This window comes from Podarcis raffonei, chromosome 9, assembly GCF_027172205.1.
Source record: "Podarcis raffonei isolate rPodRaf1 chromosome 9, rPodRaf1.pri, whole genome shotgun sequence".
Classification (NCBI taxonomy): domain Eukaryota; kingdom Metazoa; phylum Chordata; class Lepidosauria; order Squamata; family Lacertidae; genus Podarcis; species Podarcis raffonei.
Window position 1 is genome coordinate 35161254 of NC_070610.1, and position 144179 is coordinate 35305432.

A 144179-nucleotide genomic window follows, 5' to 3' on the forward strand; every position below is an offset into this window, starting at 1 on the left:
CATTTTCAAAGACCCCTTGAGATTGAAGATTTTCGTGTGCAGATTTTTAAAGACATTCCTAAATATATCCTGGAAGTGAGGACCTACTACAAAGATTTGGTCACCCTATTAAGAAAGAACAACATACCATTCAGATGGGAGTTCCCACAAGGCCTGTCTTTCAACTATAAGGGAAAGAAAATCAAGATATAAACAGTGCAAGATAAAGAACAATTTTTGGCAAGGAACGAGGAGGACCTTTTGAAGGAAACGGTGGAACCTACGGATCTAGCAGAAGTACCAGACATTTCAAACTTATCCTTCGGGATCAAAACACCAACAGAAGAAGACTTGCTGGGAGCAGCTGGAGGAATAACTAAATAAACAACAAGATGTCTCTGCAAATTCTAAGCTGGAATTGTAATGGACTGAATCTCCCTAGAAAAAGACGTGAGGTTTTTCATATCTTGAAAAAAGAACAATTGGACTTGATTTGTTTACAAGAAACCCACGTGACCAGAGTTCACCGAAAATTACTTATTAACAAAAGATTAGGACAAGAATTTGTTTCATCGGACAAAGTGAGGAAAAGTGGAGTGGTGATTTATGCAAAGGAAAAGTTGGTCCCTAAATTTGTATTTAAAGATGAACAAGGAAGATATTTGGCAATTGAAATTCAAGTCCAAGGAGAAAAATTATTGATTATAGGAGTTTATGCACCGAATGAAGGGAAGTCAGAATTTTTTAAGAAATTGCATGAGACATTAATGGACTATTTGGATTATAATGTAGTTTTAATGGGAGATATGAATGGAGTGGTCTCTACAAATATGGACAAAGCACAAAGACAGGTGGTCTCCAAAGATGGGAGACTACCTAAGACCTTTTTCGAAATGACTGACAACATGAACCTGATTGACATTTGGAGAACAAGGAACCCTCTTGAGAGAGAGGGAACTTTCTTTTCTGAGGCAAAAATGACCTGGACCCGAATTGACCAAATTTGGGTAACTAGTGGAATGGCATCTAAGATAAAGAAAGTGGAAATCTGCCCAAAGACTTGCTCCGACCATAACGCCGTAAAGATGGAAATGAACATAACAACAGCTGGATCCTTTAGATGGAGGATGAATGACTCCCTGTTTAGAGATGCAGAGGTGTATAAAAAGGCCCAGAAGGTATTGAAGGATTACTTTGAGATAAATCTGAGAACACAAGTGGAAAAAAGAGTAATTTGGGACGCAAGTAAAGCCGTCATGCGAGGATTTTTAATACAACAGAATTCAATAAAAAAGAAGAGATATAATGAGAAGAAGGATAAGATCTTGGAAAAGATAAAAGAAGGGGGGAAAAAATTGAGATCCAAACCAAAGTCACATGAAATTTTGAGAGAAATTAAGTTTTATCAGAGACAATATATGGATTTGATGAACCAAGAGATAGAATGGAAAATAAAACAAATGAGACAAAGGACATTTGAATCGGCTGATAAATGCGGGAAACTTCTGGCATGGCAATTGAAGAAGAGACAAAAACAGAATACGGTTACAAATCTAGAAGTGGAAGGAAAGAACATTTATAAACCAAATGAGATTAGAAACTGTTTTCAGAGTTATTTCAGGAGACTTTATGCACAAGGGCCGGTGAATGAAAAAGAAATAGAAGAATTTCTTAAAAAATACGGATTACAAAAAATTTCTGAACAAAGTAAAGTGATTTTAAACCAGAAGATCACTGATCAAGAAATTGAGGGAGCCATTCAAAGTATGCAATTGGGAAAATCTCCAGGACCTGATGGACTAACCTCCAGATATTACAAAGCTTTGAAAGAATGGCTTATACAGCCGTTGAAGGAGGTTTGTAATGAAATTTTAGAGGGGAAAAAGGCACCTGAATCGTGGAAAGAGGCTTATATCACACTTATACCAAAGTCAGAGACTGAGAAGAACCAGGTTAAGAACTACCGCCCTATATCATTACTCAATGTGGATTACAAAATCTTTGCAGACATTTTAGCAAAAAGATTGAAAAGAGTTTTGGTGGGGGAGATTCATAAAGATCAAGCGGGCTTTCTTCCAGGAAGACACTTGTCAGACAATGTGAGAAACATAATAGACATTATGGAGTTACTGGAAGTTAATATTAACACCAAGGCAGTATTAATATTTGTAGATGCGGAGAAAGCCTTTGACAATATTTCTTGGAGCTTTATGAAAAAGAATCTCCAAGGGATGGGGGTAGGCCAAGGTTTTGAGAATGGTATAAGTGCGATTTACTCTGAACAAAAAGCAAAACTGATTGTAAATAATGTGGTTACAGAAGAATTTGCTATTGAAAAAGGGACACGACAGGGATGCCCAATATCCCCACTGCTTTTTATATCTGTCCTGGAGGTTTTATTAAACATGATTAGAGGGGACCAGCTGGTTAAAGGGATTCAGGTCGGAGCCAAACAGTACAAACTGAGAGCATTTGCAGATGACCTAGTTTTAACTTTACAAGAGCCAGACACTAGTACGAGAAGAGTTTTAGAGTTAATACAAGGATTTGGTCAAGTAGCAGGTTTTAAGCTGAACAAACAGAAAACGAAAGTACTGGATAAAAATTTAACAGTTGCAGAAAGAGAGAAATTCCAGAGAGATACTGGTTTATCGGTAGCAAAGAAGGTGAAATACCTGGGGATAAATTTGACATCCAAGAATGTGAATCTATTTAAAGATAACTATGAGAAATGCTGGGCAGAAGTGAAAAAAGACTTAGAAATATGGTCAAGTTTGAGACTTTCCTTGTTAGGCCGAATTGCTGTTATCAAGATGAATGTTTTGCCGAGAATGTTATTTTTGTTTCAAACATTGCAGATTGTGGACAAAATGGATTGTTTCAAGAGGTGGCAAAAAGATATATCTAGATTTGTCTGGCAGGGCAAAAAGCCCAGAATAAAATTTAAGATACTAACTGACGCAAAAGAAAGAGGGGGGTTTGCCCTGCTGGACTTAAAATTGTACTATGAATCAGCGGCTTTTTGCTGGCTGAAAAACTGGCTGCTTCTTGAAAATACAGATATTTTGGATTTGGAAGGGTTCAATAATAGATTTGGCTGGCATGCATATATGTGGTATGACAAGGTTAAAATCCACCAAGGTTTCAAAAATCATATTGTTAGAAAAGCCCTATACAATGTATGGACTAGGTATAAAGATTTGTTGGAAAACAAAACCCCCAGGTGGTTGTCACCGATGGAAGCTAAGGAAGTGAAAAAATTAAATATGGAATCCAAATGGCCGAAATATTGGGAAATTATAGAGTATGAGGAGGGAAAAGTTAAATTGCAGAGTTATGAGAAATTGAAGTCTAAAGTAAGAGACTGGCTTCATTATTACCAGATAAATGAAGTTTTTAAACAGGACAGGAAAATTGGCTTTCAGGTGGAGAGGTCGAAATTAGAAACAGAGCTTTTGGAACCCAGTACTAAGAATTTGTCAAGAATGTATAACTTGCTGTTGAAATGGAACACACAGGACGAGATGGTTAAATCAGCTATGATTAAATGGGCACAAGACATTGGACATGACATTATGTTTGCTGACTGGGAACAGTTATGGACCACCAGTATAAAGTTCACGGCATGTAATGCCTTAAGAGAGAATATTATGAAAATGATTTATAGGTGGTACATGACCCCAGTCAAGCTTGCAAAAATTTATCATTTGCCCAATAACAAATGCTGGAAATGTAATGAAACTGAAGGTACTTTCTATCACCTTTGGTGGACGTGCCCAAGGATCAAGGTCTTCTGGGAAATGATTTATAATGAAATGAAAAAGGTGCTTAAATGCACTTTTGTGAAGAAACCAGAAGCCTTCCTCCTGGGCATGGTGGGCCAATTGGTGTCAAAGAAAGATAGGACGTTCTTTATGTATGCGACAACAGCAGCAAGAGTACTTTTAGCAAAGTATTGGAAGATACAAGAACTACCCACACTGGAAGAATGGCAGACGAAGGTGATTGACTACATGGGACTGGCTGAGATGACCGGCAGAATCCGCGACCAAGGGAAAGAGACGGTGGAAGAAGATTGGAAGAAATTTAAAGTTTATCTTAAGAACTGTTGTAAAATTATTGAGTGCTAAAATGTTTTGAGTAATGCGAAATAGAATTGCAGCGACAAACAATTGGACATGAGAAATAGGATTTAAAGGAAGCGTTATAAGTAATTAAAATTAGGGGTTGCTGGAAAGATTTAAAACAGGGATGCAGAAAAAGGAGGTATGGGGAAGTCGCTGAAAGAAGGCTTAAGGAAAAGAAGGTTAAGAAATTATACGTGTTTATATGTTTGTTTGTTTATGTATTGTTTTGTATTGTCTTTTAATATGTGTTGGAAAATTAATAAAAAATTTATTAAAAAAAAAAGTCTAAGATGTATTAAACAGCAGGCAAATTATTCAAAAGACTAACGGCATACCCAGCAAGCAAATGAGAACACCTCCGTTCAGCTGCTGGGAGCTTCAGAGATACAGCAGTGGAGTTGAGGCTCCTACCTGTCCGAAAGGTTACGCAACACCTATGCCAGCCTTCAGGTCTGTGTCAAAGCTCCCCCTTTAGGTCAAATTTTAAGGTTTATATCCTTAGTCTGTCCCAAGTCATGCAGTATGAGGTGTGATTGCTAAATTATTCACACCTGGCACCAGGGGTCTCGTGGTCTGGGCTATGTGCCAATGGATAAGCCGGCAGCTAAACAGTGTAATTAACGCTGGGATCCTTTGGATGTGCCACAGCTATAATATCTCTAAGCAAGGTTCTGCAATAATATTACCCACTGCCAGCCTAGAAGCTTAGGGAAGCTGGAAAGGCCTGCTTCTCTGACAGCCCCCATATAATGGTGACATGAAGAACCAATTGTGCCAGGCTAACAATGCCTGCTCAAAATGCAATGGATCTTCTGATGTGTTTCTACTACACCCGTTTGCTGCAGTGTTAGGTAGGTATGGCGCCAGTGAATTTATGCAAAACACACATAACTCTACACATTTTTTAAAAAAATAGCCAAGCACCTTGCTGTGACTATGGTAGAACACATTCCTGGCCAGAGGCTGGTTGGCAAGAAAGTGAAGGGAGTTTGCTTTGTTTACTCATACAAATGGTTTTCAGAGAGGAGATAGTTATTTAATTCAGCACCCACCCAGCTCCACACCCTAGGAATTTAGATTGCTAGAAAAGAAGCAGTCTTGCTTTTCAAACCAAAGTTAATTGCTGGTGACATCCAGATTTCATAAACAGATCGATAACAATCCTTTTCTATCATCTTGCAAGGAGTGGAATCAAGTTTGAAAATAAATAATCCCTAAACCCACAGCTGAAACCAAGGCAGCACCCAGTTTATTTAAGATATTTGTATAGAACAAAACTGGGGCCATGTTATTAAACTACAACATTAAGACCTTGGGCCTGCCCACTTAAAATGGGACAGTTGGTGGGTATGTAATCTCATACTGCATACTGAGAGAGAGAGCTGGGTACCATATTATTATTACTATAGTTACTCTCCTGTCTAGTGATTTTTCTAACCTTAAATGTAATGAAAATGATAAGAAGAAAATCCATGGCATATTTCAGAAGGCTGAAGCTATCACAACAAGGGCCCATTTTGACTTAGAATTAAATGATCACAACCAATCCTGACAGGCAATAAAAGGGTGACATTTCCTTTCTCTTTCTTCCTGACCCCTTAGCAGATAGCAGCACACAGCACACTTGGACAACTGATGAGGTCTGTGAGATACTGTGAAACGTTGCACAGCCTTCATGATATCACAGTGAATATATTGGTCTGCAACAGGACAGTTAGGAAACTGGCTCAAAAAGAAAAAAACATTAAATATAACTGCAGGCACGAAAATATAAAAGCTTTAAAAGATAAAATCAGTGCTAACTTATTTGAACTATGTACATATTTTCACCCAATCATTTCATTTCTTCCCCCCTTTAAAAAAATGAAATCACAAATCTAAAAAGCAATCAAGAATTTACTTCTCCCCCCCCCATGAGTTTTCTTTCAGAAAAAAAAATCAACATCTTTAGTAGACCATTTGTATCAGTTTGCTGAGGGAAGGTTACCTGTCCAATGCAATAAGAACTCCTTCACCACAAGTGTATCATTCTGAATGCTAGCACATCACAGGAATATCTGTCATCATTATACAACATGGGCAGGATGTGTTCCTCTCTCCAAGGCAACTTATTGAACCCCATGAATTTGAATTAGAATCCTGACCATTTTAGTTGTCAGGGGGCTTTTGGGGGGAATTTGTAAGTTTTAAAGCTTCTAACTCTCATAACTCTAATATTTTTTGAAGGAGCTGGAAATAATATTACTATATTCATATTAGTATAATATTATGCTTGGAAGTTTGAGCAACGGACATCCAAACAAAACGAGAACATTGATTTTACCCTTTACCACACGGTGCATGTGATATATACATACATTGCACTGGGTTTGGTTATCCCAGAAACAAATTGTATTAGATATTTTATAGTAAAGCGTGAGTGGGAGGAGATAAGGTGTTAGAAGGGGGGAAATTAGCTTACTAGGTGGAAAACATAGATGGAATAGATTGATCCCAGAACTTTAGTAGTGGGGCACTTTATCTTCATACAGTATGACCAAGTTTCCTGGACACCTCATGCCATACTTGAGTAGTTGGATTATCATGCTATAACAAGAATAGGGATCCATTTCCAGCCCAAGGCACACATGGGTGGAGAAATGAAGATAAATTATATATTTGTACAGTAGACTGATTTAAACACACACACACACAAACACTACAACCCTTTCTATCCCCCATTCAGCCAGACAAGAAGCATGATAAGAGTTCAAGGACACTAGAGTCCCCAGGATTCTCTGGGGGAAGCCATGGCTGTTATGGAGGTCCTCCTATATAACCATAAAGGCCTGGACACTTCTTGCCCATCCATGTTGGCAGGTGGAGCCTACCTAAAGGGCCTGTGCTGGAGTGGGCTCTTGATGCCTGTTAACTCCCTAATGGTTTTCCCATCTGGCAAGTTACCAGTAATAGCTAGCAGACAAACTACTTGATCATGTGATCCATGCCCTATACCCAGAGGCATACCAAGGGTCCATTGCACCATTGGCAAGGAGCTTTATTGGCACCCCTCAACCCCCTCCCCAAAAAATCACTTTGCTACACACCTTTGTGCCTTGGTGTAAGGATGGGAAGTTTCTCTTGTGCTTGATCTCACCACAATAGTGGAGACACGTCACCATACACATACAAACCATACACTCCATGGTCTGATAGGTGATATTAGCGTCCCACCCTGGGCATGGGCCCCTGATGGGGCCAGTTTTGCCAACCCCTACATATGTCTCTGCCCATATCCTGCCAACATTGATTATAACCGTTACCAAGGGATAAACAAAAGTTGTGGTCTCACTTCTCCCAGTCCATGCCTCTGTCTATTATTTGCTCTGTCTATTATGAAATGCAATACCAGTGCTCCTTTTTGTAATACCAATATGCGCTGCATAAATTGTTGCTCTTGGTTTAAATCAGGGGTGGGAAGCCTGGGTCTCTACAGATATGGTTAGACTACAGCTCCCATCATCCTTGCCCCCATCATTGGCCATGCTGGCTAGGGCTAGGGGCAGTTGGAGTCCATCTGGAAGGCCACAGGTTCATTTTCCTTGGTTTAAATAGTGTTTTCTACTTTTTACCCTTTAATTCCACAGCGCTACAGTGGTTTTCCCCCCAGCTGTACATTGTCTCATAATAAAAAGAAGAAAATGCAAAATTAAAATAAAGAAACCCGGGCTACTTAAATTGTGCAAATTATATTTTGTTAATGCAGTTAAGTTTGTTAGTCCTTTGCCTTTAACAAGAAGAACTGATTTGGTGAAGAGAAAGTCTCATATCTATTATTCCTGCTAATGAAGTAACACCTAAATCAGCATTAAGTGAGAGAAAGTGGATTTCACAGGAGCTTTTCCAAGTCATCTCATATATTACAAAACCAGCAGAGTTTCTTTCCTTTTCTAAGAGCTGCTTTTAAACACAGTTGCAGACAGTCAATCACATATATTTTATGGTCATGCAGCAAAAGTGGAGCTGCCACTAACACCAACATCCCTTTTCTCCTTTCTCTCCTGGTAAGAAAAAACACCTCCAACTCAGGGCTCTCATGTCAACAGAAATGGATGAAAAAGGCACCTACTGAGACACAAGAGTGAGGTATCAGCATGCTCAAGGGAAGCCCAAAATGTGAAGAAATGCGATTAAAAAACCAACACAAAACATACCACCCCCACCCCCACAAAAAAGCCAATGTGGGACTAAACTTGATCACTGGACACTAGGAGCCTAGAAATGTTAGGTATCAGTCAGGAAAGAAAAACTGAAAAATGAGTGGTGGAGAGATTGAATTGGCTTGCTTGAGTCCCAAGGAGTTTATTTTATCTTGGACAAAGGCAGGCAATGGGGACATTTCTGTTATGAAGTGAGCATACAGTGCCACATTATTTTTGTTGTTAATTCCACTGATATTTAGTAATATATAACATTTGAACTGTATGCACATCCTCTTCCTCCACAAGTTAGTAGAGTGATACATGGTTAGAAAATAGAAGTACTGAGTTGGATTCCTGTGAGTGGAATTCCACTTGTGGGATTTTCACTGGAGAAAGTGGGGAAGACCATCTTTGCTGATTCCTCAGTAGGGATGGACAAATAGGTCCACGTCAAATTCATACATGCCCAGTAGTCTCATTGATCTGTTTTTTTTATCTATTAAATATGTATTTTATCTCAAGATACCCATTTCTAAACACATTTAATTCTAAAATACATGTTTTAAATGCATTTTGGAATGTGCTTTTGAACTGTATCACAAAAGTCATAGAAGTTCAAAATCCAAACAATAATTATATCCCTGTCGCAGGAGGTGTGAATTGGGTTAATTTGCTTGCAAACAGGGACCAAGCAACATTCTTCTCTGTCCCTGGATTTCAGTCCTTTTCTTGAACAAAAGGAGCCTTTCCATTCATAGAATGTACACTATGGATCAAGTCCACGGTTTCCTTTTTAAAAAGACCTTTCTTTCCCTTTTGCGCTGTTCTTAAATTAGGACTTCCTTTCTCCACTGCAAAGTTGAACTACTGCGGTTTAATTTTTATGGTGGCTGTTCCGTTTTCAGTTAAATAGGCACCGCGTTTTGCAAGTACTGTATAGTCAAGTTCCATTTATCACTCTGAGTGGTGTACAAGGAAGTGCTAATTGGGAAGAAGTAAAATTGACTAAATCTATTCACTGTCGTAGTGGTGGGAGCATTTTGCTGCCAAATGCAAACAAACAAAAAAGTTTTTGTACTGCTTAATTAAGCACAACTGTGACTCAGGTCAAGTGTTAAAAGGCCAGAGTGGCTTTAAAAGACATATATTGGGACCTTCATATTTTCTTTCTTTTTTCTATACTATTACTGTTTTATTTACCTTAGGCATTTTTATTAGTGGAGGATGTTTTCAAATCAATGTTTATGCATCTCCCCAAACCACCCACCTAGCAACGTCTTCTTGTCTCATCATGATTAAGCACACCCACATGGCATCACTTTGCTATGTGTATTATTATTATTGCTAATTTCAAATAATAGAATCATAGAATCATAGAGTTGGAAGAGACCACAAGGGCCATCGAGTCCAACCCCCTGCCAAGCAGGAAACGCCATCAGAGCACTCCTGACATATGGTTGTCAAGCCTCTGCTTAAAGACCTCCAAAGAAGGAGACTCCACCACACTCCTTGGCAGCAAATTCCACTGTCGAACAGCTCTTACTGTCAGGAAGTTCTTCCTAATGTTTAGGTGGAATCTTCTTTCTTGTAGTTTGGAATCATTGCTGGTGGAATGTCACCATGCACTAAAAAGTAACTGATGCTATAAGGAATGGCAGTGGTAATTTAAGAAAAGTGCAAAAGTTCATTAAGGAAATATTGAGTAGTTAATTCCAGGTATGTGTATAGCATTCCCCTTCCAACAGTACAATATTATATACATACACTGAAAAGTAAGTGCCACTATATTTAACTCTAGTGAAAGGGTGGCTAACCTTTTTTGGCCTGAAAGCCACATTCACCCTTGGTCAGTTTTCTGGATACTGATGGATATGGTAAAAAAGATAAAGGACTTCTGAATGGTTAAGTCCAGTAAAAGGCAACTATGGGATTGCGAGGCTCATCTCACTTTCAGGCTGAGGGAGTCGGTGTTTGTCCACAGACCACTTTCCAGGTCATGTGGCCAGCATGACTAAACCGCTTCTGGCACAACGGGACACCGTGATGAAATGCCGTTTACCTTCCCGCCGCAGCGGTACCTATTTATATACTTGCACTGGCATGCTTTCGAACTGCTAGGTTGGCAAGAACTGGGACAGAGCAACAGGAGCTCACCCCGTCACGAGGATTCGAACCACTGACCTTCTGACTGGCAAGCCCAGGAGGCTCAGTGGCTTAGACCACAGTGCCACCCGCGTCCCTATGATATGGATATGACCAAAAGCAGATGTGACCATCTCACACTGTGGCACATGTGCATGTACACACACACACACACACACACACGAGGCACACATAGAGGTACGCAGTTGCCTCCTCAGATGATCTACATAGATCAGTGGAGCAGAGATGTGGATCACCCCATGCCCACTAATCTGATTACTGGGGAGGAGTCAATTTGCATCACCATCATGTTGATGGCTGGGCATATCAGTTTAAACCCCAGTGTTGTGCCTTTTCTTTTACTTGTTGCTGTCATTGCCAAAACAGTAGGCTCTTTAGGGGTGTCTCATACATCTGGGACAGGCGTTAGCTATCCACACCCTATTAAGTGTGCTCAGAATTGTAGCCCCTAGCCATTTAATGGAGTTTGCTCCCAAGTAAATTTGTATAGAATTCCACCTAAATGCAATAACTGCAACGTTGCAGTTTATTTGTGAAGATTTTTTTTCTTTTTTAGCTCAGGGGTTCTACATTTTTGTCATTTTGGATGCTGTATTTCATCTTGTTTTCATCAATTTCATTTTAGGAGCTACTTGGCATTAAATGGCATTTCAAATATATAAAGAAAACACACACACAGCATCCCCCCTCCCCCGCTCTGAAAGTTAAAAACCATGTTAAAGACAAATGACCACAGACATGATCCGGGCAACACTGATGCTGACCAACGACGATCACCATGCTTACTTATTCTTCAGATCGAAAACAATAAATATAATTTACGAAGCATAAACTGCAGTGCAATAAAATATTAATGTTCAGTGTTTGGGTTACCCAAGCTTTACAGAAGGGCATTATATGGCTGGTGTAATGGTTGAAATAACCTTTAGTTTTTCCATCCATAAAAGCTCACTCTGTCCCCACATATAAAAATTATACAAATTTATTGTGAATCCATGGGACAACAATCTTTTCAGGTCACTCCACTCATAATTACAACTAATTAAAATGTGCCAAAGAAAGGATAGAAATTTATCTCTGCTCATTAAACCTGTAAAGACTGTGTTAATTAGATGTCAGACTCAGTAACTCACATAAATGTTGGCTGCCAGTCTAAATTTAGTAAAAAAAAGGGGGGGTGCATTCAGAGATCTTTCTCCTAGAAAACAGATTGATTTGCCTGGCTTAAGTAACAGGGTTAAGTCTGAAGCTATTCTAAGAATTCCTGTGTGAACCTTCCATTACTTTTTAAACTAATTTTTAAATTCCTCATTTCTACCATATGTTAAATATAATGAATAGTCTTGTCTAGACTGAGTAGGACTGAGCAGGAAGCCATTTTTATCAGGACTGTGACATGGGAAGAAAGCGTTAAATCCCTTCCCCCATATGACATGATCTTGATCCCGATATTCACTCCATCCTGCATTTGCTTAAAAAAGCCTGCTATGTGAAATAAATTCATTCACCTGAACCATAAGAAGGCCCTGGAGGTAACTACCAGGAAGGCTGCTTTTTGGTCAGTAGCATCCCAGTTACAGAAGAGGTTTCCCAATGAGTCTCACCTGGAACCATCCTTGTAATCTTTTCTAAACCAGGTGAAGACTGTTTTGTTCATGCAGGCCTTTTAAATAACTGTGCAGTCTTTTGATTCTTAAATATCTGTTGAGTTTTGGAGGTGTTGGTTGGTTTTTAATGGATCTGTGTTTTATTTTATATCAAAATTGCTTTGCAAGCCACAAAGATAACTTTATGTTATGGGTGGCATACAAGTGCCATAAATAAATAAGTCTAATTGGCCCTGAGATGCTTAAAAAAAAATTCCATTCACCGTATGTAATGTCTCCCTAATACTATGACATTTTATGAACATACACATTTGTATTACTAATAAAGAATGGGTGGCACACAGCTTTCTGTACAAAGTTCAAAAACAAAGAAACAGAAATAGGAGAATCCCTAACGCGCTGGTTCCATGTTGGAAACAAGGCTTGGGTATTTCAGAACTTCAAATGTTGTGTGGACATTGGATGAGCAGAACTTCTGGAGTCTGTGTTAATTAATTCTTGGAATGCATTTTGCAAAGAAACTCCCATTACATCAATTTCCAGAATGGAAGCCATGTTAGTCAGCTGCAGCAAAAAATAACAGACTCCCATGGCTTCTGAAATGCTAACCATTTTTTTATGAGGTAATGTTTTGTGGATCATATTTTACTTTGTCAGATGCATGACATCTAATCCTAAATTGGTACTGGTGGATGTATATACCTTAAGTGTACATATGCCTGCCAATTTAGGATTACACTTCATGCATCACAGACATTTATGGTAAATAAGTTTGCAAATCTTTAAGGGGCCACACGACTCTTAGCTATTTGTCAGTTTCAATGGCATTTTTTTGTAATTTTATAGTTGAAAACACAAAAAATATATATACTCATAAATGCTGCTCCTAACATCTGGCTTCAAACATGTTCCACCCAGTGTGCTGAGAGCACTGTCTGCAATAATAACTGTAGCAGCATAAACTGACCCCGAGGGCTGATTAACGCCGCTATTGATGCATTCCCATCATTTTTGTGCAGGCTTTTATTGCCCAGTGAAGAGGTTTCTTCACCTGCTCCCTAAGTTCCAATCTCTCAGTGCATGTTGAAATTTGACTGTATGGCATCTGGCTGACTATCAAAAGACTCTATAGTATCAAAGTAAAAGGCTGAGATATATTGAGAAATTCAAACTTACAATATTTGCATGCATGCAAGTTTTCAAAACCTGAAGTTAAAACATGATCAAAAAGAGGCAGAAGGAGTTATACAAGAGTATATGAAGAGCCCCAGTCTATCAGGCCAAAGTTCCCTCTAGTCCAGTATTCTGTTTCCAACAGCCATATACTTTTAGGAAACCCACAACTTAGGTAGGAAGGCAAGAGTCCACACCCATCGTTCATACTTCAACAACTGGGTATTATTTATCTAATCATGTCTTCACTTTGTGTGCTTTTTAAAATTTCTAATCCCCAAATGCCAATGTAGTGTCATCTAGATATTGGATAGAAATACCTGTGACCCTGACTGGGACTGATGGGAGTTGTAGTCCAACACCACACTCATTGCCATTCGTTACTAGGTTAAGTTCAAGGCTTTACTATTTAGACACAAATAGTAAAACCTTGAACTCAACCCAGAAACAAAGTCCTTAGCAGATTGGGACCCGTTTCCTTGAGGTATCCCACTTGACTTTCAATTGTGCCATGAAATATTCATTCCACACTTGTAAAAATCCATCTTTTAGCATAGCAGCACCCACACTTCAAAACTCCTTGCATGCTGACATCAAGCAGGCACATTTGCTGAACAATTTTTGGTGCCTGCTTAAAACATTTTTGTTTAGGCACGCCTATCTCAAAATGTAGGAGGTCACATGTGTTTTAATCTGTCTTCATGTTAACAGTTAATTTCAATTATATTTTGATTTTGAAAGAAAGGAAGGAAGGAAGGAAGAAAAGAGGCATCTATGTTTATTAACAATTTTAATGCTTTTTAAATAAACATCTTAGAGGTTCTATTTTCAATTGAGCAATATATAGAGAACTTTGGTTCTCATTTTTCAGCTCTACAATAACCTTTCCCACATGGGGCAACCAGAACTTTCTTGCCAGTGTGGTAGGGAGGAATGGCCTTCCTGGCACAGGTGTTTCTGCAGTTTACCTGGACAGTTCTGGGGTGGAGCAGAGGTTGGGATCATGTGGCTACACCAGGTGAGCCAATCTGATTTTCCTTCTGGTCTGCCCACATAGCACCAACTTCTCTGCCACCCTGCCTCACCCCAACACTTTCTAGGTATGGTGCAGTTCAACCCGTGTCAGGTGGGTAGCTGGGCAGACCACCCAACTGGCTGCTACTGAACCCAGCATTCCAAATGTGGCAACACTATAAGAGTGTTAAAATACTATGCAAAACCCTTTTCTTAATCAGCCCTTGAATAGAATTCACCATTGTCTTTGCTACCGCACAATGTATCTCAGCAGTATCACAAAGAAAAGTTATCAGCACTTCAGGTGGTGGTACGTTTTAGGATAAATCTATAGGTGCACATGCAGCCTTCCCATGTATGAAGAATTGTAACTAACTTGTTGCCTGCTTTGAAATGTCAGAACAAAGCTATTCTGCTCTTGAATGAGTGTGTAACATTGTAAAGGACCCCATTTATTTAAGGCTCTTTCCTTATCACTGTCTTTTCTCCTTTCACTGTTTTCAACAAGGTTATGGCCCTGTGGCACAGCTGCAAAGTGATAGTGACTGATGTACTCTGGAACTGATTGTAGTCAATTGCTTCTGTGAGATACAGCAGTGAGCCATACCCATATGGCACTTGCCTTCTATCATCCCTTACTGAGGCCATCAAATGAATCTGCCATGTACAGTGAAGATGTAGCTGAACAGGAACTTGGTAATGAGCTGGGAAGGTGAATGTACAAAATTCTGTACTGGAAGGAGCCATTCCATTCAACATTATGCCACCTCTGAAAAGGCAAAGATTCCCAGCGCATTAAAAAGACTAAAGTGAGACACACAGATTTTTATAAACAGATTTGCATGTGCACAAGTGGAAAACACTGAGAAGCTGTAGCAGATGGGCCTCATGTATTCAAGTATCTTTGCAAGCACATAGACATAATGTACGTATTATCTGTATGTCACTGCTCCATAGCTTAGTTTCCCCAGAATATTCAAATGAGTAAGGAAGCCATGCCTCTCCATGTCCCTTTGAAAAGACTGTATCTGGCCCCCTCTTTTTTGGGTGCGGTAGGGTGGGGAGATCTATTTAAACAAGCAGGAAGCCAAGCACAAACCTGTATAGCTAATGACCAAACCCACACACCTTGCACATCCCAACAGCCTACTCGGTAACTTTAAAAAAACACAGAAACTTAAAAAAGACAAAAACAGCTTGTTGGGTCACCTGATATCACCTGTCCCAGCACTACTATTGGCTTATCATGTTCCTATGACATTCTTTCAAACACTGAAATCAAATTCGTTCAAATGCTGCTCTTTTTGTGCTGACTTGTATCATGCTTGTTAAAGTGTTGGAATTTCCCAATGACAATGGCCTGGAGATGATCTTGCCCTAACCTTGTTATTATGATAGCTTTCATGATAGCTTTGAAAGCTACCAGAGTACGGAAGATGACATTCACTGTGCTTTCTCTTAAATGACTAATGGGTCTTGCTTCAAACTAGGCTGTAACAATATTTTGATAAGATGACTCAATCCATTCTGTAGAGCATGTCTAACACATTATTAAGCTAACAGGATTTCACATATACCTGTGCTCCAACAGCTCTCAGTAGGTGCACTTATTTATCTGTTTATATCTGAAATTCCCATGGACCATGAACAAGCCCATGCCCTGTACATAGCAACAGTCCTCAACCCCAAAGGTGAAATCAATGCTGACTGTATTCATGATCTCCAGCTTATTCTTAGTGGCTATCAGTTTCCTAAATGAGGTACCATTTTGTTATGACTGACCAAGTTCATCAACATTATTTTCGTTGATGTATGACACAATCTTTTTACTGTTTCCACTCCTAATCAAACATCCAAATGTGCTCTTGTGAATCAGAAGAAGGGCTTTAAACTCCTATATTCTACACAAGAAGACATATTCTTACAATCAGACCCATTAGCTGTTTTGATAGACTGGGCTCCTCAGTAATCACTTGGTAGTGGTGATGGCCAGGTGAAATCATGTGTACTAGACACAGCAGGTTTAGAACCAAAGGAAATACAGACTAGAGAAAATTGGGAATTTCATTCATCTACTCACAACTCTGTTAAAATCGGCATTGCACATCCTGATCCAGCAAAAGTGATTGGTGCAGATATACAAATTTCAAAAATATATTGGATGTGCATAGGAATGCATGTTAGAAAGTACATTTCAATGCAGTATGGTGCCTTTTTGCTCTCCATTGCTTTCAGAGGCAGACACAATCTGATATGCATTTATTTGTACATTTCAGACATGTTTTTCATGTCCACTAGAGCTGGATTAGGGACAAAAGTATACAGTTAACCCCTTGTAATTAAGAAGGTGGTGGTCAGTTAGCATCCTGCCCCCCAATTCCATACTAATAGAATATTGTTCCTTATGGAGACCTGCTGGGATGTTAATAATCAGGTTGGCAGGCACACCAATCTGAATATACTTGTCAGTTTATCTTGCAGCCACATGTACTGTTTGGGAAGGCATAACAGTACATAATTGGAAGAATATGTGCTTTCCCCCCCCTTCATGAACCACTGACACACCAGCTTCTAACTGGTAAATGGATTCAGGTTTTTAAAGCTTTCAATGAATTCCACAATCTCATGGGATTTATTTGTTTCTACCCTGACTAGATGATTGAAAGTTTTTAAATAAGACTCATGAATGATAAATTGTAAACAATGAATAATGCACGGTCGGTACAAATTTCACAGATATTTTTTAGGGCAGTTGGCAGTCATGTTAAAAACAGAAACAACCCATCAGTAAACAGCTCATTCCTATAAATAATGGTGGGGGATATTAAGTGTATCTTTTTATTATATCTTAAATAGACTCCTCCTCAACTGTTTTGTGAGTTGCCAGTTAGAATTAATTTTGTAATGAGATTAAAAGGGTGACTGCTATGGTGAATATATGCAGGTTTGGGGCCAGTTTGCAAAGGATGAGATGGCTTGCCCGAGGCAAAATCGTAGAATTGTAGAGTTGGAAAGGACCATGCAATGCAGGAATCATTTTGCCCAATGTGGGTCTCGAACCCACAACCCTGCGACTAAGAGTCTCATACTCTACTGACTGAGCTTCCTGTCCTCTAGGCCTGTGAGTGGTGATGACTCAGAAGTTAGCCAAACTGAGTTCCAGTGGACTTACTCCCAGGTAAGCAATGATAGGATTAAAGGATGGCTGAATCTGTCCATTTTAGTTTCTCATACCCCCCCCCCAGTTTTCAGTCCAGTTTGCCACATTTCCACATCGATGTATGTACATAAGCAACATTTCCTGAAGCCTTTGACCACAAGGAGTAGTGAATGGCATAAGAATACTGGTGTTGGGACTAGCAGCAATGTTTTAAAGATGTTTTTGTCCCTCTGGGAGGAAGGTCATACTATAAATACCCACCCCACCCCTTCAATTTTCAACTGATTTCATATGTAGAGGATGAAGAGATATGAAAGCTATTTGCATCAGCAGCAATTAAGTTCATCCTTATGTATTTGTTGTTCTGTCATCATTTTGAAACTTTAAAAGTAAATATTTAAAAAGTTTAACCTTATGTAAATAAGTTTGTTTGTTTGTTTGCTCAGAAATCGACTCTGTTGACTCACCTGTTTGGAAGGTAGTAGAACGCCATTATACAGAGAAGAGAGCTTTGTAATGAAATTGCAGCCTCAGTGCTCCCTAATAGGTGCATACACTTTCAACCCAGGTGGGAAGGCAATCCTGCACAAATCTAATTTGTGCTTTCACTAAGAAAATTGAAAATCCTCATTACTTCCAGCGCTATTCCAAGGATGCAAGCCTCATCATGTGAAAGTGATGACGCAGCAGCCCTCATTTATCTTAATTGAAGTTCATCTTAATCAAGATCCTGCCTGCCAGATATAATATTGCTTAAAACTAAGGTTCTTAGCACAGTAACATGGGTCGCAAGGGGGAACATTAAACAAGAATGGGTATAAGCTACAGGACTCCATTCTAATTTTTTTTAAGCAAGAATTTTTGTCTTTATTTTCCTCTGACTGATTTTCTATGAAATCCTATGCACTATGTAAGCTCCAATGAGTTCAGTATGATTTTCTCCTTGTTAAGTGTGTATAGGATTGTAGCCATAGCTTCCTGAGGAATTGTCACACATTTAACCATAGTTTTCCAGTATGACTACAGTTCTGCGTTTCAAATTTGGATATAGGAAAGGTGATTCAAATCCCTACACTATCATGGAGGAAGTCTCTTACTGAAATGAACTTCTGTTGCCTTATGAGGAAATTAGGGATAGATGAATTACCCTATTTCTGGTCTGGGTCATTTTTGCATGTGCTCACTCATAATCTCATGAGTCAAATATATCAAAGAGTTTGAAGTTTGCACAGATTGGGGAAAAGTCAATTGTATGCAAAAGGAACTTTTCATCAAACTTTATATGCGATGGTCATACACACCAAGTTTTTAAAAGCAGAATCATAATTCCCATTAATCAATAAACTCATCAAATTTCTTAAGGAAAGTTGGAACTGAGTCAAGTTTTATTATATCCATTTATGAGCTAAATGTTAAGCTCTGTGGCTTGCAACATAAGGATCGTGTGAGGGGAAAAAATGATTATACCAGGTCAAAGGCTCAGATTTCTGCTTTAAATAGGCCAAGAATATAACTACCAGGCATTTTCCCCTGCCCTTCATTATTAATTTAAACAAATAGCAGCTTGCTGCTGACTTAATCAATTCATGTGGTACAGGACCTTGTTCAGGTTCTTTTGTGTGAATTTTCAAAGGTTATTTTGTCAAATCAAAGCCTCATTCAGAATATAACAAAAATGTAGTGGAGTAAATTTAACTAGCCATTCTTACCTTTGGACAGGGAGAATAATTCACTTAGGCAGCATTCACACAACAGTTTATTCCCTTTCCCCAACATTTCCCTAACTGTTTATTTCTGGCTTAACGTGACATAAAAGCCAGTTCCTTGTTTAGCACTCACTTCCATGTAATTTGCAAATAATTTTTTCCCCTAGCAGGCCGAAAGAAGAAGAAGAGGAGTTTGGATTTGATATCCCACTTTATCACTACCCGAAGGAGTCTCAAAGCGGCTAACAATCTCCTTTCCCTTCCTCCCCCACAACAAACACTCTGTGAGGTGAGTGGGGCTGAGAGACTTCAGAGAAGTGTGACTAGCCCAAGGTCACCCAGCAGCTGCATGTGGACGAGCGGGGACGCAAACCCGGTTCACCAGATTACAAGTCCACCGCTCTTAACCACTACACCACTCTGGCTCCAATATTAATCAGATATTTTCCAAAACCCACTCACCCACCTGGACCAAATGTCAGTTAGCCAAATTCACCACTCCAGTCATGCAGGCAGCACCCAACAGGCTTGAAGTAAGCAAAATGAAGAAGAAGATATGACGGGCCAATTAGTGTCACTCCCCCAAATACTTACTCAGTCCCCTCAATGAAGGCATTTAGCAAAAGCCAAACTGGAAAAGGACTGGGATGGTGGGTGTCTCAATAAGAAAAGGGAAGAGGAGAGATAGAAGTTGGAGTGGACTTAAATAGCCTGATCTTGACTTCTCACCTATAGGGCAAATAGCCTCCTTGTTACCCCTGCGGGTGAGTCAATCTTTCCTCTTATTGTATTGGAGGAGGGTATGACAAATGGGGAAGGAATTGAAAGGTACACTTGACAGAAACTGTTCACTGTTGCAAGTTGAGTAAAAAAAAAAGTCAGAGGAGGATCAGCAGGGAGACTCAGATTTTGTACAGTAAGGGTATTTTTCTGTTCTACCATACTTTTACAATATGAGGGTTTTTTTCAAAATTATGAAAAAAGAATATGTGTCTGTGTATTTGTGTGTGTGTGTGTGTGTGTGTGTGTGTGTGTGTGTGGAAGCAGTGTTGGTTGGATATCATCAAGGAAACGTCACAATATCAGTTAGCATCTGGTTTGATACTTACTGTGTTTGGCAAACTTTAAAGAGAAGCATTGAGGAGAGCAGAGAAATGATTGTGCCTTTACATACAGCAGCTAGGATTGCAATCAGCCATAAGTGGAAACAACAGGAACCTCCGTTAATAAGGGATTGATTGAATTGGATATGGGATTTAGTTTACATGTTGAAACTGATAGGCATTATAGAGAATGTACCGGAACAATAAGGTACAAGATCATGAGCAGTTCATTACTTTTTTTTACTTAAGTGGAGCAAATAGTTGCTGTAGGGTGGGGCAGTGCAGCCAACTGGCCCACCCTGTCCATGGTTCTGGTGCAGGGCTGAATCAGTTTCAGAACAATTGGTACAGCCTAGAAGCCCTTATACTCTTGCGCTGTAAGAGCATGGGCAATTCTGTCCTTCTGCTCACCATGTGAGCATCTTTGTGTCTGTGTGGGGGAGGTTCGACAGGTCTTTAGGAAAGAAGTGAGCACTGTCAGCAAGGGAGGGTATGGAATTTCTATGTTCCATACCTTAAGCTGGCATTGCACAGGCTATAGCATCATCAGCATGAATGTTGCAGTGACAGACCCATAGGTGTGAAATCAGGAGCACTTCGTAAGCCCCTTTCAAGCGTTACAAAAGAGAAATAAAGCCTTTAGAAAAGATGACAGGGAACTGTTTAATCCAAGCACTCAGGGGAACAAGTTATTAGGGCAGGTCTTACAACTTTTAGATTTTTTTATTTTTTTAAAGATGCATTGTAGATGGTAGAACTGAAGTAGAAAAGAGATTAAAAATGTGCCTAAGTTCAATTTGTGTTAGCTATTCAGCTTAACAGATAGTAAAAAGAGACAAGAGGCTACTGGGGAATTGGATCCGTCTTCATTTCATAATGTAACTGATGCAAGTGGGCTTTTAAGTGATGCTACTTTAGAGTATATGGATGTGAAGTTATTTTGTTCCAGTAGGAAATGTGGGAAGAAAATCCATTGTTTTTAGTCTCTTGTTTATCATTCCTATGAAATTGATGGCTGCTGGTGATCATCCCACTGCATAACGGTTGCAATATTGTATACAAAAAAGAAAAAAGAAAAGGTATGGCACATTGTATGCACATGTAAGAAAAGAAATCCATAAGCACAGCAAAACTTCAGTAAATATATCCCCCAACCGCCCCTCCCCAAGATTAATGCAAATATTTAAAACTTTCAAATGACACAAACAACACTTGGAATACCAATCTTAAAATCAAGTACTGCAAGGGCATGTAAGATAAGGTTACCAGATTGTTTCCAATGAATCTGGGGACACTTTTGAACTTCAATCGGAATGGGTGGATTTTGTCAAGGGACTAATTTGTAAATCTGGAGACTGTCCCTAGGAAATGGGAATGTCTGGTAACCTTAATGTAAGAGACAAGCAGCTCTTTGGCAGACCACTGTTGATCTCTATAGAAAGGGGAATCACTTCCTCACATTACCATCTTCCATGGATTATTAATACAACCAAGCAAGCAAGGCTGGATCTACACTGACCTTTATTAGAACAATATTAGATATATCGTTACAGGGCATACTGGTATGGTATATTAAAAACGTTCCTTCCTCTGTAAAAATGCTGTTTCCCTGCTGCCGGTTCCTGGTCGCTCTGCATCGCATTTTAATAACACATTATGAACATTAAAAGTAGGACACAATGTGTCCATGAAGGTTATGAGCACCATCCCTTAACTCTTCCTTAATGTTATAATCCATGAGTGTAGATCCGCCGCAAGTGGTACATGTGGGGGAAGCTTTATCTTTTGAGACTCTCAGTTTTTCCTATGCATTAGAATGCAATTGTGGGACTCTCAGCAGACCCCTCCTATGGACCACTGGGTGCTTTGCCTTGGTGCACTAGGCAGCACTGATGCAGGATGCCAAGGGCGGGAAAGAAGGGTCAGACCTGTCTCCTCCTCTCTCCCTGCACACTCCCACTTCTGCCCCAGTCACAATCCATTCAGAGAAGTCTTCAAGAGGCTGGAGGGTATTGGGAAGAGATGAGCTTTCAAGGGAATGTTTGGAGATTCAGATGGTTATCAGGGTGGATTTCCCTCCTAAGCCCTGCTGACTTGGGAAAGGAATTGGGGTATTCTGGTTTTGGTGTGTATGTTTAAAAAAATGGTTCATCTCTAACTCAGTCTGTGGTGAACAGGGTTAAACTTTCCCATCTCTAAGCCTGTGGTTGCTGTCACTGCTTTCATAGCCATAGAGGGCAAGGTCTTTCAGGTATGTTAAGTTTGAGACAGAGAACATTATTGTAGCACCCAGTTCACACAAGCTGACTTAAATAATGTTCTCCTTTAAGAGAATTCAGGGTGCAATCTATAAATACTTAAACTGCCTCTCATTGAATTAAGTGGAATTGACTGATATTCATAGAACTGAACTGTTAAGTTTTGATTAGACCCAGTGCTTTTTTTCTGGGGGTACGCAGCTCTCTAAACATTTTGTGAATCTTTGTACTTTTGTCCATTTACTATATTTATTTTCCCTGATTTGAACTATAAAATGGTGATTTTCCTGAGTTAAAATGAGAGTACCCCTAAACATTTTTCAAAAGAAAAAAAAACAATGTGCAGTTATGCATTTGGAGGCAAACTGCATAGAAATCTATGTTTAAGAGTTTGAGGAGGTTTGGAAACTTCTGATAAGCTCTTAGGCATGTCTCCCTGAGCACCAGCTTCACTGCATCATTCAGATTTATTCCAAAATACTGTTATAAAGATCAGGGTGAAAAACTTCAAATACAAAGTAAAAAGGGATCGTATTTTATTTCACAACTTCTGGATTGACATTACAAACAAGAAAAATATACTTAATATAGCTTGATTATTGTCTATTAACTATTCATAATGTTTGTCTTAGTAGTGTGTCTACTGAGTTGGATGCACAGACCTATCAGAAGATTATGGTGTTTCCTTTTGATATAATTCATATAAAATAGAAGCAGTTCTTCATTGACTTGAAATGAGTAGCTTGATGTGTACTTCAAGGCACTAAACAATACACTCACTGCTTTCAAAAATAAAGCAGATGCTAAATTATACATACAATGGAAATGATTATTTATTAAAACTAGATTCCAGTCTGCGGTTTTTGTAAACACTTAAAAGTCAACAAGGAGCACAGGAAATGCAATTTCTATGCTTGATATTGAACCAGAGTCTCATATTTTTGCTGCTTCCTTTAGATCTCTACAGGTTACACAAAGTGTTTGGAAACATCCCATAGCCCTGTCTAAGGATTATGTGTGTAATCTCCCCCAGGGTCATGTTTGCGAAAACAACTACTCTGCAATCTGGAAGCCTAAATGTGTTTATGTCTTCTCTCATTCATATACTATGCAGATGTCCTTAATCACTGGAAAATGTTGTGTGACTGTAACCTATATACAGACTCTCTTTCTCTTCATGCTGCTAAATGTGAGAATGGATTCAGGCACTTTAGATTATGAGACTGCAAATTTAGGAATATGTTTGTCCAAGAGCTTTCCACGCTCCCATTTCAATACTTCAGCAGTGAACTGGAAGTATCGGAAGTGTTTCTATAAAAAGCAGGTACAAGACGGCATGGTCAAATCCCATGTTGACATATGTACTATATGGTGTCTACAGTTTACTGCAAAGCCCATGCTGGGTACAGCATGTGAATGGTCCCTGCTGCCTAGCTCAGGAAATGTTGAAAAGATCTGCACAACAAGCACTCCCAAATGCAGAGATAGGGATGGAAGTAATTGGGCAGTTTAATGCATGCACACAAATCTTAGGTCAGGGACTCAACTGCCTTTTGGTTACTTCAGTTCAAATAAATAGAAAGGTTGGTACCAAATGACTGGCCAATGCTGTTAGCAATCTACGCTGAAAAACCCATTAGTTTCATGCGGATGTTTTCCTTATGTATCTTCTTGAATGGTGCCATCAATCAAAGTTACATAGTGAGTTTTATCAGTCACATCCAGAGGCTCCCACAAAATGAGCAACAGTAACATTGATGAGGTGAGAACTTTGCCCTGAACACCTATGAAACAACAGCGCTTGCCTCCTAATTGGAACACATAATAAGAGCAATTAGAAGAAGCCTTTCCTTCTTATTCCATCCGTGATGGGCTTTAAAGTTTCATTATTTCAAGTATGTGAATTCAACTGCCTCTTTCAATAAAATCACTCCATCGTGGCCAATTTACCACACAAAGATATTCCACTTTTAATTAGATTTCTAGCATGGCAAAGTAGGACAAACATATTTGTCCATGCTATAGAGATGTTTCTAAACTCATTCTTGTTTTCTCCACATCATTCTTACAAAGAAAAATGTATTCTGGTAAACCCAGCAGCTCAATTATCTGTAGTGGGCAAGATAGAGCAGTTCAAGAAGCTGTATAATACCTCCAGGACCTATCTTTCTAATATATATTTTTGTTCAAGAAATGCAGTTGTGTCTTCTGCTTATGCAAACCAGCATGAGACAATGTGAAAGAAAAGACACCATAGCTCTGTGGCAGCATTTATAAGGGTTTGTCTGTGTTACTGAGGAAACTACTTGTTCTGCATTACATGCTAAAACGGTATTATTATTATAGGTCGTGCGGGGGCTAAATGCCTGGGTTTACTACATGTTAAATTTTAATTAGACTGGTATGCTAAAACAGAATGTCCGACCCTTCTGTCTTAGGACAGATCCATATGTGTGTTAGGTTGTGTTTGAGACTACTTCAAAGCCCTTGGAATTAGCACATGTGAAGAATTAATTAACCTAGGCAAACTTCCTAAGTTGTGTATCAGCGGCATCCTTTAATCCTAGGCAATCAACACGTGTAAAAGCTAATTTCCTTGAGGTGATAGCCTGGGAGTAATGATCCATTAGCACAACAAAGCATCGAAGAATTAGGTGTGAGAATGCAGATGAATGGGACTTCTCTCTGTGTTATGAAAAGTTAGCAAGGCTAGAACAGGTGGGAGAGCAAGTTCCCAGGGCAAGGGTGCTGCCATGCCTTTGAGAGGGACAGAACATCTTGGACTAGCAATGCCCTCCGTTGTGGCTTCAGGTTGTATATATGTGTAAATAAACCATATGTCATCAGAATGCATAAATAAATCCCATCAGGAGAAAGCCAGAGTAAAATGTTTTCGGTCTTTCTGGAAGGGAGAAAATGGCAGCACACATCTACATACTGGATAGACATGCCATATTAATGGAAAAATAAATAATGATAACTTAGTAAGAAACAGTAGAATTGGGTGTCAGGAATGTCTTTACAGAACACTGTAGAACAGGGGTGCCCAAACTTTTTTCATAGAGGGCCAGATTTGATTAAGTGAACATGCATGAGGGATTTTACCCCAGGACATATACTGCCACGGGGGCTGGATTATATCGACCGGTGGGCCAAATTAGGCCCCCGGAATGGATTTTGGACATGCCTGCTGTACAATGTAAATATTTATACACTGTAAACAACTAAAAGCTTTGGCAGGATTTGAGTAACGCTTGTAATGTTCTAAAAAATTATGGTAAAAAATTATCATTTAAGAAAAATAAAGAAAACAAGAGAGGCAGTGGGGTTGGGGTTGATATTGGTAACCATGGAAGGGCGGAGGGGAGTCAAAATATTCAGGGAATCCTAAATGATGATGTTGATGTTTAATGTTTGAATGTAAATTGGCAATATAAAACTTAATAAAAAAGATTTGACAAAAAAACTTGGTACAAAAATGTAAATATTTACACTTGATAAAACTATATCTATCTATCTATCTATCTATCTATCTATCTATCTATCTATCTATCTATCATCATCTATCTATCTACACACACACACACACGCGCGCGCGCACACACACACACACTACTTAGAATGGAATAAAGTTTATAGAAGGAACATTTCCTTTCCTGTCCCTGCCCCCTCCTGCAGCCTAGGAGAAGCATCTCCAGAAGGTGGCTTACTACAGCTCCCATCATTCCTGACCATTTGTTGTTCTGACAGGAACTGATGGGAGTTCAGAACAGCTTGAGGGCCACATGCTTCATATCCCCCAGAGAGAATATGAAAGACTGTTGTGAGAAAGGAGAAATGCCTTAAATGCCCCAATCACCCTACTTTTCACTTGCAGTTTAACATAGTCCTGTTGGATAGTTGTCTATGTTTTGGAAGCATATGCATCACCAACTCCTGTAAAACTAGCATCTTCTTACATGGTTACTTGTTCTTTTACATGATAACATTTCACTGCAGGAGCTTCTGTCTGTGGCTCCCTTAACTGCTGGAATGGCATCCTGAAAAGTTTAATATTTTGAGCCAAAGACTGTTATAACAATGTTGTCTATGTTACCATGTCTGTAATCAACATTGCTAGCTAATGTCAATCAGCCTTTTTATATTTGGACTATTTGCATTTAAGCTATGGCCTGCATAGCTTATCTTGCTTTAGTCAAGCATATCTTGCTTTAGTAAAGAATATATTTTAGGCTTTTTATTTCTGAATTGCCTCATGGTATTTTTAACTGATATATTTTCTATGTGTTTTATTTTTGGTAGTTTATTCTTGTTGCAAGTGGAAACTAATTTGTTTGACGGAGGCAAAACATGAATCAGATTGTTGCTACTAGTGCTGATAATGATTAATAAACAACAAGAAATAGAACTTTAGTGTGAAGTAATGAACCCTCTTCCCCAATAGAGTATTGAGGGAAATAACCCCAAAATTCCAACTCAGAACAAATGGTGATTGGCTAATCCCATACTGCAAGTTCAAGAAAACAGGGTGGCTGTCTGATTTACCTCATACTTTGAGGACTGACAATACTCCCCCATTCTGCTCTAGGAAGGCATCATCCAAGTCTTCAGTCTGGCTTGGAGGTCTATAGCAGAAACCCACAATAAGGTCACTGTTGTTTCCCTCTCTTCCATTTCTATAGTCTCCATCTGACTTCCATGCTCCAGGTCATGGATTATTCACAAGTGTACACATCCTTTGCATATAATGCTATTCCTTTTGTATTTCTATTTGGTCTGTTGCTTTTGTATAGGTTATACCCCTCAATTTCTACATTCCAGTCATGAGCCTCAACCCATCAGGTTTCACTAATGCCTACTAGGTCATGTTTGCTATCTTGTATTAAGAGCACCAATTCATCTTGCTTGCTTCCCATACTCTGAGGATTAGTATAGAGACAACTGAAACCATGAGTCATTCCTTCCAGCTGCTTCCTTTTTGTAGTTTCCTGCCCTCTGGCAGGTTTCTGTAGCTTCAGTTTTCTGTGCATCAGTGAAGCTATTATCCCCAGTACCAGGTGTTCCCCTGTCATCTGTAATATTGTCTTCTTGCCCCCTCAGGATTTAGTTTCACATCTCAATAGGTGAGGCAACCCCCCCCCCTGCAAACTGCAGCTCCAGAGCTACCATCTCAGAAGTTTATAAATCCATCAGATACTTTGTTTTAGTGCCATTACATGAGCAGAACAGATCCATCAGGAACTTTGTATCCATCAGGCAGACTAAGATGAAGAGGAACTGTGCAACGACATTAGGGCAGGAGAATGCTCAGTGGCCCTTACTTGCCACTGGAAACAGAGGCAAATCTGAGTGTGAGGCTACTCTGAAAAGATTGATGCATGTTCTGCAATATTTCGGACTCACTAAACATTTTAACAACCCTTAAGGATCCCACTTCAGATGCTAGAAAAACAACTTTAATTGCTGTTAGATTTGAATATATTTCAAGTCATGTTTAAATGCTGCTGGAGCATAATCAAAATGCCTCCAGAAATGTGTAATCATTTCATATTGACTCCTCCAGACCCGATATATTTTCTGCAAAATAAAATGATTGAGATGCATGCTATGTTCCTTGCATCATAGCTGGTATTTTTACAGCACTAATGTATCACCTTACCTGTAATTAGGACACTGCTTAACAATCACAGCTTGTAATTCAGTGTGGCATCAGCTTGACGGGAAGTTGACAATTTGCTTTTCCCTGGACAAAGGCAAAATGCAGCTGCTTTTTAAGAAGCCAGTGAGTCCAACTTAATGCCAAGCACTTAGCAATGAAAAGCTGTCAGAAGAACATGCTGCAATTATAATAAGTACTGAGACTGTGTCACAAATGGAAGAGAAACAGGAAATTAGGGAGCACAAGACTGAATATGGACACAAGAAATATTTCAGGAAAATGCTTTATATGTGTACAGATATATATATTTAAAACAGATCGCTAACTTCCTTCAGGACTGCAATGAAGTGAGCACTTTTACACGCATGCCTCATTATTTATTTAACACTCTTCCTGTTACCATCATGCATTGCATCTGCAACTCCTCTGTATGGTTATACAAAGATTTGCACTACCGTGTCTTGTACTCCAATGTTCAGAGATGTTTTGTTGTATAAAAAAAGACACACCGCAGTAATCATGTGTGTTTAAATAACAATCCACCATAGCAAAGGCCTAACCTACCACTTTCAAGCTATCATTCCTAGATATTGCCTTCACTTATGTTATTTTACAATGCCCATAGTTAGAAGATGACCATGCTTATCCCCTCTGAGGTTTTGTGCATCTTTTTGTACTTTTAGTCTAAACCAAAAGTTGAGGGTGACATAAGTCATGTAGTGTTTAGTGATGAGATACAAGCATGAAGGGCAAAACTTCATCAAGAAATGTCACTAGTCATATTGAAGCTGTGTAGGCATTCCTCGAAACTTTTCAGTCGTTGCACCTAAGGAGAGATCCCACCATTTTCTTATAATTTCTTTTTAGTCAAAACTTGAGTGGCAACTCTAGTTTTTACTTAGAAGAAACCAGATAAACAAACACACACACCAAATACTTTCAAGAGTGGCATGAGGTATGTGGATGATCCAGAAGAGTTTTTGCAATCACATTGTCCTCAACCTTTCCAATGTTACTATTTAGCACTTCTGGGCACTGTTACTGAAAGCTGATCCTTAAATTGTTCACTCACAGATCTAATTCTTCCAGATTAGACTCATAATGTAAGAAAGATCTGAGATAATTATAATATAAATAACAACTACCCTTCAACTAGTTACAAAAGCCAACCATTTGGAAGTTCTCCCTATCTTAATTTGAGCTTCATTAACCACCTAGTTTGCTTTGATTTTATTTATTCATTTAATTTTATTTATTATTTGCTCAGCACCTGTATGATTAGACATCTAACTGCTACCAGTCCTCCTGGGGAAATCTCAGCTCCAAGAGCAAATGTTTATTTTGTATTACTTGAGCTTTGCTTTCTTCTCATGACAAATTCTTAGAGCGATATGCATTGGCACTGTTCTAGCAGTAATCTCTCTTGTTCTGTGTTAGGCACATATTTCTGGCAGGAACCAAAATATGCTTTTCTGGAGCCTTGGTGCATAACTTGTTTGGCATTTGTGTTTTAATTGTAGTGTATCAGCCCTGTGAGATTCCTGAGCTTTACATATTGCATCTCAAACCCAAGCATGACAGTACAGATTGTTATCCGGCTGCTTTCTTCCATCCCGCATGGGCTAATGTTAAAAGTCTTTTCTGCCAGTGTAGAGCAAACACATAGCAGTATAATGCATATGAATAAATTATACCAAGTGATATATTTTTCATACCATTGAGAAGAAATATAATTTCAGAATCCACTTTAACAAGTACAATTTATCTCCACATGCTTGCAGTGCTCTCACAGCAAGTAAGAGAGAAACAATCTCAATCGATGATAATCCCTGCATTTCCTCTGTGATGAATCAATAAAATAAACAGATAAAAATGAATAGAGCTGGCAAGATTTATTTGCAGCTAGTTTGGTGCATGGCAAACCGAAGTTCTGTATATCATGACCCTGTCTCTTTTCTATCTTATTCCAAGAGTAAATTCAGCAGACCTTCCATTATCTGAACTTTTATATTCCACATGTCTTCTTATACTTACTCTTAGAGACTGTTCAAAGATCTTTAGATATTTTATCCCAAGAACTCTTAAAATAACCTTATGAAGCAGAAGCAGTCAACACGGTGACCTCCAGACATGGTAGACTCTAGCTCCAATCTTCCCTGATTATTGGCCATGTCGGCTGGGCCTGATGGGAGTTGAAGTCCTACATGTTGGCTAGCTCTTCTATAAAGTCAGTATCATTAGTCCCATGTTGCTGATGAGAGAGCTGAGGCTGCAAGAATTACTGAAATGTGTAACCTGATCAAGTTGGACAACAGACATCTTGATTTACAGATCACATACCGAACCAGTTCATTTTTTCCAGCTCTACAACTCATGTTTGCATTTCTCTTTGTATATTATATTGCTGTAAAACTATTCAAAGATGCATTTTGGTCATTTAAAGTAAAAGCAGGCAAATACTAGGTCTATCTGAAAAGACTCTATCAGAGTCCAAAGTTGTTTGGCAATATCCAACATCACATGAGCAGATGCAATGGAACGTCTCCTTCTCTCCTCCTCGTTCTGCAGTCCCTCATACCCCCATAAATTGGCTCTGGAGAGTCCTCAAATGCACATAAGAGTAAAGAGAATGGAGAGCACCTGAAGCTTGATATAATACATGGGACATCGTGGTTTTCCATGACATCTCAACTGGGCTTGCCCAAGAGAGCTTTATGGCTAAGCAAAGATGTGAGCAAAGGTTTACTTGGGCCAAGTGCAATTCTGCGTCCTTCTCACAATGCACTAATTCATATTTAGAGAAGAACATAATGTAGACAATTTGCCAGCTGCTATGAATTCTGGAAGGAGTTCAGAATAATGGCATGGGAACTTATTTTTTGTCTGAACACTATTTCCTCTTACTTTCACTGGATTGGATCTTGCAAGCATACCTACAAAAGATGGCACTTGCAAGAATAAAAGCTAGTTCACGTCTGTAAGAACTTGCAACATAAATTCCCATATGCTTGCTTTTTAGGGATATGGGTGGTTGGGGTTTTTTTTAAAAGTAAAATGAAAAGGCAGCTTTCTTGTCAATATTTCCAAAAATCCATATTTTTCCATTTTAGCTGTTCTTCCTTTGAACTGAGTAGCTGCTGGAGTTGAAAGCTTAGGAATCTTTAAAAGTAGTTAGAGAAATATTTCTCTATCTCTGTCTGTCTCTTTCTTTCTCTGTGTGTAGTGGTGAGAAGAGAGACATAAAGGGTGGTTGGGAGAAAAGTGCTGCTCTAAACTCTTTTCTGTAGACAGAACATTTAATAATGACTGACAAATTGAAGAGTTTGCTATCTTTCTTACCATGGCTGGGGCCCCTCCATTGATTGTGCTTTATCCCACCTTTATTGATGCATCCATAACAGAAGCGTGCACACTTTCAATATACACCCAAATTCACATGAGGACCTTGGATTGATGTCTAAGATGTTTTTTGTCTTCCTGATGCTTGTGCTTTTTGTGATTCTTTAGGGAGCCTCAATGGAGAGACAGACAGGTTTTAAGACAGCATTTTGTACATGTCCAGGGTACAAAAACATGGCCACAACATGGATGCATTGGATCTACTTGGGAGATATATCACTGTAAATTGGAATATGACTATTTTTCATCTTGAAATAATATCCAGTTCTGCTTCTCTTTCTTTGAGGTATAAACTTGGGGTGGTAAAATAATGAAAAAGCAAAACACATCACTATGTGAACTTTTATTATTTTTAATTACTTTGTTATAGCTCTGTGGGGTAACCAATCATCTGGCTGGATTGAGGCCAGCTAAATACGCCAACGATTCATTTAAGTAAAAGCCTCTCCTTCTTTAATTGATATCTTTTATTTCCATGTCAAATTAAAAGATTGGTTTTGGTAATGTCTGTTTTCAGTTAGTAATAATTTCTTTTCAGTGTGTTATAACTGACTCACCTGATCAGTGATTCAAGAATGCATCATGTGTGGTATCCAATGCTGCTATTGCATAAGTAGGACTTCTCCTTTCACTTCTCCCTCTTGCAGCCCCCTCTGCACTCTCAAAATCTGCTGTAGTGGGTTGGAGGACCTGTCTTTGTGGAGACTAGTGAATGCTAGTATGGCTTCAGAGACGGCTCAAGACATTTTGCTGCCTGAGGTGTATGGGAGATTTTGCAGTCAAACTTAACAATGCATATCTATGCTAGTCAGTATGTGAAGGGGTTAATGACCACAGAGTTCTAAGCTTGTAGAGTAGACTCTGTGATGTCATATCCCCTCTTCTGCAAGGAGGGAGGGAGTAGGGGTTGTTTCCTCGCCCAGACTCTATGCTTGAAGATACTTTTCCATTTTGTACTGAAGAAGCTTTTGCCTATGTTGTTTCTGCTCGATGATGCATGAGTGAGCATGCATTTAAAGTTGCCAAAGCTTTTGGTCTATTCACTCTGAGAGGGGGAGAACTGTGAATGCTTAATGCTGGGAAATCTAAATATCTAAAAACCTATAATTCCTGCAGTTTGCAAACACTGCATAGATCTGTATTTAAACTCTTCTGGGAGCTGTTTTGGCTAAAGAGTGAGTCAAGTTCCATGTGCTTTTTTTTTTTTTTTTTTTGCAGTTCCCACTACAAGTGGGACTTTAGGATTAACTGGTGTTTCTCCGTTATTTCCCAACAAGGTGAAGGACAAAATGGAACCCTCCCCTCCAAGGCACATACAGAATCTTACCCCAATACTGGTGAAAGGAAATTATCTTCCGCCTAACTTGAGGATAGCAGACTAGCACAGGATAGTGAGGCTGCATGGCCCTCACAGCTCTGTCCACTGCCTGCCCCTCAGCATCAGCTGCGTGAGGCAGCTGCTTCACTCTGCCCCATCACAGGGCCAGTCCTTTGTGGCTGCCTGCAAAGTATCCATGGAATGCACACGCCTTCTTTTAAGGAAGCCTGGAAACTGTGGTTTACCCCTCTCAGAGCTACAGTTTCCAGCACTGTCAGTTTCCAGGATTATTTTGGGGATGTTTAAAATTTATGATGTGTACACAGTCTGATTGCCTCCTTTACCTTCTACCTCAGCCTCTGTTTTGTAATTATACACGTACACAGAAGCAGAAAAACCCTAGCTTTTCTTGAACCTGACACCCACAGCAGACTACCTTTTGTTGCTTCGGAGGAGGGCAGCCCTGGTTGAGAAACCCAAACAATTACATTAGTTTTGGCAGCTGGGGCAGGTATGCAGTGTTGGACTTACAGCACAAATGTCTCCTCCCTAGCAATAAAGGTAAAGGACCATTAGGTCCAGTCATGGCCGACTCTGGGGTTGTGGTGCTCATCTCGCTTTATTGGCCGAGGGAGCCGGCGTACAGCTTCCAGGTCATGTGGCCAGCATGACTAAGCCGCTTCTGGCGAACCAGAGCAGCACACGGAAACACCATTTACCTTCCCACTGGAGTGGTACCTCTTTATCTCCTTGCACTTAGATGTGCTTTCGAACTGCTAGGTTGGCAGGAGCTGGGACCGAGCAACGGGAGCTCACCCCATCGTGGGGATTCGAACCGCCGACTTTTTGATCGGCAAGTCCTAGGCTCTGTGGTTTAACCCACAGTGCCACCCGCGTCCCCCTCCCTAGCAATACTGTGCTATAAAAGGGTTGAGAGCTCACATGGCAGATTGGCCTCCCCAGATACGAAAATTCAGTATAATGCATACTACATCCTTCAACTAATTTACAAGAAAACAGTCCTCCATCACTAGCAGCCCATAATTTTGTGAAAGGTTTTGAGGCCTTAGATTGCCTTTGCCTAACCCAAATCTCCCATTACTCTTATTAGTTCAGCGGATTGATCTGAAATAGGAATTGGCTTTAAACTGTGATTCTCTTTATTCCTGCCTTCATTCTCCTAATAACCTAGATAATTTGCAGACCTTCATCTCCATGATTATCCCTCAGCTGTTTATCAATATGACAAATATCATAACTTTTAGAAACTCTCAGACAAGCATTTGGACGGGATAAGAAGTTTCCATTAAAGTGTTTCAGCCTTCAGAGAATTGTATATTAAATGGTCTGCCTGAGGAAAAAATAAAAAGCCTTGTATATCTGCTTGCAATATTACCCCCTCAAGACCCTGAAAGTCCCCACAGTGCTCCAAACAGAAAAGAACTCTGCATTTCCAGTTCACTAAATCTTATGATCCTTCCAGATCCCCAGGGAGCATTAGTCACAGATTTTAGGCTATTTATCTGAAAATAAACTTGCGTGCTGCTTTCTTCCTTATCATCTGTGGGTTTCCACCCCCCTCTTCTCCAAGTCAATCATTCCTAAAGTATTTATTTCTCTTGACAGTGCATTGGGAAAGGCATTCAACATCAATGTGCATCTGAAATTCTCTAGGCAAAATCTAATATAATGAGGAAAATACACAAAGTAAGGGAAGGAAGAATGCACGGCTGTTATAGCTGGAAAGCAGAGCTCATCCGTGCAATGAAAGAAGCGCCACCTCATTCACATGCAAATAAAATGAAAACGAACGTTTTCTATCAATAGGGTGTTTTCAGTAGCTGGGCCCAGACTTTGGAACTCTATAGCAAGGGAAGATCATGAATGCTTTAGCTGTGATTCCTGCATTGCAAGAGGTTAGACTAGATGACCCTCGAGGTACCTTCCAACTCTGATTCTATGCTCATTTGGCTCATTGGTGATGGACTTCTGAGGACAAGGAAACCTCTTTTTGTAGGAGATGTTTGGCCTATGCAGCTAATTTGTTGCTTCTCTGGCTTTTAATTCGTATTGTTTTAAAACTGAGTTACGTTTTTAACCAGTTGCCTTTCTTTAATATTTGGTCTGCTCTCATCTGATTTTTATTGTTATTGTGGGTTTTATTGTGGATAACTGCTATGGAAGTTTCTAATAGCATAGTGTAACAAATAAGCAATAAGGGTGATGTTCAACGAAGTCATCCCATGAGTTGGCGAGGCTGATTTATCACCAACCAAGCCTTCAGTATTATCAACCCATCTCGTGGAATAATTTTCCAACAGAGCAGATGCTTCCTGTTTCAACTTCTAAAGGCCTGCTGAAGACTATATATTTCCATAAAAGCTAGGCGATCACTGCTTTTCCTCCCCTTTAAAGGTGGTTTTATGTATAACTGTAGTAAACTGCTCTGATTTTTCTTCTTCATATTAGCAGTAGAGCCACTGAAACCAACAGAGCTAAGGTACGAAAGTCCATTAATAGCAACACATCTATTCCAAGTATGACTAAATTGCATATCATTCAATATAAAAAGGAGAAGGGGACACATTGGGGCTGGTAGGGCAAAGGACAGTTGGTGAAATAGGTGGGTGCAGGGCCTAAGTCAGGCAGACTCAACTAATTCTAGTTTTACCATCACCCTCCTCCCTGCTGAGGTCTACAAGGGCAAAGCTGAGACTGAGAAAGCAAACAGTCAGTTCTACCCCCTGGTCTGATTGTAAGTAAGCAGGTAGGTGGGGGCTGCCTGAGAGCAAAATGAGGGGGGTTGCGGCAGTGCCCCATTCATCCTGATGCACCAGCCTCCACTATATTTCACCATGGCAGCTCCCATGCATTTCAATGGAACTTGCATGGAAACACGCCCCAAACGCTTCTCCTATACAACTTCTTTTTTCCCATTTTCACTGAATACTAAGCAAGCTACACACTGGGTAGAATTCAGCGTAGCTCTAAGAAGATCATTCCACCAGTCAAGCATTTCTGGTCACCCAGCATGTGCTGTTCTGGCAGAAATGAGAGTCAGGGAAGTCCCATTGTGCTAGCAGGACTCATTGAGTACAAGAACTTAATTGAATCTGGCCAAAAAATTTTTTGGATTAATTATGAATTCCTCACCAAAGGCTTTGGAAGTTTCTGTTTATTTTAGCTGGGGGTGGGGATATGTCCAGCTTCAATTTAGGAAAGCACTTTTGGGTGTTTTGTTTGTTTGTTTGTTCATTCATTCATACATACATACCCTGCCCATTTGGCTAGGTTTGCCCAGCCACTCAGGGTGGCTTCCAGCAGAATATTAAAATACATTGATTCATCCAGTATTAAAAGCTTCCCTAAACAGGGCTGCCTTCAGATGTCTTCTAAAAGTCTGATAGTTGTTTATTTCTTTGACATCTGATGGGAGGGCATTCCATAGGGTGGACACCACTACTGAGAAAGCCCTCTGCTTGGTTCCCTGTAACTTCACTTCGTGCAGTGAGGGAACCACCAGAAGGCCCTCGGCACTGGACCTCAGTGTTGGAGGGTATGTTATGTTAACATATTTTAAAGTGATAGCTGTACAACTCTTAAGAAATATTTGATTATAATTGGAAATCACACAAGATTTTTGTTTAACGAGCTCCAGCATAAATGAGCTTACATATTCTTAAGAATCACACTGATATAGGCAAGGCAGATGCTAGATATGATATACTTTTGTTTTGTACAATTGATTTTGACTTGCATGAAATCATTGCAATGTACTGCCCTGCCCAGTTACATCCTGTAAATGTAGAAATCAGTAACCTTTAATCAATGCCTCAATTCCTCAGCCTAATCTTTGAATACATAGCCCCTTCAAAGTTAAGCTGCCACACCTACATAGAAATAAGAACACAAGAAGCTGTTTTATGCCAGGACAGGCTTATCAGTCCACCTAGCTCAGTGTTTATTCTGACTGACAGCAGCTTTCCAGAGTCTAAGATACAGCTCTTTCACATCACCTTTTACCAGATCCTTCTACATACAAAGCAAATGCTCTACTACTTACCCCCCCTCCCATGAGATTAAGGATAGTGATGATGGTGCCCTATAAACATTATCACGCTTCAACTCCCATCAGCTCCAGCCAGAATAGCAAATGGTCAGAGATAAGGGACAACATATGGAGGGCATTGTGTTGGCTACACCTGAACTATACACATGTGCAATGGATGGAAAGCCCGTTCTCACCCGCCATCATAGGAAGGCATAAGAATAAAGTTCCGTTTCTAAGAGTGTCTGGGTGGAAGAGTGCCTGGGTAAGCTGCTAAACTTCTTGGAGGAGACATTTCATATCTACTGGGAATATGCATATACTGGCAAATTCAAACTGTCCTGGTACAGGTCTTTTGCAGTTGTATCCTGTCATTGCTCAAGGACTTATGAAAGTTGGTGCTTTACCAAGGTTATCTAAATGAGGTTCATGAATCAGTGGAAGTTTGAAACCAGTTTTCTCCACTGCTAGTCCCACTGGATCAGGGGTAGTTAATCTTTGGTTCTCCATTGAGAGCCAGTGTGGTGTAGTGGTTAAGAGCGGTAGTCTCGTAATCTGGGGAACTGGGTTCGCATCTCCGCTCCTCCACATGCAGCTGCTGGGTGACCTTGGGCTAGTCACACTTCTTTGAAGTCTCTCAGCCCCACTCACCTCACAGAGTGTTTGTTGTGGGGGAGGAAGGGAAAGGAGAATGTTAGCCGCTTTGAGACTCCTTAAAGGGAGTGAAAGGTGGGATATCAAATCCAAACTCTTCTTCTTCTTCAGTTGTTGCTGAACTACAACTCTTATCACCCCAAACTACAGACTATCACTGGCTGGGACTGAGAGGTTTTTTAGTCCAAGCAAACGGTGCTTACTAATGAAAGTTTTTCATTTTTTATTCTTCTATTGAGAGCCAATGCAGTGTAGTGGTTACAATATCAGACTAGGACCTAGAAGTTTGAATCTCCAGTCTGCCGTGACCTCACAGGTTGTTGTTGGGATTAAATGAGGAGGGGGAAGACCATGGCAGCCAGATGGAGCTCCATGGAGAAAAAGGTGGGATATGTGCAATAAACAATAAATAAACATTGAAAACAAGTACAATATTACTCTTTCAAGAACTTCAGTCAAAGATGACATAAACTTTATTATCAAGATTCTTATAAACATAAGCCATATTCAGTCATACCATGAAAATGTTTTGCCATACATAAATTCAAGACATTTTAAAAATGAAAATCAAAAATTAAAGATGTTATAGACTGCATCAATCTTTAGAAATGTTCAGCAGCAGACATATCTACTCATAGACATAAGTATATATTTGTAAGCATAAAATCTTTAAAGTCTCATTTCTACATTGAACAGGAGCTGATTTGATTTCTCACTTCCATCTTTAAAAGCCATACACAATATTTGATTTGATTTTTTTTATCTAACAAATGACAGCCGTGTTTCTTGACTAGGTCCAATGGCAAATCATAAGATACTTGGCTTCTCAACTTTAATGGTATGAGAAATATGCCTTTACATCTGGCCTCAGTGGTGGACCTTAGTGTGTCAAATTTCAGTGGCACCCTCTGCAATGCCAAAATTCTGTGGCTCCCCCCCCATCTTATGCTCCATTTTAAATAATAGTTGTTGTGTCCACTGGGGTGCCCCTGAGGCTCCATGCCCAGTGTGACCGAATCAGTCGCACTCCCCCAAATCCACCTCTGTCTGGCCTGGACTATCTCCTTTTATCTGCTTGGAAGCTAGATTTGAGCCATTTAAAGAATGGAGGTAGATCTTTTTTTATTGCACTGTATGCCTAATCTATTCAATCTGTCCCCTGGAGGTAGTAAGGAATAGATGACTCTTTAAACTGTTCTGAGGAAACATTCCACTTGGCTACAGCGCACTCCTTGGTTCTTTATGGCCAAATGTCTGCCAGATTGTACTTTTAGGATTTCCTTTTTACTCCAGAGCTTGAATTTTCATTCCCTTAATTGATGTGTCTTTTAGTGTAGAGCATAATATGCTTGCATTCTAGGAATTGCAAATTAGTCACTGCAAGTAAAGTCAGATGGAGGGTTCTCCTAATTGGTAGATCATTGAAATGCCTTCACGATGCTGAGCAGTCTCAGAAGAGGCAAAAAGCAGTTCTCTAGTGAGAAGAGCTGCCTGTTTCTCCCTGAAACCAACTCTCTCTTTGTGTCTCTTTCTTTGATTATATCCCAACTTTTCCTCCTCCTTAATATCATCATCATCACAATCCTAGCCTTTAAAGCAGAAATACATCAGGTGTACACCACAGTTTTCAAAATAATAAATATATACACACAAAACAATGTAAGCAAATAAAAATAATTGATTAAACAACTGAAACATTGGGAAATTATAATCAATCAAAGGCCAACTGAAATAAAAAAGACCTTCAAGAGAGAATGAATAAATCATCAAGATGAAAGCAAGATGGATCTCCAAGAACATGGCATTCCACTGCCTGAGTGCAGCAATGCAGAATGGGCCTTCATATATGTGTTCATATTAACCACACCTGCAAAAGTAAACCAGTTATGTATCCTTTTGCAAAATTAGGGTGAGGCAATCTGAAATGAACCCATGGGGGAGTTTGTAAATGAGATCATAAATATTGTCCAGTGGCAATCGCTATAAGATTGGGATCGTAGATGATGCTTTGAGGCTGGGCCTAAGTCAGTTTTGAAACTATAAAGGCAGACGTCTGAAGGTCAGGAAGGTATCGTCTTTCCAGAACTCCAATGAAAGTTCCCAACTCTAGAGGTGTCAAGTGCCTTTCCTTACTCTATTCTGCTTTAAGCTTATGTCTAAGCTCTAGCTGTGTGGAAAGGGTGTGAGAAGGTGTTTGTCATTTTCCTTGCTAATTAAGAAATTGCCTTAATCAACATTACCTATCTCTGGGTTGAGTATTATGGTCCAGTCGATGTGTCTGCTGTGAACCTCCCACCTACATATTTGGGGAGTTCCTGGTTGTTCATGAGCTTGGCAATGGGCCAAGTGGAAAGACGTGGTCTTTTAAGAACCCTAGACATAAGCTGTATAAAGCTTCAAAGATCATATACTTTAAATTGAGCCTGGAAGTGGACTGCAAACCAATGAAACTGGTATAAAAGAGGAGTTGTATGCTTCAAAGAACTGATTGACTTGTTTACCTGGCTTCAGTCAAAACTACAAACACTGCATACTGTGCCTGTCTTACTATTTTCCTGTCCAAAAGAGAGACATTGATTATATTCTCACCCAAGCTGGCCAGCATAGGTCAGGTGGCCACAACCTGGTCAGTGAAGCACATGGGAACTGTCAGGGCCAAGGGCATGCATTGTTTGTGAACACTTAATTTGCCCACATTCTTAGGTGGAATCAACTGGAACTCATCTAAGCCACTGGAACTGACCAAAGCCATAAACACCTCCTGCATTAGAACAGCATTCAGTGTGGCATGCAAGTTAGTGCAGATGTTGGTGATGTTATCTGAAAAGTGCCTACAAATATTCAATTTCATTTGCTGCTTATATATTGATTTACTTCCTTTCAGAAGTCCAAAGAACAGAAAACAACTCAATTAACACAAAATTTCAGAATCAAAGTGAATATAACACAATATACCTTAGGTATGTGAAAATTCAAAACAAGCCATATCTAAATTCATGTCAAAGCAGTCTTCAATAGTCTATTAAATCCAAGAATTAATTCAACAAAGGTCTTCCTTCTGACCTTAATTCTACCACCCCGTGCCTTTTATCCTTAAAACTCTGTTGTTTTCCTCAATTCAAGCAACTACTGTGCTAAAAAAGTAAGAAAGAAAAAACTTCTGCAGATATAGATGTTTTCTCATTTGAATAGCAATCTGCTATGATTAGCACGTTTGCTGCAGCAGAATCGTTAGAGACTGCCAGGTTCCTATTATTTTGTCATAGAAAAATTATACTTTTCAGCATGCATTGTTCAGCTTGTGAAATTCAAGATTTCCTTTCAACTTAAGTGTTTTCCAGAAGGAAGCACCAGACATTTCTTACTTGTTTCAAATAATAGTTTCAATGAGGAAAAAACCGGCTTAAGGATTATTTTTAACATTTACAGTGGTTTTCTTCTTTATATATTTCAATTAATGATGAGCAATAAGCTCTGTTTCAAAAAGAAGTTTAATCTTCAGTACTAACCACTTCACCGCACTGGCTGGTGATGAAGATAGAAACGATAAAGATATGGAGCAAGCAGAGACATTGATAGGATCATGGGTTTCCCCCCTCAGTTTTATATTTGCTCTGTTCCAACTAGATCAGCCATTCATTCATTTGAAAGGAGGGTGGCATCCTATGGCTCTGTGAAATGAGCCATAGATTATAACGAGATTGTAAATGGGACTTGGGGGGGGGGGAGCTTCTCTATGGTATACAAATATATTGGTATATCATCACCACTGTTTTAAATGGTCCTCTATGGTTAGGCAATATGCTCAGTTATTTAAGGAATATTTTTAACTCTGTAACATGATAATGGGTATAATGTCGACAGTCGCTTTAAAACAATCAGAGCACTTAACAACCTATAATCTTGTTTGAACTTCTGTGGCTTTAACTATGAAATTCTGTTTCCTCCCGCCTCCCACTTTTTAGTGAATAAATGACATCCTATGAGTTCCATAGCATTGTGTAACAGAACTCTTCTGCTTTTCAAATGTGTGTCATGTTGGCAGAGAGTCAGTCTTCCCATCTTTGATTTAAATCGAGTCCATCATGTATATAAATGGCAGATGATAGGAGGATGAGGTCTGTTAGTTTTCAAAGCTCCTTTATTTTAAAAGTACTTTAAATGAAGGGAAATATTCCTGAATTAATATTGCATTTGATGTTTGTGAGTGATGCCAATAAAGGTTTGATGATGATGATGATGAATATTGCATTTATTGAAATGCCTTTTGAGATATATTTGCCAGTTTGTTGGTTGATTATTTATTATTTAGTTATTTTGAAAAAATAAGAAAAAGCAAACATTTAGCCACTTCATAGTTAAGGTAAGGCAAACATTTTTGAAATCCATCCTTCTAAAAACTATTGTATACATCTTCTTCCCTCAGTTTTGCAAGAAGATATAGTCCAGCTTGAGTTAAAATGTCATCAGCATTTAATTAATTGACAGATCTAACAAAATATCATACATGTTTCTGAGTTTTGGGAATCACTTATTAATCCACATCCTGTCTTATAGAGAATAGATACCTGAGACCTCAGGATGAGATATCAGTCTTAATAAACAAATAACCCAAAGCTAAAATAAAAAATAAAAAATGTACTCTATTGTCATAAGCAGAAGGAGAAAACAGTTTTTCTCCTTCAGCGTGGCTGGTTTCCTGCTAGTACAACAGGTCTTGCAGAGACTTAAAGTTTCTGCAGACAATTTTTAAAAGTCTGCCTTTGGTCTTGTTGCTATTTATTGTTTCACAGTATCGTAGAAATAAATGCCTGCACTATCTGACCATTTTCAATTTCACCTCATTCCCCTTGTATTGTTGCCCTTTCCCCTTTCCTTTCCTATCCCTCATCAGCTTCTTTCCATCTTGTTCTGACCTTGATAGAATTGCTAGATGCCGGATTTTGACCCTGACTGTTCAGACCATCTATGATTGGCCCTTAAATCTATGGAGTGATGTCAAAAACATGCTCTAAGGACAATGGGCCAGTGCATTCACAATACCAACCTCTTTTTTCTTTCTCATATCCTTTTGTCACTTTGTGGGCTACATCAAGTAGCGGTAAACTGCATCTCCTTGTTCCTAAAAACATTTCCACACAGACTTCTTCAAGTGAAATGTGGAATAGTCCTTCTTGGATGCATGGAAGCAGTCTTCCTGCTGTCTAAATATTGATAGCCGTGTCTGATTGGGTGGAGCAATCTTTAGCTAGGCAGCTGTCAGTACATTTCTGACTTTTTCCTTATACTGTGGGTCACATGTATAGAAACAGACTTGTTAAAGTGCAAAGAGAGTTGACAGCTGCCAACCTTGCTAAGCAGAGATTTCATTTTCATTACCAGAAAGTGAACTGTTCCATGGGTCTGTTATTAAGGTCAGTCTGCTTCAATAATTTGCAACCCCCTTGAAGACAGGGAAGCATCTCTATTACTTCTGCCTGTTAACTGGATAAATACTTAAAAACAAACAAAAACAACCCTAAAGTGGGGTGGAATTGAATCCATAGTTGTTACAAACATGGGGAAAGCTAATGGATTGCATAAGTGCAATGCTATTAGATTTTTGCTATTAACCTAGACATATACATTGTTCTTTCATACAGTATATATATTTAAAAAATACATGTGGGCATTTTATTTAAACCAGGGATGAGGAATTTGTGGCCCTCTCAGCATTGTTGGGAATTCAACTATTATCAGTGTGGCTAACGTTCATAGATTATGAGAGCTGTAGGCTGCATTGAGACAGTGCTTTAATCTGTTCCCCTGACATTTCCTTACATGATAATTTCTGTGTTTTGTGTGATCTTTCACACAGTGTAAAAGCTGCTTTTGGAAATCTAGCAACACCAAGAAGAGGTTTAGCACTCAATTCTGTGTTAATTGCTCCCAGAAAAAGTATATTCGCAACCCCTTTAACCCATAAAATTTGAGTTTTGTGGTGTAATTTTCCTGCCATTTACATGGATCATGCCATGTGATAAAACTCAGGGTAGTATTCCAGTTCTTTCCTGGTGTCATCGTGAGTTAATCACAGGTGAACAGAAGCACACATGTGCATGAAGGGTTGTAATATCTCCAATGAGATCTAGTGTTGTGTCACATCATGCCCACTGTTGTGCATGTAATTGAGTGCAACACAGTGGTAGATTTATCAAAAGCCGAAGTTCCAACAGGCGATGCAGTGTAAAAGGAACACTAGAAACCAGGGCAGATGTGTTAGCATTATAACCAGGAAAAGTAATGCAATAGTTCCCACATCTAAATGCACTGGTAGTACAACATCTGGAGGACCCACAGTTCCCCACCACTAAGTTAAATGTATGTGGAATGTCAAGAAATGGCATTCCTTGTTAAGAGTGAAGAGACCCATCCCTGAGAGCCACAAAGAAAGTCATTCACCAGAAGCATGGGGGCATATTTCAGAAGGATACCCTAATAAAGCTCCATGCAGCTGTGTTGGGATCAACCACCACAATGTTATTCTCCTGTGACTCAGGTTTAGCTAGGAGCATTTATTTATGGATTTTATTTAATACATTTCTATACTGCAAATTGCTACCTATTTGTCCACTGTTGTCTGCTCTGACTGACAGCTTTTCTCAGAGGGACTGTCCCCCCTCCTCCACCAGCAGCTACCTGATCGTCTCAGTGCATACAAGGTACAGTATGTGCTCTACCACTCCGCTCTCGTCCCTCTCCAAGGGCTCTGGCTCATTAAAAGGAGCAGCAGCAATGGAAAGCAGGAACTGTTGCAGGGTCAGCAGTCTTCCCTGACACACAGTGTGCCGGGACCTGTTCTCTAAGTATATAAAGAACATTGGATACCAGTACGAGTCCAGAACAGCAGTTTTGATGGACAGAAGAAGCACTGGAAGTCCTGTGATGCATCTGCTCCCTGAAGCACAGGGAGAAAAAGCAGAGATCTCTCAGTGCAGCCTTTTCAGAACAGCTTGGTCTTCTCTGTGGGTTTTCCCAATGGGCTCCCTCCCAATATGGCCTGCTGGCAGTATCACCAACCAAATTCCTTACTCTGCACTCATGAAGTAACTGAAGTGATGGTGCAGGAAAGTTAAGTTAGCCCGGCTGTCTTCCTGTCCTACTGATGTGGGCCCAGTGAAAAAGTTGGTGTGCCCTGAAGGATTCTTAGGGTCCTGGCATGTATGTGCTGATATGGGACCTTGTTGAGCTGTAGGTTCCAGCCCTCCAGGAGGTACTAAATAACCAGATTATATGTGCATCTTCTGGGCACCTTTCCCCCCTGTACTGAAGAATTTCAGTTTTGCCATTCGCCAGTCCTAAAAAAAGAACAGGAAAAGTGTTTGGATGTGGTAGCTTTGTTATTTATGGCATTAGCTCATTGTAAGAAATAAATCATTACTTATCTCCTCTTCTTCTTTTGTTCCTTAGCTGCTTTAGCAACATTTACCAAAGTGGTAAATTAGCACAGAGTCTGTCAGCATATTTATGACGTCAACTCTTTCTCCATGACAACCAGATAGCAACTGCTAGGTTTCTTTCACAGACAGTTCCTTGGACTGCTGCTACTACTAGATGCTAACATCCTTCTTATCCTAATTAAGACTTTCCTATAATCTGAAATTAAGATGGCGAAGCATTTCTTGTTCCTTGGTGGTGAAATTCTTCATGACATACTGGTTTGGGAAAGAGAAAGTTGTTAAAAAGTAGGAGGGAAAATGGAGGGCCAGGGCACTCTACAGAAAACCCTGAGCCTACAGAGCTGCTCTGACTAGCATTTAATGCTGCTTTGCTGAAGGTGGATGCTTAGAGTGGCTCTGAAAGGAGAAAGAAGTGGGAGAAAGAGACCACAAAGAAGGCAGTTTAACTCTCAAATCTCTGTTATGCCCTCCTCAGTGGGTGTATTATCACCATCACCATCACTATTGATCTATTAATTGCCTTCTAAACCACTAAACCAAACACAAAAATTAAAACAATTGTAAACACAACAACAGCACCAACAAATATATTTAAAACAAGGCTAAGACTCTAACAAGTGAACACTTGTGGTAAAGACTTATTTATCCAGCTGGGAAAGCCTACTGGAACAAAAATGTTTTCAAATGTTTCCTGAAAGTGCAGATAATGGACGCCTGCTGTATCTCAAGACAGATCCTGTTTCACAGAACAGGGGCAGCTGCTCCTTTCGCTGAGTTACTGCAGAGAAGGCGTCTGAGAACTTTAGAGCTTTCAGGAGCAACTCTCTTGCAGACAGCAGTGATCTACTGGGCGCATAAAGGATGAAGCAGTCTTTCAAGTAACCTGGGGCTCAGCTACATTCAGGCAATTACCATATTTTTTGCTCTATAAGACTCACTTTTTCCCTCCTAAAAAGTAAGGGGAAATGTGTGTGCGTCTTATGGAGCGAATGCAGGCTGCGCAGCTATCCCAGAAGCCAGAACAGTGAGAGGGATCGCTGCTTTCGCTGCACAGTGATCCCTCTTGCTGTTCTGGCTTCTGGGATTCAGAATATTTTTTTCTTGTTTTCTTCCTCCAAAAATAGGTGTGTCTGATGGTCTGGTGCGTCTTACAGCAGGACTGTCTTAACACATTTTGAAGTAAATGAAGTCTTACACATTGACAACTAAAGAGTGGTGGCGTTCCTAAAATCAAGGCTCCAGATTCTAAAATTACTTAACTACACCATTGAAAGTGGTGCATAGTCCTGTTTCTGCCCATGGCTGATTTCGAGCACTATATAGCAGCACATCTAAGCTTCTTCTTTCCTTGGTTAGGAATATGAAGAAGCCTCCTAAAGTGAAAAATAGGTAAGAATTGGAGGGTGGGGGATGAAAACATGAAACTTTGCTGTCAGTCTAACATCCTGACAATGTGGAACTCCTAGATCACCACAGCACCGTCAGGAAAGCTTCATGAAGACTGCATATCCCCAAAGCAGCACATGAAAGCATCCCTATTGAGACCAAATCAGTTTTGTACTGGGAGTAAGCATTTCTTCTCTTCTGTCAAAATACAAGCAACCAAGGCCGCTCTCTCTCAAGAAGCACATGCCTCATTCTGTTCATTTCAGTAGGAATATCAACAGCACAGCAAAGTGTTTGTGTTTGTGTGTGTGTGTGTGTGCATGTACTCATACACAAACAGCTTTTTAACAGGGACTAATTAGCTGCAGCTAGTAGGGACCAATTAAATTCACATTAACCACCAACCCACACACATTTCACTTAACATGACACTGTAGGCTGAGCCTGGTAGTAAATTAGGTGTTTTGTTGAAATGATTTCCTCATTAACCTTTGGGAGGTGGGGACTCAGATTTGGAGTTCCTTGTTTGTCAGGGCCTTGCAGTTTTGTTGGTGTCTATGTGACAGATTAATCTGAGGGGGTTTCTGGGAAGTGACTGGCTTTTGCCTGGCATTCCAAGTTTTTAGCAAGCTTGGAAGAGAACCTTGTTTGGTATTTAACAGGCAATCTGAGACAGCTGTCTTGGATGTCTCGACAAAACCCTTTGGCTGAGGACAGTTTTAATCAAAGAGAGATCTGGTGGTCCGGTGGTCTAAGACGACTTCACAGGTTTCTCCGGTACTCTTGATGTGAGAATGGATGTGGCCGTGCGGGCCAGAAAATGGTAAAGGTAATGATAAAGGGACCCCTGACCCTTAGGTCTAGTTGTGGCCGACTCTGGGGTTGTGGCGCTCATATTGCTTTATTGGCTGAGGGAGCTGGCGTACAGCTTCCGGGTCATGTGGCCAGCATGACTAAGCCGCTTCTGGCGAACCAGAGCAGCACACGGAAACGCCGCTGGAGCGGTACTATTTATCTACTTGAACTTTGACATGCTTTCGAACGGCAAGGTTGGCAGGAGCAGGAACCAAGCAATGGGAGCTCACCCCATCTCGGGCATTCGAACCGTCGACCTTCTGATCGGCAAGTTTTGCCCAAAATTCAATGTGGGGGGTAGCATTGCCTCGCCTTTATGATTTATGAGGATTAATGACAGCTGGCCTCCACTATATGTTAGCATGTTCATGTAGCTATGGTTAAGTTTAAATCCCTTCCTTTTACAGATTCCTAGTGTTGTTGAAATGGGTACAAAGGGCAATTACACTTCATGTTCAAGCTGGATTCATCACTATACAACTAAGTCACTGTGAACATCCGGTACAATGATTTGCACAAATGGCTCCTTTTTTAAAGTCAATTAATGCTTGAATTATCTATTAAAAACAACTGGGGAAATGTATTTTAAGACTCAGCCTTAGCTTACTTCTGCTTTCTTTTTCTTGCTATTTCAATACATGAAGTAACTCATTAGCAAACATCTGTCTGCTGCTGCTGTTTTGTGGTCTTGCTGTTCAAACAGTCTGTTCGTGACACTACTGTGTGTCTCTTCATACAGAATTGACTGTAGTGTAACAAGTGCAGTACAAGGGAAAAGTGGGGGCTGGAATATTAAAAGCGGGGAAATAATAATCTGGAATGAAGTCAATTATAATGGGAAGCACACAAATATCTTAATCCAAGTATATCAAGAATCTGACCAGCCCATGAGAACACAAAATGCGTTCGTGCTTTAAATGTGATAAATCTAAAGTTTGTCCTGCTGTGAAAGTCCCTTATTCCCTCTTTATATTAACTGCTGAGTGGGTCTGGAAAAAACAACAACTTGTAACTTTGGAGCAGTTACTGAAGATAGCAAATCCATCATGATTTTCAAGGCTTGCTATTGTTCTTAAACAACATTCCAGCAACCCCCTCCTGGTTTTACTGACTATCAGGTTTACATAATTTTTCTAATTGGACACATGAAGGTAGAGATGTCAAATTGCTCGTCTCTTGAGTTGCATTATCGGATCACATTTCCAGTTAATTGCCAGGATTCTGACAAGAGGAATGAACCATAAATAATTAAGTGATGTATTAACAGTTTTGATAGCATGCACTTAAAAAGTGTTGGGCTTGCTTTAGGGAAGGATAGCAGGAAGGGAGGGGAACAACCCACCAATACTGGTTAAGGAGGATCTATGACTTGAGTTGATTATTTTATTCAGGTTATTTAGCAACTGTAGCTTTTCCACTATATTTTACTTCATACCTAAAACCAATAGTTTTCCTTTGGTTTGGGAATTAGAGGCAGGGAAATAATGGTGGTGGTTTAAATGCATTGAGCCAGGTAACTGTTAAAGTATTCCCATGAGCCCAAGAAAGCTCTACACTGTGTCTTGAACAGTGGCCCCACATTCTATGCCCACCTGTGGGCCCAGCACCAGCAACCAGTATCCTCTGAAATCTAGCGGGTATAGTGTATCTGATGCCTTCTCTAGGCTTGGGCCCATCTGCCCACCTGTTCCTCTGGTCTGGGCTTGTCACCCACCATTTTGAATTTCCCACAGTGTCCTAGAGCAATATTATTTGGAGAAATTCAAAATAGGGGACCACTTATAACTGCCTGCTACAGATCAAATAGCTGCCGTCCCCTGTGGAAGCCCCACCAATGTCATAGGGGCACAACTAATGCTAGAAGGAGCCCACAGGAGTTCCCCTCAAACTTGGAACCAGGCATGCCCAACTGCTTTTGAAATTCCCAGTTTCAAAAGCAGTTGGCAGCATGACATGGAGGTTAACTGTAGAGAAATGAAAGTGGGCTCAATTATTCCACAGTGCTAGTCAAGGCCTTTACACAAGTAACTCAAATATATCAGTTGACCCTTTTCATTCAGCTGTCAGAAGTGCTTGATATTTTATTTGATTAGCCATCCATCAGCAACATATTTCAAGGTGGTTAAAACAACATTCCAGTTTAAAATGCCAATTTGGGCAGGCTCACATGAAAGAAGACAGCCCTTTAAAAAACAATAATAATTTAAGAACGCAACTAATTTGTGGGGGATTCATGAACCTCAAATGCTAGGAATCATGTGAGGGAAGCACTGCTGCGCTCAGGTCCTGCTTGTGTGCTTCCCCTGGACCTCTGGTTGGCCACTCTAAGAGTGTTGGACGAGATGAGTCTTTGGCCTGATCCAGTAGGGTTCTTCTCATGTCATTCTCCTTCTCCTTCTCCTTCTCCTTCTCCTTCTTCTTCTTCTTCTTCTCCTTCTTTGGCAATCACTCGTACCTGAGTAAGGTTGTCTTCCAAAACACGGTTTTAGCAGTGAGTCCTTAAGTGACTGTGGAGGCCAATCCACACTTCCTTCAACAGTGGGACATAGGTTTCCAGGCGGGAGTCGATCATGGTGAGGGTTTGCCAAGTGCACCTTCCTTTTAGCACGTTTCACCCTTTTGTCCTGAGACTGAGCATCTTCAAAGCCCATGATATCTTTGGTAAAGGCTGTTCTCCAATTGGAGAGCTTGTAGGCCACTGTTTCCCAGTTGTCGGTGTTTATACTACATTTTAAAGATTTGCCTTGGGAGAGTCTTTAAACCTCTTTTGTTGACCACCAACATTATGCTTTCCATTTTTTAGTTCTGAATAGAGTAGTTGCTTTTGAAGACGATAATCAGGCATCCACACAACATGACCAGTCCACGAGGCACATGAGAATCCTGGCAACATATTATCAAGTTTCGCCTCCTGACTCCTTCTGATCAAATCTTGGCCCCCTACAGCCTTCTAAAATCAATAGCTAAGGTGATAACAACAAAAATGTAAGGGAGATATGCCCTTTTAAATGTGACTGAGTGGGACTCAGAAATCCTACAGACTAATTATTCTTATAAATAATTGACCAACAATTTAAGCAATGTTGTGTCAATGTCTTCAGCCTGATGCATGAACATGCTATTTATCTCCCATGGGAATCTGCATTTCAGGATATTTCCAGATGCAGTTGACAAATAGTTTTATTATTATTTCAAACAACCAATAAAAAAACCTAAGAGTTTTCAAAGCTCTCTTCAACTTCAAAACATTATTTGAAATAAAATCTATCATAGAAAGATTACAATAACATCCTGAGTATCAAAATTCGTCTGATTACAAGGATTTTTGCTTCAAATAAATCATTTATTTATATATAGTATTGACTTAAATGGACAGCCAGTAGAGAAACATATATTTCTTCCACATATTACACTAACACCTGAGTCAAAGATCAACAAGGTGTAAATCCCTTTTGGGATTTAGTGAGAGCAAGAGCTGCTTCCTGATAGAGTGAAAGCTTTGTAGAAAATCCAGATATGGATTTATGCTGATATTTTGAATGGCTGTCATATCCTACTAAAGATAAAACTTCCTTTTTGACCTCTGCACTATAGAGAATCTACTATCAGGGATTAAACTACACCCGGAGTCTTATGAACCAGACTGATTTCTTTTGCGATGTGCTGAATGGCAATGGAGTTTTGTTGTTGTGAGAAACCGAGGAAGTAAACACTGGTTTATTTTTTTATGAAAAAAAATCTTATGCAGAAGAAAATGAAACATAATGTGTTTTTGTTTAAAGTTCACACATTTTGTGTATAAGAAAATGAATCAGAGAGGTGTCATTTACAAGAATAATAGAAGTACACATTATAACTCAGATTTGGCTTAAAATATATTTCCAGAATTCATAGCTGTTGCCACATTTCTGGAACTGCAAGAGAAACCTGTGTGTTTTGTTTGAGGTTTGGGACAGATGTGAGTTATCAGCCCAGCTTTAATTTCCAGGAATGGGGAGCAGCCATTTAGTCTGGATGGGTAACCCAATATCTGTAGCAACTGGAAGGAACTTATTCAGCCTGCAGTCACAACAATCTTTGCCCCTGACTTCAGTGTCTTTCTGCTGTGTAATGTCTTGCCTGCTGAAGAATTCTGCAGAAATCAAAACCTTGACATGCTTTTGTGACATTCTGCTTGGTCCCAATAATGGTACTGCCCACCTGTGAGGCCCCTCCCTCCCCAGCTCTGTGCCTTATCTTTTGGCATCAATCAGTTCTCGTTCAGCCTGAGAAGATGATGTTCATTCCGATGTTCATTTTGATGAAATTCTCTAAATAGCTTCTGGTGCAATGGGACCCCATGGTGAGTGCAAGAGCACATGGAAATGCTGTTTACTTTCTCACTGCAGCTGTACCTATTTATCTACTTACATTGGCATGTTTTTGAACTGCTTGGTTAGCAGGGGCTGGGACAGAGGAACAGGAGCTCACCCCATTGCATGGATTTGACCTTCTGATTGGCAAGCCCAAAAGGCTCAGTGGTTTAGACTACAGTACCACTCTGCAAACCAGCAGGACAAGTAATCGGAGAACACCTGTCATCTCAGTTTAGCCCAATAATGAATGCTTTCTCAGTGAATATTGAGAGGAAAAACTCATCTCTTTCCCAACAGTTCTTTTCCAGGATGCAGTTTGCATTTGCATGGTGGTGACTCTGTATGCATACACGTATTGCATCACCCCTTGGGAATTACAGTTACCAGAACCAATTATGATGGAAAGCTATTTGGAAATGTCACCATTCTCACCATGCCCAGGCTAAAAGAACCAAGAGATGGTTTAGGTCTAGATGGGAGCAAACTGACACCCAACAGCTTGCAAGGGACACTCAAACTATTAACCCAAGGGAAGAACACACTTGTCACACAAAGGGGTACTCAGCTGTGTTGCTTGGTTAGTAAAGGTAAAGGAACCCCTGACTGTTAGGTCCAGTCGTGGACGACTCTGGGGTTGTGGCACTCATCTTGCTTTACTGGCCAAGGTAGCTGGTGTACATGTGGCCAGCATGTCTAAGCCGCTTCTGGTGAACCAGAGCAGCGCATGGAAACACCGTTTACCTTCCCGGCGGAGTGGTATCTATTTATCTACTTGTACTTTGATGTGCTTTCAAACTGCTAGGTTGGCAGGAGCTGGGACTAAGCAACAGGAGCTCACCCCATCGCGGGGATTCGAACCGCTGACCTTTTGATCGGCAAGCCCTAGGCTCTGTTGTTTAACCCACAGCGCCACCCGTGTTAGTAGTTCATAGCAATTAATGAGAGTTTCAGCAGTAGCTCCAGGCAGCTGACTTTGGATACATGGTTTGCTGGAAGCTCAAGCTCAGAATCTCATTTTATGTCTTGAGCTGGAAAAGAGTGTTTTGGGGAAATGGTATTAAGTTCAGAGCAAATCCAAATGTTTACAAATTCATGTTCTGAATAAAGGAATAACAAACTCTAGCAATATTACTAGCAGGAGCTAAGCAATGCCTCTGGACTTTGGAAGGTAGAAGTACTGAAATTGTACTTTCAATTGCTACAGTAAGCACTAGCTCATGTCCTCCAACATTTCTCCAATGAAAATAGGGATGTCCCATTCCATAATGATAATTTTACCATTTATATCCCACACATCTTACTGGGTTGCTCCAGCCACTCTGGGCAGCTTCCAACATATATAAAAATATAATCAAACATTAAATATTAAAAAAACTTCCCTATACAGAATTGCCTTCAGACTGCTCGGGGGTCAGATAACTCCATACCCTCCAATATTTCCCCAGTGAAAATAGAGACATCCTAAGGAAAAGTGGAAGATTCTGAGATCAAATCAGAAACTGGGATAGCTTCTCTAAATCAGGAACATCCTTGGAAAATAGGGACACTTGGAGGGTCTGCTAGCTTAAGTATACAGTTCACAAACTATCCAGGAACAATTCTGCAATGAGTAGTGCTAACAAAGTAATTAAGACATGATTCTGTTTAAGAAGTTGGACCAAGGGATCATAATGTGGATCATATTTTGCCCCAGAGAAGACAATGTTGGAAGCTACATTTTAAACAAAGGTGCTGAGGGGCCCATTTTATCTGGCTTCAGAAAAGATCAGTCACACACAACTTAATTGTGCACTTTTTCATGAACATTGTAGACATAATTTTTTGTACTCTTTATTAATATTTATTAATATTATTAATTTTTTATGCCGCCCTTCATCCTAAGATCACAGGGTGGCTTACAGCATAAAAGTACAAAAAGAAAACGCAAAACACATATCACACCACCATATTGTATCTGATTGGCTATGTTGATCCATTTTGTTTGACATACTGAACCACAGGGATTTCACTGCGCAGCATCAGTTAGTTGCTTTGTCACCTCGCTTTGGATATAGCTGTGCAATCTTCTTTATTAATTCATCGCCAAACATAAAAGAGAGAAGCAGTGACAGCCTTGGGGGCTTCAGCTCAGCCCTTGTGTGTGGGGCACCTTAAAATACCCATCATTCTCAGATAACATTCTCATGGGCAAGAGTACAAGTATGACCAGTACAGAAAGAACACTAGAACTGCATTGAAGAAATAGGGTCCCAACATTTTAGAAACAAACACTAGGAACCAGGGCTTTTTTTTCCAGTGGGAAATCATTGAAACTCAGTTCTGGCACCTCTCAGGTGGGAACTATTGACATTACAAGAAAACAAGGGCGGTGTTCATGGTGAGTTCTGGTACCTCTTTTTCCAGAAAAATAGCACTGCTAGGAACATAAACACAAGATGAGTAACAAATCTGCCTGTTCAAAGAAAAATACTATCACAATATTTTGGAGCAGTTCTAATTTACTTTCTTTGATTGGTTTATTTGCATGGAGTTTTTAATTGTACAGAGCTAAGTAACTGGAATGGATAACATTGTCAATTGCATGTTTAGGGTATTCCTCCCCACCCGCCAGGAATGACTCTTGAGCATTCGTCTTTCAAGCTCTTTCCCACATCCAACTCAGCAGATGTCATGTGCTTTCCTTTTCTGAATTCTCAACACTTTCTTCCCTCTTCTCATCAGCATTAAAATCTCTGATCAGCTTTCTCAGCCATTCCCTTTTATCTCTGAGTAATAAAGTACATTCTGTTTCTTGACAGTGTCTTTAAATGTACACTTCCCCAAAAAGCAGTTTTTATATAAAGAGTCAAGCAAAAAGAGTACTGAGGAATGTTCAAAGGATGAAAGGAATCCTTTTGAGGGGTCCCTGGGCAAGCTGCCTCCCAACACCACTCTGGTGCTCTCTCAGAAATTAAGATAGTGGCGGTGGCGGTGGCTGCCATTTCACATATTTCTTGGTGTGTGCTAAACTGAACACCATCACCTGTCTCCACTGCCCCCACCTGCAGCTTGACCTCTCCATAAACCTACCAGGGAAGTAGAAGGGATGGGCAGTATTCATCAGATGAATACCAGGCAAGGCAGTTGCAGCACTCAGAAACACAATGTCTCTGGACCCACCTAATGTTGAGGCCCAGAGGCATTCTGGGAAAATAAAGATGGTGCTCAGAGTTTTCCTACTGAGAACTGTCTCAAAAAAAAAAGTTTCATTTTTTTTTAAAAAAAGAAGAAGGGTGATAATGTCATCAGCCTTTACCTTTTTTACCTTTATTTACCCCCACCATGGCATTGGGCCTGGATTGATATTCACAATACTTTCTTCTAAAAAAAATGTTTAGGGGTGCTCTCATTTTCCTACTAATATTGAAATAGTACCCCTCAATGAGGCCAAACTTAGATTCACAAAATATTTAGGGGTATGCATACCCCTGCGTCCCTCCAGAAAAAAAGCACTGGATATTCAGGAAGGAGTGGAGACATCCACAACTGTTCTGAGTATCACTGAATAATTCTTGGAGTCGTTCTGAGTATGGCATACATTTTGTCTCTGCTTCTTTTAAAGCTTTTGGTTTTATCTTGCAAGTATCTCATGAGGTGCTCAGCAGCTCCATGCCACACAGATAAACTTATTTGGTGCAAGAAGAGTGCTTAGATATATTAGATGCAGAAGCAGCACAAGTGAACTAGACATCTGTGAAATTTTCATTACAAAGTCTCAAGCTATATACAACCTGAGCAGTTTCAAGCTCAGAAAAAGAAAAATGAAATCAACTGAGTAACATCCAAAAGTTTTAAAGGTCCACATAAAAAATGCCAAAACAGGCAGTGAAGCTTGTGCTCTTTTTCAATAAGCAATACTTTTTAGAAAATGAGTTTTTCAGATTGTTTTGTTTTCAGTGGAAAATTTAATGCTGAAGTTGTGAGGCACAAGTCAGAGTTGTTATGGATTTCAGAGCAGCTACGTTTACTGTGTTCGTTGTCTTTGGTACACTATATCCTATGCTGCCTAATTCTATAAGGAAAAAATGCAACATTTACCTTTGCATCAATTCTTCAAAGATGCGCTATGGAAATAACTTCTCCCTTCTGTGAGGAGACTCAAGACTGGTGTAACAGTAGAATTGGAACCAACAGCCTGGCTTTATGTGCATGAGGTGGTTGAAAAGGAAACTGGTTCTTAAACAGGTGGACGGTCAGTGGGACAGAGCAGGGGTGGGCAGCAGTGCACACCAAGCTTCCCAATGTGGTCAATGCCAGTAACTGAGAGTAGCTGGGGCAAGGCGGTGGGTATGTCGGTGTAGTATGGGTGAAGCAGCAGAGCCAATCCACTTTTCCATGAATGCATCTGCACCATCCTCCCCACCAATTTGTCCCTCTTCTTCTTGGTAATTGGCAGGGATCTCTGCATTGAGAAGATACAACACCACTCTGTCCTGCTCCACTCCTCCAACTGCTGCTGGCTGCAGTCCAGTAAAGAATGAACTACTGTACATTAATGATTCTGCAAAAAAAGAAGGAACTATGCTGTAAATAACCTTAAAAGTCTTCACAAGCATTTTCCCTAATGATCTTCACACATATAAATTGAGCTGGATCTGAGTTGAAAGTGGGTTCCATTGAAATCAATGGGGCAAGTTAGTTATGACTTAAGTCCTACTGAAATCAATGGGAAACAAGTGCAATTAAGTCCATTTCCAACCCATTAACTATCAGTGTTTTGCAAGATGCATATGCACAAGCTAGGTTGCCTGGAAGAAAGCTGTCCAATACAAAAATCCAAGAAAGGGCTTTCACAGTGTTATTAGTATCACGAAACAGATCCATATTCTAACTTGAATCTTCCTGTTCTCGAGGGGGGTGTCTTTTCTTTAGTTTCAGACTGAAACCTGAGATTGAACATGGAAGGCACTCCAAGTCCCCCACCCTGCTAGAAAACTAACAAGGAAAACAAAGCTGGTGTGTCAGTGATGGAGAAGCCTTTAGCATTTTTAGACCTGCCAAGTCACATAGCTAACCAAGATGTGATTTCTATTTAACCTGACAGAACTCTACATCTGCCACAAGTCTTCTACAGCAAGGTTATGTGAACAGAACTCTGCCAGGCTCTAGTTTCACACATTGCACCCATTTTGCCTCAAGCAGTGGAACATAAAAGTTGTGTGCCTGGAATAACAAAAGTGTGCTCAACTTTCTCTCATGCAGTGCTTCAGTCAAGAGCTGCCATTCTCAATCAGACGAATGACATGTCTCACCATGTATTTTATTTCCGACATGCTGCAGGGAAAGTAAACCAATAGTCAACACGATAATTTTCTTTGGTCGGCTAATCGGGCACCAGACGTTTGGGACAGCTTAAATATTACATTGCACCTGCTCATCAGGAAGAAAGCCTGTTTCAGAGAGCTAAAGAACAGGTTATTAGTTCATATTGGGGGCGGGGAGAGGATGGACTCAATTCAAATAATGTTAGTCACACCTCAGTCTCATTTAAATGAATGAGGTGAATTATCAGTGACTAGCTTAAGCCCTAGTTATTGAAATAAGTTGGATCGAGGCCATTGTGAAAATAGATAACTCACCAATGATTTGTAAATTTTAGACTTTCAAAGCAGGCAAAAATTATATTAGTCTTTTCACCATTTCCCCCTCTTTGTATATATGTTATATTAACAGCAAATCGAAATATACTTCATAAATATTACAAAACAGAATCTTTAGTATACATAGTATACTATACATAGCACAAGTATGAACAGCAGTCCATCCCAATGAGTTCAGTGGAGCTTACACACAGGCATATAATTGCAGTAGTCTTCAACATAAACACTTAACCAATATGCAGAGTTATAGTACTTTGTCTTTTTTAAAAAAAATTATTAATTTTTCAAATTTATAACAAACATAAACAACAGAAAAGAAAAAACATTACAATATAAAAAATAGGCAAACAAACAAACATACAAACATTTATCCTAGCTGTTATAATCATACTTTTATAACCATTATTAGATGACTTCCTCAAATCCCTCAAGCTGTGTTTCCATGTAGCTTATTGTACCAGTTTTTCAATACTAATTTCCAATAAAATTAACTTAATCAATTAACATCTTTCTTTCTTATCCTATTTCACTTATATCCATAATATTATAAAATTTAAAACATTTAATTCCTAAGCCAATTTGGTACTCACAAAAGTTATAGTACTTTGTCAATAACTAATAAAGTGCTTAAATCTAGTTTCCATATCTTACGGAACATATATAAACTTACATCAAAATTCAGTTACCTTTACCAAAACCTAGTTTTAGATTTTGTTAATCTTATCATATTGGTACTACCTTCCCTCAAGTCTTTATCAGTTCAATGTATTCTATATACTTTCCATCCTTGTATCTCATAACATAAGTTGTCTTTAAATACTTCAACAATGCCTAACATGTAATTCCCCACTGTAAGACTGAACAGATGTCTATTTGCTTCCATTTGTTTTGAGCAATAGCTGTTTAACAGGTATTAGAAAAGAGAAGGCTATTTGAGCCTGATGTTTTGACCCCAACACTTCCAAATATTGCCTCAACTAAATCTAGGGATATCTTTCAATATCAGGACCTTTAATGGAGAGGATTTATGATGGTGATAATGATTAGTCCAGTTCCCTGCCATCTTGGGGTTGGAGAGGTTGGGACAATGTTGTGCCAAAGCTGGGGCAATAAACAAAAGTTGATATTTTATAGTATAATAGCTTCAAATACTCTAATCATTTCACAAATGATTAGCTCACCAAATGGTTGACCGAGTCTTTCAATATTTTTATTTCTAAATATTTCATGTTTGCATTCAGGTTTATAGTTTCCACCTGCTTAAGTTTTTCTCTCCCATATCTCTTTGTCAAAATGTTGAAGATGTGGGCACAGGATGAGAATTCACAGAATCCAAGACTGGAATGTCAATTATTGTAATAGAAAGCACTTGATATTCTAATATTCTAAATGTATTAATTTGTAGGTGAAGTCTATTTTCCAAGTCAGAGAGCTTGTTGCAACCGCCTCAATTCATTATTCAATTGCAATGTTTTTGTATTAGGTTTTGCCAGAAATAGTTTTCAATCTTATTCAGAAAAATTGGCTACCTGAGTTTCGAAACTATTATCTTCTCAAATTGTACATATTATACATTTGCCATAGCAACCAGGAAAGAATGTGGACTATTTTATTTGCCATTTCCTTAATCGTACAGTTGTAATAGGCACTGTGCAAATTGCTTTATCTCCCTAAATGAGATGGAAATCTCTGTTATCATTAATGCATACAGCATTGAAATGGTAAAACTTTTATCATTTGCTGGACTTTATCTTTCCTAACTTGGCAGAATGTCTTTAGATAGCAATATTTTAAAAACTTCATTAACCTTAAGGCATTTTGCATACTTGTCAGTTTGGGATAAAGTATCCACAAAGAAAGGCTCAGGTTTACTTTAAAATAAAATGTTACCAAGCCTGTATAGCAACATTTTGACTGTACCTTTCAAGGGCTGTTTGCAGAGTTTCTAGAAAACGACTTCCAGACAACTTCAAGCAACAATTCTAAGTATGACTATTCAGGTGTTGAGCCTGATCATGGGAGTACTAATTATGAGCAGGGGCCAAGACACAGGCATTTGGGCCAGCTCTGCCTTGCCATGTCCCTCTTCCCCTCAGCTCTGCATGCTAAGCATGGAAGTCTCAAAACAGTTCTGATCATGTTCATCTGTTCAGAAGCAGGTAGAAGTCCTGTTCAGATGTTTAACTCTCAGTGCATGCAGGTCTGAAATAAGCCAACATGCAAAGTGGCAATGGCAGTTGGACTTGCAAGGATTTTAACCCATACATGTACAGTCAGTGGTACCTCGGTTTTTGAATGTAATCCATTCCGGAAGACTGTTCTGCTTCTGACACATTCAAAAACCGAGGCGCAAAGGGCCAGCTGCAATTTCCCTTGGGGGGGGGGGGGCTCAGCAGAAGCTGTTTGACTTCAAAGGTGCGTTCAAAAATGGAAAAAATAACTTCCGGGTTTTCAGAAATCGAAATGTTCAGCTTCGAAGACACTTGAAACTCAGAAGTATCACTGTGTAGGGAAATACCTGAAGGGGGTGGTTTGTTTGTTTGTTTGTTTGTTTGTTTGTTTGTTTGAAAGAACAAATAAACTGAAAATTTATTTATTTTTAAAGCCAAAAATTAACAATGTAACACAAGACATTTCATAATAGTCAAAATTCTTTTTTTCTTTTTTTAAAAAGAAACATGAATTTGGAGCATAATCTCCACATGTGACCTTACAGGTTGTGACCTTAAAAATATTTAATCAGGGATAGAAGAGAACACACAATTATACATGTTATACCTGAAGAGGGTGGTTATTATCTAGAAAAAAACAATTGCCAAAGAAGGCAAATGATAAAATATAATTTAGATTTGTTGTCATTCCCAACTCTAGGGTTCGGTTGCTATTAATCTGCACAAAATGATTTGATCAATTATTATTATGTATTACTATTATTCATTTCATTTCTATACCACTTTATATTTTTAAGGGGGAAAACCCTCAAAGCAGTGTACAACACATTAAAACTTCAGGTAAAACAATCCAGAATAAAACATTACTGAAAAAAGTCAAATATAAAGCATACCTACAAAGCAGCATAATTAACAGGAAACTCAAACATCATCCTGAGGATTTCAAAACAAAACATTGCTTAGAAGGTCAACTACAGGGTGCACATTTAACACAGAAAAGTTAACCACCACCACAACAAATTATCTTTATGATTTCAAAAGAAAACATTACTAAAGGAAGTCAAATATAAAATGCACATTTAGTACAGCATAAAAAATAAAAATAGAACCTGGGTCTGCACTGAGAGACAGTAAAGACAAGCACATGAAATGGGCAGTTACCTGAGGAGGCGATGGAGGCAGCAATATTGGTCTTCGTTGCAACCTTCATCACCACGAGAGATTTTTGTCTTTCTGCACACCTATCCAACCCAAGTCCCACAGATTAAATAGGTGCACTAAGGTGAAATGGTCCTCCAGGTAGACCAAGTGTGCAGATTCTTAAAGAGCATCTTGGCACCTGCTAAAACCCTTTCATTTGTTTGTTTGTTTGCTTGCTTGCTTGCTTGCTTGCTTCAGCAAGCCTACCTGGACATGCAGTATTTAATACATACTAGTATAATCACGTACTAGTGACTGGGAGCAGCAGCTGAGACCACATAACACTGGTCTTGAAAGATCTACATTGGCTCCCGCTACGTTTCGAGGCACAATTCAAATGGCCTCAGTCCTGTATACCTGAAGGAGCGTCTCAACCCTCACCGTTCACTGGACACTGAGGTCCAGCGCCGAGGGCCTTCTGGTAGTTCCCTCACTGCGAGAAGCAAAGTTACAGGGAAGCAGGCAGAGGGCCTTCTCGGTAGTGGTGCCCGCCCTGTGGAATGCCCTCCCATCAGATGTCAAAGAAATAAACAACTATATGACATTTAGAAGACATTTGAAGGCATCCCTGTTTAGGGAAGTTTTAAATGACTGGTGTTTTAATGTATTTTTAACCTTTTGTTGGAGACCACCCAGAGTGGCTGGGGAGGCCCTGCCAGATGGGCGGGGTAGAAATAATAAATTGTTGTTGTTGTTGTTTTGGAATTACTAGTTTTACATTGTATTTAATGGGTAAAGGACCCCTGACAGTTAAGTCCAGTTGCGAACAACTCTGGGGTTGTGGCGCTCATCTCGCTTTACTGGCCGAGGGAGCCAGCGTTTGTCCACAGTTTTTTCCGGCTCATGTGGCCATCATGACTAAGCCGCTTCTGGTGAAACTAGAGCAGCTGCACGGAAACACTGTTTACCTTCCCGCCGGAGCAGCACCTATTTATCTACTTGCATTTTTGGGGTGTTTTCGAACTGCTAGGTTGGCAGGAGCGGGACCGAACAATGGGAACTCACCCCATCATGGGGATTTGAACTGCTGACCTTCCGATCGGCAATCCCAAGGCTCAGTGGTTTAAACCACAGCACCACCTGTGTCCTAATGGGTTACTGGCCTGCACAATTCCTGTGTTTGATTGGGATTTCATGAACAGGGAGGCTGCAGTGGCCACAACAGAAAGTGAAGTCAGCACAATCTTTTTGGTCTACACCACATCTGCCATTGCTAGTGGGCTCCCAAAGCACCATGGATACAAGAGTCATCCAGGCCACAACTTTATGAAATGTGACATATTGAATGTGAACCAACACTGTGATGCAGCGGCACAGAGGCTGTAAAGTGATGCATCATATTGAACACATCAGATTGAATACATTGAAAGAGACCAGCACGTATGAAAGCAGACATTGTTTGCTTCTCCCTGGGAAACCAGACATGAAACTTTCTACATGCATTAGAGAAAGGTAGCCGGTGGGAGGGAATTCTAATATTAGAAAACCAATAAAGAACACTTTAGCTATAAAATTTCAACACATGGTGAAACTATGGAACTCAATCCTACAGAAGGCAGTGATGGCCACCAACCTTTAAAAGAGGATGAGAAAAAATTATGTAGAATAGGGCTATTCATACCTACTCATCATATGCTGGACTTGCAGTTGCTGGAAACCACAGGAGGGGAGGTTTGTGCTTGAGTCCTCCTTGTGGGTTTTCCACAGGTGCCTGTTTGGCCACTGCGAGAAAGATATTGGACTTGAAGGGCCATCGTTGGTCTGATACAGCAGATTCTTATGTTCTTATGTCCAGGTGCATCCAATGTATCCAAAATCTTTGTCAATAGCAAGATGGTTTCCAGCTTTGCTTTTTTACCATGAGACAGTTGGCTATGTATACACCGCACATTTAAAGTGCATTACTTCCCTCAAGAGTCCTGGGAACTGTAATTTACCCCCTCACAGAGCTACAGTTCCCAGCACCCTTTGCAAAGTACATTTCTCGGGATTCTCTGCAGAAAGTAGTGTGCTTTGAATGTATGCAGCCAGTGTGTATGCAGCCAGTTTACTCCTCCCCACCTCTCTCCCCACTCTCATATTGCTATTTTGTTCGAAACGGCTAACCTTATTCCCACTTCTAATCCCTTTCTTTCCCTTATACATTGTGTAATTTGTTACTGAGATTTTTTTTCCCCGGATCTAAAGTGCCACCTATGTTAGTAGTTGAAAATAATTAAAATGTCAACAACTGGAGGAAGATGTTGCATTTAATTTAAAACAGAGAGCCAATGCTTAGTGTAAGAGCAGCAATAGTGAAAAAAGTGAAGGAACAGCAACATGATTAGACACAAAAATTCTACAGCTTCAGAGCTGTAGAATTTGGCTGTGTGGAATCTCCACCCTTAGCCTCTATTTGCCGAGTCTCAACAAGTTCTTATCCATCAGAAGCGCTGCCTTTCTCTCCTATCCATTTACAGAGCCTGTGGATGCTCTGTGAAAGCCACATAAATCACAATCTAATGACATTTTATTAGTAGTTCCTGTTCTAACAGTAATGCCCCCATTCTTCTGAGTCAACGGAGAAAAAATGCTAAGCCTAGCACCAGCAGATATAACACTGCTGGTGATACAGGGCATAAGCTGGGCAAGCCACAAACAGAGTCCACTGATCTATTGCTTTATTACAGAATTAGTCTGTATATTACAAAATTGACAAAGGAAGATGAGGATTGCTGGAGTGAAATGCCCACTTCCACCAAATGAGCATTACAATAGCGCTTGTAAGGATGGCGGTGAACTTCAACATTACTGGGGCTGTTTGGAGAATTTGAACAGTGTGAATCCCAGGGCAAACTGGCCTGATTCAAAGCACCTAGACCAGGTGTGGGCAATATTTGGCCCTCCAGCTGTTGCTGAACTACAACCCTCCATCATGCCTGATCATTGGCCATGCTTGCTTGGGCTGATGGGAGTTGTAGTTCAGCAACAGCAGGGTCGCTATAGGTTCCTTGCTCCAAACCTAAATTAATCAGTGGATTTCTCTGAATTTTGTGATATAGTTATTGGTTCGAAAAACCTACCAGAATGTAAATTTAGAAATGTGTACATTGAAATAAAATATAATTTAAATATAAAATTTTGTTTTAAAGTACTTAATAAGATATGTATTTAAACATGTACATAAATATTATTTTAGCCTTTTAGAAAATCACATTAATATAAAATATCAGCTTTTAAAATTGTGTTTCCTTACCTTTCTCATATTTTCCTCTTCCCTTTCCTTCTCAACTTATTATTAGAGAGTTCCTCTGTGCTCTCTTTTTGCCTACAGATAATAGAAGATGGTTTACAAAAATAATGATAAAACTAATAAAAAACGCAAAACTTCTCCCTGAGGGCTTCTGTAAAATCCTCGGACCCTGTTTACATAAAAAGGTTTATATTAGAAAGTTATTCTAACAACTAAAACCAACTAGGGTGCATTGATACTGCATAGCAAATACTATTGCACACAGTGATTTAATTAACAGCAAGTAAAATCATTCTGGAAGGCAAATCCTTTGAGCCACTACAACAGCATAAAGCACCTGCTATTGTCTAATGGTATTAATGTGTTTGTTATTGGAAACTATGGACTAGGCTGTCTTCATCAGCATCCCACACCAAGCTGCACACAAAGAAGGCAAAATAAGGGCTGGATTTATAAATAGAGATAATGATAATTGCAGCAACACAACTGTAATTTTGATCCTTCTTCCTTTTAATTATTGGGTTTGAAGTGAAAATATTAGGGCAAGAGGTCAAGGAAGGTTTTTAGAAGCTGCGCTATATCTCCATATAAATAAGACACTCCCCCATTTGGAAATAATAGGCTGGCAAGCCTAACAACCTGTGTAAATGTGTTAATGATGCACTCTTCCCAGATATCTGCACTGCACCATTTAACAGAAAATGTCTTGAATAAGCATTAAGAAGTTGCAGTATGTCAGGTGATTTTGGAATCAATAATATAATAGTGATTGGTAAGGGCTGAACCTGCAGGCATTTCCAGGCATCTGATTTCCAGTTTTCTCTAGGCACAGATCAAACTTTTTCAGATCAGTAAGAGGAGGAATCCTTGACTTAACATAAGTCAAGTTGCATGGCCAAGACAACCAGGGTACTGTATTTTTTTCTTCCCTCCATCAAAGAACAAAGATGAATCATTAGTCACCAGATAAACAAATCTCAAGGAGCTATATAGAACCACCCTGCCTCTGTTTAGCAGCCTGCTTCACCCTGGTGCAATGTGCTAAATGAACATTAGCTTGTTCTAGAGTCAATACATTAAAAACAGTAATACAAATGGAAACCCATGACATTTTTTGATGATTGAAGTATATTCTCTCAAAGCAAGGAGCTTATGCATCTGGAGAGAATAAATTGCACCTTAAAAATATAGAAAGAGGTTTTCATATCAATAGCCCTGACTAGGTGATAGAAATTCAGCGGCAAGCACCCATATACACATTTAAGTGAATATGCTAAGATGTAAATTCTTTTTCAGCACTGTTTATCTTTGGGGGCATGAGAAGACTGAACTAAGCACACTCTCTTTGCAAATTTTACTGTGAACTAAAGTGACCTGAACATTCTGAACTAATGTGCAGATGGGGAAGCAGTTATCCTTTAGATTTCACACTACTTGAGATTTTGCAATGCAGTTCTCAGATGTACAGACATATGGGGAAAAGGTAAAGGGTAAATGACCCCTGGATGGTTAAGTCCAGTCAAAGGTGACTATGAGGTGCGGCGCTCATCTCGCTTCAGGCCAAGGGAACAGGCGTTTGGCCACAGACAGCTTTCCGAGTCATGTGGCCAGCATGCTTAAACCGCTTCTGGTGGACAGTTCACCGTGACGAGTGCCAGAGCACAGGGAAACACTCTTTACCTTCCCTCCACAGCAGTACCTATTTATCTACTCACACTGGTATGCTTTTGAACTGCTAGGTTGGCAGGAACTGGGCTTGCGAATCGGCAAGCCCAAGATGCTCAGTGGTTTAGACCACAGCGCCACCCGCTCCCATGCATACATATATACTAAAATATGTAAAAAGAGACAGAGAATATTTTAGAATGAAATGAATTCAAAAACATGTTCTTTGAGAGCAAATATGTTCAGAAATGTGGATTTTGTGATAAAATATTTGGTAGAAAAGTTTGATAGAAAGGTCCTGTGTGAAGCTTCTCCCCAGGGTTTTTGTTTAACTAACATACAAAAAAGAAAAGGGAAAGGGGGGGGGGAAGGAAGAGGCAAAAGGGGGGCAAAAGGGGGCAAAAGGGGGGGAAAGGAAGAGCAGAGGGGGAAAGGTATCTGTCAAATGTTTGATTCCCCCCCCTTCAAGTCCTCCCCCCCCCCCCCGCACAACTTCTGGTGAATTTCATCCTGGAAAATGAATTCAATCTGAAAAATAAATTCCTCCATGAATTTGGGGAGCAACTGTTGCATTCAGTTTTATTATTTTAAAATATTGTAATATCATAGAAAGACGCAATGGACTTGGTCCCTACTCCTTTTAAGCCTCCTCTCTTAGGCCATCGCTTCTCTAGAATTTCATTCAATATTAAGCAAACCAAACATGTCTGAGAGAAAAAAACTGTTGGAGAATTTCAGCCCATCAACAATTTGAGGGATATCTACCCTTCCAGCTCAATTTCACCACCAACAAATAGCATGGAACATTTGGAAAAAAACATTTTCAACCAGCCCTAAAAGCAAGCAAGCAAACAAACAAACAAACCACTGCCGTTTTTATTGGAAGGGGAGATTTTCCAGCGTTCATCCTACTGAACTATAATTATTAAAAGGGAAGTAATGTTAGATGTTCACCAGAACAACCCTGTTTTGTTAGTTCCTATGATCTGTGTAATTATACAAGAACTCTGTTTCAACAGCTTTGCAAGATTACTGTAAAATACACAGCCATTTCGGAAGTTTTAAAATTGCACTCTAACATCATGTTTGACAATCTCAAAATGATGTTCAGTTACCTGGGGCTGCCTTCCCAGACCTGGTGCCTTCCAGAGGTTTTGGACTACAAATCCCATCACACCATTGGCCCAGTTGACAGGTGCTGATGAGAGCTGGAGTCCATAACATTAGAGGACACCAGGTTGAGATAGGCTAACCTAGGGGACGGATCACTCACATCACTACATTTCTATCAATTTCATGTGTGAAGTAGGTGCAACATATGCTAATGGAAATCCTCACTGAAAAGATTTAGAGAGTGATTTAATCTATGCAGAAGCTTCAGCTGAGTGGAGAGAATGAATGTTCAAGTACAATTGTGGTTCGTCAGGAGGCCTTAGCCCTGAGAAGGGACATTCCCTTGTCTTCCTAATTAGCTCCTTCTTGAAAGCGGTAGGTACAGATAACATTATTCAATAGGCCCAGTGTTCCAAGACATGATTAAAGCTGCAATTATGCTCGGCAACAAAAGAAATTCATGAAATACCACCAGTTGAATTTTATCGATAATGAGGCCTCCACCACCTTCATTAAGCTCTTAATGCTATCGCAAACACAGGTGTATATGGGACCCTCGTATCCCACTTCTCAATAACAATATTACATTTCTCATTATCTGAGGCAGCAAGGGAAAGAAGCAAATCAGTCACCATCTTTTCATCCAATTAAAATGATGAGTAAGGACACTCCATTTATCTTAATTAATGTTCATCTCGATGAAGATACTGGATTTTGAAATGAACACCAAGGTCTTCTAACACCCTGCTAGGAAAAAAATCCCCTTTTCACCTAATAACTATAGATACTATAGAAATAATGCTGGGTCCCCAGTTAGATGTATTTGCTCCCTTGAAAGTAGAGGTTATTTTCTATATAAGAAGGGGCTGCTTTGCTTCATGCTGCTAGTCAGCATAGCTAAAGATGAGGCAGATGGACCAATGGTCTGACTCTGTTCCAGTGTGTTCACAGAAGAACTCCCTTGCTTCCCATCTGGGATTTACCAGGCCTCAACTGAAGGACATTAGAGGGTTTACATCATGTATCCACATCTGGATCCACCGTGCTGCTTCTACTGTGAGAGAGAAAGTACCAAGTGCCTTTAAGACAGTCTTGGTGTACAAGGAAGAACACTCATAAGGAGCTCCTTGTGACTCTCCTTTTTCAGACTTCTTGCTTTGCTTTATCACCCAGCACCTGATTATGGTTCCCTAATGGACTCCCAGGGTGATCACATCCCCCAGCTCATTATTGCCCAATCAGCAGCCGGAGACAGAAGTACTACACCAGCTAGTTCTGTCCCATCAATAATGACTCCTGGTCACAGTCAGCCCTTGCCAGTCATCATTCTCCTTCCTCTCTGCTGATGAAGTGAATATCCAACAGGGGAAGTTCCACACTGTTTACTGCCTGGTGTGCCATCTTCAGATTATGTGGTTTGCACAAGAAACATATAACATTTCCCTTGGCAGATTTTTTGTAGTTTGGCACTACACATGCACCAAATGTGTAGCTTGCATGCATCTGGTTGGCCATTGTGAGAAAAGGATGTTTTTAACATGTCAGCTTTCTATCTTACATTGAAATGTATCTTTGCCATTTTGGTGCCCTCTGTGAGTGAATGAGACTGCATGTTCGCTAGTTAATGAGGACAAAGCATCTTTGTATCAAATTTTCTTGTTTTATTTATATTTAAATATTTGTAAGCTCTGTACATTTTGTGCATCTCTATGACACTCTGGATGAATGAAATTAATAGCAATAATAACACAGGTGATATAAAAAGAGAACAGCAGCGGAATGCTTTAAAAATGTACTTCAAGGAAGAATAAAGCAAAAGTCTTGTTAAAGTCAGTGGATATTTTGCATTACTTTCCCTGTGAGATTCTACTTTTTTTAGTCCAGCAGCACAAAATGGAAAGCAGCATCAACAGCAAATAACAGAAATAACCCACTGCAAGAATGCTGATGAATCCAGGAGGGAAGAAGGCATCTATGCTTCCACCAAATGATTCTTGACAGAAAGGACAAAGGAAGTCAGGAATTGCAGCTCCAAGACATGTAAACCTTTCACAAGGAGGAGTTTGATGTTTTCCATTAAGAACTTCTTTCACGGATACTGTAAATGAGAGTGCTTAACATTCAAAGCAGTTCAGACTGTACTCCTACCAATGTACTTGTCAGTTGTATTTCCTGGCTATGTAATTTACTTGACAAGCACAGTTTAAATGTTGTTGAAATAAACCCTGGCACTCAGAACAGATGCAGCCTAATGCAACTTTGGAGTTTTTTTAGCTTTGAAATGCAATCCGTTTGTAAGGGCGAAATATTTAGATGTGTCCCCTAAAAAGAAAAAGTTTTTGTGAAGAGTAATCTTTGCAAAGAGTTTATCTCTTTCATTAAACTACAGTCACTCCATTATTCATATGCAAACAATCTTTCACATGTTCTAGCACTGCAGTTAAGGTATACATATTTACTATTTTTGACAGAATTCTACAACTGAAGAAAGGGTCTCAGAAATATCATTGTATGATATTTTAATGATGGGGGGAGACCCCAGGCCTTTTCATGTAGACTTGTTTTACATATTAGTTCTTGCTATCTCATGGCAATTTCCACATTGTAATATATGGGTGGGTAGGCTTGAGACATCCTGGATCTACTTTGCTTTTTCAGTAAAACCCCCAAACTCCGCCAAAATCCTATTCAGAGCCAATTACTCAAGACATATAATCCATATTAAACAGCAGGGTGCATCTTAGCACCTTATGAGCCTACGAAATCGTTTTCAGTACTAGAACTGAATTTAGCTCACAGTCGTTTTGCAGAAATACGGTTGACATTGTTGTTGTTGTTTAGTCGTTTAGTCGTGTCCGACTCTTCGTGACCCCATGGAGCAGAGCACGCCAGGCACTCCTGTCTTCCACTGCCTCCCACAGTTTGGTCAAACTCATGCTGGTAGCTTCGACAACACTATCCAACCATCTCATCCTCTGTTGTCCCCTTCTCCTTGTGCCCTCAATTTTTCCCAACATCAGGGTCTCTTCCAGGGAGTCTTCTCTTCTCATGAGGTGGACAAAGTATTGGAGCCTCAGCTTCAGGATCTGTCCTTCCAGTGAGCACTCAGGGCTGATTTCCTTAAGAATGGATAGGTTTGATCTTCTTGCAGTCCATGGGACTCTCAAGAGTCTCCTCCAGCACCAGAATTCAAAAGCATCAATTCTTTGGCGATCAGCCTTCTTTATGGTCCAGCTTTCACTTCCATACATCACTACTGGGAAAACCATAGCTTTTACTATACGGACCTTTGTTGGCAAGGTGATGTCTCTACTTTTTAAGATGCTGTCTAGGTTTGTCATTGCTTTTCTCCCAAGAAGCAGGCGTCTTTTAATTTCGTGGCTGCTGTCACCATCTGCAGTGATCATGGAGCCCAAGAAAGTAAAATCTCTCACTGCCTCCATTTCTTCCCCTTCTGTTTGCCAGGAGGTGATGGGACCAGTGTTGATATTAATATTGGGTAATAATAACTGTTAACTAATAATAATTAACAGTTATTAATAATAACTGTTAATAACAGTTATCAACTGTTAATAATTAACAGTTATAATTATAATTAATTAATTAATTATAATTAATAATAATAACAACTGTTGACATTAATATTGGGTAAAACTTATTCTCTGTCTCTTTTGCTTCAACCCAGCCAGGGTGGCACAATGGTTAGAGTGTTGGACTAGGAGCTTGGAGACCAGAGTTCTAATGCCTGCTCAGACATGAAGTTCCCTGGGTAACCTTGAGCCAGTCACTCTTTCTCAGCCTAGCCATCTCATAGGAAAGAGGAGAGGAGATAACCATGTAAACCAGTTTGAGCTCCTTGGAGGAAAGGTGGGATAAAAATGTACAAAAATACCTACATAAAGGATAAATAAATAAACCTCAAAGCCCAGAAAGTGCCTTTATAGTTCTGTAAGCAGCTCCCTTCTTAAGAGAGGAGGCTGGGGTGAGGCAAGTGGGTATAGCTCAGTGAGGAAGGGGGCATATAAATAAACTAAGCATATAAATCTTCCCCTTTGTACCACATTTCTAGGAACAGGTCCCTGGGAAAACCCACATTCTGCTGAATCAGAGCAAACTGCAAACAGCTTTTCTACAGATTGCCATTTGCTCTGATTCAGCAGTAAAATGCAGGCGTTCCAGGGAGAAGCAGCAGATAAAGGCGGGGGGACTTTTTGGACCTGGAAATCGTGTACCTATGCCTAGAATGTGTGGCACAAAAGGAAGAGTGGATGAGCCTTAAGTCAATCAAACACTTTACAAATAGTTGCAAGACATCAGAGGGTGGTCCTCTATACTTCTTCCTCATAGGTCTATTTCTGAAGGCCAAAACTCAGCTTAATAGATGTCAAAAAGCGTAAAATATGATTTGGCTGTCATTGCCAGTTCTCGTCAACCCCAGCATTGGCTCGAATGATTTTCCTATTCTCTATCTATGTGAGTCCATAATCTCTTACTTGATTAACAACTAGGGTTTTTTTTATCATAAATTTCATTTCAGGCTGGTGAGGCAAAGTAGATAAGTATTCATTACTGAAAGGCCTTTGAAGTTCTAATTAAATTAAACAGCTTGCAATGGAAGTCATTTGCCAAATATCACGGAAGTGAAGTACCATACCAGAGTATTCTCACTATGACCATTTGAATATGTGTTTGGGTTTTTCCAGTGTTGAGTACAACCAGACTTTCACCAAAGCTAATCGGGATTTTGCCAGTAAATTTAAATGGCAAATACTACTTCCACCACATTTGGTCTGGGATTTAATCATTCATGTAAGACAGCCTTCCAGAACCTGCTGCTCTTCAGATATCTGGGACTACAGCTCCTATAATCTCTAGCCAGTATGACTAATGGTCAGAGATGATGGGAGCTGAAGGGCACCAGGTTGGGGAAATCTGATGTAAGGTGTAGTTAGTTCAATATAATTAAAGTTTCAAGCCTCTAGAACTCTCCTGTTATCTATTACATGGTGTCACTTGTTAATCAAAATAAGAGATAATAATGTCAACTTGGGTGGAAGCAGCCCAGCCCTAATCACTAATCATCTAAGTACTGCAAAGCAAGTTGTTCTTGGGCAGAACCTTTGGCATGAATATTATTTCCAGACCATTTTTTCTTGCTCTCTTCTGCTGACACCTAGACGTAGGGCTTTGTTATAGGGTTATTTGCAGGACAGAAGAGGTGAGAAAGAAATACAAACAAAACAATAGGCAGGAAGGTAAGGTTTTGCCATTTTTGATCTACCGAGTAAGTCAGATTTCTCAAGAATCAGTGGCTACTCTTTAAAGCACAATGTAGTTGTGTTTTTTGCTGCTGTCATGCTTTTTTTGTGCTTCTGAAAATTGCCTTGGGTTAGTATTGAAGAAGTGCATTTTAAAAATTGAGTGTGTACTTATTAATGATTGACCATCTGTAGTTATATTTTAAAAGTAATGTTGTTGCTTTTTTGCATTTTCCGAGGGAAATATGGATATATTAATATAGCACATTTACAGTAGGCAAATTGCTTTTATATTCTGACCTGAGCACCCTGAGGGATGTTGTTACAGTGATATATAATTTGGTCTTTGCCAGCTCTTTCACCTCGTTGTTTAACCAATGAGAACTATAACAGGAACGCCATGCTCAGAATGTCTCTGTTTAGCTTAGGAAATGATCTGAGTTCTTTCTCTTGGACTGATATAGCAACAACCATCTGTGCCAAACTAAGATTGCACTCCTAAGCACACTTACTTGGGAGTAAACTCCATAGAGCTCCACGGGCCTGACTTCTGAGTAGGCATGCTTAGCATTGTGCCAAAGTTGAAGGAGACAGTAAAATGTTACAGCTTAGATGTACAGCACACCAGACATCGTATTTCATATTCACAAACGCCATCAAGGATGCAAGATCATGTACCTGTGATTGATAATAAGCAAGATTTTAACAAGCAGGTGGTATGAATAATTCATTCTTGCAATGTTCTTTGAATTGGAATTCCCCTGGTTTTTCTCAAATCCCATGCTTTAGAAGCACGACTCTGAAGAGATTTCACATGACACAACTGTTCCTTTGTACTTGTCAAGGAGCCACGGCGGCCTCTAATCAACAATATGGCTTCAGGTTGATTTCTGTCCCCCTTTTCAAAGTCCACATCTCTCTATGGAATACTGATCAGTAACAATACCAACTTTGTTCCTCTCTGTGGTTTTCAGTTCTCTATTTTATTTTATTTTTAATTTAAAAAATCCCCACATTCTAGAGAAATAGATGGCAGTGAGCTGGGCATGGTGGAGAATAAGTGGGGAAGGGATGCATTTTTCCTAGAGATGCCTATGAAAACTCAGGTCCAGAAATGAATTTTGAAGCCTTGAAAATACTGTGTTTGTTGCTCTTCCCTTCCACCTATTGAACACTGATTGCATGGGCCCAGGAATGTTGAATGGAAGAGAGCGTTGCTTTTGTAATCAGAATTTGTTTTAATAGAGAATTTAATACACATTTCTCCCATTTTGTGCAAAGTAGGAACAGGGCATCAAAGTTGTTCCTTTGTTTCTTATGTATTAATCAAGTATTACCACACTCGTTTAGTGGTTTCCACTAAAGGTTTAATGATGATGATGTATTAGGCTTATATGTCACCTGATTCACAAGTCTGGAACACTGATACCATTGGATACCATCAACTATCCTCTAGGAATGGCTGTCTGAACTGGAACTAGGTGGCATTTCCCTGCAGTGGTTCCAGTCCTATTTGGATGGCTGTCTTCAGAGAAATGTGTTTGGGAGATGCTGCTCGGACCCATGGAGCCTTCAATGTGGGATTCCACAGGAGTCAATCTCATCCTCCATGCTATCATCTATATGAAACTTGTCATCCAGAGATTTGAGCTGCATTGTCATCAATAGCTGATAGAAGTAGCTCATTTTCTCCTTTAAATCTGCTGATGTTTCAATGGGTTGCAGAAACTGGATGTGGCACCAGGCCCACAGCCATTCCCCACGAGTCCCATAACCTAGCCTGCTTTGGAGCTGCTATGCCAGCCTGCTGTCCTTGGGCATGGTGGAGGATGTTGTTCCATGCCTGGTGCTGAAGTGAGAGTCAAGTGCCAGACCAGTCAGATTCTGTATGTGGAATGCTAGACAGAGGCATCTAGTCCTTTGCATTAGACAGAAAAATTAGGGGTCCTGCATTTGGAGGCACAAAAAGTTGGAAACCAGGAACCACCTTTGGACTACAGGAAATGCCTTCTGCTTGCACAAGAAGCCCTTTGACAAGAAGTCATGCAACAGGTAAGCTTATTTCGGTTTAATGATGCCGTGATGGAAAAACCTCTACCTGTTCAATTTCAGACTGCCCTTTAGGTGTTAATTGCAAAGAAGACTATCAAGAAAATGAAGGCAGCAGCTCTACACTGCCTTTCCAATAAGGCTTTATTGAATTAACTTGATTTTCATTTGCAGAGGTCGGTTTTTCCTCCCCCATTTAAACAACTAAGATCTTATTAATAGTTCCATTTCATATAATATTCCAATGATGTGTACTTACCAGTAGGATCTTAATTAGATTTTAACATTAATTTCAAATTTAAAAGCCTATGCGAGATCTGGTAAGTTTCTTTTAATGTTATGGGTTTTTAAATGGAATTTTACAAGTGTCTGGTGCAAAGACTTGTGCAGAGAACAAGGAGCTGCAACCCCAGCTCCAAAATATGGATCAACAACATCCCCTTGTGCCAGCACTAGGACACAAACATCATTAATAAGCCAGTGCTGTGATGTGGTTCCAAGAAGTTTAATTTTCAATGTGAAAATTGCCCTTTTGAGAGCTGGCAAAAGTGTTGAGAACTCTCCTCGCCCGCTTCCATTCATTTTTCACACCATTGTCCCTTATGTGCTGCTGGTTTCATTGTTTGTTTGTTTTTAAGCCTCTCTATTTCCTCAGTTGGTCAGGGAGTGGATAGTAAGATATTATGACTTGACAGTGCCATATAGCCAATGACTGGAAGTGACTTAGTTCCCCCACCCTTCAACTTCATCAAAATATGGGGAAAGAGGGAATGCATTCACATTGCCCAGGTAATTGAAGCAACTCCTCTCCCTCTGTTTTCCTTTGTTGTGCTGCTCTGGCAGTTTCATTGCCCATTGCTCCTCCATGGCAAAACTATTGCTCTGGTGTCTCTTGGGCTTTCCGATTGGAAGGTTGGCAGTTCAAATCCCCGTGATGGGGTGAGCTCCCATTGCTGTGTCCCAGCTGCTGCCAACCTAGCAGTTTGAAAGCATACCAGTGCGAGTAGATAAATAGGTACCGCTGCAGTGGGAAGGTAAACAGCATTTCCATGTGCTCTGGTACACATCACAGGGTCCCATTGCACCAGAAGTGGTTTAGTCATGCTGGCAACATGGCCCAGAAAGCTGTCTGCGGACAAACGCTGGCTCCCTTAGCCTGAAGTGAGATGAGCGCCACATCCCAGAGTCAAGTATGACTGGACTTAACTGTCCAGGGGCCCTCACCTTTTACCTTTACTACTTGTGAATCTGGATGTGTGTCCCATTGAAAGCAATGCAGTGTGGATGAACAACATCCACATTCAAAATGTGCATCCAGAGAAGCATTCATATTCAGATGTCATCTATTTACATTGCATTATTGTCAATGGGATGTGCATGCAGGTGCAAATCGGAATATGCATTCACTGTCTGCTCACACAAATCACTTAAGGCACAGCAGAATAGGGGAGAGGAAACACTAGCCCAGTTGCCATGGCAACTGGAAAGTCTTGAGACTTTTCCTCCTGACACCCACTCCCTGGTGAACAGTTTTGCACCATCTTGCCAAGGGATGCACAAAAGCCAATCCATATGCAGGAATATTTAATTGTGGATATGAGTGAAGGAGGGAAATGTTCACCCCATTCCATCTCAGATTACTGGTAGTAAGAGTTTATCCAGGGCATCTGATTAGTGAATATATTCTAACATGTGTCCAAAATCTTCAAACAGATCAAATCTGCTTTCTGCTTGTGACAATGGTTGTGTGCAAGTTTGTGCACTTTGGGAGATGCCAGGGCAGGAAGTTTGATGGTAGAGAAATACCTGTCCATTTCCCAGGTCAGGAAGCCAGCAGTGTAGAAGGAGCAGTATCAAGTGAGGAGCCTATATACCTGTAGAAGCTGGAGGCCTTGCCTCTTAGGGCAGGTGCTTCCATGTGCTTCCTCCTCCTCCTCCCAAGTAGCCTCTCATGCAACTGGCTAGGCACCTTTTTGGCAGCCTTGAACATCCAAAATGCCTCTGTCCCTGTGGAAGATGGAGGTCCGAGAGCCACCAGGCAGCCCTTGGGTAGGACATTCTGGATCCAAAGGCTCTTCAGGGACTCTGGCAATATTGAGAAGTCCTACTCCCTCTTCTCTTCCTCTGAGGAGTCTGGGCATAAAAAATTGTACAGAGGAGAAGGGAAGGGAAGGGTAGATCATGGGACCAAATTATCTCCTAATGATTTCATTTAAATCATTTTTTACGGGTCTTTAAAAAATCTACTTTTTCATTTGCTTTATAACAAATAATCAGCAATAATAAAATATAACAACCAACAAATGAAATAAATAAAATGAACATTTTTATACAGATTCCTGTGGTCTCAGGTCATTCTAGAACTATGATTGTGACCTCAGGGTTCCCAAACAAGTGTAATCTTTATGAATGTTATGAATGGAAGCCAAGTAGCTATAAAGGGATAATGACTCATCACCCCTCTTAATAGCCTGTGGTGTTGGGTCAGCATTTGCAGCAGAGTTAGTTGCTACGTTCTGAATCATAAAGCCAGGATGGGAGTCTAGGTAACTTTCTGCCCTTTTACCTTGAACTGTATCTTCCACTCTTGTAAGTTCAACTTTATATTCACCATCCAATAATCAAATTTGATTGGTGATTCTTCTCCTTTTTTAAGTCACTAAGCAATGACAAACCTAAGCAGCATCTTAAAAAGTAAAGACATCACCTTGCCAACAAAGGTTCGTATAGTAAAAGCTATGGTTTTTCCATTATTAAGGAAATCAGCCCTGAGTGCTCACTGGAAGGACAGATCGTGAAGCTGAGGCTCCAATACTTTGGCCACCTCATGAGAAGAGAAGACTCCCTGGAAAAGACCCTGATGTTGGGAAAGATTGAGGGCACAAGGAGAAGGGGACGACAGAGGATGAGATGGTTGGATAGTATTCTCGAAGCTACCAGCATGAGTTTGACCAAACTGCAGGAGGCAGTGGAAGACAGAAGTGCCTGGCATGCTCTGGTCCATGGGGTCACGAAGAGTCAGACACGACTAAACGACTAAACAACAACAATCCAAATAAGAAAAAGAATGTCTGGAGCTCGTTATTCTCTTACTGTTTCTCAAGGTCAGTCAGGCTTTACTGTCGATGTTCGTTGCTTTACTTGGGGGATGTGTGTGGGTTATTGATAGGTCAGTGTTAAAGACACGGTGCACACCTCACTTTGAGCTGAGCTCACAAGTGGCTGTCCCAAACTCAAAATGGTTTTCAAGTGGCAGTAGGAGTGGCAACAGGGAGAATTTGCATGTTGAGCTTTATGTCTGTCAATTCTCACATCATCCCTATGTTGCCCATAAAATTCAAACTAAAAAATCATCTCAAAGAAGGGAAGACTTTAAAAACAAGCAGCTATGCAAATGCTCCAGGAGGAGTGAGGGCAGGGATGCAGATGACTTTATTTACAGAGTCATTATTGCATTCTCATGACACCTAGTTTGATTCTTGTTTGCTTGTTTGTTTAAATTCTCTCATAATTCCCAATAAACTACTCCTCACTGGAACTGCCCCCACCCCAGGAATAATTATACCTCCACCCTGGTAACAAATAAGAGCTCGTTCACATGGCCAGAGATGAGTGATCAATAATATTTTTCTAACTGAATTTGCCTGATGCAATCTATTCTCATCTTTAAAGCTAATCAACAGCTAGAGCAGCTGCCTCGTAAAGCTGCCAAAATGTCACGTCCCGATTGTCCCCTCTTTTCATTTGCTTCAATGTATTGAGGAGCTCCAAAAAGAAACTGTGATCAAGTCTCCTGAATAGCAGAGAAGTTTTAATAAAGTGTGATATTTTGCCCTCTGAAAATGTGCTGTAAATAACTAGCAGTGTTGCCGTAACAGCAGAAAGAAGAATTGGCTATGCATTATTTATACTGTCTGGAGTAGTTTGAGGCTCTTTCAGACATTCTGTGAGTCTTGCAGTCAGGATGCAATCTTTCAATAATTCAGATGTCATCGTGCAGCAAGGTGAAGCCTTGTTGGGAAAATAGCAAGGAAACCCATTTTTAAAATTGGAAATATATGATATGTGGACAAAGGCAAGTCACTGTTTAGTGTACATTTGCATTAGAAGTTTAAAACTCCTAAGTTGGCTGCAATTTGAAGCCACATTCTGACAAGAATGCTGAACTTCAGAAGTCTTTCCCGTCACGCTAGCCTTGATCTTTAGGTGCTGGCATTGTCAACAATATATACCAACATTGGGGTGGTTCTCTGCAGCCTGCATGGAACAGAATGCTTCCATCCTGCTGCCCAAACATGATTTCTCAGGGGGAATAGGAGTTACCTGACTGGCATAAAGCAAGGCCTGGTCTGAAGTGTGCACCAGTTCCTGGAGGTAATAACGGACCTGTCAGAACAGCGTGGCACCATGGCACCCTGAGTAGAATTCTGTCATTCAGTCTTCTCTCAGTGACAGAGAACATTCTATATTGATGGATCTGGAACATTTGTCTAGACTTCATCTGCAAGCTTGCAGGTGCAGATAAGTTTAATTAGCCAATATGGGGTGCCAGATTGCCAGATGGGTTTTATGTGATCATTTGAGCCATAGCAGGAACGGGAAAAGTCAGCTCAGGGAGTGAGAAAAAACTACCGTCACCGTTGTTCAAAATGACTGGTTTACTGTTCATATCCTGAAAAACCAAACTCTGCCTCTGTCAGTCCAAAGAACCCAGATGAGGTACCGTCCTTTTTGCACCATAACACTCACTTTTTTCCTCCTAGAAAGTAAGGGGAAATGTCTGTGCGTGTTATGGAGCGAATGCCTGCGGGTGGCGGGGCGGATCTGTTGCAGTCGTGAGCAGAGGATCCATGGTTCCCCTTCCATCCCTCCTCCGTGGTTACAAAGCATGGATCCACATGGATCCTCAGGATTTTTGCATTGGGCTACTCCAAACTCACTGTCAGATCACATGTCTGTGGCCACAGCATGAACCACAAAAATTATATATCCACTATTTCGTTTAGAATATTTTTTTTCTTGTTTTCCTCCTCTAAAAACTACGTGCGTGTTATGGTCTGGTGTGTGTTATAGAGCGAAAAATACGGTAATTGGAAAGCAGAATCGTAAGAGGAGGAGGAGGAGGAGACGAACAGTGCCACTACAAAATCAGCATTACATTTCTAATAAGTATGGTTGATAGATTCCGGCTCCTATTAAAATCCACAAGTAGGAAAACAATTGCTCCAGGAAATCATTATACCTTTCTTTGTCTTGTTGCATGTGCTTTGATTGTGTCAGGCTGTGAAGTGGTTTACAAATTTGCAAACAAACAAATGAATGAATGAATAAAATCTGGCAAGCGATAGCTGAAAACCACAAATAAATAAACAATGAATACACACAAATAAATAATTAATGAATATACAAAATCCACCAATCAGGATTGCTGTAACAATGAGTTTTCTGCACCTATGGAGGGGTTTGGACTAGATGACCTATGAGCTACCTTCCAACTCACATTATTCTACATCAATACCATTAACTGAGTACAAACTACATGTCTGGAACAGGTATGTGTCAAGGTGAAGCTGTTCTTACCAGTCAAAGCACTAAGAAGAGTTTGTGTGAGATCAGCATGGCATCAATTTTTATTTTTATTTTGTGGTCTAGGGCGAAACCTTTTCTTTCTTTTTTTGCTTTTATTTATTTATTTTTAACTATTTGAATGTTCCCCATTTACATTTGTCATAAGAATACCTGTTGCTTTGAAGCCTTATAGTGCTGTCAATTCACAAAGCAATAGAGAGTTGTCCTTCCAGACTTTATTTTTCTGAATCTCTGGTGTGAAGAAAACAAGAAGAGTGAAAACAGGAGTTCTCAATTCAAACATCACCAAAGACTACGTAAGTGTGTCTTTAGGTGTTAAAATATACAGTGTTTGACATCAATGCTTTGCAGAAGGGATATGAGGAAAAAACAACCCAGCAACACTACAAAGGACCCTTGTTTCTAAATGTTCTTTTACTATTTATACTTTATGTCGATATTTCCCCAAGTGACCTTACTTCTAATGCTTCTCTCAGTGGGTGATGTTTTCAAATGCTGATGGACCCTTGGTGCTGATGTACTAAAGATAATTTGGATAGTTGGTGAAGCGGGTAAATGGTTGCAAACATGTGTACTTTAGCATTAGTTCTGCTTCTGTCTCCTGCAACATATCCACATTGGTTACTTACAGGTCTGTTTCCCACCCCCATTCTTTTTTCTTTAATAAGCTATGCACCATTTGTCAGTTTTCATGTGAAATGTACCAAAAGCAATGGGGAGTAGAATGAAAAATGTGCAAATACCAAAGTTAGCTAAAATTAAAATCTTCCCCAGGGTACCAAAAGAGTCAGGTTCTTTATCATGCACTTGACAGATCCACACCCCAGAAACATTTTCAAGTGGGGTGGGAAGAGGCAAACCAAATTAGTAATCGCTTTAATTTATTTTGGCTATGTGAATGAGTGGTATTGACTCACAGCCGATCAAGCCAAATCGGGGAGGTTTCTTCTGGCAAAGAATTGTGCCACTATTTACATCTTCATAAGCTGTACAAGTCTCTCTGAAGCAGTGTTTTTGCTACCTTGGACAGCTCCATCCACAATAGCTTCTGCATTCCATAGAAAGACTATATAATCAAAATAGCTCCTGTTTGGAATAACATAGAAGGCAGCGCCTGCCTCTTGTTTTCAGCACCATCTGATCTTTTGGCATTTACTTGAGTGTTTGTATCCATCCTTGTCAAACTCAGTTTCCCAAAGAGAAATGGCACCGATATAAAGTGAATAGCATCAAGGGAATAGTGTTTCCAGCTACACCCCTTATAAGAAGCTGCTGCAGGAGAGGGACTGTGAACGAGAGAGGGGGAGGGTTCCTAGTACTAAGGCAAAACTGTGAAGTGGCCTTTTTATTTTTGCTATTGCATGACACATGTTGTTTAAGTAATCTTGCTATATTTATAGTTTTGAAATGTGTGGGTTTTTTGTATGTTATTATGAAATTTCTTTTGTATTGTTTGTTTGAAATGCATCCCTGTTTCTTTGTTGTAAGCTGCTTTGAGTGCATTTTTTTGAGGGGGTGGGTTAAGTGGCATACAAATTGAATGGATGAATGAAGTTGGAAAGCACCAAAATCATAGTCCATGGATCATCTACAACCAAATTGTTGCTGTAGCAGAAACCAGCACACTGATTCCCATTAGCACAGGGGAACTTCCCTCCTCACCTCCTCCTCCATGTCCCCCCTCCCCAGATCTGCTTGGGAGAATTAGGAGAAACCCCAAAACAGCATGCAGGCGGTGGGGAGATAGTTCCATTGATAAGCAGAAATGTTTGCACTGATAGAACAATCTCCTTAGTGCTACATTGAATATAAGCCCATGGATCAATCTGTACTATTTCAATATAATAAGTGCTTCTCCATCACATCCTATCACATATCACCAGTGTGCTGGAGGAAAGGGATGATTCCCAGTTTTGAAGAATTATTTAATATCCATGTCACAATTCTCACCATGAAAAGTCTAGAAATCACTGCCAGTATATAGTGTAGTGTTTTAATGGGGGGGGCGGTTTCCTGGCACACTTTTTCCTCTTTGTGGCACAAATAAGGCATAGCAGTTTCAAACAAGTCATTCCTAAGCTAAAGAGTTGCACCTCTTTACAGAAACTATTGTCTTAACAATTTGTGTTTCACAAGTACAAAGTGCTGATAAGCTTCTGTGAAAGAACTGCCCAACTCTTTGAGGCTGGAATGGTGTATATAATACATAGCAGTGGTTAGAAAATTTTGCTATTCCTGATTTCGTATTATTATCAGATTCCTTAATCCGTCAACACAGCTCTGAACCACGAACCATGTATTAACATTCTTGTTCTAAACTCATTGCTGAAAAGAAACACTCGCTTTTGTGAACTAGTAGCTGGTGTGCATAGTGACAGTAATCAAGAAGGGGGAAAAACACACTGTGGGATTTATATCTTTCAGACTATAATTGGAAAAGCAGCAAAAAGACTTCAGGGTTTAAGCATGTCATCTGGTACGTGAAGATGGGGTACCCCTTGGAAAGTAGAACATCCATCATACCTCAAACTCAACTGTGTATTGTCTTCATTATATGCTTCATTTGAAAACTGGTAAAAACACCACAGCAGTTACCTGGCCTAGGGGTAGGCAACCTAAGGCCCAGGGGCCGGATGTGGCCCATTCGCCTTCTCAATCCAGCCCGCAGACAGTCCAGGAATCAGCGTGTTTTTACATGAGTAGAATGTGTCCCTTTATTTAAAATGTGTCTCTGGGTTATCTGTGGGGCCTGCCTGATGTTTTTACATGAATAGAATGTGTGCTTTTATTTAAAATGCATCTCCGGGTTATTTGTGGGGCATAGGAATTCTTTAATCCCCCCCCAAAAAAAAATATAGCCTGGCCCCCCACAAGATCTGAGGGACAGTTGGCCGGCCTAGAGCTGAAAAAGGTTGCTGACCCCTGATCTGGACCAACAGAGGTGCATATTCCAACACTCACAATGTCACTTTTGAAACTTCTTCCTTTTCTTCCCTTAAAAACAGCTCAAACAAAAGCTTGATTTAAAGGGAAAGTACCAGACATTCTGAGACACTTATTATCTCTTTGTAAGTTACCTCAATTCCACGGCATTTCTGCTTTGCCTGTACATACAGCAGTCATGGTTGATGTTTTACAATTATGGGAACTTAAGTTCCATTCAAATGCTGAGTGATCAGAGTAATTATGTCTATTGCGTGTGTCTCACCATTGTGTCATGTGTGGATTTGGCTGGCTCTCATGATTGTGCCTCAAAGCTGATAATTATTCATTATCATCCTTTTCTGCATGTTCTTCACCTCCCCTCCCTGCTTGCGCTCCCTCCACCCCAGCCAAAAGAGATGTCCTGCAATACACATTTTTGTCCCATTTATGCTTTCTGTGAAGAAACAAGATTTTTCCATTCTGTCACAGCATTCATAAGTGCTGTGCATATCAATGCACGAGGGTAGCGCATTCTCTGATATTATGTGGTGTTCTATTAGTGTTATGTGCAATCATTCACAATCACTTGGAACATCACAAAGGACGCTTGCCAGTCACTTTTAAACTCCTCTCTGTTCAACCCTAATTAATATAGGTGGAGAAGTGGACCGAGGCCGAAATAGGGTTTCTCAAACAATGCTCCATGCACCAGGATTCATTCAGATGGTCAATAAAAAACCATGCAGCATCTAGCACAGTACCTTACAATTGTTACAATAGGCAGAAGAATCATTAAGTGGTGCACCAAGATCTCCAGAAGTTTTCAAATGGTCAGGGGATAGAGAATCATTGTTATAATAAATGTGAACCTTCATTGGCCTTCACTTGCAGGTAGCAAGAGTTCATTGAAATCATGCAATGAATCTTCTTCAACTAAACATCTCCGGGGAGATGCATTTCCACAGAATTCACATGGTCTTCATAACACATAGTTTAAGCCTGAATATATGCAGGAGAAGTAGGGGGAGAAGTTACACGGACTGTAGGGCTGTGTGTTTGTAGAGCTGCCAATATTTCCTGAATATAATGTGATTTAATTTATATAATCTGTAGAACTAATTTTTTATTTTTTTCCTAGAAAATCAATGAAAGGCAGCCAATGCCACCTTGAGGTTTCCTTTGACATTGCAGCCTACAATGGCAACCAGTGGTGCCAAATCAAATGGGTCCCATTTATCAAATGCTGAACTTTCTCTAAAGGATTAAGGTCAGTCATTCAAACTTCAGCCAGCTTCTAATATTTAGACAGTTCATGCCATTTTCATGCTGAGCTAGCCTGTAAATGAGTGACAACCCATTCAGAAGGTGTATGGAATGCCTGTCAAAACATGGAAGGAATTAGTAGGAAATAAGTAGAAAAATCAGCCCTTAAGCCTTTCAAAGATAGGCTCCATTCTCAACAGCGTTTGATTATGTCTGCCCTAAATTAGAAGTGAATACATATATATATATATTAAAAAGGTGGAAAACTTTATAGGGGGAAAAAAACATTAAAATCATTCCAGCTTGGAGCTTTCTTGCATCTCTTTAGAAGAAATGAAATGAAAAGAAGACCATTACATCTGAATTTAGTGGGAATATTTGCCCATCAGCCACCAGCTGCATCGGCAACTGTAGCAAATGGGAGAACCAAGAAGGGGACTCACCTTGTTTAGTGAGTGCACCACACCACTATTTTGAGGAATGAAGAACATAAAAATAAACGTGTGTGTTTGTGTGTACGCTCAAGAGGACAGCTGCAACCCGAAGCTACAAACCTCCCAGCCCAAGGGCACTCACCTGCCTCTGTGAGCTTCTTCCAAATGTCCAATGGACACCTGTGCTTTGGAGAGACTTAAGGAAGGTGGAAGAAGGAGGGAGATTAGTCACTTGTGGTCCAGTTGGCTGGCTGGCTACTGACTGAACAACAGCCACAGTTTTTTGTTTTCCTGGATCTAGACTAGAGCCATTACTGCTACAGCACAGGATTTTATTGCAGGCTGAAGAAACTGAGCGGGAGAGTGACCATGACTGTCTGACTGTCACCGATATGTGTACAGAGACTGTGATATGGGGAGATGGAAAGAGGTGCCACCAATATTTCTGTTGCTCGTTTCCTTAATGATAGGAAAATGGCTGACATTTAAATTCAGCAAAATTCAGGCATTAGTCTTGAGGGGAGATTTGGCCACAAACCAGCATAGTGTGAACACTTCTTAAGTCCATTGAAATCAATGGGGTTATCCAAACATAATGTATTCCCTTGTGTTCTTGAATTAACAAGTTACTTGAACTTAGCAGTTAAATGTTACAAACAACTGGTGCTACTAATAGCACTATTAATCTGTGTTGCAGTTGTTAATTTAGATATCCTTTTCACAATGCTCTTTGCCTTTATTTCCCTCTCCGGGTATTCCTGCTTTCCTGCTACACATTTCTTCATAAATGTTCTGTGCAAGCCGGACCATTTCCAGAACTACCATAACTCTACCCACCTACCTAATTCACAGAAACACCATCCACATTGCTAAGGGAAGGAGCATATCCTTCAAATATTTTACTAATCGTCATCTCAAAATTGGAGTTGTTCACTGAAGGAAATCCTAGTGGAAGAAACAATCAAATTTCCACCTTAATACCATCCCTGACTTAGGCTGCAAGTTAGTCTAAGGCAGGGCCAGGGTCCTATAACCTGAGCTCCCCACCCACACCATGGGTCATTTTTACAAGTTGATAGGACCACCCACCTGTCAATTACCTGATGTCACCTGATAGCCTTCTTCCAACGAAAGAATCAGGAGTGCACACTGTGCACTCTTGATTCTTTCCTTTCTTCCTTTGCAAACACAGCTTGAGTTAAAGTTGGGGATGTGAAGGGGAAAAGTTTCATTGCAGCCACAGCTTGCATTCAAGTCACAGCTAAAAGGGTGGCAGGAAAAGGCACCACAAAGAAAAGGAAAAGAAAAAAAGAAAAACCACTCCTAGGGAGCATCCTTAGTATGTGGTCCTGGTTCTTCTTCATTTTAGCCATGGCTTGAAGTTTCCTTTGGTGGACATCATATGAAACGGGGGCGTAGTTTGCCTAACAAGGACAGCTGGGCCAATCTCTGAGACAAACCAGGCCTTATTAGGCATGTTGACCAAAGGTTTCCCACCACTGGTCTTAAATGTGTCTGGCTGAACCATGGGCAGCAATCTCAGGTCAGATAGGAGCTGGACAAAGAGCCATTGGACAAAGCAAGTAGTCAGGACTGAAGAGCAGGACAGGAAGTCAGGATGAAAGATTATAGAAAGATACCATGCCTCAGGAACTACTTGTTGTTCAACCAAGGCTTAACTTGTATAGAAAGCCTGTCTAGGACAAGCCAGTAATTAGCTAGGTTGGGTAGGGTCAGCCCAGTGTCTGAGGATACTTAGCTATCTAAGCCAAGAATGGAGAACCTGTGGCCAGATGTTGCTGGGCTACAACTTCCACTGAGTTTGATGACTGGTCATTCTGGCTGGAATAGTCTAACATGATCTGGAGGGCCACAGGTTCCCTACCCCTGATTTAGGCAGATGCTGCAGCATGCAGTTCAGTGACTTACCATAAGATACAGCTGCAAACAAACCCAGCTTGAGCATTGGCTGTTCCCAAGTGTTAGAAATATGAACATTTTCAGCTCTGTTTAGCCATAATTATATAGGAGCTACCATCACTTATGATTACCACTATATTCTAGAATTGCAGATCTAGTTATGACTTTATTTGCAGTATGCTGGGCCTCTTTGGAATATACTCAGGATGTATATTCTCGGTTATTATAAATAAAACACACACACACTTTTGGGTACATATATGACATTTTCTAATATTATTGTAATGTACAGTTCTTGCAAGTGTGTAGAATTCTACACCTACGCAATAGCTTTGACAAGAAAGCCTTTTCTGTGCAACAATGCATGTTTTCCCCCAAGGGACTAATTATTGTCAAAAAGCCAGTTGGGACATTTTTCACAAATACCTTCTGAGTTATGGTTTTCCTCTACTGCAATATATTAGAATAGTACAGCAGCAATATGATTACACTCTTTAAATATAGTACAGCACAGCTCTGCTGTGTCACAAATAACACAGCAGAGAAGTAAGTTATTTATATTAAGAGATAACTAGCTACAAAACTAATGACTACAAATTGGCTATTATTAAATTTAGATTGGAAATTTCTAATCCAATTGTGAAATAGACTTCTAAATTAGTTGTGAGTGCAGAGAACCAAATTATAGATATAGTTTTTTAATGATAGGACCAGATTAGATGTGATACCTGTCACATAAATAACAATTGTATACATTTTCTCTCTCTCTCATAAACAAACGAACAGCAGAAACAGAGGATCCAGTATAAAGTGGGATCCTGCTGGGGCATAGGAAGGCTTTAATCCTTTGTGCCTCAGTCTTAATCAAGATCAGGTCCTCTGTACTGGCAATGGAATAAAATATTCCATTGGCATGAATAGGAGTTTTCCTTGCAATACAAAGAGCAGATATGGGGTGGTGGTGGCAGAGATTCCATTTCAAGGCTGTGGTGGGGGCAAAATATTAAAGCTCCCTTCTCCCTGTGTCAGAGTCCTGTTTCAGACTGAGCCCTCTACACCTGCTAATGCTTTAGCTTTGGTTCATTTGTATAAGGAAGGGGAGTTTCTAATTCCTGGGATATTCAATTTCCTCCTTTGTCTTCTGTGAGATTGCACAGAGAAGGTCAGAACAAAGTGTGAACCATCAAGCCAAATGAGGCCACAAAACATGTATGACGGTCCACTGGTGACCTTATAAAATTCCTCTTTCTCACTTGCCTGCTACTATTATTAAGAGCCTGGCAGCCGACACAAGACCGGGCTGGCGAGCTGTGCCCAACTAGCTGCATCACAGATTTTGCAGGCCTGACAAAGTAAAAAGAAGATGGGCTGCAGAGGGCAAATGAAGACTTACTGTGCATTAGCAGTGAATCTACAGAGAGTATAAATACCCTTCTGCTTCCACCCTGTTCCAAACTAATCAATACACCTATTGATGGCTTCTGAGCTCTAAGGAGGACTGGCATCAGCCAGGATCATGCTGGTAAATGGAGAGAGAGAGATTCCTGACTCTCAGCCATTTGTGTATCAGGACTTATTCCAAAACATGGAAATGTAATATGTAGACATGTTGAGAGAGACATTTCCTAAGCAAGGACAAAAATGAATCATAGGTGGGGTTGCAGAGGTTTGTATGGCAGCTACTCTGAGTCCTCCAGCTGGGAAGTCACCCTTGCGACTGTAGCTAATCAAGACTAACAGGGCCCCATTGGTTATCCTGGTCACCTGATCCAGCTATGCTAACAAGCTACAGTAGCTCTTCCTGGCTTTATCATGTTGGTACTGTGGAGCAGTAAGGCTAAGGCCAGCCATATCCTCTACCCATAAATTGTGCCTTGCAGCCATATTCCTTCATTCAAGTCCACTACAGATGGGATTTCCTATGAATTTGCTCCACAATAACAACACTTTAGGAATGCCACAGTAGATGGGTTTGGGTTGCTACAATTGCTGTCTGGATCTAATTTTCACCCATGGTAGATTGGTAGGGGCCAATGCACTTTCCCTCTCAAGAGCTCAGTCTTCTGGATTCATGTGAATAGCTCTGGAGATACTGGGATTTGTATCCCGCTCCCCTCCTTGGCAAAGGAGGAAAGGATGATCCACCAGGGAACACTGCAACAGCACACCCTACGTCTCAGTGACAGCACATCTCAGCCATGCAATGTATAGTTTTAAAAGTAAGACAGATGAATTCCTAGCATTCCTTCTCCCCAACAAACCAGTTGACGTTGTTTTAAATAAAACTGTAATTCAGCATAGATGATCAATGAAAATACTCAGAGATGCAGGGAAGCAAGCTGATACTAGGCAGTTAGCATCTGTAATTCCCTAGGCTGGGATGCATTTATCAGGAAACCTTGAAGCCATGTGAATGTCAAAATGAAACTTTTCTTTTCCTCCAGTGAATAAGATGATTAAAACAGAAAGCATTAGTGTTGAATTCACATACAATATTTTGAACTATACTTTTAGTAATATTTCCCAGTGGAACATCAGTATTCTGAGTTGCATTAGGACGAAAAGACAGCAAATATTACAATGTGGAGATTTCAAATAGTCCAAGCAAATGCACTGAGCTACATGGCTAGTTCTTGGTGCCTGAAAGAATAAACATTTAATACAGGCTTCTTTGCTATGGTTTAATGCCTACTGGGCAGCATAACTCACAAGTAGGAATGGGCTGAGCAGCTTATTCCATCCTGATCTGTTCCATACTATTTTGTATGGATTTTTTTAAAAAAAAAATATTAATGCACAAAAGTCTATATTCAAAGGTGCAGGATTTCTTCAGTGAAAGATACACTTCAGCAAGGCTTACAACAAACCATGCAGCATGAAAAAATGTTGTTGTATTGAAGAATGATCTAAGCAGCTGACAAAAGGATTCTGGCTAAGTTCTTCTGGCTTTGAAGAACTTCCTCAGATGATAACGCCTCAAAAGTGTTTTAAGGCTCTAAAAGCAGTTTTCACAAGTGGCGGGACTTCAGGAGTGTTTATCTCTCCAAGGAAGTTACTTGATTCCAAGAGGAAACATTCTTACATTGAAGAAAGGTACATTTGCTATGTATGGAAAACACATGTTGTGATCATGAGGCGAAAGTGCCATTTCGACAAGTTATCTCTCTGAGGTATTACTGTATACAGAGTCTGTATATTAACCTGAAACCACTTAGCTAATAGTAGATTCCTTCTAGGTTTCATCCTACATTATGAGTTATTTGTGTGTGGAGATATATGATGTCATGAGGAGGGGCTAGGGGCTGTTATATAAGACCACAGCATAAGAAGATACAGTCACAAGTGTGGTGGGCTTCCCTTAAAGACAATCAGGGTAAGATACTTACCTTGCCCAGCACGGGATCAGCCACTACCAGCCTTTGAAGTCACCAGCCAGCAACCAGGACAGTGGAAAAATTTATATGAGATGCAAAATAGTATATAAGGCCTGGTAGTGCCTATGTTTAATTGAAAATCCCCAAATCAGCAATAGAGTGGGAGCATGTGCTGCTTTTCTGGAGGAACTTTTCAAGCAATGCAAAGGGCTGTGAATACTTTGCTTTAGCAACTAAACCCTGTTAAAGTATCAACTTGGTGTTTCTTTTATTGGCTACCTAAATCCTTGTCACTTGGTAAGACAAAAACAAATGCAAGAATAAACATGAACATGGGCTGCATGCAAAAACTCACACTTCCATACAACATACACCATGGGCCAAGCTTGTCATTGTAGCTACAGCAACCAAATTTGGCTGCCAGGTAAAACTAGATGCCATGTGTTGTCCTGTTTCCCAGCTGAAGTAAATGATGTTGCTCTTCTGCCATGAGTAACTGTAGGCCAACAGCTGGACTCATGCAACTTGGGAGATAATAATACATCACTGAACATATTGCGATCTGCCCTGTGACCTCCTGGTGAATGATGGGTAGTAATAATAACAGTAGTGGTGGTAGTAGCAGCAGCAGTAAATTTCTTTTCTTCCTTCCTAATTTTTAAAAAAGAATTTGCAATAGACTGCAGTCAGACCTCTATCAACTCTGTTGCCTCAGCCCTGTGATATAAACTGTACTGTTGCCCTCATTTCACAGAATCAGAGAGTTGGAAGGCCTGGAAGCCATCTGTTCAACCTCCTGCCCCAAAAAGCAGGACCATCCATCCACCTTCACATTTCAGGCTATAGTTTGCCAAATGTGGCAGGGAGATGGTTGTGGCATCAATAACTCCAGATGACTTGCACATTTGCTTCTTTCTAGCACTGGAGGGGGTGGGTCACAAATAGGTTACTGCAAAGAGAATGAGACGCAGTGTCATTATCACTGTGGGAAATTAGCTCTGAATATCTATGACTCTGAAATCTTGGCTAGTTCCAGAATAGTGCTATACAACACAATATTTTACTAATTTTACTTATGTAAGTATTTATTTATTTAATTCTATATATATCCTTCCTTTCATAAGGATCCCAAGATAGCAATAGCGTTTAAACAACCAGCAATAAAGTGCAATAGACAAGCATTTAACGAAACTGATACTCAGCTGAGAGAACGGATACAGAACAGTAGGTCAAGTCTCATCCGTTGCATCAGTCACTAACCTCTTATAAATCCCTGGGTAAACAGTTCGGTCTCAGTCTATCATCAGAATGCGGAAAGAGCTGCAACACTGCCCTCTTCAAAACTGAAGTGAACAAAAGGGAACAAGAAGGAGAAAGCACAGAGGAAAGTAAAATAAAGGGGGAAAGGCTCCAGAAAAAACTAGATGGGGCAGGAATTTGTTTGACATGGTTTCACAGCAGATCAACCTGATACTCTGAAACTTGCTTGCAGATCAGAAGACAGCTTCTAGGCAACTTATGTGTTTCTCTGGATTTTGTGATGCATCTTTGGTGTGCAAAAAGTATGCACACAAAAAACATATTTTACATAAAATATGTGTACTTTATGGATGAGTGCACTGAAAAGCACTGGGAAGTGCATTTTTGGCATTAAATATGCATGTTTTAATTAGTGTGTACAAAATGCATGGCATTTAAAGGGTTTTTAAGTGTAGTTAACACACACAGAGAGAGAGAGAGAGAGAGAGAGAGGGGGGGGGACAGAACAAACCTAGAATTGAGCCCCAAGTCTGCAGCAGGATGAAATTAACTACTCATCCCATCTCTAAAGAACAGTTACCATTAGAAACTGGATGTCTATTCTCTGTTTTGCAGAAACACTGAAGGTTTCTGCTAAAGATGTTTTTGCCTTTTTCTCACTGTCCTTGTGGTTTAATATAATGTTGCAATCCTCAGAGCTTTCACCTTTGTTTTCACCTGACAATTGCTCTTTTCCAAGGGTCACAAATGCAGCAGTCTGTAAAGTCTGTTTCAGATTTTCCTGCACAGTTGTACTAATCTGGGTATGTTTTCTAGGAAACTGATGTCTTCTTTTTTTAATTAGAATTCTGTGAATGATTCTTCATGATGTGGAAAGTCTTCATCTCTTGGAGGAATCAGATTCAGTTAACCTAAAGTGACCTCAATTTTGTACACAATAGAAATAATTTGTTTTCTTTACCTCTGCCTTTTAACACAGTCATGCTTAGATGATCTTTCCCAGTAACCTTGCTAAACTTTAAAAGAGGGATTTGGGTAAAACATTATAGCAACAGAAAAGCTCACTGAATTGTCAATGAAAAGAAATTAATTGCCACATCCCACTACGACACAGAGGTCATGCTCTCCTCTTCTGTTCATCGTGTACTTTGCCAAAATACATGTGAAGTAAGTAATCTCAGCAAAGGTACAATTTATGTGACTGCCATTTGTCACTGAACAGCTGCTTTTCAACCCATTTCTTGCTACTGCTCTTGTAAGAAATAATTTTTACCTAGCAAATCTAAATGCATAAAATTGCTTCAGTGAAAGGAAACGTATGCTAATAAAATCTGCTGACCAAACTCCCATCTGAAGATGCAGTCCTAAACATACCTGGAGGGAAATTTGCATTTATTGTCATTTATGTCTTGTGCAAAATTATTCAGATAATAATGAACAGCTATAATGAACAGCTAGTACTTCAAATTAACATCCAAGCTTTGTGGACATTCTGTTATCAATGTGTATATTGTACTGTAATATGAAAAGCATGTGTTAAAGAGGTGTGATCTATAAACTATTAAATCTTCCAGACTTGATGTTCTGACTTCAGATGAAACTGTACATCTTACAGTAAAACCCTACACATGTCCACTTAGTTCAATGGGATTTACTTCCAGGAAAGTGTTATAGGAGTGCAGCCAAAGATGCATGCATGATTGGATAATTTGCCTGTAAAAGGTGGTGTGTGCATTGGCTGGTTAACTTATATATTGTCCACTTGGTTCTGTGCATGTGCAATGTATAAAATTGGCATGTGGACTATATATGTGTGTGTATGCATATGTATATATGAATGAAACATAGGAAGTTGACGAGCAGTCATTCTCCAGAGTGTCAAAAAAGGCAGCCTAGCCAACAACTTATGCTTCAAAAAAGGCAGCCTAGCCAACAACTTATGCTACCGCCCGGTTTCGAATCTCCCATTCCTGGGTAAGGTGATTGAGAGAGCGGTTGCTGAACAGCTTGGTAGGTTTCTGGATGAAACATCGGCTCTCGATCCATTCCAGTCCGGCTTCCGCGCTGGTCATGGGACCGAGACGGCTCTGGTCGCCCTAACAGATGATCTCCGCAGGCAGCTGGATCGAGGCGGGTCAGGGCTGCTGATTCTTCTAGACCTGTCAGCAGCCTTCGACATGGTCGATCACGAACTCCTAGACCACCGCCTTGCCGACGTGGGGATCCAGGGCACAGTCCTCCAATGGCTGCGCTCGTTTCTCTCTGGTCGGGGACAGAGGGTGGCGCTTGGGGGGGAATTGTCATCGCGCCACTCCTTGGTGTGTGGAGTGCCTCAGGGTGCGATTCTCTCCCCGATGCTTTTTAACATCTTTATGCGCCCCCTCGCCCAGCTTGTTCGGAGTTTTGGGCTGGGTTGCCATCAGTATGCCGATGACACCCAACTCTATCTGTTGATGGATGGCCATCCTGACTCGGCCCCAGACACACTGACCAGATGCCTGGAGGCTGTGGCTGGATGGTTACGTGGGAGCCGGTTGAAGTTAAATCCTTCGAAGACAGAGGTCCTCTGGCTGGGACGGGACGATATGGGATTGAGGGGGCAACTCCCATCTCTTGCGGGGGTGCAGTTAGTGCCAGCACCGTCCGTTAAGAGTTTGGGTGTAATCTTCGATACCTCCCTCTCTATGGAGGCGCAGATTACAGCTATAACAAAGGCGGCATTTTTTCATCTCCGCCAAGCTAAGCAGTTGGCCCCTTATCTCTCTCGCCCTGACCTAGCCACTGTGATCCATGCAACGGTCACCTCCAGACTGGATTATTGTAACTCGCTCTACGTGGGGCTGCCCTTGAGACTGACCCAGAAACTCCAGCGGGTGCAGAATGCCGCAGCGAGACTCCTTATGGGGTCTTCGCTGCGAGACCACATTCATCCAGTGCTATATCAGCTGCACTGGCTCCCGGTGGAGTACAGGATCAGGTTTAAGGTGCTGGTTTTAACCTTTAAAGCCCTATACGGCCTAGGACCCTCGTACCTACGGGACCGCCTCTCCTGGTATGCCCCACAAAGAAACCTACGGTCTGCAAATAAAAACATCCTGAAGGTCCCAGGCCTCAGAGAGGTTAGGCTGGCCTCAACTAGAGCCAGGGCCTTCTCGGCTGCGGCTCCAATCTGGTGGAACGCTCTGTCACAAGAGACTAGGACCCTGCGGGACCTGACATCTTTCCGCAGGGCCTGCAAGACAGAGTTGTTCCACCAGGCCTTTGGTCAGGGCGCAGCCTGACTCCCTCCTCTGGCAACCTGCACAGAGTTTTGCTTAATGGTTGCCATCAACTTGATTTTAATTAATTTTTATAATGAAATATTTTTAGAATGTTGGTTTATTTGATTGTTTGATTATTTGATTGTTGTTAGCCGCCCTGAGCCCGGCTTCGGCTGGGGAGGGTGGGATATAAATAAAATTTATTATTATTATTATTATTATTATTATTATTATTATTATTATTATTCAATGGTGCCATTATTGGGGGGACACTAATTATGAATACAAACAGCAATTAAAACATATCATAACTACCGGTATAAGCAAGAACAGTATCACCATTGACACATAACCGCTGGATGATTTGTGATAGATTGGTGAAAGCTTCTGATTGCCAATAGTTTTACAACAAAAAGGCTTTACCCTTCCCACTTAAAATAAAAATAAAAATTAGACTACAATGGTACCTTGGGTTACATACGCTTCAGGTTACATACGCTTCAGGTTGCAGACTCCGCTAACCCAGAAATAGTAACTCGGGTTAAGAACTTTGCTTCAGGATGAGAACAGAAATCGGGCTCCGGCGGCACGGCAGCAGCAAGAGGCCCCATTAGCTAAAGTGGTGCTTCAGGTTAAGAACAGACCTCCGGAATGAATTAAGCACTTAACCCGAGGTACTACTGTATTATAATCCTTGCTCTGTTCACATGTAGAGTGCATATGTGTGCTATGCAGTGTATGGCTGATCATGGGAAGTATGTAGGTGAGTCTGCCACTTCACTCACTATTTTGCACCTGTCTCCATCCCCCAGCACCACTATTTTGTACCTGTCTGCCCCCTGAGCCACCATTTCGTACCTGGCTCTACTGTAGTTGGTGGCCCTTCAGACCTAGCAATATATATATATATATATATATATATATATATATATATATATATGACTCTTCGTGACCCCGTGGACCAGACATCAGGGTCTTTTCCAGGGAGTCTTCTCTTCTCATGATGTGGCCAAAGTATTGGAGCCTCAGCTTCAGGATCTGTCCTTCCAGTGAGCACTCAGGGCTGATTTCCTTCAGAATGGATAGGTTTGATCTTCTTGCAGTCCATGGGACTCTCAAGAGTCTCCTCCAGCACCAGAATTCAAAAGCATCAATTCTTCAGCAATCAGCCTTCTTTATGGTCCAGCTCTCACTTCCATACATCACCACTGGGAAAACCATAGCTTTAACTATACGGGCCTTTGTTGGCAAGGTGATGTTTCTGCTTTTATGAACGTCATTTTGTTCCTCTCTTTTTTGGAAATAATTCTTATTAGATTTTTGCAAATTCATTCACACAAATAGCATTATTACAAATATTAAACTTTATGCAAGTTTCTTCCGAATCTCAAGACTCCCCTCCTCCCCTTCATGAGTTCTTTAACTAACTTTTTAAACTGCATATTATAAATCTATCTAATTTATCATCCTCCATTGTATCCAAAGTCTATGTATCATTGCAGAAGTTATTTAAAGCCTGCCACAAAGAGTTCAAGTGTTTACAGTGCACTGTGGTCTAAACTACTGAGCCTCTTGGGCTTGCCAATCAGAAGGTTGTGGTTTGAATCCCCGCGACGGAGTGAGCTCCCATTGCTCAGTCCCTGCTCCTGCCAACCTAGCAGTTCAAAAGCACCCCAAAAGTTAAAGTAAATAAATAGGTACCGTTCTGGCGGGAAGGTAAACGGTGTTTCCGTGCACTGGTCCAGTTTCACCAGAAGCAGCGTAGTCATGCTGGCCACATGACCTGGAAAAACTGTCTGTGGACAAACATTGGCTCCCTCAGCCTCTAAAGCGAGATGAGCACCACAACCCCAGAGTTGTCTGCAACTGGACTTAACTGTCAGGGGTCCTTTACCTTTATCTTTTCAAGTACATTATGTATTTATCCCATTCCTTGATGAAGGTTTGATCCTCCTGATTTCTGATTTTCCCGGTTAATCTTGCCATCTCTGCATAGTCCAGTAATTTCATCTGTCATCTTTCCATCTCTGGGCAAGGAGCATCCTTGCAGCTGTTGTAGCGTACATAAACAGTCTTTTCAGTTCCTTCGCTATCTCAGCACCTACAATTCCTAACAAAAAGGCTTCTCAATTAACATCATTTTGTTCCAAAGCAGAATAAATAGGAAAGATGTAAGTATATTAGAAGTCAATTACTGGTTTCACTTAAGAAGACTTCAAAACTTTTTTTTTACTACCTGGTTTTACAGCTTTTTGTTGGTGTTAGAAAGTCTACAGGCAAACAGTATAAATGAGATCTTTGTTTGCTACTGTGAATCCATTTTACTTCCCATACAAAAGAAGTATGTTATGCTTCTCCACCGCCCGCCTATGTACAGCACCCACTGAAGTGTATTTTAAAAATGCAAACTTAATGAGATACTTCTTAATGAGATACTTCTTTTAAATAAATGATAGTGTATGGGTGCTCCTCTGCTATATAATCACATCTGCATGTGGCATCATTGAGGGAAGGTTGTCACTCAGAGCAAGCAATACTTCACACATGCTAGCTGTAATAAATAAAAGTAAACTCAGAAGGCTGTACCAATGGAAATTAGATAATAATGTACCTAAATAAGTTATTCATCAAAGATTGACAAGAAAAAAGTATTCTAATACATTTCTTTTAGGCATACATATATAAAAAATGTCGATTAACTTCAATGGATGAGTGATGGGGCAATCTGGAGTAATTTTGAAATTCTATCTCAGTTTTTAAAGTTCAAGCTGTCACATTTGTGAAGTCAAAATGACGCACCCGGAGTGTTTTCCTTCTAGGTATATGAAGAAGTCATTGTGAGCATGATTTATATTGCTGATGTCAAAAGTGCTTTGAGGATTTACGCTCCTGAGCTTTCGGGAGCATTTAAAAAAAAATTAAAATGCAATGTGCATTTTCAGATTATAATGCTTTGCAACTGTGTTGAATAAAAGATACAATTATAACATAGAGTAATGTACATCTGAGAGAATGACAGGATGACGGGCTGATACCCAACACTGCTTCTGTTAGAAAGGTCTATTTATGAGACTTTTGTGCTTGATTGGAGAAATGCTCATTGAGCTGAAGCATTATTGCTACTTAAGTGTTTCACTTTGGCAAGTTCCTGCATAGCAATTTGGTTTATGCAGCTTTCTGAAATCAGCACACTTGGGGTAGGGTGGCTCATTCAGTTCATTTACATTGATGTCGAAAGCATTTTGAATCAATTAAGGTACATTTCCATTAATTCTCACTTCTAGGAGCAATTGGTTTTTAAAGAGCTTAATAAATTCAGATACTTTACTCTAGCTTCCTCTTTTGAGGGATTCTGATTCTTTCTGTTTAGATTAAAGACAATGTTGTTCTTAATTGTTGCAGCAGTGATGTATAGGTCTCATACAGCACAAAGAAGCCAACAATTCTTAACCTGAAATGCTTAGTTATTACTAACGTAACCTGGGAAATTGGTTATGCATTGCCCAGGGCTCAATTTAAGTGAGAGGTCATCAGGCCCCTAGCCAGCCGGTTTTTGATGCAGGGGTTAAAGCTCCAGATGTTTATGATGATACAGAGGAGTTCTTGCAGTAATCTGTCAAAATAAGCACTAAGTCACTGTATGGTACTATAGAAGTACTATTTATAACAATGCATGTAACTATATATATATATATATATATATATATATATATATATATATTTCTTCTTCTTCTTCTTCTTCTTCTTCTTCTTCTTCTTTGGTGATCACTCATAGCTGAGTAAGATTGTCTTCCATAAACACTATTTTAACAATGAGTTTGTAAGTGACAGTGGAGGCCAATTCTGGATCCACACGTCCTTCCACAGTGGGGACATTGGTTTCCAGGCAGGAGTTGATCATGGTGTGGATTTGCCAAGTGTGCCTTCTTCTTAGCACATTTCTCCCTTGCATCCTGAGTGTCTTCAAAGCCCATGACACCTTTGGTAAAGGCTGTTCTCCAACTGGAGCGCTCGCAGGCTAGTGTTTCCCAGTTGTCAGTGTTTATACTACATTTTTTTAGATTTGCCTTGAGACAGTCGTTAAACCTCTTTTGTTGACCACCAGCATTACACTTTCCATTTTTAAATTTGGAATAGAGTAGTTGCTTTGGAAGATGATCATCAGGCATCCGCACAACATGACCAGTCCAACGAAGTTGATTTTGAAGAATTATTGCTTCAACACTGGTGATCTTTGCTTCTTCCAGTACACTGATATTAGTTTGCCTGTCTTCCCAAGTGATGTGTAAAATTTTTCGGAGACACCGTTGATGGAATCTTTCAAGGAGTTGGAGATGGCATTTATAAGTGGTCCATGTTTCACAAGCATATAGTAAGGTTGGTAGTACAAGAGCTTTGTAAACAAGCATTTTGGTTTCCCTGGGAATTTCCGGGTCCTCAAACACTCTGCACTTCAATCGGGATAAAGCCTCACTCGCAGAGCTCAGGCAATGCTGGATTTTGACATCAATGTTGGCCCTTATGGAAAAATAACTGCCTAGGTAGGAGAAGTGATCAACATTTTCCAATGTTACACCATTGAGTTGGATTTGTGGCGCTGCAGAGGGGTTATTTTGTACTTGTTGGTGCAGCACTTTGGTTTGTTGGATGTTGAGTGATAGGCCAAGCTTTTTGTAAGCTTCTGCAAATATATTTAGAATTGTTTGGAGGTCATCCTCTGAGTGTGCACACACTATGTTGTCATCAGCATACTGAAGCTCTATGACAGAAGTTACGGTAACCTTATTCTTTGCTTTCAGCCTGCTCAGATTGAAGAGCTTTCCATCTGTTCAATATATGATTTCTACTCTGGTGGAGAGTTTCCTTTCGACAAAGTGTAGGATCATGGCAGTGAAAATAATGAATAGAGTTGGGGCAATAATACAACCCTGTTGTGTTATATATATCTGTATCTATATATCCTCTCTCTCTCTCTCTCTCTCTCTATATATATATATATATATATATAATGGGTCATCTAGGACTGTACAACATATTTCAGATGTGGTTGCACCGCTGATTTATTATATATATATATATATATATATATATATATATATATATACACACCCACCTTTAAAAAGTCCTTAATAAGACCCACGATAGAATCCCATCACTCAGCTATTCTGTGTTCTCTGCTATATGGTTAACAGGCAGAATTTCATATTATTATTTTTCATCATTCCACTTTCACTCTGTTGGATTGAGACTATACACCTGCAGTTTTACAGGGTTCAATTCCATTAGCACTTACACAATCACATATATGCCCTCCCTCCCCTAGTTGGGGAAAATCAGGGAGACTCTTTGAAGAATGATAGGAAGAAGGGTGTGACCCTCAGCAATAGCACATCTGCTTTGCATGCAGAATATTCCAGGTTCAGTCCCTGGCAGATAAGACTGGAAGAGATGCATGTCTGAAATCCTGCTGCCAATCAGGGTAGACAATGCTCAGCTAGATGGACCAATGATTTGGCTCAGTATAAGGCAGCTTCCTATCTGCCAACAGTCTTGAACCCTGGTACACCTTTGTTTAGTCAGAAGAATTTATGTGACCACCTAGTATTCTATTGATAATGGTTGCTTTAAAGCAGTGGTAGCCAACAGGGTATACTCTGTTGGACTACAACTCCCATCATCTCTAACAGTTGGCCATGCTTGTTAGGGCTGTTTGCAGCTGTAGACCAACAACATCTGGAAATGTTGGCTGCCTATGCCATCAAACTATCATATGCTGCCTTAACTATGAAAGAATTACTACTAATAAGCGTTTACACAGCCAGCACTCTCAGTTACAAGACATAGTGTAATTAGTTTACTGGTAGCATCCAGTATCTACAAGCCTGTTGTTTTGGCAATAAATTATTCTATGAGTGCATAGAGCTGACAAAGACACCCCTCCCCCCACTGCCTTGGCTAACGATTTCTCCCATCCACCCTTGCCTTGATTGCCACTTAATTAATTGATGCAGCTTCAAAAACTAAATTAAGAAACTGGCCTTCATGCTGATGAGTTTGCAGTCTAAAATGATATCAGGGCGGTTGGGTGATAATGGTGGATGAGATTTTAAGAAAGCAAAGCACCATAAACTAAGATGATAAGGAAATGGAGTTGCATGCTCACTTAGCAAAATCTATCCATGTTCCTAAAAAGAAGAAAGATGCAGAGGATGAGGCTTTGTGGTACCAGCACACACTGAAGGAAAGGGCTAACCGGTGTGCATAACAGTTACAGATAGGTAGCCGTGTTGGTCTGCCATAGTCAAAACAAAAAAAATTTTCCCCTTCCAGTAGCACCTTAAAGACCAACTAAGTTAGTTCTTGGTATGAGCTTTCGTGTGCATGCACACTTCTTCAGATACCATAAGTAATTCACATGGTTACTTGAGATGGCAAAACTTAACAATGGAAGCAACACAACATGCATTCTGAGAGGAATCCCCCATAACTTCCTGCAATGTCACAGAGGATACTTGAAAGCTATGCTCGGTCTGATGGTGATTAAATGGGTGGAATCCATCAATTGGTAGGATGTTTCTCTCAGATCATGCAAACTTCTCTTTGGATGGCAAAATGCCCCAAGCCAGTCTTATTGATATGTACAAGCTTGAAAATGAGAGTCAAAGTGAGTTGAGGGACAGTTAAAACATAAAACAGCAAGCCTTCTAAGTGCAGGTTGTTTTCCCAGTTGGTATCTGTACTAGATTTGAAATTGATTATCTCTATCTCTATCTGTATATATCTGTCTATAGCTATATACATATATCTATTTCTATATTTATATCTATCTACTGTTTTATAATTGTTAATATGTAATTGTTTCTTAAATGTAATTGTTTTAACTGTTTTTTAAATGTGTTTTAACTGTGTATCTATCATCTATCTATCTATCTAATCTATATCTATCTATTTGTATTGTAAATTCCTTCAAGATGTCTCATAGGAAGCATAGATAGATAGATAGATAGATAGATAGATAGATGATAGATAGATAGATAGATAGATAGATAGATGATAGATAGATACAGGAGTCAGTAAACTTTTTCAGCACAGGGCCAGTCCACGGTCCCTCAGACCTTGTGGGGGGCCAGATTATATTTTGAAAAAATAATAATGAACGAATTCCTATGCCCCACAAATAACCCAGAGATGCATTTTAAATAAAAGCACACATAAACATGGTGATTCCCGGACCATCCACGGGCTGGATTTAGGAGGCGATTGGGCCAGATTTGGCCCCTGGGCCTTAGTTTGCTTACCCATGAGATAGATAGATAGATAGATGATAGATAGATAGATGATAGATGATAGATAGATAGATAGATAGATAGATAGATAGATAGATAGATGATAGATAGATAGATAGATAGATAGATAGATAGATAGATAGATGATAGATATCATGGCAGGAGAGACGCCAAGGAAGTTAAGGAAAAGGCCAGAAAAGCTTGTACAAATTAGAGTAGTGGGTTTGTGAGTATCAGTATCTTCACAGATACAGTCACAACAAGTGCCAAGACCTTAACAAAAGTCAGTAAAAAGTTATAAAAGTACTTTTTCAAGTTAAAATGAGAAGTCTGTGGGGAAAGGTAAGGCACAGGGCAAGATAGATAACCCTAGACAGTTTCTTTGGCACATATTTGCCGCATGGTTAGTGAATAACATAGCATGAAATCATCTACAGCTGGTCTCATTCTGAGGTGACCTAAGCCTGACTTTGAATGTGTGAAACTTGGCAAAGTATTTACTTCCAATACATATGAAATTCTTTGTTTTTCTTTATTCACACTTCCTTTCAAAGCATCTCAGTGTTAATTGTGCCGGTTATGAAAAGGATACCTTCATCCATGTGAACTTATTCCTTTCTTAATATCATTTTCTTATTGTTTACTCCCTAGTCTCCCTTTAAATCTGAGCCATTAGGAGAGTGAATCCCTGAGATATGTCCTTTTTCCCAGTGGTTGCCTAGATTCCTTCCCTGGAGAAATCTTGCTAAGCCCCTGCTCTTTGCACATGTCTTCCCCAGCCATATATGTTTTTGAAAAAAAGCTCCCCCACCCCTGAAGAAAGTGCCAGGGCACCACAAACTTGCATGCATTTTTCTATGGTTATTTGCAAAAGCAAAAAACAAAACAATACGTGTGCAGATAAGATCTAAGAGCTGACAGACACCATTCTCAGTTAACTGTTGTTATAAAGTATTTATTGACATTGAAAGGTGAAAGAAACACTATGCTGAGTAATGCACTACTGTCAAACAAGGTGGCTTTTTTATTTCATTTTATTGCATAAAAAACATCTAGCATTTATCCTTGTCACAGAGGTCTTCCTCTCTGTCCTTGCTGTTCATTGATGTCCTGCTAAGTAAGGCTGGTGGCAGGAATAATAATAGCTTCATAGCTAAAACTTGAAAGTACCCCCTTATGCTCAGAAGTGACTTGCCCATTTATATGGGATGCCACCGTGGCAATGCTAAATGAGAGGAAGAGAAGATTTCCCCCTCTAACCAGCCCCAGAAATTCTAGAGCACTGTGTAGATATTGTGTTCTGGGGTGGGGAACCTATCTGTGGCCCTCCAGGTGTTCTTGGACTACAGCTTCCATCAATCTTGACCATCAGCCATGCTTACTTGGGAAGTGAAGGGAGTTGGAATCCAACCAAATCTGGTGGGCCATAGGTTCCCCATCCCTGTTCTATGTGACCTTAGTTGCATGGATGAACGGAGGGGGGCCATTTCCACTGGCCATGCCCCTGCTGGCCCCAGTCCCATGGTCCATGCATTGCAAAAAAATAAGAAGAGGTGAATCTACTCTATTTCCATAGGTTCCCCTCAGATTAAAAACCCCTATCCTCCTGCCTCATATAACCAACATGCTTAAGTCTAACTAGTCTTAATCCCGTCATGCATTAGAGTAAACTGTCCTACCAGGCTTAGCAAGGTCATTCCCTTACCTAAGTTGCTCTATATTGCATACCATTTGTTTGTTTTAGTATTTTATTTAAAACTCATAAACTGCCATGGGTCCAGTATACAAACACAATAAAGAAACTTAGCATAGCTGCACCTGCACCCCCAAGCCCTGGTAGCAGAATATAAACTGAATGTAAGGGAAAGTTCTGATAGATCAGATTATGTCAGGATAGGAGCTTCCTACATGACATTGGATCTTTTAGCATGAATTTGGAAATGTCAAAAACAGAATAGGAGAAAAGAGTGTTTTAAAAAAAAGGGAAGGGGAAAAGGAAGTTGTTCCATATTGTAATATTGCCAGTTTCCCTGCATAAATTTTCCCACAATGTATCTATGTATTTAGAAGACTTATACGCCATATGCATTAGCATTTCTTAGGGTGTTTCCAACAATTTAAAACAAAACAACTCCATAAAAGAAACACAACAGTGTTGTAAATAGAAACCAGCCTAGCAGATAAAACATTCTAAAACGAGGGCCAACCACAGTTAACAAAATACAATTTTTGTTAATTAAATAAATCTGCTCCTTTCAAGACAAATGCTTGCCAGAATAGTAAAGTGTAACCAGTAAGACAAAAATTGGGATGACCATGTCATCCTCAAACACAAGCAGACAAGTAAATGGATTGAAACAGGCTGTTTACAGGCACCACCACATGACTTATAGGAATCACTTGAGATGCATTGAAACCCGGAGCTGAAAATGTTCTGTGTATATGTAACCTCGCTTGCACAATGGGGATCATGACCAGTTAATACATTAAAACTGGATGAGAACAGGGTATTAATTTTCTTTTCTCAATATGTGAGCCTTTAATTCTACCAGTGATTCTTGTGGATCTATGTACATCCTTTCAGGTAAAATAGACTCAATAGACACAACATAAAAATTCACACATATTCGTCAATCCAGTTGATCTGATCTGCTGAGACCACCTGGAAGGCCAGGGAGCCCAAATTGTGAATACCTCACCACCAATTCTACAGAATAAACAATCCTATCAGGAGAATATCCCATTAAGCTCAGTGGGGCTTACCCTCAAGTAAGTGTGCATAGCACTGCATTTTAATAATTTCATTTGAGATTTTTACAATAGTAGGATGAACCTTTCAAAGCAAAAATGCAGAATTAACAGATCAGGATGTTTTCCTGCAAATTCAACTTTTTGTTTTCTGGTACTGATACCCTAAGGGACGTGGGTGGCTCTGTGGTCTAAATCACAGAACCTAGGGCTTGCCGATCAGAAGATCGGTGGTTTGAATCCCGCAACAGGGTGAGCTCCTGTTGCTCGGTCCCTGCTCCTGCCCACCTAGCAGTTCGAAAGCACCTCAAAGTGCAAGTAGATAAATAGGTACCATTCCAGAGGGAAGGTAAACGGCATTTCCGTGTCCTGCTGTCCACATGACCCAGAAGCTGTCTGAGGACAAACGCCGGTTCCCTCAGCCTATAGAGCAAGATGAACGCCACAACCCCAGAGTCATCCATGACTGGACCTAATGGTCAGGGGTACCTTTACCTTTACCTTTACTGATACCCTAAAATAAATGGAAAGTGGCATAGAATACCTCTAGGGAAAAGAAACCACCGCAGAAGGCTTTGCAGCATGTATGCTTTAAATGTTAGGAAAGTGTTTTTTCAAAGGATTGACAACTGGATACAAGTCAAAGCACTAAAAGCTGAAATAAATGGTCATTTCTCATCACTGTCAAAGGTTAGCAGGGGCCAGCTTGAGGTCTGCATAGTATAAGCAGTGGAGTTAAATATATTTATTATTGATCCAGAAGAAAAGCTAGTAAATCTGCTGAGAATCCAAAGTTATTTATAAGAGTCAAACCCAGAAAGGATTAGGCCAAGTACAACCATCGGCTGAATGTAGAGCTTAAACAAATATTTGAAAGCATTTAGTTTTCCAGGTTTATGATTCATGTTTTTGAGCAATTTTAAGGTAAAATTTCATTCCTAATGTGAACTATTAATTTGAAATATGGTGATGTATTTCAGTATGTTTCAGATATGGAACCTCTTAAATGGTAATTGATCATATACTAACAACCACTACACATTATCTGTCACAATGTTGTAAGGAATTTTCAAAAACACAAAAAAGAAAAGAAAACCCCCTACTATCAATTACAAGCAACTATTTCTCATTCGATAAATGTCAGCTGGGCAAGTCTGGCCAGATCTGAGGTCAATAGGTGGGTCTAGGGAGTCTTACGGTGATACAGACCCAGGTCTACTGGCAGGACAGGTTCTGCTATGTTACTTTCCCATCAAGATTCTGGGATTGGTAGTCCTAGTCCCTGGTGGGAAAATATTTTAACTGGGGACTGGGAGTGCCCACAACTAGCACAGCCTCCATTTTCTCCTTTGCTCCTATGTCTCCTCTGCTCCAAGTGGGAAGTACCTTGCGGAGTGGGGAGTGGGTGTCAGTAGTGGTTTGCAAGATCAATGCAATCCAATTCTACCCATATCCTTATAACTGAGGGCAAACCATAGAATATGCCCCAGAATGCTCTGCAACACAGACGTATTTTATTTGACTTGATGTGCCATTGCATATCAGCTATTAATACAGCCGTATCTAAACAACACTGCATGTCTACTGGGAAGTGCCAACGCTCAGCTAACAAATAATGAAATTGAGTATCACTGGGTGTCAAAGGTATATGGAATATTCAAAAAGGTTCAAAGTACCAGAGAATATTAAAGATGAAAACCCATACAGCAGAAATTTTTATAGAACAAATTTATTTCAGCTCTTGCTATAATGAAACGAAACTGTACAGCTTCTCTCATTCTCTCTCTCTCTCTCTCTCTCTCTCTCTCTCTCTCTCTCTCTCTCTCTCTTTCTCTCCATATATATAATTTCTTTGGAAACGAGTTTCTCAAAACTTTGACTGCAGTACATGTTTCAGCAACAGATTATACTGTCCAACTAATACATAGTGTTCACAAATGGAAGTACAATGATCATTCCCACTTCAAAAGCTCATTCAAAGCAAGGAATCTGGCTATCATTGTGGACAACTCAGTGGCTAAAGTGGGAAGAAGCAGATTGGATGGATATACAACAGAAAGTATGGGATGTAATAAAGAAGATACTTTTTAATGTACAGTATGTATGATAGCTTCTTCAGTATTAGGAGTGCAATGTGTAGAACTGTTTCTAAATAGTTACAGATTTGTGACCTATGACTAAGAAATTGAATTTTATTTATGGCATTTTAGCCATAATCCAGTGCACCAAAACGTATATGAAATCTATTGGGCTTAAATTCTCCCTCCCTTTTGCCATTCATCACAGTACATTAGCTTCCTTGAGTCATTATTAATAATCCATAATTCACACAACTGGACACATTATTTTACATTATATTCCGCATTGTGTTGCTACTGTTCTGGCATTAACTGACAGCTGCCTATTAAAATATTAAATGTGGTTAAGTGCATTAGGGTTTGTAAATGTCACTGAGTTGATATTTAATGTCTGAATGCCAGAGCACTTACTTGGATGCCCATTGTGCTGTTTTGCTGGCTTAACCTTTAGCACATAACCCATAAATTACTCTGGCATAACTTCATTGTTGACTAGCCCACTTAGGTTATATATATCTGAGAAACTGAGGGAGTATTTGTGGGATGTCATAATTGACTAATAGTCCTCAGTCTCTGGCTAGTTCAATTTTATTAAAATTTTATTTCACATGAAGAAAAAGCTTAAATATTTAAACATGCAACTTGCTTTCAGTACTAACCTTTGCAATACCTAACCTAACCCTAAAAGGCCAGTTCACACCATACATTCTTCATCCACACAAGCAGTCCTCTCATTTCCAGACTATATACCTGGAGTGGGGAAACAAGAGTTTCGGTAGTGGGCTGGACTACATTATTTAGAGAGTGGATTTCAGCAAAACTGTGCACATGAAAATTCTTGGAAGTTGTGTATTTAAAGAAACAAGAAGAAAAATAAGCTGACCTCTTTTAGCCAAAGGAGCCACAGAAGCCAGTACAAACATTCACAACTTCTAACAGGAAAGAAAGGAATTAAACTGCTTTAAACTGAGATTCCTGCATTGCAGGGGTTGGACTAGATGACCGTACGGATCCCTTCCAACTCTACAATTCTATGAATCTATGATTCTAAAATATGAAGCAACATTGCAGTGGCTTCTATATATAACTGGATAGCCCATGACAACATGTGCACCATTTTTCACTATCTCTACCCACCACTCTGTGGAGGAACAAACAAGTTAAAGGGAATACATTTTTAAGGCAGAACCAGGACTGTGACTTTTGCTAACCTTGTAAGAACTATCAGAATTCTACATCAAACATGTTTCTCCACTGAACACTGGAGAACATCGCTGTGGGATCATTCAATCTAGCTACCCATTTTTATGGGACCCCATGTTATCCAGGTTCTACCAGATCAACTGTAACTTTGCATCATTTCATACTAAAAATGATAATCAAAAGCTCACCTTAAACATGGAATCCATGTTATTCAATAACTCTGCGTAAAAGGAATTTTTCAGTAAAGAGGGGTTTGAGTTACATGGGATTATGCTGACATTGGCTTATTTTGGAAAGACCCAGTAAAAAGTTCTACAACTGGAGTCCGGATAATAGTGGATTCATTCAACGGCTTCCAAATCACTTTGACGTCATTAGCCCTCACATTTCTAGAATCTAGAGTGACAAGTGTCAGATGCTGTCATATGTTAAATATCAGAAGTCAAACATCAAATGGCATCAGCTGTCAAATGCCTGATGTGAAACAACAGGTGTCAGGAATTAAATACCTCAGTCTGTTAACTGTCAAGTTTCATCAAAACATCAGATACCATCAGATACCAGGTGTCAAATATGAATATCAGATATTGAATATCCAATGGACATTTGACATCAGACTTCGCAGAGAAAGTCTCAGAAAGACTTAGGAAGCTGGTTCATTTTTGCTCAAATAAGTGACAGCTTGGGGCAGATGAAATGGAAGCCCCTTGAGGGTAAATTATTCAAAGCAGCTGTTCATTCAGATGAGGATGTCTCTGTGTTTCTCCATCAAAGACCAGAATGAACTACTGGAAACACATTTCAAAACCAAAAGGGTTCAGTTTTCCTGGACACATTTAATCTTGCTTCTGATTTCAGTGTGTTTTAAAACAGGGCATTGTATGAAATTATTACTTTTTTCCAAGGGGGTGTAGACTCAGGCTGTAATCCTAAACAAGGAAGGTAAGTTCTATCAAACTCAGCAGGACCTACTTCAGAGTAAACATGTTGGGATCGGGCTGTCAGCCTTCAAAGGATGGATGGACTTGTGTAGGACATTTACCCAGGAACGATGTTAACAGAATGAATAGCAGCAGGCTATAATGGCCGCGTGCATTGCATCCCCTGCTACGTTGATGGTTGTCTGGCAATGAATGAGTGATACGGACACAAGCTGTCAAATGGGGTGCAACTAGAGAAAGCCCTCATTAAATAAAGTAATGGCAATACTGATAGCTCCCTGCAGTGACTCATCATACAGATAAATGGCCAGATATGGAGGCTGACAGATGGTGAATGACACTTATATAATTGGAAAGTAAGTTTGAAACTTCCTAGGAGTGCTGTCGCTGTGTTTCTTTTCTTTCTTTCTTTCTTTCTTTCTTTTTTAAAAAAACATTTTATCCAGAATTGGCAAACCTTTCTGCTTGTTTTCTTAAAAAAACAAAACAACCCTCCTATTTGTGATTTCCACTCCTGTTTATGATTTCCACACAGACACTATTTTGCTACGTTTACTGCAGATATTTTAAAATAAATAATTTCACAGGTGAGATTTTTTTTTATCCTGCACTTTTAGAATGCATTCAAAGCACATTGGTTGTGAGGAGCATAAGTACCAGGCTACGGTTTGCTCAGCTTGTAGTTCCAAGGTAAATGGAAACCATTTCAAATTAACATTCCGTTTCCTCTTAAGGTTTTCCATTGTCTAGTCCCATAAACATTTTGTCAGGCATTTACACCTGCTTGAGCCCTTGCATTTTCTAATGAACAGCATGAGGAAATGAGTGCTATCCATTCAGGTTAGAGCAACTGAACAAATCAATATCACTCTATAGTAGATGTTAGCAAATATTCTGAGTTTTAATTGCCTTACAGCCAAAATGTATTGCACATATTAAAATCGTTGCTTACTGAACCATGCTTAAAAATTTATAATTCAGCTTTATTCCCAGAGAAAAATATTTATGCAATTATGTTTTGCAAGGGAAAATGATGATTATTATACATACTGGAGGGGGCCTGATATGTACCAAGAAAGGATGAGGTGTAAATACATCAGGATGTTTGCCAGCCAGGATGAGATTTTAAATGATGCTGTAGACATTGCTAAATGAGTCATAAACCGACAAATGTCAAAATCGGAGTTGAATGATGGAAGGATTACAGCAACAGATGATATTTAGTAGATATTGTATGACTAGCTTATGAAAGCCACTTGCCTCCTTGTAAAGGCTACTTGTCTGCACACCAAGAAAGAAGACTCGAAAGACATAGTATTTAGTAGAGAGGTCATCTTTATTGCACAGCGTTAAGATCTGCAGACAGTTAACTAAATTATGAAGGTACAGTGGTACCTCTGGTTATGAACTTAATTCATTCCGGAGATCCGTTCTTAACCTGAAACCATTCTTAACCTGAGGTACCACTTGAGCTAATGGGGCCTCCTGCTGCTGCACCACTGGCGCGCGATTTCTGTTCTCGGAACATGACTCCCACGTAAGTTGTGGGCTTACTGTACAATGTTTTGTATATATTATTCCCCATAACAGGATGGTGATGGCATGACATCAAGACCTTTCATTCCGAGGGCAACCTGATTTGCTTTCAACAAGGCAGCATGCACTAGTGAGCCACTTTTTAAAGCTTAAAAAATAATAATTTAATTTAAAACATACCTTAAAGAGGCAACAATTTAATTTGAAACATACTTTTAAAAGATAGCAAAGAGTAGATAGAGAGGCAGCCCTTAGACTACTTTTTATTTTATTTTTAAAAGTGTGTATATGAATGGAAGTTGTTTTGAATGAATTTGTTAATGGTCTAATGTTTGTGTTTAAATGTGTTGTAAACCATTTGGAGACATTTGGCTAACAAATAACTAGCAAATCTAATAAATTATCCTAATAATAGTATTAAAATTCCATGTGGTTTTTTTATGTATTTGTGGGGATTTTTCCTCATACAAAAAGTGAGAGAAATGTTCCAGGGCGAGCTCTAGTCTAATCCCAAGCATTTCCAAGTCAGCCAGAATTGGTCGTGGGCCCATGCCTACACTTGGATCAATCAGGAGGATGCAGAGCCAATTTGGCATTTGGATCATACGGTCTTTGTTTAGCTGCAGCAGTGCACATGGAAGTTTTATCTGGACACATCAGGATCAGAATATGAAATTGGATATTCCTGACCTAGCATTCAGTTTCTTGAGAAAATTTTAGCCTCCATGACAAATTTTGGAAGGAGCCATTGATAGTCTGGTGACAAATCTGATAATATCTTATTCTGATGGAAGTTGCAGAACTACCATTTTTATTTGCTAAAATATCCATAAAACAGGGGGATTTTGTTTTGGAGGGGTTTTTTGCAACATGAATAGTGGGTAATGGTGTAATACTTAATGAACAGAGTAATTAATGCACCTGGCTGGTGGATGACAAATGCAGATAAATGTGGACTAATGAGTTTTGGAACAAAAAATAAAGAGACAGTTCTACAGTTAAATGGAAAATGAACAGCGATGTATTGACCTAAAAAGAGATCAGGGAGCAATTATAGACAAATCCTTAAATCCTCTAGCCCATTAGGTGGCTAAACTGGAAAAAAATAATAATAAATGAGAGACTGCAGTGAATACTAAAGACATCCAGTATAACTCAAGGGAGATGGTATTATATATTTTGCTTAATGAGACCTTATCCACATTGCTGGATACAGCACTGGCAATAAATAGAGATAAGCCCCAACCAACTGCAGTGACTCATTTAAGACAAAAAAAAAAAAGTACAGTTTAAGCACCATTGGGGGGATTTAAACAAGTGGCTTGACTTTCAGAAATTGTTACTATCTCTCATTGAAGCAATTGAATGAACTTTCAAGTAATTGATCTCATAAGAACATCAGGAGAACCCTGCCAGATCCAACAGCAGCCACCCAGAACCGCAGATTCATCATGTACTAAACCACAGCTTTCCTTGAGTCTTCCATGAAGGAAGATGTTGGAGGCACTAAGCCTCTAAATATTGGTTGCTGGGGATCACAAGCTGGGAGGAGCCCTGTTGCACTCAGGTCCTGCTTGCTGGCTTCCCATAGGCATCTGGTTGGCCACTGTGAGAACAGGACACCAGACTAATGACCCTTTAATCTGATCCAACAGGGCTCTTCTTGTGTTCTTAAGATGCCCATGCCAAAACCATTTGAATTTTCCTTCTGTCTCTGCTTATCATTTAGGTTTGCAGAATTCAAGTGAATTTAAGCCCTCTGTCTTTCTTTTTTTTCTTTTTTCTTTTAAATAGGGGGGTTTGCAGTTAGTAAAGTGAATTGGCAAGGCAGCATATTGGCAATGACTCAGCTCTCCAAATGGGTATGGAAGAATATGATGCTAATGACCAATACCTAGATGAAGGTCTACCAGGATAAACATGATGTTTTTGTCGGGAGTTCAGCTTACACTCGAGTAGGACTCTGGCAGAGACACATGCCCGACTGGCACGTTTGCTCCCTCCTGGTCAATCATTTGGGAGCTTCATAAGCTTTCTTCTGCCCGAACATCACAGTGACCGATGCCAACCGACACCGGCACACTTAGGAATCTGCAGAGTTTGCGCTGCATGCACGTGACAGACCTCAGCAATTCAGCATGTTGGCTAATCTACTTTATTTACATATAAACACACACGGAGCACTGCAACATGTCTCCCTCTCTCTCTAACATCAGACAGCAAAGAGAAAAAGAACAAAGGACAATAGTCCCACTTCATGGAACACAGTAACACAAACATCCTGTCTCTGTCACTTCCCACTCTGTGGAGTCAAAACATATACCGTCATGTGAAAGACCTCAATCCTATGACTGCAGTCACAGAACAGGAATTCTAACAGTTTTATGGAAGTGAGTCATGGGCAACTTACACCCACCAGGAGCAATGCCTCAGTGCCTTTTATATGTGCTGTGTCAGGAAGATTTTGGGCATCACATGGCAGGAAAAGTCTCAAACAAAGATGTGCGTTCCCAAGCCCACATGTTTACACTTTTGTTTCAGTGACATCTATGCTGGCATGGTCATGGACACAGAATGGAATGGGCTCCATGGGGAAATGGCTTCAGGCACTAGGCATGTTGGCAGACGCACTCTGCATTAAAAAGCTGTCTTCATTTGTGTCATGAAGACTGGCATGAAAACCCGCCGTATGGGAATTCATTGCGGATGACTGCAGTGCCTGGAGACAGGCAAGTCATGTATTCACAGCAGTGACCAAAGGATGAATGACCAGAAAAAGAGAAAAAATGCCACAGTGCACCTGTAGAAGCAAAACAGGATGTCTTCATCTTGCAATAAAACATGTATCGTCCATATCGGTCTCTGTAGCTGCAACAGGTGCTGTAATTCTCCAACAGTTTTGACTTTGCTCCCAAAGGCACACTCTTCCATTGTCTCCTGAGACAGATGGATGCCAATAACAAATTATATTAACACAAAATTCCATCTTACATTAATTGAGTCACTCTTAAAATATGATAGTGCAATATGAAGGGAAGTTGATACATTTGCTGGTTTTGTAGTTGCTTTTTGCTTTGGAAGGATTAATAATAAAATGAAACAAACCTTATTCATGTAACAAAATGCAGCGTTGATTTGAGACTTGCCTCTGATTTCTGTGTATGTGTTTAGAATGCACATTCAGATACTGCACATTGATATTCTTTCACAGTTAGAAACCCTGCGCTGCCCCATATGCTTATTTGTCTGCATCTTATTTGTCTGGAACTTTTCATCAAGCAAATAATAAACAATGCACAACATTTATTTTAGATGGAAAATTGCTGAGGGCCATTTTAAAGAGGCTCCCTACCCACAAATCTGTTGACTAATTTTGTGTGTGTGTTCTAATGAGGGGTGGGGGAACCATTAATCTGGTGATCTTGTAGGTTTAGATTTTGAAATGGAGCTCTGTATCATGATTCTCAGTCACACAGTGAACATCATTATGACTTTGTATTATACATTGCATCCAACTAATATCGACTCAGAGTAGGCCCACAGAACTTAATGCATCCAAAATGTTTTTTTGTTGTTTAGTCGCCTTAGTCGTGTTCGACTCTCTGTGACCCCATGAACGAGAGCATGCCTTGGAAACTCTCACTTTCTTCTCAAAGCTTCTCCTTTTTATGTCCATGGAGTTTTCTTGCCAAAATACTGGAGTGGTTTGCCAGTTCCTTCTCCAGGTGGATCACATTTAGTTTAAACTCTCAGCTATGACCTGTCCGTCTTGGGTGGCCCTGCATGGCATAGCTCATAGCTTCCTGGAGTTATTCAAGCCCCTTCGCCATGACAAGGCAGTGATCCATGAAGGGGCACCCAAAATAGTCATGTCCATTAATTTCAATGCATACAACCTAATGTATTTTGATGGAGATGCAGGTTAGTCTCCTTAATGCTTCTGACTCTTAGAAGTCACCATAGAGCAATAGTATAGTGGTAGAAACTGAAGCTCATAATGACAAGCACACAGACTAATTCTCACCTGACACTCACAGAGCAGTAATTTTAACAAACTAGTACCAAAATGCATGAGGATTTTTTTACTGAAAACGAATGAGATTCCAAAATGAAAACAATTGTCTAGCACACTATAAATGACCCACAGCTGCCAAGGAAGAGTTTCATCGCCTAGGTCTATATGTTCAAATGTGCATTTAACAGTGCAATTTATGTCTACTTGAAAAAGCTCCATTACTTCAAAGTAAGCATGTATGGGATTGCAGTCTAAATTTCCCTAAAATCAATTTTTATTTTTGTTTTTCTGACAGCAGTTTAATTTATTGTTCAGCTCCCTCCAATTTCTGGCTTTGTCCAACGAATCTGAGCTTATCATTTAATAATCTACACTACAGTTTTAGGAGAGAGGGGGGAGGGGGGAAAGGAATGATGATATTTGAACTAAATTCACTGTACCTTTCACCTTATGAAATGAATTTCTCGGTCCTCAAATACCCAGGTGAACTAGTGCATTAGTAGATGGACACCTTCCTGGGGCAAAAACCTTCTGCTAATGTCATTACGGCTCCTGCAAACTTGCACCCTCCATTCTACTAGTATGTATTTATAGGGCAGCCCAGAAAAACTGTTTCTATACTGCTAATAGATTGTAAATTCTGGACATAAACAATTCTAATTAATGGGTGGGAAGAGGTGGGATTCTGAGCCTAGGTTTGCTCTTGTGTGTGGAGGGGGGGGGGAGAGAAATTTATGGATTCAATGTCCCATCAACCCCAGCCAGAACTGTCAATGATCAAGGTTAATGGGATTTGTAGTCCAGCAACATATGGACAGGCACAGGATCCCCACTCCTGATATGAGGGTTCAGCCCACAGCAGATCTTGAAGTCCGGATGCATGTAGGGGCAAAACCCAGCACAAATATTGCCCTCTTCAACTAAGCAGGTCAGATAAAATAAAAACCAGCTGGTACAACTGAACTTGCCCCTTGCATATCTGGCAACTACAGTGGTACCTATGGTTACGTACTTAATTCGTTCCGGAGGTCCGTTCTTAACCTGAAACTGTTCTTAACCTGAAGCACCACTTTAGCTAATGGGGCCTCCTGCTGCCACTGCGCGATTTCTGTTCTCATCCTGAAGCAAAGTTCTTAACCCAAGGTACTATTTCTGGGTTAGCGGAGTCTGTAACCTGAAGCATATGTAACCTGAAGAGTATGTAACCCGAGGTACCACTGTAGCTGAAAAGCAAGCCAGCAAACAAACAAGAAAGAAAGAAAGAAAGAAAGAAAGAAAGACCATGCCAGGTTCTCCCACTGCCCCCAATCAGCAGAGAACTCTAATTGCATTTTTTTTATCGCTTGTGTCCATAGCAGCTATCTGCATTTTAAGTGGATGGTAATTTAACTAGGTAGCTTGGATGAACATTCAATTAGGCCCCAGATGAAGCGCAGTGTGTCCACTGCAAAGGCTTGGGGGCGTCTAATGGTTAACATCAGATGCTTGATCCTGAATCATGCTCAGCCAGCAGGAGCTTTGTCATTTGCTCCAATAAGGGTAGATCAGGTGAAAAGGAAACACAACACATCTGTCATATAATTAGATGGATGTGCAGGTATTCTGCGAGCTTCTACACAGAAATCAATGAGGTTAGCTGGAGTGTAAGTCAGTACAGAACATAACCCATTAAATTTCGAGTAATGAAAAGTATCCAGACATGCATGATATTAGTCATCTATTGATTTTTGTCATATGTTATGCTTTAATAGCAATTACGTTTTCTGGCACACTTCTTCTTTCCTCCCCCCCCCCCCCGTCTCAGCATTTAAATTGTTGCTTCTTGATTAGTCAACAAGAAAAATCGATTCCCCCTTTGCATTTCACTTCAAAGCTTTGATTCAATTACAATCTGGGAACTAATCAAATGTTGATCTAGCTGTTTCAGTCACAGGAAAGCAGTTTTCTAATGCCCTAATCTTTCTTTGTCACTAAAGGGCACTTTTTAGTTCATTCATCACCAGCCTAACTCTCTGCTGCAGTCAAAAAGAAAAATCTGTTTCTGACTTCAGCTTTATACAATTAGAAATTAACTATACCTATTAGGTCACCTTACATTTGCTCTGCTAGCATAAGGAAGATGCCATTGAGCATGTTGTAAGTGCTTTCTCTAGGCTGTTTGGGGAAGGGGCATGTGCTTCACATGCAGATGTTTGAGTCCGTGATGCCTCATAGGACCAACAGGTTATCTAGTCCAGCATCCTATTATTTCCCTCATGGACCAACCAGATGCCTCTAGGAAGCCCACAAGCAGAATAAAATGCAATGACCACAATTAATCAGGCCCTGGTGGATGTCCAGACTGCACAGCATGTGGGGCTGCCTTTTGTCATGAGTCTCTTGGAGGCATTGGGGAGGGGCAGTACCTTTGGTGGGGGGCATTTCATGCTCCTTCTGGTGTAGTCTTTCCACCTTTGATCTCCAACCTGCACTCAGCTCTCACCTGTGCTTCCAAGAAACTGTGAGCATGTGACAGCAGCCACACCCCGGGAATGGCTTTGGCTGGCTGACTAAACCAGGTGATGGTAGCCAATGGGTCTCAAACTTTCAGTGAGTTAGGGACTTCTCCAGCATGCAAAGACAGGTGTTGGCAAACGAGACCAATAGTGGGTCCCATGATCAATAAGGTGGTGTCTGCATGTGCTGTAGAGGGTAGTGAGGGGCAGATGGGACTCGTCCACCTGAGAAGGTAGCCCATCTAGGATAAGGAAAACTCTGATTCTCAACCTCCGCTGCCTTGCAGGACATCTTCAGGAGAAGAAAAGGCTAAAGAATAAACCCTCTACAAATCCAGAGCAGAGACCCTAAGATGATTGGATGGTGCCTTGTACACCTCTTTCCGGCAACTCCTGCAGTCAATCTGGTGCTGAACGTATTGCTTTCTTTCCTTTGGACCACATCAGTGAGGCCAAGAGCAGGGTCTTGTCATCTGGGCAGCCCAGGACCTGCATACACATTGCCCAGGCTTGCTCCCTGGGGAGGTCACTTCAGTGCTGCTATTGCAGCAGTTTGACTTAGCCCCCGGAGGCACACTCCATTGTTTCTCAAGACAGACCAATGCCAACAGCAGGATGGAGACATCTTGGAGGGAGTAGTCTTAGCACAAGGAGGAGTGGGAAGAGATTGGGGATTTGTAGGAGTCTGACTTGGGGGACAGTTCTAAGGGGCTATAAAGTGATGTTCTGGACTTGCTGAAGAAGTCTGACCCATGGGAAGGACCCAGTTGGTTGATAGGTAGATCTGTGAGACGGGTCAAGCAGGTTTCAGGGAAACATCAGACACCCCAATGCAATATCATTGCAGACAGATGTGGTGTCAGTGATGCCCTTCATCAGCAAGGAGTCTTCCTTCTTGGGTAGGTTTGAAGGATAAATCTAACAGCAAGCTGGCCCTATACTAGGTTCTCAGCAGATGGATTACTGTTGCTTCCAGGAAGGAAAGGGATAGGGGCAGGATGGAAGGGAGGTTGATGTGGTGCAAACACATTTGGTCCTCCCCCTGGTGTGTTTGCACCATGCTAACCTCTCTGCTGTCTCACCTTCCTGGTAAGCAACAGTGACCACCTGATGGGAAACTAGTATGGTGGATCCCCCCAACCCAGCAAGCCACTTCTGTTGAAAAGTGCACATGCAACAGCAAAGAAGTTGTGTACATTAACCCTTTGTCCAGCGCAGCATAAATGTTTTCAGACAGTTAGGTTTTTTGTTTTGGGGTTGTAGCCCATTACGTTATACTTGGCATAGACCAGGGGTCAGCAACCTAAGGCCCATGGGCTGGAAGCAGCCTGCGGAGGTCATTTGACTGGCCCACGAGCCACCCCTGAACTGAGGTGCCCACTCACGCGCTGTGCTAAACCAGCTCAGCGGGGAGCGGGGACTCACTTCTGTGGTGCCGAAAATTGCGACTGCGCAGACGCCGAAAATCACAGGGGCGCACGCTCACGGGCACATGCAATCTGGCACATGGAGGGATCTCCACAGGACTGATCTGGCCCAGGCAAGATAATGCTTGCTGACCCATGGCATAGACTCATTTAAAATAATGAACCTGAGTGAGTCAAGTCTATTAACATCAATGGGTCTACTTTGAGTAGGACTGGCATTGAATACAACCCATTGTTTTTAGAAATATGCAACAATATGAAGGTGCATTACTATTACTATTATTTGTATATCATCCTTCATCCAAAGACCATTAGGCAGTTCACAACATGAAAATACAAAATAAGAAGACAAAATACACAATAAAACAGAAACAACCAATAACTCTCCCCTCAAACATATTTTAAAGGCCGTAGAATGTTAATGAACCAGAGGTCTGGTTATAGGGAAACATTTTCGCCTAGTGCCTAAAGATTTAGCTCAGTATTATCTACATGCCAGAGATTGAAGCTGAGACCATTTGCAGAGCCTGTGCTTTGTCTCTGAGCTGCAGTCCCTCCTCAAAGGCAGATATTTATAGTCACATCAGCAATTTAGTAGCTTGTTCACTTTCATAACTGCATAAGAACCAATGAATTGCCATGCTGGGTGAAACAATTGCTCTCACTAACCCAACACTCTGCCTCCAACAGTAAGACAACCAGATGCCAGGGAAGATCTTAAGCAGCAAGATGATAATCAGACCATTCCCAGCTGCAGCTAGCAGCCACTGATAGACTTATCCTTCATGAACACATTTATTCCTTTCTTGAAAACCATTTATTTCATCCTGTGCCAATGAGTTTCATAGGTTAATTGTGTGTTGTGTGAAAAACTGCCTCCTTTTGTTCATTCTTTCTTTATATATACACAATACATTAACCAGCAGGGGCCACTGACTGTTGTAATGAGCCAGGAAGCCAAGATTAGGAAGCCAGGAGGCTTTCTAATGTATACATTCACTAATTCTTTCAGCTAGAAAAATTGGTTGCATGAAACGTATCACCTTGGCTGGACTTTTTTCATCTCCTCCTCTGACCCAAATAGAGCAAAAGCACTTTCTTTGGCAGGCAGCCTAGCTTTTATTTGAATGCCAAAAAGACCCGGGGCAACATCTAGGATATCAGTGTCAGCTAGACCTTTAGGTTCAGGTGAGAGGGACGATGGGGAGAGAACAGCCATCAGTCAGAAGGGTCTGAACTACTGGTTAGCTATGGCTGGAGGGAGTGAAGATATTGGCTCATACGTTTGACTCTGGAGCATTTAACTGTGCATTGAGTTATTTTGAATATGTTGTCTGTAGGCCATAGACTTCTGAGAACTTTACTAAGGGTTGCACTGACAGCTGGAGGGCACAATTCAGGCCACTCTCTCAAATTAGAATCTGATTGAGATGAAGAATGAAAAAAATAGAATTCATTTTGGATGGAGATGTCCATGCTATGCCTTTCCCTCTCTGTACTAGATACCAATCTAACAAAGTTACATCTCATTTGAACTCTAATTACTGTCTCTGCATCTACCTTCCACATCCAGAGGGCAGAATTTATTTATCAGAAATGGTGTGTGTGTCTGTGTTCAAGTACTTTCTACTTTTATGATGTCTCTCAGTTGCCTTTTAGTATTTGTGCTTTGGGATCTTTTGCAGCCTCAGCAGAAATTGCTTGTACATGCATTTCATGAGCCATTTTTGATATAGAATAAAATAGTTTGAGTGGCTTTTTATTTTTTTTAGTTTAATGTTCAGTCAGTCAGTGTGCTGCTATCATGCAGGCAGTGATGCTTTCAGAAAGTCTGTTTTTTTTCTCCTCCAACTTCAGAAGAACACCTATTATCAATCTGTGTCGAAGATACCTACCTATAAAATGAGGTTTATAGAGAAGTCTTTGAGTTTCCTCTCATCACTGATAGAAGTGATGAGATTGTTCCCAGTATAATTTCTGCAATAGCCCAATGCACTCGCCTCCTGCCAAGCGGCTTATACAAATTACAAGAAACGCAATGGTAAATGTTTTTTTAACACTTGATTTTGGACTCCAACATAGAAGTATATTACATATTTTATTAGCTCATTTACCACCTACCATGCTGTATTATTAGCTAATTCGCTAGTTACAATTTAAAAGTGCTTCTTGTCTGATATCTAGTTTACAGTTTTACAAAATTAACAATATGCCTTTGGAGCATTGTTGTTTGATCAATTCAACACTCCTAAAGAATTTGTACATTAGGAATAAATTCTCTGTTTCACCTCACCATGGTGGCAGGGAGGGCTGGAGGGATGTGCTTGGGTGGATCTGAAGATGATGTGGATCTTAAGGACCAAGGAAAAGCTACCATCAGCCCTAGAACTGGCATAGTGAATTCTTCTCCCACTGTTCTCAATGGAAGGGAAATCTTTGGATGAAGGGGTGGGAGCTGGAAAAGGATAGAGGAACACAAAGAATCCTATCTGCTGGCACAAGCCTAAGTGCTGGAAATGATAGTTTATCTACTTTTGGTTCTCAATTGATCCACCCCTTCGGATTGCACAGTTTGGCAGTAGCATACCAATGGCTACTAGCCATGATGATTATGTTCTGTCTCCATGGAAGGAATTGGTGTTTCTCTGGATACCGATTGTGGGGGAACACAAGTGGGGGAAACTCCCATGGGCTTCTGATAGGCCACTGTGAGAACAGAGTGCCAGACTAGATGGGCCCTAGGTCTGATACAGCAAGCTGTTCTTATGTCTTTAACATACCATACCACAGCATCTCTCCCAATAACAGCCTGCCCAAGCTTTGAGGACATTTTCTCAGTGCTCCATTGTTGTGGGAGGTTATTTCCAGTAAGAGGTGGGTGTATTTTAGTGGCCAAAAGTGTCAGCCAGAAAGCCAGCTGTTCAGATCTGACATTCTTTCTATGAGTTCATTGGATGCCTTCTGCAGGGCATGATCTTGCACTCTCTGCTTCTCATCTGTTCTTCGGGAACTTTCAGTGAAAAGTAGTTCATGTCCAGAAGATGGGGCGGGGAGATGCCTTCCTTCCCCTGGAAGTGGCTGGGCTGCCTGCAGCTGCACCCGCATCTTCATAAGGGGCGATATCTGCGAAGCGTAATAAAGAGGAGCACAATAAAATGAGGTACGCCTGTATTCTTATTCATGTTTCCTTTAATTAAGCAATATAGAAATGCACAATCTCTCTATTGCGGTGATGTATGCCTTGTAGGTAGGCACATTAGATTACACTGGATATACTGATTACTGCAAATTCAAAGAGACCAATGATCACATTAACCTTTTGGCAACTACGTGACAAATTAATCTCTTCCAAAGTTGGGTAATAAAGCAACGAAATTATCTTTCAGTGTAGTACATTGGCATCAGTTTTTCTTTACTGAATGGTTTGACCATCAAATGAACAAGTAAACTAATCAACAAAGATTTATGGCCACATATGCACAAAGTAACAAATGTGTGTAATAAAACCTTCTTTGACATTTCATCGAAGGAGTGATGTGCAATTACTGAGATGATAATAAGACATTTTAAAAAGTGCTTGTAAATGTGTTCCAAAACTAATTTCAGTGTCAAAATCAGTGCTTGTGTTCTCTCTACCAAAATGTAAATGAATAGAAGCATCCAATTCAATCACTTGAAAGGCACTAAATTAAGGGACTCTATTTTTCCTCCTATTGCCACTAATAAACCTTCAAATTTGGTGCTATCAACACGAAGTCAAAGAGTAAATTATAACAGGAAATGAAGAGATTTTTACCACATGGAAAAAGCTACTTGGTCCTTCTTCCAATGTGTATTTTCCCCCCTTCAGCATTCTTTTTAAAGTCCACCAGTTCCTCTTCTAAGGATATTGTAGTAGTACAGGGATTCATTTTGAACTTTGTGGTTTTGTTACAAAGTAGAGCCCATGGGAGCTTCATACTATAACAGAGATTAGTAAGAGTCACCTTCTCTGTGATCATGTTTGTAAAGTTCAGAGACTGTAGTCCCACATCCTGCTTCTCACAGCGGCCAAACAGATGCCTATAGGAAGCCCCAAACATCCATCAACAACTGATCTTCAGAGATGCGCTAGTAGAGAGAACAACTAGTAGCCATTTATTGGTTTAGCACCCATTAATGTGTCTGGGCTCGTCCACACTTCTGCTTGTCTCATGACTACAAAGAACAGGTCTGAACAATTTTCTGCTTGCTCTGTGTTTTCTAGTCATAGGTCCAAGTGGTTTTGCCTTTGCCCTGCTGCTTTCCCCCAGAAAACCCACTCTTTAGTGCTAAATCGGAACAAACAGTAATCCGCAGAAAATCCAGTTGCCATTTGTTCCTATTTAGCACTAATCCACAGGTTTTCCAGGGGGGGAAAGGCAGGGCAAATAGAGGTATGGGTAAGCCCTTAGTGGTAACACATATTTTAATATATACCTTGATAGGTTAACTACGGACTCTGTGCAGAAGTATTTCTTTTCTCTGTCCATTCAGCTTCATTGGATGACATCAGAGAAAATACCGTATTTTTCGCTCTATTGGACGCAGTTTTTCCCCCTCCAAAAATTGAGGGGAAATGTGTGTGTGTCCTGTGGAGAGAATGCAGGCTTGTGCCATAGCCGTGCGCAACCCCTCTGGCAGGGAGAGGCTGCACGGGGCTATGGCTTCTTTAGCCCTGCGCAGCGTCTCCCAGCAAGGAGAGGCTGCACGGGGCTAAAGGGGAAGCCAAAACAGCGAGCAGGATCCATCCCGCTCGCTGCCTTGCCTTCTTCCATAGCTGCGCACAACCCCTCCGCAAGGAGAGGCTGCACGGGGCTATGGATTCTTTAGCCCCACGCAGCCTCTCCCGGGAGGGAGAGGCTGCACGGGGCTAAAGGGGAAGCCAAAACAGCGAGCGGGATCCATCCCGCTTGCTGCCTTGCCTTCTTCCATAGCTGCGCGCAACCCCTCTGGCAGGGAGAGGTTGTGTGCAGCCTGTACGCTGCTCTTTGGGGCTAGGGGGAGAAAATATTTTTTTTCTTGATTTCCCCCCCTAAAAACTGGGTGCGCCCTATGGTCCGGTGCGCCCTATGGTGCGAAAAATACGGTATCTCTCAATCCATTCATAAAAACATCTCCCCTGTCCCCTCTTCCTCACTTCTCCTCCAACTGGAAAATCCCAAGCATTGTAGCCTTTCCTCATAGTGAAGTTGCTCCAGTTGCCTGATTATTTTGGCTGTCCATTTCCAAACCTTTTCCAGCTCTATAATATCCTTATGCAGATGCAAAACCACAAGAGTAGCAGCATCCCAAGCATGTGGTCACACTATGGATATGTATAAAGGCATTCCGCTAACGAAGGGTGCACCTCGGCCCTTAGATAGAAGAACTAGAGCTTCAATTTTACCCTCTTTCCAATATTGTGTTTAGGCTAGATTTCTGGTTGAAGTTTACAGGAGCCACTCAGAGCTCCTCTGCTAGAACAGAGCTGTAAGAACTGCAGGTTTATCTCGCCAAGCACTCAGCACCTCATTTGTACCTTTCTACAGAACTGGTGCCTTAGGGTTTAATTTATGAATTGTATGTAGGGGTGGGGATCATTCCCCCTTGGCATGCAGTGCGCTTGTAGTGTCATTGTTTCAACTGGTGATTAATGCATTAACTAAATAAAATTGACTTTTTACTATGTTTATATATGTGCTATAAGCTGCCCAGAGTGGCTGGGGAAACCCAGCCAGATGGGTGGAGTATGTATGTATGTATGTATGTATGTATGTATGAACAAACAAACAAACAAACAAACAAACAAACAAACTTATTGTCTCTTCAAACAAATGCTTTATTTTTTGCCTGTACAGTTTATTATTGGTGCAGATATGCCTCCTTAGCAGACCCTTGCGCTACTCCGCATAAAGCAGCTTCCACGGCACCTAAATTTCTCCAAAACCCCACCCCATGGGGGTTAATCAGAATTCTAGAACTTTCAGGTTGAGTGAAGAAGAAGTGTGCATTTGCCACCAATATTCAAGAATCATTGTCATGGACATGGAGGATAGATTATAATGGTGCAATTAGAGCAATTGCTCCAGGGCCTTTGATGTTGCAGGGACTCTCAGCTGCGCAGAAGCTGTGAAAAAGGCGAATTCCACGTTAGGAAAGGGATTGAAAGTAAATCTACCAAATATGCTATTATACAAATCTATGGTGTGACCGCACTTGGAATACTGTGTTCAGTTCTGGTTGCCACACCTCAGAAAGGATAGTATAGGGTTGGGAAAGATGCAGCAGTGGGCAGCCAAAATAATAATGGGATTGGAGCAACACTTCCATGAGGGAAGGTTCCCTCACTGCGAGAAGTGGGGTTACAGGGAACCAGGCAGAGGGCCATCTCGGTGGTGGCACCCGCCCTGTGGAAAACCCTCACAGCAGATGTCAAGGAAATAAACTATCCGACTTTTAGAAGACATCTGAAAGCAGCCCTGTTTTTAATGTTTGATCTTTAATCATGTTTTTAGTATTCTGTTGGGAGCCGCCCAGAGTGGCTGGGGAAACCCAGCTAGATGGGTAGGGTATATATATTATTATTATTATTATTATTATTATTATTATTATTATTATTATTAAAGGTTGCAACATTTGTGGCCTTTGGGCTTAGGAGAAAAGGCAAGTAAGGGGCAACACAATAGAACTGTATGCTATTATGTATGGTGTGGAGAAAGTAGATGGAGTTTTGTTTTTTCTCCCCACACAGCAGCACATAATTGAAGTGTGGAATTCACACACATATGACGTAGTGATGGAAACCCACGTGGGTAGCTGCAGAAGAGGATTAGACAAATTCATGGAGGATAAGATTATTAATACCTAGAACCCATGATGACTATGTTCTACCTCCAGTACTGCCTTGCCTTGCCCTTTTCTGGCTTGCATCAGGTGCAGAGGGTGGGGATGGGAAGAGGAATGTGGGGATGTTTGGGGAGAAGAGTTAAAACATCCTATGAATTTCTGGAGATGCTGCAGTCAGGAAGTGGTGGGAATTTGAACCTCAAAGGCTACAGCATTGCTGCATTGTCACATACAAGGTCCATCAAGTGGGCAAGCCAAACTGCACATGCTCAGTGCAACGTTTACCTTTTCTCCCTTCCTTCTCTTCTCTTTGCTTTGTTGTTTTGGGGTGGTATTGTTTGGGAATGTACCTTAACAGGGCTGTTCAGCTATAACAGAGCTCTTGAGCAGGGAAAGAAAATGGCAGTACTCTGGAATGTCTTTACAGTTTTTTTGTAGGTTCTCTGTGTATTTTTTTTATATTTTAAGGATTTCACGTGTTCATTTTTGGCGATAATGATGGGGCGGGGCTGCTGTTGGAACTGCTCCAGAACTCCCAACCACCTTAATCCAGCCCTGGTTGTGGATGCTAACTGATTCTGAGCCATTCTAATTACATTCATCATTCATTTAGAGTTGATTGCCTCTGTGCTATCAATCATCCAGTTTTAAAGAGTTTCCCCCCTCAAAATGCTTCAAATATATATTTTTCCACTTCTGCCCCCACCAAGTTTTGCACCTCAGTCTTAGACTTAAATATACATCCCCTCAGAACGTAAAAAATAAAAGGTGATATTGATGTTTTTGAGCTTAAACAGAATTTGCATCTTTTACATTTGAGGTACAGCCACAGATGAGACAGTGCTAATCATCTTAGTCCAGCCATACATGATGCATTATTAAAAGATACTTGAAAGCATGTAGTCAGTTAGAAAGAAGGATTTGCTGCTGAGCAGAACTGATAAAAGCCCTGAGACAAAACAGGTGACCTTGTCATAAGACATGTGCAAACAGTTACATTATAGGGAGGTCCTTCCTTTTACACCAGTACAAGTTAGTGATTAAGCTGAACTTGATTTATACAAGTTGGTTCAGATTTTCATTTTTATTCATAAAGAACCTATAGCTAAAAACAGGGGCTGGGAACCAGCACCCCTCCTCTCGCCCCAGTGTTGCCAGTCAGCCATTTCCATTATCCCTTGCTCTCAGAGATGCTGGCTAGGGCTGAAGGGATGTGGAGTCCAAAGACATCTGGAGAGTCACAGGTTTCCCATCTCAGTTTTAATTTTTTTACTCCCAACATCCTCTGCATTTCCACTTTGCCAATTTGCTATTTTGTGCATAGCTTGAAGAGTGGTTGGGCATAAGGACCTCTTGGAGAAATCAGGGTGAATGGAACACAAGGAAATAAAAACAATAATTCAAGATTGAAAATGTGACACAATACCTGCCTAGCCCTCAGCTATGATGTCTCCCTCTTTCCGTGGCCAGTCTGCTTCCATATCAGTTGAACTATCTCATTCTATCTTCTCTAAGCACTTGAAAGTGGAACATGCTAATTGTCACCTGCTCTTTTGAATTAATGAATGTGCAGCTTCAGTCATTATTATTCACTCCTCTAAAGTTCCTCATTATAATTTATTTTCCGAATGATATATTTTTTCCCCTTCAACATTATTAAAGATAAAATTCAAATTAAGAATGCTGGCATTTTCATCACCTACTAACACAATCCTGACCTTGCTAGAGAGAGACATCTTGCTAGAATGCAGAACTTTACTTTCAGAACAATTCCCTCTGGATGTTGTTACTTTTCAGGCTACTTTATCTGCAGCACTTGCATTAACAATGTAGAATAAAATAAAGAACAAGGTTCTGGTAAATCCCAGTAGGCCCGACTTTGCTCTGAAGGACAGATTATGGTCAAGGAAACCTCTTCATATTTCTGAATAACAGCAAATATGGTTACATGCCACCAATTTCCATGAGTGGTGCAAGATTCCAGGGACTGCGGATGCACTTTACCCAGGCCCTGTGTTTCCTTTCAGACAATGAGGCACAGAGGAGACTGTGGTGTTTTTATGATATATGGTTTATTTGGACATACATACAACCTGAGTCTAGATGGAGGGGTTCAACACATTACTCTCCAAGGGGGTGCTGTCCTTTCCCATACACACAGCAGCCTGGGGCTAAGAACAGAAGAATCACCTATGTTCTCTGTCTCTTTGTTACAGCCTGCCAGTCATCCCGCTTGGTGTTCTTTACCTCCCAGCTTCTTCTTCCTTGTCACCACTAACCCAGAAAAACTGTTCTCCTCCAACCTAAATAACAGTGGTTCTGCTTGTGCTTTTAATGCTGTGTTTTATTGTTAGCTGACCCAGTGAGGTGGGGTATAATCAATTTAATAACAACCAGAGGCAGATTTAGGGGACTGCAACCAGATCGGTCACACTGGGTGCCGAAGCAGACACCACAACTATGACTTAGAATGGAGTGCAAGAGGTGGGGCGCAGCATTCTGGCGTTGCACAGGACACTGCTGAAATTTGAGACCCCAGGGTCTGCCACTGTCACAGCAATGTAAACAACAATACGTAAAGAGTTGGCCAGGTGCAGGTGATCTGTTTCCATAGTAGCTGATGATCAGAGAAAATAGTTTAAAAATAGTAATGTCAAGTGGCAACAGTGGCTATCCAGACAGGAGGCCACAAGTCACAGGAGGACTGGCCATTTAGCTGCCAATACTATTTCATCCTGGATCTACTTGGGAGGAATAATTTACTTGGGAGGATGTGAGCCATCACCCAGATGCAGGAAATTACCCGGCAGAGAACCTGGTAGAGGTAGTGGCAATATAAGTCCCTTACTCTCATCTGGACCTTTGCTGTGTTAATAGCTTCCTTCGGAGCTCATTAATGCTTCATTTCCCTTGCTCCTGTTCTGACTACATTGTTGACTCAGGCTCCAGCCTCCACATCTCATGCTGGTTATGGCACTTGAATCATTAACTATTTCTTCCACATTTTTGGATCTTGGGCTGGAAGTGTCCTTGTCATTGCTTTGAAAAATAAAACCACTGCATTCTGCAAAACAAGATGTTGTCTTGCGAGTGGTCAACCAGATGCCTGTGGAAGCCTGCAAGCTGGACATGAGCACAACAGCACTCTGCCTTCCTCCAGTTTCCAGCAACTGGTATTTAGTGGGGCTGTGTTTAATAATATGGGATGAAAAGGTGAGTATTAAATACAGTGGTACCTCGGGTTAAGTACTTAATTCGTTCCAGAGGTCCGTTCTTAACCTGAAACTGTTCTTAACCTGAAGCACCACTTTAGCTAATGTGGCCTCCCGCTGCTGCCGTGCCGCTGCTGCATGATTTCTGTTCTCATCCTGAAGCAAAGTTCTTAACCCGAGGTACTATTTCTGGGTTAGCGGAGTCTGTAACCTGAAGCATATGTAACCCGAGGTACCACAGTATAGTTTTTTGTTCATAGCATTAGTTTTAATAACTAATGCAGAAGTGGAATTAGCAATTTGGATTCAGGACTAACATTTTTGTGGCTCTCAGGGTATTTTCTATACAATGCATTGCATGGTGAACACTTTCATTTCCCGCAGTCTCTCCCCACCACTGACTTTATCACTAAGAACACTTAGTTTCTGCATGAGCAATTAGAATTTCTTAATATCTCTTAGATGTCAGTTGTAATTGAATTAACAAAAGAAATATCTAATCATATGGTTCTGTTATTCACAAGTCTTTACCAATTAGTTGACAAGCAAATTACTGTTGCATGGAACGGCTGAGGCTTAACTTTGCTGTCAAAGGTGTTCATTCTTTCTAGAGTAGGCTAGTCTATCTTAGCTTGCACGGGGGGTGGATTAGAATTTCATAACAGAACGTATTCAGAAATGGTACGTGACATGGTTTAAGCAGAGCAGAAATGAGGTCACCAAATCTTGCAACTTTTTACAGTTAAATATTACCATCCTGTCTGTAAGCAGACTTCCACAGGAGATCAGGGTTAGGTGTGCAGAATTAAACCACTTTAACCTCTCGTTTTCACCACTGACAAAGGCAATAACATTTTAAAATGTTAATCATAAATCCTCCTTCTACAAATAGGATTTCTCTTATTTTACAAAATGCATTAAAATAACATTGAAGTTATTAAAATGGCTGTTATTTTAATCTCCACTAATTCTCTCTGAGAATGCAGTTTTGATGAATGAGCATTTATAGAAAAAGCAATAACTAGAAGATTAAAGTCTTGATATATCACAATGTAATAGATCTTATTACTGACAGATTTAACCTGGATCTTTTTATATATAAAAAATTAAACCACCCACACATCTGTGTGACAGAGTGGCTTTCTGGACCATTAGCAAGATAGAGAATTTGTCTTTATTGAGCAAAGGGAAGATAATTAATTTCTCTCATCCTGAAATATCCTCACTTGTCAGATTTTGATTATGAGTATTTCAATGGCAAACTTTGCACCGTACGGTATAATAATAACCTTACATGTTTTAACCAGCCAAGTACCATACAATCCCACCTTGCTATTTTAATGTTTCTGAAGAGAAATTGACTTCCGGGCCAAATACTGTTCATATTCCTGACTTAGGCTTAGCTATTCCTACTTTTGGATCTCTCTGCCCCCCTGCCAGCATAGAAGTTCCTGCCACTGCCAAGGTAGTAGGGCAGTAGACAGTAGATTCTCGGACAGAGACAAGGCAAATGAAGTCATTCAGACTAGAGAGCAGGAACAACACCATGCACAATTTTATTGGTGTCAGTTGTTATTACATCACCTACTCTGACAAGTTACCCTGCAGTGCTGCACCAGCTGTGCCCTGCTTGATGTCCAGCAGACCACAGGCTGAATGACTACCCAACAACCTGATCTGCGCTCCCTACCTTGTCACACAAGATTCTCTGCTACCTGCTCTGCCCAATATTTTGCCCCAATATACTATGTTTGCAGATTTCACAGTTGCTGTCAATTTGCCTTTCTTTGCAAATGAAAATGTTGCATTTTCTAGAGCAGAAACCTATCCCGAAAGATAATTCCCTCTACCTGCACCTCACACTAAAAGCTCAATCAGCTTGGACGCCATCTCTTCTGGCCTCCTTGCCCTGCCTTCAATCTACTGTGATGTGCAGACATTATTTGTCTCCTGTGGTGACCAAATGATAGGGTACTTGGGTTCATGGGGTATGATGTACAGTGAGATGATGCACTGAAATCTTTGGAGTGTGTTTTCCAGAAAGAAACGGGCCCCATGACTGAAAAATTCATATATTGTCGCATATCGTAGAAACGTTTGTTGAAAAACACACTGTCCTTGGATATAATTTTTGGTCAGGGGGTAGGGTCTGGGGGCAAAGCTGATCTTACAAAAGCAAAACACTGTGACTGGTAATGTGAAGTCCATAGAGCTATCATTTAACATGCAGCACTCGTCTCTAATGCACACGTTCTCCAAACAATTCCTTTTGGCACCATGTTTTAAAGGTTAATTGACTAACTTTGTTCAAAAGCTTCTCGCTTGCCAAAAATGGAAACCGGCTCATGGATTGTTTCTTTTGCTTTAGAAATGTCTGACGATTTTTACCTAGTTTTAATTCTACTGACAAATTGCTTCGGGAATGAATTGGACACACTGCATTAAAATACTTTCATTGTATTAAATCACCAAGCATGTTAATTTAAACAACAGTCCCTTTACAACCCTGAAGATAAATGTTCAAAGGACAGGAAATGAAGGAAACAAGTCAATGATGTGATTCTTACCCCAGCACCCCTTACTGAAAATAATATCAGTTGTTTCGTGGCACCCCCAATCTCTGCATGATTCTAGGGATTCCAGGTGCTCACTCAATATTATGATTCTGTTGAAAAATCCACAGTGGATACTAGTGTCTTTAAGAATTATGGTTTATTTTACACATATTTCACCTAACGCCTTCAATGGAGAGGGTGCAGAACATTACATCCCAAGAGAGTCTCTCGTTACTTCCCTCATAGTGTCAGCAAGCCTGGGTCCAAATCAGTCAGTCATGGTCTCTCAGAGCAGCCTCTCAGCCAGCATGCATGGAGTTACGCCTACTTCCACCTTGTTCTCAGCTGCCTTTGCAGAAAACAACTTCTCCTCTTCCTCTTCCGGCATCCCCCTTGTCGCCCTGGCAACCTCCAGTTTCAAAATCCTCCAGCGAAAGGAACCTTTTCATGTGGTGACATCACACATCCTGTAATCATGGCAGCCTCCTCCTTTCTTGTATTGATGCCGAATGTCTCACCTTTCGTCAGGGTAATGAATCTTCTGTCACTTGTATTTGTTCTTGCATGGCACCTCTCTAAGCCCATCTCCTGAGAAAAGTTGGCTTGGCTTCAAACCCCACATTTACTAATTTCAGAAATTATGGGCAGAACCTGGCACCCAGGACTTTTAGGGGATTCTTGCCCCCTGCAAACCCATAACACTATGCCTCCTCCTCTAGAAAAAGCATATCTGACCTCAGATGTGTGATAAACCAAATGTAGCTCCTCTATTTAAAAAATAGCAGGACTTGTAGGGAGCTCATCCCACATGAAGTCTTGCTCTGTTCTCCCGGGAGACTGTCTCTCTGCTCACCCACTTTGGTTGCGGTTGGTCTGTTCTGTTTAACAGCTTTCCCAGTCATTGGTGTGATCGCAGATGCTGCTCCAGCCTTTGGTTACTTTGCTGCCTGTACTGCCCCATTTGCTGCTTGTGGCCCTCCTCCATCACTGTGAGCTGCTCAAGGGGTGCTGCTGCTTCACTTCCATTTTGACCTCAGGCACGCTTTGTTCACAGGCCTTTCCCGCTAGGAAACAGATCCCACTTCTAACAACAGTGCCACCCCAAATCTCTGCTGAGTGGCAGCAAGATTCCGGGGGTTCCAGGCACTCACTCAGGGCTGTAGTTCCATGGGGAAACCAAGGCACAGTGGAAACTTGTGTCTTTAAGAAATAGAACTGTGTGCCATTCACATATTAATTGTCCTTTATTCCAAATCTCCTGATGACTGCTCCTAAGCATTGCATATAGTTGTTAAATAGCACTGGGAACACTGGGAACAAGGGAATGGGCCCTTGTTCAGTTATAAGGGGGCTGAGGCACAGGCAGTCTTACTCTCTGGAACTGTTCCCGCAGGGGAAAGTTGAACTATCATAATACACCCCCTCCAAACCCCAGCCGAGAACCCCAGGAGAACAACATGGCCATGGTATCAAAAGCTGCTGATAAATTCAGCAAGACTAACAGGGTCACACTACCACTGTCTTTCTCCCAGACAATGTTATCCATCAGTGCAACCAAGGCTGATTCGGTCCCACATTGAAATGGGCCCAGAAAATCAGTTTCCTCCTAGAGTACCTGCAGCTGACCCACAACACTTTGGCCTATCTTTGATAATGCCTTAAGGTGTATACTGGGCATATAAAGGGCATGTAATAAAAATTTTAAGTTCTTATATATATAATAAATGTTCATAAATGTACCAACCAAGCACGTACATAGATATGTGGACCACATGTCTGGAGCAGCACAGGAAGACCGTCCTGAAACCATTTTGACTTCCAAACTGACCAAATGTTTTCTCTGAAAGGAGGGAGGGGGTGAGGGAACCTTCCCATTATCTCAGGCGTTGGATAATCACCATCTCAAAGGAATGGCAATCAGATAAGGCATTATCAGATAACCTGGCAGACAGGAAAAACAACATTCAAATTTCTGTTGTAGACCGCCTTTTCTGTGATGTAGGTATGATGTTTGTGGGGGGTGGTCTTGGGTTACACCCCCTTTTGTGATGTATGTATGATGTATGGAGGGGTGGTCTTGAGCTCCAGGGCAGGGAATTTAAAATGTCTATATAAGGGCAGGCACACCTTTGTTCTGGGTCCTCCTCCATCCTCCTGAGTGTGAGGGGAGCATCCTGTTGCAACAGCTTTAATAAAGATCAGGATTACTAGTTGCTTTGCTTCACAATATTCTCTGGTTGGCCTCTGTTATTTTCTCCTACTGATACGGAACCCACTTAAGGACTCTGTACGGGCTCTTGGATACCCCATAAGGGAAGAAGGGAAGATTTTGTTTACAACATGCACAACAATCCAAAGCAAAGTACATGGGTGTGCTGTGTGTATATATATATATTGGAATTCCATATATGAAGCAGTTTCATCTTTTGCAAATAGGATTGCATATCTTGACTGGGTGGTCACATTTTACAGCTTTGCTGAAGTAAGCCTCTGAGTATAGGAGTTTCACAATGAAAACTGCAAAGCAACATAGCTCAGGCAATGTGACAGTAAACAAAATGATTCTAAAATTATGCAAGCGCTCAATATGGTGGCATCAGGATCCCAATATTCTCCTTGAAGAGGGAGAAAATGATGCGTGCTGTAAAACTGCAATTACTCTCCACGGGACTATCTTGGGCTTATTGTGTCCTGATGTGTACCACGTGGAAGATACTTGTCAATCATGTATTATCCCAGCCCAAGAGGAATCTTTATGTCTTGCTGAATAAAAAGATTAGGGAAATGACTCACAATGGCTACTTTAGCACAGATAATGTATGGGCGTGAGGAAGAGAGAGAAAAAATAGGAGAGAAGGTTTCCTCTCTCTACATAAAACCAGCTTCATGACAATGTTCTCCTTTTTCAACCGATAAATGCCTTAGGATTACTAGATTCTCCATTTTTCATTTTTTAGACAGCAAGCTTCACACACACACATTGTTCTTTCTAAGCAGTGCTATGCCTGCATAGACCTGTGGCACTTCACAGATTTGTAGTCAACCTTATAACCTTGCAAAATGGTAAATAGATGAAAGACTGGGAGAGGCATCCCATGAAATATAGAGAAATATTCCCTCCACAGCTACTTAACACTGCTCACAACTGCAAAGCTGAATTCAGGCAAAGTTGCAGCAAAGAAAGTATGATGACTGTGACTTTTTTTCGTAGCAATGGCTAATAATAGCAGCTTACTATGGTGCAGAGTGGAGGTCATTGCAACTGAGCATTTACAAGAGAACTTCCTATGGCATTTATTTCTCTACACATTAGTGTAGACCTGGCCTTCAACTTTATGTGTGTGGACTTCTTTATGGAACTCTTAACAGCACTCTCCTATACATGTCTACTCTGTGTTTCTCTCTGTGTGTGCAAGCATGCTTTTCATTTGATTTGGGAATAGAGAAGCATTTTTAAGAATCCGATATTATTGATTTCAATTTCCTTTCTTCTGCGGCAAGGAAAGATCTTGTTTTTAAAATCTGATTTTTGTAGAAGCATTCAACGCACTGGGTTTTTTTTATATAGATCTACTTTAAATGGTTTAAGATATTTCTTGCTTGAAACTGCAATTCTTTGCAGTTGCGATTCAACAAAAATTATAACCCTGATTTCATTCCCTGTTCTATGTACCCCACCCCATCTGAATTATAACCTGATTTCACCCCAAGTCATAACCTCTTGGTATCTATTTTTTGGAATTTACCTTATTAAGTGTAATATACGGTTGCACATCACCACTATCTCCAAGCAGTGAGAAATTCCAGGGATTCCAGGCACTTACCATGGTTTGGTTTCATTGAAATGAGGGACAGTAGAGACTGTAATGTACATCACTGTACATTAACTGTGAATGTCTTTTGGCTAGTGGAGGTAGGGCTACAGTTTTTTAAGAGAGTTTTCCAATACTGAAAACCAATCAGGAAGTGATTCAAATAACAATTTTCACAAGTTCCTCTTGCCATTCTTGCATACTTTCAAGAGATGAGATGGTGTAGTAGAAAGCTGTTTGCTATTAATTCTTTGAAGTATTTAAGCAGGGTGAGAACTTCAGGTATGCTTGGGGGGGGGACAGCAATGAAGATGCTCGACTAATAAAACTATTAAAGTTCAAACACTGATGAAAGTGAAAGCCTTTATGCTGAAGAATAAATGCTGTAGCTGCTGAATGTAAGCCCTGTGGTACTTTGAAGTCTAAAAGGGAAATTGGGCTGTGTGTTTTCACATGTGAATTCTCCTCAATAAGTCAGCGTAGGATTAAAAAGTATTAACAATGACAAAGTTTAAAAAGTGAAATATACTGATTTATCACCCAAAGGCTGCAATTTTGTGATAAGTTTGTGTGAGTGTTAGGTCAAACAAAAGTCACCGTATAATAAAGTGATATCAGCTTACACAAAATGACAGCTGGTAATAATTTTGGAGTGAAAGAAAAATTGATCTTCAAAGAATTGGGGAGGGAGAGGGAGATTACATATTTTTGAGATCCTATTTTCTGTGATGTTTTATCGTGATTCCTACAAACTATGATTACCAAAACTTTTAGAAAGGGTGTATAGTATCAGTTGCGCTTCCAGTATTATGCAGTGCTTGGAATTAATTAGTTTGACTGAATGAAGTTCATTGAATTAGTTGCCAAATATCTGAAAGCAGTTGTTGTAATTGCTGGGTGAACTGAACATAATTAAATTCAATTTGGGGTAAAATTCTGAATGATTTCTGTTAATCTTCTAATTCATTTGACTTTGTGGCAGCCATTTTGTGCTAGGCTATTGCACCTCCCCCGTGGCAGTCTTTGTGCTGCGCAGCATCTTATGGTGCCCATGGCTTTTTCCCAAAAATCAATGCGCGCCCAACCCAAAAAGATTGATGCATGTATTTTGAGGCATGTTTGTGTTTCTTTTCGAACGGCATTAACTTAACCTAGAACCAGATCCTTTAAAAAAATGAATTTTTCAAGCTCTGGTTTTATGTAACCTCACATATCCTGTTCAGTACAGCAGACTCCCTCACACCCCAAGTTTCGGACACAGTTGTGATTCGGCAGTCAGAAACTGTGGATATTTCACCCCTCCCATTGCAAGAATCTGCTGACAATGTTTCAGAAAGGAGGGGACGGAATTTGCTCATCGCTTCTTCCGCTCCAGCCTGTAGGAGTCTGAGTGTTATCTGTATAGAGATAAGGTGACTGCTCAAGCAACTGTAACACTCATGCAGTCCAGCGTCTCCAATTGTCTTTAGTTAGTTTATTTTAGTTCTGCAGTAGCTGTAAAGAATAAAAGAAGTTATACTTCAGAGCCGTCGTTTGTGTGGTTCATACTCTGCTGTGCTCCGCTGACTTTTGGAACTGAGTTTGGTGCTCACAGCTCTAAGTTGTGAATCCATAGCACTTAGACCTGCTCCCTGCGGTGGAAGGTCTCAAGAAGTGCTTTCCCAGCTCGCCAGGCCCAGTCGCGGCTGAAGAGCTTGAGCCCAGTCGTTGGCACCGGCTCAAAGGCAAAGCTGACAGAAACAGCATCTGGGAGAAAATCCAGACATATGGCAGCCCATGTCGGAAGTGTATATTTTGGTGAATTTCCTTAAAAATAGCTCAGAAACCTCTCTCTTTTTCCTGATTTCCCCCCAAAAAGCTCAACAACTTTATTCTCACTTTATGAACAATCTTAACCAATATGGCAACAATTTTTGGAAGATCTTGTCAGGAATGAAATATCTAAGTGGCCTGTTGCAACATTTTCCCAGCCTATTTCCCTCCAGATGTTTTGGACTACAGCTGTGCTAGCTGGGGATGATGGATCTGGAGGGGAAAGGGTTGGTGAAGACTGATCTGTATTCATGAAGAGATGCTATTTCATGTAAATGTGCATATGTGCTTATATGTGACAAGTTCAGCCACACCAGTCAAACAAGATTGGGACTTTCAGTTTGAGCAAACACTGAAAGAGCCAAGTTCAAAGACATAGGGGTAGATTACGAGGGCAGGAACTAGTCTCCATCTTTAGAAAAGTACAAGAAGCAGGAGCTCATTTAAAGAGAAACTGAAATTTGTGCTGAACCAAACTGTCCTAAAGGCCAATTCGCTCAGCAGAAAGAGGCTTGTTTGCAAGAGTTTGACTTATCTGGTGAATAGTTTGAAGCAGTGTTAATCAAACAGATCACCTAGAAGTGAACATTTTCTGTAGAACTGGCTGATATTCATTCAGCCACAGACTGTCTGTAATGGATTGCTACCAGCCAGTAAAAAAAAAGTTCACTATACAGAATTATGTTCTGTCTGTCCTTGGTCTTACAGTGTTGTATCCACAGCATCAATTTTCTCTTGTGTTCTTCAGAAGGTCATTTAAAGCTCTTTTACTCGGCAAGTTGATGGGGGAATCTAAAATATTATTATCTCCGGGCATTTTTATTTCCCAGTGTTCAAAAATGAGATGAAAGTTAACAACAAAGGTTAAATTCAAACAATCTGGCACTTTTATTCCATGAAGATTAAGCTTGGTTTTCAGTAATTTTTTCCATCCAAGCTGATATATGAATAAAAAAAGTTGAATGTGTGATAACCATAACAATTTGTAACCCAATGCTATACAAGTGGAGTTCTGCTTGCATAATAGGATTTCCACTTCCTCTCCTCATGTGCCCCCAAAATCTCCTCTGGAGGGTCCACCAATCCGCTGGAGCAGATTTTTAAGATACATGAGGGGCTATAAGGGAGAGGAATGGAAGCAAAAGTTCCATTCCACAAACAGAAGTCTGCTGCACGTGTAGAACAGAAGTGCTGGGGGCAAACAATGTATTTATTTATGCCATTTACATACTGCCCTTCCCCCTAAAGGCCCAGGGAAGTGCAAAACATTAAAAAATTGCAATCAGTAGTTGAAGCACCTAATAATTACAACACTTAAAATAACAATGCAGCATAATAACAAAATGGTTGACTTCCAGAACCAGCATATGGCTTCAATGCCCAGGTGAACAAATATGTTCTTAACTGGTGTCTGAATATGAGGAACAACCACACTTTCCCTGGGGAGGAAGTTCAAAAGTCAGGGTGCCATCACTGAGAAGGCCGTTATATAGTAGTGGGGTGTTTTTGTATGTTTCAGTCATGTAAAGGTAAAGGGACCTCTGACCATTAGGTCCAGTCGACTCTGGGGTTGCGGCGCTCATCTCGCTTTATTGGCTGAGGGAGCCAGCATACAGCTTCCGGTCATGTGGCCAGCATGACTAAGCCAGTTCTAGCGAACCAGAGCAGCACACGGAAATGCCGTTTACCTTCCTGCCGGAGCAGTACCTATTTATCTACTTGCACTTTGTCTTGCTTTCGAACTGCTAGGTTGGCAGGAGCAGGGACCAAGCAACGGGAGCTCACCCTGTCATGGGGATTTGAACCGCCGACCTTCTGATCGGCAAGCCCTAGGCTCTGTGGTTTAACCCACAGCGCCACCCGCATCCCTTTCAGTCATGTAGCTGAAAATATATTCTTCCTTTACCTCACTACAGGAAAAATGCTATTAGGAGAGATTCATAGAACCACCAAGAGCCAAGTTGGGTCATTTGTCCACCTATCCTTGCTTGCAGCAGATGAAATATGCCTTTGTCTACAAAAAAAAACCCCAATATCACAAACGGCCTCAGGACATTTTGCTGCAAGAGGTGGGAACAGCTACCGTTGCAATATTTTTGATATGCTTGCAGTGGTATAATAGTTGCAATAAGAAACTGTGTTGAAGCCCTTGCAAATCCAGTTTTCTATAGGGAAAATGCTGGACTTGTGTATTTAATTATTTAAATGAGTTTAAATACAGTGAGGCATAGCAAATGCCAATGTTTACAAAAACATAACTATGAACATAGAAGAAGCTTGAGATGATAACAACACCTTTTTAATGTAAGATCTTGGTGACTACCAAGATGACTAACAGAGGACTCCTACCCACAACAGAAAACAGAAATATTTGTGAATGTTTGTTGAGCCTCTAAATCACTTAGCATTTATTTGGGTTTTTTAAACCCTCCCCCCTCCTCTGGTCCTTCCTGTTTTTGCATGCTCCTCTTGTTTTTTCCATATTTGAATATTATGGACAGACTATAATAGTTCACTTACAAAATTTCAGCTAAAATTTTCATCTTTATGTGTATTATTATAGTCAGGCTTTGGCAAGAGGGTAATTAGCTGATGCCAGATTAGGCAGGTTAATCAGGGGAAAAACATTATAATAATCTTTTGCCCATAGACACTGTTAAGATTATACAGTAGTGAGAAACAGAGAACTGAGACATAATCTCTACAATGCTGTCAGTATTTTTAATTTTAAGTGTGCCCATTTGGCCTTTTAGAATCTGCAGTCAGCAAACGATAACTAAATAGGTTAGTAAACATGGACTCTCATCTAGCTCTTCAGATCTATGCTTCGGCATAGTGTGCATAATTACAAATAGATGGAAAACCCTGAAAAGACCAAAGAAATGCCAGTTTATGTAAACAAGCCCAGAAACTTAACCCAGTGGAAACTGAAGAAATGTCAAACCAAATAATACATTTGTAATATCCGGGGTAGTGATTTGCAGGCTCCAGAATGTTGGGGGTCATCGAGTAAGACCCCAGTGTCAGGCAGAGGAACCAACCCCCACGGCAGGTTGCCAGGAACAGACAAGACAAGGGAATAGTTCTTACCATTGGCTTTTATTTGATATTCACAGAGAGAGGCTTGGGAATGTGGTCTCTCGGAATAGTGGTGTTGCTCCGAGTGAGTCTCCACCTCCTCCTTCTCTCCTCTTCAAGCGTCATTACTATGGCTCTTGCGCAGTGCCCTCTTCCTCTGAGCTCTCTGCTCTCCTACTTTCAATACTCAGTGGGTTCTGGGAGGGGTGGGTGTGGCGATCACACAGGGTCCCCTGACGTTTCGCCATCTATTGATCCCTGTGCCACCACTTTATTTCTCGCTGCCACCACCCAGGCCCTACCTGGTAAAATACTGGGTCCAGTCAGGATTAAATTGGAACATAAACTTTTGTTTATTTATTGCAGTTTAACAAGCATGTGGTTTCATAAACGGTATCAGTCAATTACAATCATGGGGTGCCTATCCAGACCTATAACTTCCGCGTCCTGATCTCACTCACTAAACCACCTCTCAGATATTTACTTGTCTTCCTAGCTCCTAACTGTTCCTGACTCAGCTTATTTCGCTACACTAACTCAACCTACCCACAGACTCTATCATAATTCACTCCCACTCCAACCAACCACCCAACTCCCAACGAACTCCCCCTTCGCCTCTCCCAGAGCTGGTTTTATAGTCCCTCTGACTCCACCCCCCTGGGTTCTGATTGGGTAACCTCTTTAACCATTTCACCTCCAGCGCTCTCATATGTTAACGTCACAGTGGGTGGGTCTGGAATGCCTTCTAAAGACAATGTGTCCGTCAGCTGCCCCACCCCCTCTGGTGCTTCTTCCTCCTCCTCTCCCATTATTTCCCAGCTTTTCCCCTCATCTTCCTCTGAGCTGTGACCTCCCTCAAACCCCTGTTGTGATTCTGAACAGTCTTCTTCTTCTCTGGAAAGGTCAGGCTGGGCAGGCGGTCTCCACCATTCCTTCTCTGCCCAGTCCCTGACACCCAGATTAGGTCCCTTAACCTGGAAAACATGGGGCATCCAAATTAGAAATTCTCTCACACTATCCCCAACTATCTTCAGTGCTAAAACAGCACCTTTCCTAATATCAAGCATCTTGGATGCTACAATCTGCAGGTGAAGCCTTGGTGTTGGTGCCACCCTAGGGGCTGCCCAGTTGGTGTTGGCCTGGGCTAGGGCTTTTTCAGTGGTGGTTTGCCATTGAAATCCCCCTACCTGGTTAGGTGCATTTGTCACCCTCATTATTGACATTGACTTTAAACATTTCTGTTAACCCAGGTATTTGATGGCTGAAAGATACTGTTCCTCCTGGCAACTCTGAAATCACCATGTGTGTATCAATGTTTTAAACTCTTTTTAGAATGTTTTTTGAAATGCCATGTTCTCTGGGGGCCTGGGCACCCAAGTCTAAGCAGCTTCTACAGGAAATGGTAAAGTTATACAGACATGGTAGAAGTGCCATCCATTTTGATCCTTCATGGCAGCTCTACTGTGTGCATAAAGCATATCATAACTCCTGGGTGTGACATACATAGGCCTATGAGGGCCCAGATTAACCATTTTATCTCAATGTATGCATTTCTAAACATTTATATCAAAATCTGCCAAAAATGTGCAGTTTGGTACATTTCTTGAGCTGAAACTGTCTCACCAAATTCAGAGAAACGTGAAATTCAAAGGGTTTTGATCCATTTACAGGTCCTATGTTGCAAATTAGGTCAGTTTGCTTAAAAATGTGGGCCAAACAAAACTTTCTTTCATTTATATACTGTATGCAACAAACTGCCATTTGCCATTCTATTTGCGCCAAGATTAGATTGTTTTATTCTACGGACCTTCAGGCATATCAATACTATAACATCCCCTTAATTTCCATTGCTTTCCCCTCCAAATATCCTGGGAAGTTTAGTTCATAGGGCTTCTGTTAGAGAACCTTCATTCACCCTGCCAGGCCTATAGTTCCCAGGCTTGCCTGGAAAGAGGGAACGGTTATTGAATCTGCACTCATTTGCTCTGCATGGGGTCTTCTTCTATCAAAGTTGTGCCTATTATATACTTATTTATACCGTGGAACCCCATAAGAATAACACCCTTTACTGCCCTTTGAAATTAATGGTATTTCAAAAGCATACCAATTTCAGGATATATTTTTTGCTTGCCACAAAAGGCCCAGGCATTTTCCTGGGCTGGGGTGGGGATCAGAATTTCCATTCTCCATGTGTTCCATTCTACACCCCCTGTTCAGCAGCCTCATCAATAGCCCACCCTTCTTGTAAAACCTGTGGGTTGACATCATGACACCCACTTTGTGGTCTTGGTTCTGGCAAAGTCTTTCATAACACAGAGCAACCAAATTATCTTGGATTTTGTTTTTTTAGTTATATTAAAAAATTAGATCATAACTTGAAGCCTTGACTATGACATTAAGTGTCACTTCAATAGTGTCCTGTAATCAGCAGCTTAGTATCTCAGAGTCCCAAATAAAAACAAACAAGATATTGCCTGTGTTTTCTTTAGCACTTAAATTACATTCAATACCTTCCTGTTCACATTTCTTATAATGAGTATTTCCGTTCTTGTGCTGTATACAGAAACCTCAACATTCCAAAGCCTTTCACATCTTCTGCTACCTGATCTATCCTCTTGGAGTTAGAATTGAGGATCTTCTGCATGTAAATCATGTTTTCTACCACTGAGCTATGGACTTTTTCTTCTATGATATTCAATCAGGCTGCATACCTACTGAAATCTACATATTACCCACTGACCTGTAAAATCCCACTGATGCAACATCTTCATTTAAATTCAGTATCAGCAAGATAGAGAGTATAATCCATTGTGACTTACTATTTTTTGCCAGTTGGGAGCCAGTTGTATATTAAGTGTCACTAACGGAGAGATCTCACTTAGAATGTGCACTATTCATTTACAACTGAAGTGAATTGCTGCTGTCTTACTGTTTATAAATATTCCAGTGATTTAGTGCCCTGCTTGATTTTTGCAAGGAGCACATCTATTTAATGCAGTGGCAAGAATTCTCTGACAACAAGCCCCCTCCCCCCAAAAAACCCCAACAGTGCTATTTTTTGCTGTGAAGTTGATTCAGTTTTATTAGTCTGCTGTAAGATAACAAATTGTATTGCAAAAAAAAAATGGTTTTAATAAAGAGATCCTTTATACTCCTAGTCAAACTGAAACAGGAACCATATGAAGTAAGCAGTGCACTGATGATTGTATAGATAGCACCTTCATCTAACAAAGCTATTGAGTTTAAATGCAAGGGGTTAATCGTATTTAGGCTAATCATAATCTTCAGTACTTTGCTGGATTAGGTCCCAATCTCAAATTAATGTCACTCTGGCTATTACACCCTTACAATGCAAATCTAATCATCGGGCTGGCAATTCATACAGCTGAACCAGTGCTGTGATACTGGAATCTTTTAGCAATGCAATCAAAAGAGTCTAAGTTGGCATCACCTTTAAGTAATTTTTGCCAAGAATCCCATCTGGCAAGCAGGAAATTTTGAGATGGCTTGAATGGCAAGAAGAATGTTCAATATAAATCAAGTTTCAAAACTCACGAGGATTTATTCCATCCTTAATTCTTAATTGCAAGGAAGAAAAATAGGTGACGCAATCTGTTTTTCTGGACTCAATAACACACAGCAATTTTCATTGGAAAATAATCTTCCCAATTCCTACATCTCTTTTGCACAAACTGTGCATGCACCTAACATTGTTTTTTTTGTCCTTGCTATGTGCACAACCCTTGATACAATTCTATATTTCACTACCCATGAAAGTATCCTGGGAAAGACTTTCCATTGATCTCAATGGTAAAGCTTCTTCATTAGCCAATGATGGTGAATATTTGTCATACCAATATTGGAAAAGAGGTGGATTTGGAAAGCAGTTAAAATATACAACGACTTTCCTCCAAATGGCCACTTTGCCTGGAATCCCCAGCATCTCCCCCTACCTGTGCCCTACCCTGGTGAATGCATCACTGCCGCTGCTGCCCACCCCTCATGCACTGTCACCAAGTGTGATTGGAGCTGGCCATCTTCTGAAGTCACATGATCATGCTCACAGGTGCCCAGTCAAATAATGGGCAAGCCAGATGTTGACAATCAGTTCATAAACATCATTGGGGTAGAAGAGAAATGTCTCGAGAGGTACAACTTCCATGCAGTGTTCTAAACTCCCATTGTTCTAGGCACATTTTGCGACAGGGAATTTCAGTAGTGTGAGCAGTTTCTGAGCTCTAGGCGCAGTATTGCGCCTAATATTTCGGATTAAAATTGCAAAGTGGAAGGAAAGGAGGACCTTTTTCTGCCTCCCTATTTCCAGCTACTCTCTGGATACTAGAGAAGAGACCCTCTTAAGACTATTAGGGGGGTGGGAAGAGAAAGGACTAGACTATGTGAAAAATGAACATAAGGTAGCTCTACGTGGGGCTACCTTTGAAGGTGACCCAGAAACTGCAATTAATCCAGAATGTGGCAGCTAGACTGGTGACTGGGAGTGGCCACTGGGACTACATAACACAGGTCCTGAGAGATCTGCATTGGCTCCCAGTATGTTTCCGAGCACAATTCAAAGTGTTGGTGCTGACATTTAAAGCCCTAAATGGCCTCGGTCCTGTATACCTGAAGGAGCGTCTTCACCCGCATCGTTCAGCCCGGAGACTGAGATCCAGTGGCGTAGCGTGGGGGTGCAGGGGGAGCCGTCCGCACCGGGCGCAACATCTGGGGGGGGGCGCTCGCACTCGAGTGCTAAAATCCACGGGTTAGGGGGCGCAAATTACTTGCCTTGCCCCGGGTGCTGACAACCCACGTTACGCCACTGCTGAGATCCAGCGCCGAGGGCCTTCTGGCAGTTCCCTTGCTGTGAGAAGTGAGGTTACAGGGAACCAGACAGAGGGCCTTCTCGGTAGTGGCGCCTGCCCTGTGGAACGCCCTCCCATCAGATGTCAAGGAAATAAGCAGTGATCCTATTTTTAAAAGTCATCTGAAGGCAGCCCTGTTTAGGGAAGTTTTTAATATTTAATGCTGTATTGTTTTTAACACTCGATTGGAAGCTGACCAGAGTGGCTGGGGAAACTTAATAAATAAATAATAAATAAATAAATAAATAAATAAATAGCTGCAGTTCATTCATTTTCAGCTTTGTATTCTTGTTATAAAGAAAAGGCATGCCTTGACATTTCTTTGTTGCGCCCATAG